Below are 110299 nucleotides of genomic sequence, written 5' to 3' on the forward strand. Positions count from 1 at the left end.
ATGGGCCCTGACGTCAACCTCTGCACATTCTGCCAGGCTGGCATTCAGCTCAGGACTGAGGGCAGAGTCCTGGTCACAGCAGGGCAGAAACCACCCATGAGAACCATCTCATGTGCCCCTCAGGAGAAGCAGCGGGTCTGCTCTCTGTGTGTAACCCAGCCCCAGTGCTACTCAGCCCCCTCAGAAGTGATTGAAGAGAAGATGTAACTGGGTGCAAGATGCATTTATGTCAAATTCCTGTGGAGAAGAATTCAGGGAGGGAGAGTGGGAAAGCCCAGAGGCCAAAACCACTGTTCTCTTCTTATCAAGTCAGTCACAGGGATCCCTTACATGCTGGATCTTAGAGGGACGTGGGCCCTGGGCTGCCACACTGCTCAGTTGCATTCAGTCCCTGGGTAGTGATGGAGCTGAGACAGAGGCCAGCGCAGGGGCACTACCAGTGTCAGTACAATATCGGGGATGGGGCAATGAGGTCAGACCATGGACGTCATCTTTGAGATCTGGTCCCCAACCTGAGCACTTGATGGACATGGCACGCAGTGGGGACAAACACTCTGACCGTTTCATTGCTGGCCCACATGACCACAGTTGCTCCTCCTGGAGAAATTTTCTGTGACCCGTGGCTCAGCCCTCGTTTCTCCTGAAGGTGTCCATGACAAGTGTAAATGTCAGTCAAAAACCCAAGCGGGCAAAAAGTAAAATCAAATCATCAATTTTTATGGCGAACCTCCAATCTGCTGGGGTGGTGGAAGTTCAACCTTCCAGTTTTGGGTTCTCCATCTCTCCTGGGGTTTGTGGCTAAATTCCAGATCATTTGGGTGGTGCCAAGGCTTTAGAGATGGTCCCATCTGGCCCTGAGTCACCTGTCCTCACAGATGTCCCATGAGGTGTCTACTGGGTATGTGGTCCACATTCTTCAGTTCACATTTGTCCCCACTGACAAGGCCCTTGTTCCTTCATTCCATCAGCCGTCTTGACCACCTCTTAATGGGGCTTGAGGGCCCAGCAATCACTCAGCTGCTTCAGTGTCCTGTGGGGGCACTGTCTGTGGCCCTTGCTACCTGGACCCATCATACTACGTCCCCTCTCTGGGGTCTGGCTGTCCCCTCTGGACTCTCACCCAGGAAGTGGGGCACAGCCACCTCTTGGGGACACACCAACACCTGCTCTCTCCATTTCCCCTGTCTCACTATTCACCTGCAGGGACAAAGCCTCTCTCTAGGAACAGTGCTGTTTTCCCTGCGGTATCTGGCACTAGCTCCCTCATGGGTTAAAACCTTCAAAAGCAAGTGACAGGTATTTTGCTATCTGCCCTGTCGCACACCTCCTCTGAGGCATTGAACCCAGGCTCACTTTCTCTTAAGAGAAGGGAAAGGAAAAGAGGACAATCCTTGAAGGAAAAAAAAAATCAGTTATTATTTTCACAGTTTTCTTCCTGAGTCTTGCACCCCACAAAGAAGGGGGAACGGGACTCTGCCTCCGGGTGAGTCTCCCTGGCCAGTGGCTGCCCCATGCAAGCTGCCTGGCTCTGTGGGTAAGACTCCTCGGGCCTCTCAGGGACAGCTGGAGGGGCCTGGGTGCTGGGCAGAGTCCCCTCCCCCTCGTGCGGGCTCTGCCCATCCCTCCTCCTCTCCCTTCTTCCCTCCAGCCTTGTTGTGGGTTCAGATTCCTTCCCTAGTCATTGCACTGAGCCTGGTTCCTTGACCATTTGCTGGGTCCTGGGAGCCCATTGGTCTCAGCTGCTCAGCTAGAGCTGCCCCTACCCAGTGGAGTGTGACACTGCCACACGCCAGCTAGGGCTGCCAATTATGGCTTAAAATCCCTCTGCCCTCATGGGCAGACCCCCAGCAGGTGCTTATGGAGTTGGTCAGTTCTTTTAGAAATTCCAAGTCTGGCATAGAGGGCTTAAAAAATCACCCTCCATACCCTTCTCTTCCTAGATATTTTCCTGGGAACCAGGAATTACTCCAGTGCACAGCCTCAAACAATTTCCATCTCCCCCTTTCTACATCCTGCCAATGGCCCTGGATCTGCTGAAGGCATTTACAGTGTTCTGAGGGTCCCTGTCCCATGCAGCCCGGGGAGTGAACCCTGAATTCAGGCCTCCCAGGGCACACGCCTCTGCCTGGGCTCCCTGCTGCTTCCAATGGCATGGCTCTCAGTCTCGGTTTGTGATCCGTCCCCGGTGCAGACATACTTTGCCTGCAGGGTGCTGGGTGAGTCTCTGTGGGACTCCCAGTCTGACAAATCAGGGGTGCAAGAAACTAACCCTTATTGCTCTAAAACTCGATCCGTTCCCTGCTTCCCTTGGAGGGGTGTCCTCTAGGACAGGTGGGGAGGAAAGAGAATACCTGCACAGAAAACGTGCATTCATAGCTCAAAAATAGTCTCCACCAACTACCTTAAGCTCCTTTTTCCAGGGAGGCAGCAGATAATTTACCTTCTAGCATCGTGCTCAGTAGGGGAGAGAGAGGTGAAAAATGCTCCCTCGGTGGCCAGTGAAGTGTATCAAGCAGGTACACTCCCTCCCTTGTACTTTTTACTGACAATGTGGCTGGTTTACTCACTGCCATAGCACAGAATTTGCGTGGGAAAACTCCTCCACCCTGGACACTCCCTCTCATGGTATCTGGGGAGCGGCCACCTCCTGCCTGTGTCTTCCTCCTGCCTTTCTCCCCTTCCCTTTGGAGGAACTGCCCCTTCCCCATTCCATGTGCTTCCTAGAGAGCTGCCAGTCACAGGACCCCACTTCCAGCCCAATCCCTGTTGACTGCCTGCAGGGGTGGGCACATAACCCAAGCTAGGCCAATCAGATCCTATCTCCTTGGAATGTGACTTGAGTGATGGCACAAGGAAGGGAAGGTGGGGAGAGCATCATCACCTGAAAGTGACACCTCAAAAGAGAAAGTCTGTGGATTCCTGCCACTGTGATCCCAGAGCCACCGTTTCTGTCCTTCCCAGGGCCTGATTGTTTAACTTATTCTGTGAGCTACCAGTGTTCTCCAAGTATGTATCCATTTTTTGCTTAAGTGGGTCAGACTCAGTTTCCATGGCTTGCAACTGAGAGCCCTAACTGCTGTCCTCTGGTTTATGCTTATCGGGCACCCTCTGATTTCCAATACCCCTGCTGGCCAGCCAGTAGCAGGGTGGCTCATGGGTTGCTGCATTAGTCTGTTTCTGTTGCTGATAACATAATACCTGAAACTGGGTGATTTATAAAGAAAACAAAATTTATTGCTTACAGTTTCGGAGGCTGGGAAGTCCAAAGTCCCAGGAACACATCTGGTGAGGGTCTTCCTTGGTGGTGACTTCAGCAACACAGGGTATCACATTGTGAGACAGTAGAAGCAGAGAGACTCTCACGTGCTCTCCTTTTAAAGCCCTCAGAACCATGCCCATGACCACCATTATTAATCCATTCACTAGGCATGGTCCTCAGAATCTAGTCACCTCATCAAGGCCCCACCTTTCAATTACCACAGTAGGATTTCCCATCCTCCCAAAAGACACAGTGGGAATCAAACTTCTAATACATAAAACTTGGGAGACACAATTCAGTCCATATCAGTTGCCAAGAAGGGCCCTAAAATGCAGTCCTCTGGGTATGGGGTAGCAAGCTGACACAGGATAGCTGCAGGATGGCGCCCAGGTCCGGGTGAACAATCCCTCGGGGCACACCATCAGACACGTTGGAGGTGATGGAGTCTGTTAGTCCTGGACCTCCCTCGCCAGATGCGTCTCTGCATAAGAATCTGTTCTGATTTCCTCTGGTCTCTGCTATGTCCAGCCTTCTGAAGCCCCACCCTCCACTCTGAGCCTCAGTGGACCGGTATGGGGACCTGAGTACACTATAAAAGAGGAGACGGAATCATGAAGACACCAAAGCTGGCTGCAGGATGTGCTCCTACAAAGAAGGGGCAGCTTGGAGCAGCAGTAAAAATTTGGCAACCTATTTTCCAACTTTGGAATCTGCATGATTATATTAGAGTAGGGATTTTCAGCCCTAGATGCTCATTAAAATAATCTGGGCTTTAAAAAACAAGCTGCTGCTGTGTGTATGGGGGTGGGGTCAGTTAAGTCAGGCTCTCTGGGAGGTAAAGTAGTATGCAGCCAGGACTGAGAATCCCATGTTAGAGCTAGCCAGCAAGTAAACCTGTGTAAACCCTGATCCCTCTGTGTTTACAGGAAATGCTGGGGCTGGGCCCTGGCCTCTGTGTCCTGGCACCTTAAGGAATCTGCAGGCTTCCATCTCTGAACTTCTCTTCTGAACCTGCTTGCTCTCAATTGATGTCTTCTGCCTCTGCCCTGAGCCTTTGCACCTGGTTTCTGCCTTTTCTAAATGATACTTTGCTAAGACTGTTTGGGTGTCTTCACTCCATAAGCTGGTTTTAGCCCCAGGTCAGCTTCATTTCTTCCAGGTGTCTGCCCCTGGTTCCAGGGAACCCACCTGCATATACTTCCCTGGGCCCTGCTTGTGCAACAGAAGATCTTGGAAACTAGAGACAGAGAGACAAGCTAAAGGGTTAGTAGAAGCAGTTAGTTCCACAAGAGCAGAGACAAAAGATTATAAATGGTAAGTTGCCTATTATGACTGTTCCTGTTAAGCAGCCCTGGAGTAATGTCTGTGTCTTGCAGGACTCAACTCAAAGAAAAGTTTGCAGTATGTTTAGTCCTGGAAGAGGAAGCCAAAGCTGATATCAATTGAAGAGGAAAAAATATAGCTTTTAAAATGTGCTTCGTTATACTAATTGTGTCCATTTATTTAAATTGTAACTACATGGTGTATTATTTAATAAGAAAGATGCAAATTGTGTGCTGAAGACTTTAAGAATTGAATGAGTTATTTTGGGGGTTTTTTGTTTGTTTTTTTGAAAAAACCCTAGCACTAATGTTAATTATGGACTTTGGGTGATGCATTAGTCTGTTTCCGTTGCTTATAACAAAATGCTTGGAACTGGGTAATTTTTAAGAAAACAAGATTTGTTGCTTACAGTTTCAGAGGCTGGGAAGTCCACAGTCCAGGGAACACATCTGGTGAGGGTCTTTGCAATGGCAACAGTGACCCAGGGGTCTCCCATAGCAGAAAAAGGTGCAGCAGAGAGAGAAAAACTCTTCGTGTGCTTTCCTTTTAAAGCCCTCAGAACCATGCCCCTGTCACCATTATTAATCCATTCACTACAGCGTAGTCCTACAATCTAATCACCCCTTTGATGCCCCACCTTTCAATTACCGTAATAGGATTTCCCAGTCTCAACAGTTACAGTGGGGATTAAGCCTCAGTGAGGTTGTGGGGCATCCAGTCTACAGCAGGTGGTAATGGTGAGACAATATATGTTCACTGATTACAGCAAATGTACCACTCTGGTGCAAGATGTTGGTAGTGGGGGAGGCTATGATTGTGTAGGGGCAAGGGTGTATGGGAACTCTGTGTACTTTCCACTCAATTTTCCTGTTCACCTAGAAACATTTCTAAAAAATAAAGTCTATTAAAAATAAGTTTTCGGACTGGTGTTCTAGAACAGCAAACTTTCTGTAAAGTGAGTAAATATAGTAAATATTTTAGGCTTTGTGGACCTATCACAACTATTCAACTCTGCTGTGGTAGCACAGAAGCAGCCACCAAGAATATGTAAACAAATGGGTATGAGTGTGTTCCAATAAAACTTTATTTAAAAAAATAGGCAGTGGGCCAGATTTGGTCCATGAGCCATAGTTTGCCAACCCCTGTGCTATCATGTGAGATTCAGTTAAGCATGAGTGTGAAAACTGTTTAGACTATGAAGTCGTAAATCAAGCACCTCAAGCCACTTGAGGCAGCTTTCCCAAGCTGCACATGTCAACATTTGAAGTAAATAATTTGGCAAATTCAAACCTAAAATCCTACAACTCCAATTCTGGTGAGACAAGCCAGGGCTCTGTAAGGATATTAGAAAACTCCACCTTCCATGGCTAATGTTTTCTTAACCTTTCAGATATAGAGTATGTGAAATTAGATATTTATTTGAGTGATGCACTTTATAGACAAATAGCCTTTAAATTGTTTACCCAATACTCTCTTGGATTGTTTTTGCTACATTTTAGACAATTACTTCCGTTGTGGAAAAATACGTTGAGGGTGTTAGCATTGTTTAAGTTATTTCTGATGCTCTTGGAATTCAACAATAATGTTAGTAAAGACTGAGAAATTACCAAGTGTTGAATAAGCAGTTCTAGAAAAAGGACTGGTCTAGGATCGGAGATAAAAGTATAAGTTCGTGGATTCATTTTTTTTTTTTTTGGTTGCAAATGACAGAAAACACACATCAAATTGTAAGCAGAAAAGAAAATTTATTGGCGGGTGCATATGGTTTGATATATGGGTTCAAATATCACCGGGACCCAGCCTGTCTCCATCTCAGCTCTGTTCTCCATGTTGGCTTCATTCTGGGGCTCTATGTCATAGTGAGATGACTGTCAGCAGCTCAGCATGTACAGAGAAGCATCCTCCAGGTTCAAGTTCAGTGGAAGGAGAGAATGCTTCTCTCCCAAGAGTTCCAGCCCAAGCCTCACTGCATCTCACTGGCTCTGTTTGGGCCCATGCCCATCACTAATCCAAGGCTGTGGAGTCTGCAGAGTTTGCAGAGCTCTAACTGGCCCCACCTCCCATGTCTGGCAGCCACAGGGGCAGAGTAAACTCTGCCTGAAGCACACGAGCTGATTGCTGCAAATCAGGATGGTTCTCAAGAAGAAACTGAGGGAAAGCTAAATGAATCCTGAGTGGCAAAACCAAGAGCTGCCACCTTCAACTTCCTGACGTGCTATTGAGAACATTTGCTGGCCTCCTTCAGTCTTGTTGTTAGACGTGACTTGCCCATGGCTGTCTCTTGGCATACACCCTCCTACAACAGCCAGCTACCGATTTATCTGACCTCAACAGTGAAAAGGTCTAGGCCAAACTTAGCCTGCCCCCCACACAAGGATAAAGCACCCAAAGGGGCCATCATGCATTGTATGTGGGGATGCCAAGTGGCCTTCCCCTCCCAAAGTGCCTAGGACCTGAGGAATAGCCTTAAATTTGGGTCTATAAATTTTTGCATTATTGTCTTAGTTTGGGCTGCTATAACAGAAAGTCATAGACTGGGTGGCCTGTGAACAATAGACATTTACTTCTCACAATTCTGGAGTCTGGAAGACTGACTCCAGGGTGTCAGCATGGTCAGGTTTGGGTGAGGGCTCTCTTCCAAGTTGCAGACAGCCACCTTCTTGCTGTGTCCTCATATGGTGGAAAGAGGATAAGAGAGCTCTCTGGGGGCTTTTTTATAAGGGCTCTAATTTGTGAGGGTTCCACCCTCAGGAGCTAATTGCTTTCCAAAGGCCCCACTTTCTAATATCATCACATAGGGGGTTAGGATTTCAACATGTGAATTTTGAGGAAACAGACATTCAGTCCATTGCATATGTGAAAACAGGTGTTTTGATTCCTTCAAGTGTTTGAGAAAAGATCACAGGCTCCCAGAGAGACCCCATGTTCTTAAAACAAATTCTTCTCATTACTGAACTAATTACTAGAATTGGATTTCTATAACTGGCAACACGAGTCATAAATAAGCATATGTGAATGGGTCGAATGTGTGTTGTAATCTCACACTGGTGTGTGTATGGGGTGCAGGATGATTCCAGCTGTGGAGAGAGGGTGAGGCCACCAGATGGGGGCAGCAGAGGCTGTGGGAGGGTTGGGGGGGACACAGTGGCTTTAGGGCAAGACATGGTGGTAGAAGCCAGGCCAGGCCACTGATGAGTGGAGGGACCACACGGACAGCAGCAGTGCCACAAGCCAAAGGGTGAGTGCAGAAGGGACTTGCACAAAGAGCAATGTGAGACAAAGAGCGCCAGGCCCGGAGGAGAGGGTCTGAGGGTGAAGCATGAGGAAGGTTCTGGAACACACTGTACAGGCGACCAACCAAAGCAGGTAACGGGAGGCCATCTTTGTGACTTACCTCAATTGTGCGTAGCTAACCCTGCAACATTTTACCTCACACTGTGGGGGGTGTTAAATCTCACCTAAACAGTGGGCCAGGAGGGGACGGGGCAGAGACAGGGCAGGCAGGACCTCAGGTGTGGGGAGGGCAGGGTCTTTGAGAAGTTCTTCCATGTTCCCCCTGAAGGTGACAGGGAAAAGTAATGTCTAACATGAGCCCAAGTTTGCCCTGCCCATGGGTCCATGAAGGTGGCGGGTTGTTGTGGGCCGTGAGGTGGCTCCCCACACTGACCCATGCCAGCCCGGCCTTCCAATAGCAATGACGCTGGTGCCTCTCACTGCGGGGACCCAGGCATGTTGCCACCTGCCCTCCGTCCTTGCCTGGCAGCTCTCTCAGCTCAGGGAACTGCACCCTTAGGGATGTCAGGGGAACTCTACAACTGCAGGGGTCCCTGCCCTTCTGAAGCTCAAGGGTCTTGCTGTCACTGCTGAGGTGAACGTGGGCTCCTGGGCACCATTGGGGGAGGGGGCCACATTTCCTCCACGGCCAAGCTACTGAACCTGAACCTGGACCTGTCTGGGCCACCTCCCTGGAGCCCCGCCTGCTGCAGACACAGGGTCCTTCCATCTTCAGACCCAGCGGGTTGTGTCTCCACTTGCCCTCCCCTTGACCCTGCCGGCTGTGGAATGAGACTGCCTGGGTTTGAATCTCAGCTCCTGCATTTGCTGTGAACCTTGGGCAGAGAGCTGGATTCATCAACACCTGGATTTCTTTTTTTCTTTCTTTTTTTTTTTTAAAGATGACCGGTAAGGAGATTTTAACCCTTGACTTGATGTTGTCAGCACCACGCTCTCCCAAGTGAGCTAACCCGCCATCCCTATATAGGGATCCGAACCCGTGGCCTTGGTGTTATCAGCACCACACTCTCCCAAGTGAGCCACGGGCCAGCCCTGGATTTCTTCATCTGTAAAATAAGGATGTGAGTGCTAGGTTTAAGTGTTAGTTGTGAAGATTAAATAAGATACAACATCCAAGGTGGAGCACAGTGTGCATGGTTAAGTATTCATGAAGGCCAGCTACTTAGTGGCTTTTGACTCTCTTCTGATGTTGGCGTTTCTGTCACAGCCCAAGCCAGGCCTGTTTCCTCCATCTTCAGACATCTCAGTGTCCTGTTTTTCAGGGCTTCCTCTTGGACCAACTCCCTTGATCTTTATGTGGGTCCTGCCATACGTTTCCTGAACCTCGGGAGCCAGTGCCACCTCTTCTAGAACATTCCACCATTGTAGTAGCTGGTACTTTGCTTGCTTCAGACTTCATGGAGTGGGGTTTATCAAGAGTTTTTGAAGAGACCCTTTCAAGTGCCCTGTGTAGTATAAGAGTAAAACTATGCCTTCCTGGGCTTCTGTCTGTAAAAGGCGGGTTGTTAGAGGTATCCAAGTCTTAGGGAGAAAAGCACAAAGGATTGGAAGCATTTTTTCCCAGGCTCTCACCTGAGCCTTGTGAGGCCTTAGTGGCTGCTCCCAGGAGAACAAGTAATACCCTCTCCCTAATTAATCATTTCATTAATGCGTCTCAGAGGCCATGCTGTTGGGCTATCTTTGCAGTGATTTCCATTCCAGCTCAACCAGTCGCCAGAAATCAGCTTAGAAAACTGAAAAGCCTCTATGTTCAGCCCAGAGCCTCACCCTAACCCCCCTCATCTCCTGTTCCCTGGAACCTGGTTTCCAGAAAGTGCTCTCATGCCAGGCCCTGACAGGCTGTACTCTGATTTGTTTCCTTGGGGTTCTGGGGGATCATGACCTTCTTTGCAATTATTAAAACTTATCAAATTATGAAACATTTGCCACCACTGCATGCACCTGCAGGACAGGGCTGGGGGGGGGTTGTTATTGATTGGCAGGCAGGTTGGGCTTGCAGGCTCCTCCCTCCCAGGGCCCGCCCTCTGTGCTGAGTCAGGCTTTCAGAAGTTCATCTACTGCTCCTGGAGCAGCTTCACCTCTTTTTCAGTATTCGCTGTCTTGCCTCCCCGAGGAAGCCAGAAGAAGACCCCACATGGCCATGAACTCTGCCATCACCGGCTATGAGCGCCCCACTCCCTTGGTGAGTGGTGGTGGGGAGGGGGAGGGAAGGGAAGGGGGGAGGGGGAGGGAAGGGAAGGGGGGAGGGGAAGGAGGAAGGGGGCAGGTGCTCCCAGCACGGAGTCCTACTGCCTTAGGACAGTGGCTCCCACTCTAGATGAGGAGTTAGATTACCAGACAGCAGTGGCAGCTCCCTCGCCACCTCTAACCCTAGCCCCCCCCGCCCCCACGGCCCTGTCACCTCGGGTCACCATCACAACAGATGGAATCTGCCCTGAGCGCTAAAGTGTGAATATGAGACAGAGGATGGGGAGGAGGCGGAAGACTGCATTTCCTGACAGTGCAGGGGACCAGCCTGTTTGCTGCACTTTTACTCACAGGTTGGTCTCTGCTGAATCTAAATGTTCGTTTTTCAGGTTTCTCTTTTCAGAAGGCCTTTCTGAATGGAAGCGAAGGGAAAGAGTGGGAAGCAGACAGAGAGAGAGAGAGAAGTAAATGTCACCAAAGAGCCAGTCTGCCCCGGTCACTGCATGTGACTTATGTTCTTCCTTCCAAGCCTTTCTGTTCCCATTTTACAGAGGAGGCACCAGATAAGTCTACAGTGACCCATCTGGAGTCCCCTTTCGCTAGTCACTGAGCCTTCGCTTCCACTGTCCTCTCCAACCTATGCTGGCCACTGCAGGGGGAAAGGACCTCTCCCCACCAGGCCAGGGCTGCAGCTCTAATCAGGCTCTGCCAAGGTGTCTGGGGACAGGGGCTGCCCACAAACCTCTCAGACTGTTCCCTAGATCCCAGCTGCCAGACCCTGCCCAGGGTCTTTTTTTTGCAGCAAAGCGTCCCCTGCATTCTCTTAGAGAAAGCGTGAGAGGGCTTGTATCACTGAGGCCAAAGTGCTAGCTCCTCACCTTACCTCAGAATTCTTTCTCAGAAGCGCCCCCCAATTTTTTTTTTTTCGTATGGGGAAACAAGTTGGAGACTTCATTTTCTGAAGGCTGTGGTGTTTTCCACATTTTTGGTTTCCCTGAGACGAACTGGGCAGTGGAGGGTCTGCACACCTATCCGTCTCCTTCTCAGTGGCCTTTCTTCCTGCCATTTTCCTCAAAGCCTCAGATCAGCTCCCGGGTGGAGAAGTCACTGTTCTGAGATATTTTTGTTTTTTTTTGTGTGTGTGTAGCTGTTCTAGAACCTCCTGCAGATACAAACATGAGGAAAACAGATTCCTGGCCCTGAAAGCTTATGGCTGAGCTGGACAAGAGGGGGAATACAAAAATCATTTCTGATGCAAGGAAGGAAATGGGACAGTATATGCCAGAGGGACCAAGTGTGCTGGGAGTACGTGAGAGCAAAGTCACATGGGGCTAGGGGAATCAGGAAAGGTTAAGGGGATGGGGGCTGGTGGAGGCATTTGAGCTCTTCCAAGGAGGGAGCAGGGGAAGAAGCAAGTTGTGGGGATTGGATGGGCCCCAGGACGAGCAAAGGCACTGAGGAAGGATCATTGAGTCCACATTGGGAGAGAGCTAGACAATCCTGTTGGTGAGCCAGGTGGATGGCAGTGTCAGGAAATGAATTGAGGTCAGGTGGAGCCTTGGGGAGTGGAAGGCTGTGTGGGGTACAGATGGTATCAGGGAGGCAAGTGGTCAACTTCCCCCCAGGGATCCCCTACCTAGTCGCTACTGTGCTTCCTGCACCAGAGCCTCCTCCTGATCGGCTTGTCTGCTTCTGGGAGCTGGAGGGCTGTCCCTTGTACACACAGGGCCACAGCTGCAGGCAACTGTCCTTAACACCAGAAGAGGAAGGTTCCACTCTCCCACTGACCCCGTGACCTTGGACAAGCCCTGAAATGTTGGTCAGCCTTAGTTGCCACATCTGTCAAGTAGGGGTAGGGTATGGTGGTGAGACTCAAACATGAGGATGCATTAGAAGCTCTTTGTAAAGTGTAAAGTGCTGTCAAGTGCCAAGCCTCATCAGAACACCTCTTTTGATTAAGTCTTATGGTGAAATTACAATCCACGTACTGAGTTGATAGACTGATCTCCAAACCAGAAGAGGAGGCCGTGGCCCGTCTCTCCAACCATTGGTCATTGTCACGGAGTACTTCATTAAGAATTCCTTCCACCTCCCAAAGGGGCTCAAAAGCTTTCTTCTGCCACTGTGTGAGTCCTGCTGTGGACTGATTGAATTGTGTCACCCAAAGTCCATATATTAGAAGCTTAATTCCCACTGTAACTGTTGAGGGTGGGAAATCCTATTATGTAATTGGAAGGTGAGGCCTTGAAGAGGTGATTAAGTTGATGGTTTAATGGTGGTTGCAGGCTTGGTTCTGAGGGCTTTAAAGGAGAGCACATGAGAGACTCTCTCTTTGCTCTGCCATTTCTGCCATGTGAGACCCCTGGATCACTGTCACCACCACCAAGACCTTCACCAGATGTGTTCCCTGGACTTTGGACTTCCCAGACTCTGAAACTGGAAGCAATAAATCTTGTTTTCCCAAACCAGCCTGACTTATTGTTGATTTGTTATTACCCAGTTCCAAGTATTTTTGTTATAAGCAAGATATGGACTAATATAGAAAACTGGTATCAGAGAAGTGGGGTGTTGATTATAACAAATAGTTGAAAATGTGAAAGTGGCTTTGCAAGTGGGTGTTGAGGAGAGACTGGAAGAATTTGGAGAAGCAGACCAGAAAAAGCCTAGTTGCTGGTGGGAGTTTAGAAGACAAGAAAACCAGGGAAAGTTTGGAATGTTTTAGAGACTGGTTAAGTGATGGTGACCAGAATGCTTATGGAAACATGGGCTGTAATGACCATTCTAAGGAGGTCTCAGAAATGAGAAGGAGCTTATTGGAAACTTGGGCAAAGACCACCCTTGCAATGAACTGGCAAGGAACTTAGCTGCATTCTGTTCATGCCCAAAAGTTTTATGGAATGGAACTTGAAGGTGCTGAACCACAGTATTTAGTGGAAGAAATTTCTAAGCAGCGAAGTGTTCAGGAAGCTGCATGGCTACTTGTAACAGCCTACACTGAGTTACAGAAGCAAAGGCATGATGTAAAGCCAGAATTTAAAAGGGAAGCAGAGTGTAAAGATTTGGAAAATTTGCAGCCTGGCCAAGTGGTAGGGAAGCAGAGAGCATCTTCAGGAGAAAAATGCAGTGGTGCAGCCCAGCAACCCTTTGCTAAGGAGATTAGTACAGAAGAAAGGGATTATCAAGGGAAGGGAAAAAAGACCTTGAACGGATTTCAGAGTTCTTGGAGGCTTCATCTTCCATTACAGGCCCAGAGGCCTACGGAGATAGATTGGTCTTGGGAAACAGGCCCGAGGCACCCTCCACAGGCTCACTGCCCAGGGCCACATCAGGAAGATGCTCCTCCCGCCAGCACCCCAGCTGCTCCAGCTGCTCTAGCCATGGCTAAATTGGCCTCAGGTTTGGCTGGACCTGCAGCTTTGGAAAATACAAGTCAGAAGCCTTAACCGCATTCATGTGGTGTTAGATCTGCAGGCTGGCAGAATGCCAGAGGTGTGAAGGCTTGGAATTCTTCAAAGGATGTATGGAAAAGCTTGGGGACCCAGAAAGAGTCACCACATAGAGCCTTTGCTAGAGCAATGCTAAGTGGAAATGTGGAGTCAGAGTTGCAGCAGAAAACCCCCCACAGTGCCATGCCTAGTGGAGCCGCGGGATTGGGACCACCATGGAGACTCCAGACCTGTGGAGCTACCAGAGTAGAACAAGTGCCTGGGAGAGCTGAAGTGTGGCTTGAGACTAGGAAAGACATAGGAGTGGAGCTGCCCAAGGACTTGGGGTCCCAATCCCTGCACCAGTGTGCAGAGAACATGGAACATGGAGTCAAGGTACATGATTCTTCAGCTTTAAGATCTGATTCCTGCCCTCCTGGGTTTCAGACTTGCTTAGGACGTGTTACCTCTTTCTTTTGGCCTATTTCTCCCTTTTTGAACTGGAATATGTGCCCTTTGTTTGTCCCACCACTGTATTTTAGAAGTAGATAACTTGTCTTGATTTCATAGATGGGACTCTGAACTTTGGACTTTTGAGTTGAAACAAATTTCAACTTTGGGGATGAAATGAATGTATTTACCTGTGGGAAAGACATGAAATTTGGGGGCCAGGGGTGGAATGCTGAGCATGATTGAATTGTGTCACCCAAAGTCCATATATTAGAAGCTTAATTCCCACTGTAACTCTTGAGGATAGGAAATCCTATTATGTAATTGAAAGGTGGGGCCTTGAAGAGGTGATTAAGTTGATGGTATAATGGTGGTCATGGGCGTGGCTCTGATGGCTTTAAAAGGAGATCATGTGAGAGTCTCTCTCTCTCTGCTTCACCATTTCTGCCATGTGAAACACTGGGTCACTGTCACCACCATCAAGATCCTCACCAGATGTGTTCCCTGGACTTTGGACTTCCCGGCCTCTGAAACTAGAAGTGATAAATTTTGTTTTCCAAAATCAGCCTAACAATAAATTACCCAGTTCCAAGTATTTTTATGATAAGCAAGAAACATTAATACAAGTCCCATGTACAGACTCCCCCCAGCAAGGGACTCTCCTGTTCCCAATTCTGATAAGTCCTGAGATGGGGCATCTCCCACCCCCATCTGAGAAGCTCTGCTCTAAAATATCTCTTGCTGTCACTTGTTCCTGTATATGTCCTTAATACAGACATAATACCGAAACACTAATGATTCATTGCTGGCACACAGGGCTCTTAGCGTGCTGTGTCCTGCTAGTTTTATTTTTATGCCCCACCTCTTTGCATAGATGACTTGAGGGAGTTTACGATAAAAGGCATGTTTCTAAACAATTGGGTGAAAAAAATAGAAATAGATAGCAAAGCACACAGAAAGGAGAAGAAAACAAGTGTGTTGAGAGAAGGGTTTGTATCATGGAGGTCAAAGTATTATCTCAGGCTCTGTGCTTTCTGCCATTCCTGGCTCCTGAGCTCCCTGGAAGTCACACATTGTTATCACAAAGGAAGAGTCAGGTGTTCTGTGAGAACACAAGTTTTTCCCAGCTCTGAGTTCTAGACTTCTTCTTTTCATGTGGAGGCCTCATGCAGAATCTATTTCCCAGGCAAGTGTTTTAAATCAGACACTGAAGTGGTTTCCATAACCTTCAGAGGGGCCACATTGATATAAAGACAGAACTTGGAATATTTGAAGGTCATTAGACCCGGAACAGTCTTTGACATTGACTCCTGCTCTAGTAGGAAGAAAGACCACTAGGTTAGAACCAACAGCTTTTCCCAGTCATGGTTCTTCCCTCTCTTTCACCTTTCTGAAAATTCTAAGAGGTCTTGAGAGGGTGTGAGGTGAACTTGCTGGAAGACCCCACCCAGCTGTCACAGCCACGACACTGTGAGCCCATTCACGGTGCACGCTACGAGATGCCACATGCGCCCAGCACACTTGAGCCTACAAGTACCCCGGCCACCATCCCAGATTCTAGATGGGTAGACTGAGGCTGGGAGAGGTGACATCATGTGCCTTCCATCACTGAGTTGGGGAGTGACAATCACATCTGCCCGACTTCTCTTCTGCATGCTCTCCTCTGAGTTGCTGACCCAGGATCCATCAGTCAGTCTCTCTCACATTCTCTCTTTCTTTTTCCCCTCCTCTTTTCTCAGCCTGTGTTTTTTTCTCTGCTGCTCCTCACGAATTCCTCCATATATTCACTAAAGTCTCATGATAAGCACCCAGGAGTCCAGAACTCCCTCCAGCAGACTCCAGTCTACCTTTGGCCTGGCTTTGACCTCCTTAGGAAAAACAGACTTCTTACATGTGCAACCCAGTACCAAGCAGCACCTACACATCCTTCATTTTAGCAGTCTAAACAGGATCAGCACGATGTTCCAAAACAATTCCAACCAGTTAAGGTTAGGGATTTATATATTAAAAAAATCAGAACATTTCTCTGTAGTTGTTAATTTATACATTCGTTCATTCATTTCACCAGTTCTATGAGCACTGACTACATGCGAGGAGTCCCTTTGGAGAGAAGGAAATTCTCATGTAGTCTGAAGCTGGGGTTCGGTGAGGTCCAGGAAGGCTTCCTGGAGCAGGCGAGTGATCACTAAACAGATGAGCGGAAGCAGAACTCTCACATTTTATGTTTCAGGACCTAATGTGAGAAGATTACTGAGTGAACACTGTTTTGTAATGAGATCAAGATGATTGTGCAGAGCTGTGCTGTGGCTAGATCAGTAGACCCGACATCAGCAAGCTGGACCTCAGTCCTGGGCTCTCCTTGGCTGCTGTGTCAGGCTTTATCCCTTGGCAGGGACATAGGCCTCACAGGTTTGCACTGGGAAGCAGTCAAGATGAACATCTGCCAGTGCTCAGCCCCATGGAGGACAGGGACACAGGACATAGTGTGGCCACCCCACCCACTTCCCTGGCCTTTCCAGCCAGCACTGTCTCTGATGTAGGGCTTCCTCAGTGGAACTGGCCAGTGCTTTTACAATAGTGGTTCGTAACCAGGGGTGATTTGACCCTCCAGGGGACTTTTGGCAATGTCTGGAGACATTCTCATTGTCACAGTTGGGTGGGGTCAGAGGGGAGGAGGTGGTACTACTGGTATCTAGTGTGTAGAGAGGCCAGAAATGCTGCTTAACATCACACAGGGCACAGGACAGCACCTCCCCCACCCCTGCCATACACGCGCAACACAACAAGGAATTGTGTGGTCCAAACGGTTGATAGTGCCGAGGTTGAGAAACCCTGTCTTAGAATATTCCCCAGGGATAGTGCTGTCCTGGAGGTGGTAGGGGACACCCACCTGGTTCTTAACGTGGTGGCTTTCTTGCCTCTCTCCACATCTAAGCAAGTGGTGACCCCCCTACCCTGCCCCATATCCTCGCCGTTCTCCAAAGCAGAGCTGACTGACCATTTGGTATAGCGGGCACAGGGCTCAGGGCCCATGTACTTTTACTTAGAGGTCCATGAAAATATTTTCATTTCTTTTAAAATCAGAAAGAAAAAAAACCATTTAGGTCAAAGAAAATGTTTTACTATATTAATATATTTATCCTTACACCAAGCTAGTTCTGAAATTTAATTTTAGGTATTTTCTCTATGGAGGAAAGAGCCATAGAGTCATCATGTGGTCTGCTGCAGAAGTCGTTCTTTGAGGCTGGCTGAATAGGGGGTACTCAGGTATGGAGGTGGGGGCAGGAGTGGGTGACTTCAACATCCTTCCAGAACGGTCTCCATGAGAAGCCCACACTACCCTGAGGGCAGCATGGCTGTGCCATTGCGCAGATCCTGCCCTCTGTGGTCTGGCCCAGAACCCAGGACCCCACAGGGGCACATCACATAGAGTGGCCTGATCTTCATGCTGGTGGCCTTGCCTCCTCCTGGCCACACGGGAGTGATGCTGTCATGGTCCTCTCATCCATGACCAGATGCTCAAATGTCAGCCAGAAGTGTGTGTGCAAAGCCTTTTACACATAAGGAAATATGGAAGCTCATAGTCGTTATAACAGCTAATATTTATTGGGCAATAAATAAATATTACTTATTTATTAATAATAATAGACCAGTGCCTGGCACCGGACTATGTGCTTCATACTCCAGTTTAATGTTCTCAATCATCTATGAGGTAGGTGCTGTTGACATTTCTTTTACATAGATCAGAAAATCGAGATTGGAGATCTTAGGAATTTGCCCGTAAGTTGGAGGGAAAGTCTATAATTCAAAGCTAATGTTGGTTAAACTGGTAGCAATGCAAGCTGGCCATTGACCCTAGATCATCCTGTATGCACTGCTCTCATTGACACTAGCGTGTTCCACCCGTTCATTCATACATTCCTTCAGTCTGCACGGAGCATGGGGACTGCACTAAGCTGGCATGGGAAAGAACAATAAGGCACAAGCAACGCATCCTGGGACTAACAACCCAGCAGAAGAGATGGACAAGGAAACCATCCGTTATAATAAACACACTGTGAGGAGGGCTTTGGCAGATGTAAACACAGGACCCCCTGGGAGCCCATACAAAGGTCCATGAGGGAAACCTACCCATTCTCTGACCTGGAGGTTGGGCCCATCTTCTCCCCCACAGAGCTGCTTCTCTGCCAAGGCACCCACTCCCCTTGTATGGCCTGGGAATTTACACGGAGGCCCTGCTGCACATGCATCACATGGGAAATCACTGGTCTTTTGAGTCTGGACCTAAAATCCCCAGCTGGCCAACAGTTATCCCTGTCCCACTGCCTCTTGCCTCTGGCTGGTCATCTGTCTGGTCGATATCAGGAAGTTCACTTGATTCCTCTTGAAATGCCCAGATATGTCTTTCCTTCCCAGCAGAGGGGTGATAGCATGCTCAGCTCCCACGGTGACGACCATGGCAGGAAGAAGGACGGGCAACCCGAGAGTCCCAGCAGCAGTCGCCTGGCCTATGGCATCTTGGACATCCCACCATGGTCTCTCTGCATCTTCTTGGGGATCCAGGTAATGCCACCCAGCAAGTACGGGGTCCAAAGAGGCTCTGCCTCAAAAGCCACAGTCCACTCACACAGGTCAAATGAGCCAATGTCAACAACTTCAGTTGCTGGGGTTGTTGTCTTCCATGTTGTTGACCTCCAGGGGAGCTCAGGGTTCCTCCAGTTTCTTTCTGTCCAGGTGTTTGGGGATGAGGCGGAGGATTAGGGGAGGATTCTCCCTCATGCCAAGCTGACTGGTCACTTCAAGGACACTAACCGAGCCATTGTTCTTCTGGGGGTGGGTCACTGGGCTGGTTAAAGGTCCAGTTCACTTGGGTGAGACCAGAGAGGAACCAGGCCAACCCTGCTTCCTTTACGCAAGCCCTGCTAGCTGTAGCTTCTCTGCCTGATTCTGCTCTCACCAAGATGCCCAGTGTTCTGTGAGATCAGGAGATTTATGTGATGGGGGGAGGGAGTTAGCCCTGTCTCATAGGTTTGGATTGCCAGGGCTGCTGGGCGTGATACGAGATGGAATAAAACACTGGTAGATTCTTGGCCTGGAGAATATTGTGGCCTGTATTGACCTAGTTGGTGGCAGGTCAAAGAAGCATTTATAGGAGGCTATGAAGGACTGAACTTCTCACGTCATTTATCCCAAGAGGACATAAGAGCGATGGTAAAGATTGTCAGTGCCCCTATAATAAATACGCATTTCTTCTCTGAAAACCCTTCCTTATCCTCCTCCTTAAGGAGGCTGCCAACTCATAGATGACCATAGTTTGTCTGTGGAAACTGCTGGGTTAACCAAAGAAAGAACAATTGTGGGGGACTTTGTCTTTCAGTGGGAGTTCAAAGTCTCCCCTGCCTCCTCTACCCATGTCATGCTCCCTCCTCTACCCATGTCATGCTCCCTCCTCTACTGCTAAATAAGTCAGCTCGACCAGCGCTGGTTATATTGGTCAGATTATTCCAGGACTTTAACTGAGGAGATGATAGTGACGGGTTGAATGGACCCTTTGAGACACTGGTCATTTCTCTTTCGCATCCTGTCTTCTGCTGCTTCCACCCATGTGGCTGGAGAGACGTGGGGCTCTCTCTCCCGAGGTGGCCCAGGCTTCTTCTGGGGACTCAGGCCTGTCCCACGTGAGGCAGTGGGCAAGGTGCTCTCTTGCTCTCTTTCTGTGGAATAGTACATTTTGAGACTCCATTTTGCCTGGGAATGGGTGGGGCATGGAAAATCAGACCTGTGCAGTGTATAGATATTTTTCAGGTTTAATTTTCTTAATAAAAATCAGCCTTCCCAGGCCTACTCGTGGCTCACTTGGGAGAGTGTGGTGCTGACTACACCAAGTCAAGGGTTAAGATCCCCTACCGGTCATCTTTTATTTAAAAAAAAAAAAAAAAAATCTGCCTTCCCTGTGGTCTGATTTAGCTCACATTGAGGTCTGGGATCCAAGTTCCAGCTAAATAAGAGCATAACTGCCTTGCTTTGCCTCCTTTGCATGTAGGTCTCTCTCAGTGTTGTGGGGAGGAGGAGTTGGGACAAGGCAGGAACGGGTAGTACTCTGGGTCCTGTGGCCTAATTCTATCATAATGATACCTTTATGGCCACTCTTCATGGCATAACCCCTCACAACAGACTTTTCATTTTCTTTCTTCTTTCTTATTCATTCATTCATTCACTTTTTATTGTCTTGCCTGACCCAGCAGCTGACTTTTGTAAACCAAGGCAAACCCAGACTGCCCATCCTGGCTCAACTTATGCCATGCTCTTATGGATGAGGTGAGAACCTAGACTATCCAGTAAACCCACAGTGGTACATTTGCTGTGAGTCAGAGTGAGTCCATCAGCACCAGGGCCACCTGTGGAAATGCTGGCAGAGACATGACCTGAGTTTTCAGACAACAGGTTGGATTAGGTCAAAGGAGAGAAGCAGGTGTCTTCATGTGCCTTTCTTTTTAGGACGTTTGGCTCAATGGCCAGATTTGTGTGGGGACTGGAGCCACACAGTGGTCAGTAGGTATGGCTCAGAACAAAACTGGCTACAGCGTATGAATGTCCCCCTAGACCTGGCCAAGCTCTCAGCTCTGGCATTAGCGTGTGTGAGAGAGTGGCCCATTCTATGTGTACTGATTTCTTGGCCCCCATATCCATCAATCCATCCATCTATCTTTCTATCTTTATCTGTTTCTGCTGCTTATAACAAAATACCTGGAACTGGGTGATTTTTAAGAAAATTAAATTTATTGCTTACAGTCTCAGAGGCTGGGAAGTCCAAAGTCCAGGGAACACATCTGGTGAGGGTCTTCTTCGGTGGTGGCTTTACAGCAATGAAGGAGTCTCACGTGGCAGAAAATCTCCATCTCCAAATGATGGAGCAGAGAAAGAGAAAGTCTCACTGCTCCCTTTTAAAAAGCCCTCAGAACCATGCCCATGGCCACCATTATGAATCCATTCACTAGGCATGGTCCTCAGACTCTAATCACCTCTTCAAGGCCCCACCTTTCAATAACCATAGTCGCATTTCCTACCCTCTTCACAGTCACAGTGGGGATATGTAAAACTTGAGGGACACAATCTATATCACTATCTATCTGTCAACCATACCTAATTTATTTTCTTTATAGCTGAGGACACCGGCCATAAACTCTGGGTCTACTTTGGTCCTGTCTAACAGCCTCTGGCCAATAGCTCCAAGCTGATGCTCAGGCCTTCCTTGTCAGTGGTGTGTCCTCACCGTGGGCCTTGTTTAATACGAGCCTCTTGCTTTGTTCTTGTTCTCAGGGTCACAACTTGGTTCCTGTTATGCCCCCCTGAGCTTGTGTTGCTGCCTTTGTTTCCTCCTAGGGCATCAGTTCCTGGTGCTAGGGCCCTGCCCTTGAAGCCCAGTCCCTCTGGCCAGATCCCTGGTCCCCCTTCTTACTGTCAAGCCTTCCTGGTTCCTGCTGCTCGACTGGATCTTTGCCTGTTGCTCATGGCCTGGGCCCTGAGACCAGGGGTGGAGCTCTTGCCTCTGGCAGTGGGACAGCATCCTGGCTCTGGGTGGGGCTGCTCATTTGGAGACTGGCGGTGCAAGCCCGCCACTCCCTTTCTCTGCCCACAGCACTTCTTCACGGCCCTGGGGGGGCTTGTGGCAGTGCCGCTCATCCTGGCCAAGGACCTGTGCCTGCAGCACGACCCCCTGACCCAGAGCTACCTCATCAGCTCCATGTTCTTCGTCTCTGGTGTCTGCACTCTCCTGCAAGTGTCTTTAGGGGTCAGGTAGGTAAAACTGCTCCCCATGGATTCTGGCTTGCACCTGCAGAGTATCAGCAAAGTTTGCTCAGCTTATAGCCGGAGAGAAGGTAGGAAGCTGCCGTGGCTCCAGCACTCGCTGTCTATATTCACTAGGATGCTTGAGTGAAAGAAACAAATCCAGGTTAGCATAGGGAAAATTTTCTCCTTATTAACGTATAAGATCAAACCAAGAGAAGGCAGGGGTGCGTCCTCAGGAGCGTGATGGAGCAGGGACTCCATTACCGCTGGGATTCTCCCTTCGTCTCTACTCAGGTCTGTCCCTGCTATTTGGGAGACCCTTGGCAAGAGTACAAATGGAGCCCCACATACTCCATGTCTAAGTGTTGGAAAATCATAATCTGAGCTGACAAACTATGAAATAAAACATGTTCTCCCCATCCTACCTGGAGAGCAGATTTGATTTAGACTTCTCTGACTCCTCGGAGTTCTGCTTTGGAACCTGGCAGCATGGGAGGGCCATCCCCCAGCCTGTGGCCTTCCTGCTTCTCTTCCCACTTCAAGCTTTGCTCCAAATCACAGATGGTGTCATGTGCATGAATGTGGATGCCCCAAACTGCACATCCAAGTTCCCTACATCACCCCCCAACAGCAGGATCCCCAAACAAGTCCCCTTGGCCTGGGGTAGGCACATTTATGTCATCATCTTCCTTCAGCAGGATGGACCTCAGGAAGAGGCCCAAGCAGGCTCTGGAAGAGGCTCAGGGCCATCTGGGCAGAGAATTTGGGGGGCCTAGGGAGGGGGCACAGATTTCAGGTGGGCATATCCCCTTGGCCCTGCAGACTGCTCCCCCGAGGAGCCACAGTAAACCCTCTAAAGCACAGGGCTGAGTGCAGGGGGCTCCTCTGGTCAGAAGGCAGGACTGTCTCTTCATTACTCTGCCAGTGCCTGTGCTTCTTTCTCACAGACAGGCTTCCTGCACTAGTCAGGGTTCTCCAGAGAAACAGAATCAATAGGATGTATGTAGATATATGTGAGAAGATATTTGTTTTAAGAATTGGTTCATGTGGTTATGGAGGCCAAGAAGTCTCATGATCTGCAGTCTGCAAGCTGGAGAACTGGGAAGCTGGAGTTGTAATTTGGGCTGAGTCCAAAGGCTTGGATATGGAATGTGGGGTGGGGGGTGAGAGGTCGATGGTGTAAGTCCCCATCCGAGTCTGAAATTTGGAGAACCAGGAGCACTGAGATCTGAGAGCAGGAGTATATGTATGTCTCAGCTTAAGCAGAGAGAGCCAGTTTGCCTTCCTCCATCTTTTATTTCTATCCTGGCCCTCAACAGATAGGATGATTCCCTCCACCCCCTGCACTTATGAGGGCAGTCTTCTTTACCAATTCATATGCTAATCTCCTCCAGAGACACCCTTACAGACACACCCAATAATGTTTACCAGCTATGTGGGCATCCCTTAGCGCAGTCCAGTTGACATATAAAATTAACATGACTGCAGACAGGCCTGCTAACGTCCTCATACTTTCCACCCCAAAACAAATACTGCTCTGGCTAGTTTTCCATTTTAAAATTCCAGGAAAGAGATCTGATTGGCCCAGCTTTAGCCAAATGCTCAGCCCTGGATCCACCAGCATAACAAATAGGCAAAGTCCTATTCAGGAAGGTTTCCCCATGAAGCAGGGAAGAATTCTGCTCAGAGTAGACAAGCTAACAGACATTCCCTGCACCAGATATATGGGTTGGCTCCTGCAAAACAAAGCTAATGAGTACATGTGCCCCTGTTCCCTTACAGTAGCGTTAAGATGATCAATTGATACAATCAGGGGAACCACTTTTTAAGAAAAAAAACCAAGTCCTTTGTCTTCATATGTGGGCTGCTGAAATGACTTTTCCTAGCCAAAATCGTGAAGTCTGTAAAACGTGCCCTTGGAGCCCTTCCCCGCCTCATTTCCACGCATCTTGTCCTTTCACATTCTCGTCCACACTTCCCTGCCCCACCTGGATCCTCTAGAGCCCCACACGATGGCTTGTTTGTGTTATCACCTTCTTGGGAAATTCCTCTCTATGGGTCCTTTTAACCTTTCCTCTTTTAACCCTCCCTCACCCAAAACCTGTTAGTCCAGTGTCTCCTTCCTCTCACAGTTATCTAGCAGTTACTCCAAGGGTGGTTCCGGGTTTCATGCAGCCTGAAGCTTATATTGTTTCTGGTGTCCCATAATAGAAAATTATGAATAGGAAGTTATGTACAAAAGGTAATATTTGTTTAGATTAAAAAAGTAATCCCCCAAAATTACAAATTTTAAAAAGTAGATAAACACCACAAATGCCATCAATTCCAAGAAAAATAGCATGACATTTTAATTATTTAATTGTCTGACAGTCCCCTATAATACTTCCTCACCCCTTGCCCCCTGCATTTTGTGGTTATACTCTTTAATCACCTCTTCATTTTGCATAGAGAAGAAAAGATAATTCAGTCATTCCTGTGGGATGGATTAGTCCAAATTTATTTGCTATTAATGCTAGTTGAGATGCGTTATTATGATTTCACACCAGATTGTAGTACTGCTCTAGATTTATGCCCTACAAACACAGGCGTTCTGATAAATCTATTATATACATGATTCCTGTTGAAAATTTTTTTAAATGCATGGTGCATTTATAATTGTATATGCCACATTGTTAAGTATATTCCTGATAGGAGAAACTTCCATTTTGCCTGGGCATCAACGAGAACCAAATCTTCTCTGGCAATTTTGCATATCTGACTTTTTTTGTTGTTTTTTGGCAGCTGGCCAATTTTGCTATCTGTTGATTTTCAGATCTTCCACATATGCTCTAGCTTCACACATTTCCAACCTAGTTTCTCATCCACCATCCACATACGTCAAATGCCAGGCCCTAGAGGGCACCTTCACATAACGTGACCTCTGCTCCTGCACCTTCAGGTCATGATGTAGAGTGAGCTGGTACAGTGGGTGGAAGGAGTATTGCTGGAAATCGTGATTACTGTCATGGCTAGCAGTAAATTAATTATACATGGGTAGTTGAGTGGCCTCAAACCACATAAATATACCTTATTACATTCTAACTAAATTTATCCTGACTCAACTTTCCCTTGGACAAATCCTAAAAGTGCTCATGGCCTTTCAAATGCCGTTTGATCTGATGCAAAATTTAGAGTTAGGATGTTGGCAGTGGAAAGAGACAGCAGTCATAGCTAATAGTGGCTGAAACCTTTTGCTTTTGCTGACTTGACAAGGGCGTATGGCTAGTGAACACATTGCTAGAGTCCCTCTCTGGACTTCAGAAGCAGCCATGCAAGTGAGGGATCCTTCACTGTCAATCTGCTTTTGACCCAATCTGTGCCAGGCCTGGGCTCAGCTCTGGGGTTACAAAGGGAAATGGAAAACAATGTGCTTCTGCCTGACCTGTTTTAAAAGAAAATGACTTGGCAAGAAAAATTTATATCCAATTAGTCTTAATTATCTGAATCAAAACCACACAGGTGTAGACTGATATGATGTTGGCCAATAGTTTCTAAGGTAGGTGGAATGTAGACAGCATCCGGAGGAAAATATTCATCCCTAACACGGTCTCTTATACTTTCAAATCAAAAGCTTCCCAAAGTGCTGCCTTTGCAAGTCACTTCCAGAAGATACAACCACGCTTAAGTTCTCCCTGTTCTCTGTGCAGGGTGGGAGCCTAGTGCTCATGTTGTTGGTGGGTTTTTTTCCCTTCTCCATCTTTCTTCTTCTGTCACCATCTCTGTGAGCCAAGATTTCTCCCAAATCCTCCACCAAGGACTCAAAGAAGTACAGGATGCAGTCTGTTCTGTCTCTCAGACCCCTGAAACCCGGACTCTTCCCCTTCCAGGACTGATCCCTGGCATGTAAGATGCTGAAGGGTAATTAGAGAGTTAGCTCCACGCCTGGATACCCAAGAGCTGCCACCCCTGCCCTGGCCTCATGGAGCATGACAAACACAAAGCTCATGTGGATGGATACCCCCTTCCCCAAACCTGCGGTGGTGTTAATTTTAATTATGGAAAAGCTTCAAACTTGGAAACTCTTCTGAAGTCCTCACCTGTCTCTGTGCTGTGGGAACTTGGACAAGTCATTTACTCTCTCTAAGTCTCAATTTTCTCATCTTTACAATGGAGTTGAACTAGATAGCCTCTTCCTTTCCATCTCTAAGATTGTGGACACCTATGATGTTGACAGAGAAAATGATGAAGTGCCATATTTCACCTGGATAATCAAGAGTGAAAGAGCCTATGGGCCTAGGCTTCTGGTAAATTCTGTGAGAAGCACCAACTAATGAGGAGTTAGGGCTCAAGGAACTCATACCCCAATTAAACATGCAAAGAAAGAGGGAAATGAGAAAATCATGCTAATGTCATTAGACTAAAGTGGGGGCAGAAATAAACTTGAGTTTGGTTCCTCCTATGGAAATAGGCTTCCCTCTCAGATCCTAATGAGTAATTTTCTGAGACATTACAGGTTGTAGAACCTGACGGATAGCTTATGAATCAAAGGCCAAGTAGATTTGATTGCTGGTTATTTGCTAACCAGTGTTTAATGACATGCTTTTCTAGATAAGAAGCAAAAATTCTGACATTGTGATAAGATTTCAAAAGACCTTGGCAGTTAAAATCATGGTAGCTAGTCAAAAGGAACTGTTGTGGCAATAGCCGCTGCTTTGGGTACAAGAGCTAACAACTGCCTTGCCCAGTGTGGGGCAGGCAGCTGTGATCCTTGGCATCCTGGAGGGCTGCCTCTCTGGAATGAGTTTTGGGGTCTCGGGTGTATCCCCTAAAGACCTTCCTCCTTTAGGTGCTCACTTCTGAAATTCATGTAAACGGATACATCACCATTCTTTTCAAAGTAAGACATTAAGTTTAAAAGGCGATCACAAGAAGAAATAAAATATTGACTGTAGAAATTCCACATTTTAACTTCATCTCTGGAATTATTCATGACTTTTGCCTGGTAATTTCTTTTTCTGGAGTGATTCCAGGCATTATGTCTCCCTTTCCGTTATCCTGGGAGTGTTTCAAATGTGGAGCAGATACTCCTGTCAGTAAGTGATTCAGACATCATATGCTTGCTTGGGTACAGTTTTGTCTGAGTCAGCCCTGCTGGCTGAGCCCAGCCTTGTCCTAGCTCTGCATCTGCCCCTGGTTCTGCAGAAAGGCCATGCCAGCCACCAGCAGTCTGGAGCTACTTTGCCCCTGCTCCGTTGACATCTGGGTCACCCCCTGCACCGTTGGAGCTCCAGCCAGAGCAGAAACTGGCAGTGGCTGTTAGGGACAGAAGAGTGAGCTGGTGATCAGTAACTTCAGAGAAGGTAGAGAGGCTGATGTGTTCCAAAGAGGGCAGCTGGGTTAAAGTTGGGTAGTTCTCTTCAGGGAAGGTGTGTGACGGCCTTTCCCACAATTTGGCAGGGGATTCAGTAAAACATGAACTAGTTACTCTTTGTCCAAAAGGGAAGTAGTTGGAGCTCTTGGGGTATCCAGGATTTCTCACAACACAGGGACCCTTTAAATTCAAGAAAAATGAATCAATCCCACCCTAAACTCCTGAGGCTCTGCCTTTACCGACCCTATGTCAAGAAAGAGTCCCCTGTGACATTATCCTTTGCCCTCTCACTGGATTGGCTCCAAGAAGGGAACATCAGGTGACAATACAGGTGAGGCTAGATTCCATCTACCAAAGCTCCAGATGTATCTGTCCCCACCTGGTGACATCTTCCCCACTTACCCACAAGACCCTCACACCCCACATGTCCCAGCCCCAAGCCTTCTCAGAGGCTCACCCTCTCCAAGCTCCTGGGTGCTCAGGGCAGGTCGCCCACCTAGTGGAGACTTGATGCGCCTTGTCCTTCCTACTCCTGACATCATTTCCATTTATTTTCTCTTGGAGACCTCATGTTTTTGTGAGGAGGTGCTGTTTTATTTTTCCAAAGCCTTGAAAATTAAATAATGTATATAAAGTGTTTAGCTCAGTGCCTGGTACAGAAAATTTATTTTTTCCCATCAAAAAAAAAAAAGGGTGGGGGGAGGATTGTACTATATACACAATTTTGTACCCTCTCTCCCTTTAAAAATAACTTTAAAGAATTTTGATTATGGTAAATGCCCCCTTTTAACATATATGATGTATTATAAGTATCTTTCCATTTCAATAAACATACTCCTGCAATAGCACTTTTAAAGAACTGGTCACTTAGTATTTTATTGAATAAATAGATGTATTCTGGTTTACTTAAAGGACATTTAATTTTTGCAGCTGGCCTGTTTGGGGATCTGAACCCTTGACCTTGGTGTTATCAGCACCGTGCTCTAACTGGCCAGCCAAAAGGACATTTAAGTTGTTTTGAGTTTTTCTCTATTGTTGCAGTGACCAATGTAATTCATGATTATGAAAGGCATAAGTTATGTACGTGCTGATATACATTTATCTAGTAAAAATATAAAAAAGAAAAAACTGGAAGAAATGCGAATGGTTATTTCTGGGTGGTATACATTATATGTGAAAGGTATATATTACATGTGTGCTGATAAAGTTTATCTAGATACAGACAAAAAGAAGACTGGAACAAAATGTTAATGGTTATTTCTGAGTTGTAGAATTACGGTGATTTAAATCTTTTCTTTATTTGCCATTTTCTTTTCTTCAAAGTCCATGTGTTATTTTGTAACTGGGAAAAGTAAAAAAAACACTTCAAATATTTTTTAGAAACATATCAGGGCATGGTTTGAATCTGTGCTGAGAGCAGAGGTCCCGTGGGCTGCCCACGACCATCTTGGAATGAGGTGGCCGAGAGCGATGGATCAAGGCCCCAGCCTTGAGGTGACACCTGATGTTCTGCAACCTTTGTAATTTCACCTGCTTTTTATCTTTGTTTCCCCCGCCTGTTTCTCTATGAGGATCAGCATGAAAGCCCATGGAAACGAAAGGGGCAGGCATGCTTGTTCTTGGAGTAGAACAGAAGACAGGACTGGAACAAAGGCTCCTCATTCATTTCCAGTTTGGGGGCTCAGGGACACACTCAGGGTAGTAGGTAGTGATGGGTTTAAAGAAGACAGACAGACAGACTTCCCCTCCCCATGGAAGGTCGTCTTTTCTTCTAGGCAGAGGCCAGTGCTCTTACCCTACTTGGCTGATTATTTAGTCATTTTCCTTCAAATCTCTAAATAATATGCTTCCATTTTAGGCATTACTAATTGATGTGTCTATGCAGATGATTATGATTTCATTCTCTTTCACCACCCCTCCCTTCCACCACATACAAGCATCCTTTCCATCCTCCCACCCTCCTGGCAGAGATCAATATTCAGTGTTTACATTATTATTATTATTATTATTTTTTGTCTTTTTGTGACCAGTAAGGGGATTGCAACCCTTGGCTTGGTGTCGCCCGCACTGCACGCAGCCAGTGAGTGCACCGGCCATTCCTATATAGGATCCGAACCCGCGGCGGGAGCGCCGCTGTGCACCCAAGCGCTGCACTCTCCCGAGTGTGCCACGGGCAGGCCCAGTGTTTACATTATAATGACAACAATGCTATCTATTCAGAGCTGAATCACAAAGATCCTTTCCTGCCTGACTTTTTGTTTTCCCTGGAGTTTATCTCTTTCTTGTTTTTAACGTACTTAATCTTCTCTGTACTTGTTTATAATTCAATTCTAAACACTCCTTCTGTTGTCTCAATGTCTTAAAATTTCATTCACATCAGGTAGTCTGTCGACCTCATCTTCCCGATGAACTGTCTCCAGGAGTGCTCTGACTTGCTGCAATCTGGAATGGTTGCTGTCTGTTCCCAGTGCTCGGCTGTCATCCTGAGATGCTCCTTCACCCTTATCCTGGGAATTTTTCCCTTTTGTCAGTTCTCTGTTGGCTCTCTCATTCCCATGACTTCCTCTTTTTTTTTTTTTTTTTTTTTTTGTGGAACACAGAGTCCAGTAGTTCCCTGAGAGAGAATGCGTGGGAGGTACATTTTGTCAGACTTTGCATGTATGGCAATGTCTTGATTCTACTCCCACACTTGATTGCTGGGTATATAATTTTAGGTTGGAAATAATTTTCTTTCAGAATTTTGAAAACATTATTCCATTTCTTATAACTTCCAATGTGATTTTAGGAAGTACTAAGTCTTGTGTAATATTCCCCTCTCCCCCTTTCTGGAAGGTGGAAGGTTCTGCTTTACAACTCCAGTGTTCTGAATTTCTGATTATTTCTCAAAGCCTGAATTGATTTTCATCCATTATACTTTGTATTCATCAGGCCCTTTCAATGTGCAAATGCTTGTCCTTCAGTTTTATTGAATTTCTTTCTGAAACTCCTATAATTTCATGTTAGAGTTCCTAGACTAGTCCTCTAATTTTCTTATCTTTCCTAGACTAGTCCTCTAATTTTCTTATCATTTCTTTCCTATTTACATCTCTTTGTATTTTTGTTCTTTTGGGGGGAGGAAATTACGTCAATTTTATCTACTGACTCTTCTACTGAATTTATTTCTGCTATAATGTTTCTTTTTTTTTTTTTTTTTTTTTACTTTTTTTTTTGTGTGACCAGAAAGGGGATCGCAACCCTTGGCTTGGTGTCGCCCGCACCGCGCTCAGCCAGTGAGCGCACCGGCCATCCCTATATAGGATCCGAACCCGCAGCGGGAACGCTGCTGCACTCCCAGCGCCGCACTCTGCCGACTGAGCCACAGGCCGGCCCTGCTATAATATTTAAGAGCTCTTTTTGTTCTCTGAATATTCCTTTTTTATGCATCCCATTCTTATTTCATGAATGCAAAATCTCTTGTCTCTCAAAGAAATAAATAAGAGCAATTTTTAAAAGTTATCTTGTCTTGCAGGAGAAGTTACTTTTATGTGTCTCTTTATTTAGGTCTCTGTCATCCATATTCTCTTGGTTGTCTGGTGATCCTTGTATATCTACTTATATTTAAGAGTGGGTTCCTAAAAGGTTGACTGGAAATTCTAAGCCCGAGCACGGGTCTTTGTTAACCTCGGACTTCATTGTAGAATGATATTCAGGAATGCCCCATAAGTTAATGCAACCTGACTGCCAGAATCACAATTCACATTGTAGTTTTAATAAATGGCACCATGATCTAGCCATGGAAGTTCAAATTTCAAATTTTATCTTTGTGCTTCTCCTCTCATACTATCTTATTCTCCAGAAAAGGATGTTCCAGTCTTGCATGGAGGGTGAAGGCCTGGCTGGAAGTATTCTGGATGCTGAGTGGGAAGTGAGCTGGAGGTTTTAGTGTTCAGCATGCACATACTAAATGAATTTAGTGTTCAATGCATTCTCCCCACTTCCAACTCTGCATGTTTTTTCTGTAGCCCAGAGACCTTGTGTTTTGCCTTTTCCAGAGAGTAAACTTCTAGTCTTCTGCCAAGATGGGGGAAGGACTGCCACCTGGCTAGTGCTTAAAAAGGACTTTAGCATATTTTTAGCTCCACATTTATCCCTACTTGGAAAGCCAATTCTTGAGATTGTGGGTTTTTCAAAACGTTGCTATTTACCCATTGCTAGCATAGGATTCTCTTTCTCCAGAGCTAAGTTAGTATTCTCCATCTCTGCTTTTCAGCTTCCAACGTTTGTTGCAATTGTCTCCTGCTCCATCTTCTTTATCCTTGTAATTTATGCTTCTAAAATATATTTTAAGGTCAGTTTAGTGGAGTTTCAAGAGGGCCAAGTGTGTAATCTGGCATTTTTATCCAGAAGTCAATGTTTTTCTTATTTTATAAGGAATTCAATACATATCAAGAGTATTAAACCTTTGTCTTTGTTCATTGCCATAAATCTTTTAATGGGTTTTTAACTTTTTTTTTCATTCTTGGCGGCTGGCCAGTACAGGTGTTGGACCCTGGACCTTGGCATTATCAGCATCATACTCTAACCAACTGAGCTAACTGGCCAGCCCTGTTTTTAATTTTAAGATATTTTTTCCATACCAAACATTTTATGTTTCTATGGTTAAAACTGATCACTTTTTCTCTTAACTCAATCTATTTTTAGGCTTAGAAATTCTTTCTTTATGTAATAGCTAAGATAAATATTACTTTATTAAAAAGTTACTGTGTTACTTAGATTTTTTCTTTTTAATTTTTATTGAATCATAATTGATTATACAAATTTTTTGGGTTCAACATTGAGATATGTTGATCAAATCAATATTACTAGCATATATATTGTTACAAATCATGATTATTCTTTATGCCCCTTGTCCAATCTCTCCCCATCCCCCTCTGCCCTCCCTCCTTTAATTACCCTAGATTTCTTCTTTCCTTCTGAGAGAATAATGGTTACTCTGTTGATTTGTTGCCTAGATGATCTGTCCAATGCTGAGAGGTGTGATCGGGTCCCCCAATATTATCATAAAGCAGATGCTTCTTCTGTCACTCTGGAATGGGCTTTATGGAGAGAGACGTCCTCTTCTTTTCTTTATCTCTGCTGGTGACTCTCCTTGTGTCAATGCACTCCAGTGGCTAGTGGACCATCTGCATGGTGGTTGTGGCATCTAGCCACTTTCGTGACAGCCATGGTTATTGTGGTGGCTGTGGTGGGCCACCCACATGGAGGTGATATTTTTGGCATGCTCCTTTGTGCTGGCAGTGTGCCTGGTTGTGGGGAGTGTCCAGTCCCTGGATCCGTGCCTCAGGACCCCAGGTGGGCCCCAAGGAGTTTGTGTGGTGTGCCTGGTTGTGGGAGGGGGGTCCGGTCCCCAGATCCATACCTAGGGTCTCCAAGCAGGCCCTGAGGCACTGGCGCAGTGTGTCTGGTTGTACGATGGGGTTCTGGTCCCTTTCTCCATGATTCTGGTCCCTGGGTGGGCCCTGAGGTGCTGGTGTAGTGTGCCTGATTGTGAGAGGGGTGTCCAGCCCCCAACTTCATGCCTCAGTTCCCATGGTGGGTTCTGAGGCACTGGTGCAGTGTGCCTGGTTGTGGGAGGGAGGGTCTGGTCCCCTTATCCATGCCCTGGGGCCCCAAGGAGCTGGCTGTGTGCCTGGTTGTGTGCATGGGATATGGTCCCCAGTTGCATGTCATGGGCCCCAGGTAGGCCCTGAGGTGCTGGCAGTATGCCTGGATGTGAGAGTAGGGTCCAGTCCCTGGCTCCAAGCCTCATTTTCCTGGGTGGACCCTGAGGCACTGGTGGTGTGAATGGTTGTGGGTGGGGGTCTGGTCCCCAGCTTCATGCCTCATGTCCTCTGGTGGGCCTCAAGGTGCTGGTGGTATGCCTGGGCCAGAACTAATTTGTTGTCCTTTGCTTACTTCTAAAATAGGGGAACTTTGTGTGGGAACCAGCACTTGAGTTCTGTGGTTGAGCTAAATTGCTGCTTTGCTGCTGTTTCCCTAGGGAAGGCACTTTGTGCAGCTCAGGGTCTAATGGTTGACCTTATAGGTACTTCCGGCTCTCCAGAGACTTGGTGCACCTGGGTGGTGTAGCAACTCTGATCCGGGCCTGAGTTTTTTCATCAAACTGCACCCCATGCAATTCTGCATTCCTGACCAGTCTCCTCTGAGTGGTCCTGTGCTGACTGGGGGGCAGATCAGCTGTCCTTGCTGTGCCCCAGTGTTCTCCTGGTGGGACTGTTTCCCCCACCACCCATGCTCCAAACACTTCCCATGGGACGGGCCCTGCACCAGTCCCTTGCATTGACTCACCGGCCTCTGAATGGCTCCCTTTTCAGCTGTTCTGGCTCCTCGCTCCTGCATGGGTCCATGGGAACCCTATTAGTGGTCTTACTGTCCTGGGGGCTGCCAACGCCCTCTTCTCCCCTGCTGCCTCCAAGTAACTCCATCTAAAGGGCACAGCTGTGATGACTTCTGCCAGGTTCTGCTCCAGGCGCTCAGCAGCTTGAGCCTTAAAGCGGCTGTGGCCCAAAATGCTCAGAGCAGTTTTTTCTTTCTTTCATCATGGTTTCTCCTGTCTTCATGAACTCCGTAGGTCTCTCCTCCTCTTCCCCTGAGCTCCAGCAGCCCCAGCTTGGCTGATGTTACATTTTTATAGTTGTAAATTTGTTGATTTATGGGAAAGAGTGACACTGGGGACCGTCTAGTCCACCATCTTGACGGGAACTCCTTACTTGTATTTTTTGATTTAACCATTGAATTTACCTAGGATTTTATTTAGGTGTCTGTTGTGAAGTGAGGTCTTAAATTTATTTTTTTCCTCCCTAAAAGCCAATTTTCTCAACATCATTTGTTGAATAACTCATATATTCCTCGTTGAGAATCATGACTTTATTCATCATGTATTAACTTCCTATATATCCTTAGAGCTATCTGTTTCTGAGATGCCATTTTTTCCATTAATCTTTTTTGTATTTCTTCAACTAGGACTGAACTGTCTTAAAATTAATAACTTTGTAGTATATGTTATCTGGTCAGGCATGTTTTTCCTCATTACCCTTTCCTATAAAAATCTTTCTAAATTATTGTAATTTTTCATTCTTCCAGATTAAGTGCATTTTATTAAATAAAACAATCTCATTGGGATTTTGATTGCAATTGCATTACATTTACAGAGTAACTTGGGATAATTATCATTTTTAATACTGAGTTTTTCTGTCACAGATCATGGTACATGTCTCATTTATTCAAGTCATCATTTATTTTTATTAGAATTTTGTTAGAAAATATTATCCCAAGTTAATCTGTAACGTGGCTGTATCCTCTTTTATATTTTGTGAGCACACCTGACAGTTTTCACTTGCTTCTTACTGAAAATTCTGCCTCTAAGTCTTCAGATTAGGGGATACTTCCCCTTCTTGTTGCAGCATTTCGTACAGGCCCAAGTCATGCTGGGTCTCCTGTCTACTCATTGTTTAACTGGGAGAGCTCTCCAGCCCCAGTATCTAACAGAGTGTCCTTCACCCCACCCCCCTTATCATCTGGACACTTGGATGCCAACAGCCACTTTTCTTCCAATCTAAACTTTCAGTTCAGGCTGTGGACACAGCCCCTAACTCAGTTTGGGATACTTAGCTTCCTTTCTTCTAGTTGCCAGGCCTGAGGCTGGCTGAATCCCTGTTCCAAGTGCTGGTTTCCCAGTCTGTGCAAAAGAATCCACTGAGTTTGTAGTTCTTTGGACAGTGTGATTTTATAAAAGACCACTCATTTCCTTCAGGATGGACAGTTTCTAGCACTCTTACCTCTCCACCCATTTATTCTTTTTCTTAAGTGACTAAGAAATTCAGAATTCTGAAATCTCTGCAGGTTCCTCTTTCCTTCTTGTCTTATGGGGCCAGGGTTGTCCTCCAAGTCTAGGACCATGGACCACCTGCATCAGCATCATCTGCAGTGCTTATTAAAAGTCGCACCTTCTGGGGCCCTTCCCCAGACGCACTGAAAGGTTGAGACCTCTTAGTGTTTCAGAAATTATAATAGAATCCCTAGATGATTCTTATGTACATTCATGTTAGAGAATCAAGAGAGGCTAGAATAGGTCGGAAGGAGGAAGAGTTGGAAGATGGCCTTCTGTTTTCATGGCAGTGTAGCCATGGACTTGGGATAGAGAATCAATGAGATCACCTGTCAAGTTCTGGTTTGGAGGGTAGAGCATGTGGCAGGTAATCCAATAATATACTCATCATTGATGGAATTGGCAAAAATTAGGCCTAAACCTTGGTTTTTGCTTTAGAGTGTTGCTGCAAAGTTTTTCGTGCATTCCCTGGGTGTTCTAATGAAATTTGGAAGAGGCATAGCTGATGTGTTTAATCACTCTCCATGTGATTACCCTGAGGGCACCCCATCTCCTTCGGTCCACCTCAGCTCTCCCTGGTTCTTTATCAGGCCTCTTTGAGACATGCAGATCCAACCAGGGCAGTCCAACAGCCTTTATTTTGTGTCCTCTCAGAGGCCCCTGACCCAAGTGGGCTTGTTTGCCTTTGGCTTGCTCATTCCTCATCCCTCAGGAGTGGAGAGAAACCAGGGAAACTGTTGGTAATAAAGTGGTGAAGAGGAAAACCCCAGCTCGACTGCATGATTCACTTTAAGTAAGGTGGGGCCGCAGCCTTAGCACTGAGACCCAGCCTCTGTCATCCCTGCACCCAGCCCAGGCCGTCATCCATTCCTCCTCCCTGTGTGATAAGGACAGGAAGTGGGGTGCATGTCTGAGCACTGCATGACTTGCACATCATAAATTCTCACAACACTGTTTGAGGCAGGTATAGTTATTAGCCCTATCATACAGAGGAGGAAACTCAGACATAAAGCGATTGAGTCACCTGTTTCCCATCAAACCTTGTTTGCTAAGTGTCCTAGTCTGCTTGGGCTGCCATAACGTAATACCATAGACTGGGTGGCTTGAACAACAGAAATTTATTTCTTACAGTTCTGGAGGCTGGAAGCCTGAGATCAGGGTGCAGCATGGTTGGGTTCTGGTGAGGGCTCTCTTCTGGCTTGCAGACGGCCACCTTCTGGCTATATCCTCACATGGCAAAGAGAGAGAGCTCTTGTCTCTCTTCCTCTTCTTATAAGGTTACTGATCTCATCATGGGGTCTTTATCCTCATCAGCTCACCTAAACCTAATTATTTCCCAAAAGCCCCACGTCCAAATACCATTCCATTGGGGGTTAGGGCTTCAACATATGATTTTTGGGGGAAACAAACATTTGGTCCATAGCACTAAGTGACTCATATTTCCCACAGGGGTAAAACGTTTTGGTGTCTTGGTAAGTGGAGGCAGTGTTAGCAGATATTCCCTTCTGGGAGCAACCCAGGGCATCTGTCTCCTAAGAGGAAGATTCCATATAAGTCAAGGAGTCCTGGATCTTCAGTAATTAGAAGGCCTTGAATGCTGTCAGTCCTCTCCTAGAGGCACAGCCTCCAACCTCAGTGCATTAGCACCATTGACAGAGTCCTGAAGTCAGAGGTGTTGGTAGCCTTTACCCTTGTGCCTCATGTCTGCCTGCTGAGTGTGCGCTGGGATTCATTCACCTCAAAGAGATGAGTCTCAAAAGGGAATCAGGTGTGTGAATAAATAATTATGGAACAGCATAGTAAGTGTAATCATACTGTTACTTTCTAAGTAACATGGTAGCAAGAGGAAGGAGTAGGAAGTCAGAGAGGCCATGGCACTTGAAAAATGCTAAAGAACCAGCCAGAGGTGGAGGTCAGGAGTAGGGAAGAGCCACTGAGGGAAGAGGCACACTCATGTTTCTGGCCTGATGGATACCAGGTGAGCAAAGTCAGACACAGTCCCTTCATTGTCTCAGGTCAAACATACCTTCCTCATCCCCATCATGCTGAACTAGGGCAGTCCTCTCTGCTACATGCTTGAAAAGCACCATGTGACCTTCTTTCATGGCACTTCTTCTGAGCTTGCAACGATACGGTTGTCTCTCCTCACTAGAGAGTAAGCTTCTGTTGGCAGGAATCGTGTCTGACTCTGCTCATCCCTCATGCCTGGAATGTAGTGTGTACCTCCCAGACAGGGGGTGCCGGCCGACAGGCAGGATAGAAAGGGTGGGGCTCCTTGCTTAGTTGTCCCCAGCTCTCCAAATCCAGATGTCACTCCTTCTGTCTTACAAAGGAGGACCTAAGAGCTCAGAGAGAAGGCTTGAAGCATAACTTTTCAATAGTTCCAGAAGGTTAGATGTACCCATTTTGTGGGCCAAAATGGACTACAAGGAGAAGAAGGCAATAAATCTTTAGCATAAATTCTTTCAGTAGTTTTGTTTTTACTGCAAATCCTGTTATCAGTTGTTCTTATAACAGAAACACTGGTGCCATTTGGACCCATGACTCAGACTTTCTGATCAGGGCCCTGCCACTTCCCGGCTGATCCCTGGACACCGGTGCTTCCCCCGAGTATCAGTTTCCTCATATGGAGAATATGGTATTGTCCTGCCCACCCTGAAGGCTTCTTGAGGGAATGATATGAAAACACTGCACAGCTTTAAAATCCTGTATAAACTTAGACGTCAGGGACATACTTCTGTGGCTTTTACAGCCCACAATAATCAGTCCTCTCAAACTTTTAAGACAGATTCCTGAGACTGAAGATTTTGATTTTCCCTCTTCTTAGAGAACATGTAAGTAGTTGTAATGGAAAATGGTGTTTTCTGCAGACTTGAGCACAAAGATGGGAGTAGGGTGGACAGGAGAGTTGCTCATGTTTTCTGTGGGATGTCGTAAGGGTGACAATGGAGATTTGTACCCAGGTCCTAGTCCACCTGAGCCCAGACTGGCTCTTTCTGTAGTGGTTACATGAGGCTGGGTGTAGACGAGGTGAGGTGGGGAGCAGAAGAAGGAACAGGTGGAAAATGAAATTGGAGGGTATGAGTATGGAGTGGTAGGTCCTGTGGTGTCATCACATACTGTTAAGCTCCCTTAAATCCCACTTGAAATAAGACAAAGTATAAATAAATAGCTAAAGTTAATACACAACATGTTGTGAGTTGTGGGACATTATCAGAGCACTTCTCCCAAATCCAATTGAACAAAACAAAACCAAAATGATGAATGAAAGAGCGAGAGAGAGATTTTTAAATAGACTCAACAACAATACTAGAAAGATAAGCTTCAAATATTATTAGTAGATTCAATAAAAGCAACCCTATCCTAATTAACACACATCATGATACCACATAAGGAGATCCACGCATCAGACGCTAACCCTTAAATGCTAACGTTGGCCCTTCAAGGAGACAGACACCGTCTAAGAGCTAGAACAGAAGAAATAATGAGGACAGCAGAGGAGCGCTGGAGCTGTGAAGTGCTGAGGCTGAGGGATGCCACGGACCACGGGGCACGGACGGGAAGACGTGGCCTGAGAACAGCCCAAGCACAAGGAGTCCAGCAACACAGAAGGAACCAGGGCCAGAGAAAACAAAGCTTGGAGAACCACCCTGCAAGAGACGGGAAGGCCAAAGAGCAGCAGGAAAGGTCTGCACTGTAACATCTACTACGTAGAGGAGAGTGTCCTCATGTGCACAGGTACCTCCTCAGGAAGTAGCCACGTGTTCCAAGGAATGATAAGGTCATTTATTGAGCTCTTCTATGCCCAGACATTGGGTTAAGCATTTACATGTATTTAATCTTCACAGCTGCTCTTTGGGGAGAGCACTCTTATCTTTATTTTTTTGAAGAAGACACAAAGGCTTGCAGATGTTGGGCAACAGTTATAGTGGGGATTTAAGTTTTGGGGGACATTCAACCCAAGGCACTCATCACTGGTCCATGCCATGGTCTTAGTGTCATAGGGCAGTGAAGGACTTGGATGATGACTGAGGAAACCCGAGCACAGCTCCTGATTTGCCACTGGGTAACTCTATGGCCTTGGGCTCTTGCGTCCCTTATCTACAAAATGACAAGGCCAGACTAGATAAGTTTCAAAAGGCTCTTCTTTGTCTAAAATGCTTTGAGTTTTTCTAATCAATGGTCTATAGTTTACAAGAGACATTTAAGTCAGAAGGCACAAACTGAATAATAGTGAATCATGCTCATGGGCAGGTGTTAGAAATAGGGGTTGCCATCATGGTAGCAGATGAAATTAATTATGAAATAAAAAAGAGAACTAAGATATAATCAAGACCACCGTAGAAAGGTGGTAAGTGGTACATAGGACAAAGAAAGCCTAGTAATAAAGCCCAACATATAATGGAATAAAGTGATAAAATAATAAAATAATAAAGTAATAAAGCCAACATGTAATAGAAAAGCTCATAAAATGAAAACTAGTAGAAATGAAAGAAATATAGGTCTATCTATATATCTATGTATTGAGAGAATTACAGTCAAGACTTTGAAAACATAGGTGGTTAAGAAACAAAAGGTTACTGATATGAGGTCGGGGGAAAGAAACAGGAAAGCCTGACAAAGCGGGATGGGAAGGGGAAAGGGACAAGTGGAAAATGAAATTGGAAGGTCTAAGTATAGAACAATAAAGGAAGAATGGACTGATACATTGTGTGAACCCCCAAATAAGACATGATAGTACGTTGAAGCAAATAAAGGGGAAAAAAAATCCATCTTACTCTTGAACATAAAAGGTATTTAGCAATTACAAAAAGGCAGAAAGCCTGAATATTACATTATGCCAACCACATGTAATAATCTGGAAAGAAAATAAAATGGAGTTAGAAAGTTGCTCAACTGTTTGAACATTTTAAAACATTCCCTTCAATAATTTCTGGGTTGGGGACAAATTCGAACATACAATTACAGAAAGTATTTTTAAAAAAATAAAAATGAAGTGCACTATCCTAAGTAAAGAATTGTTATAAATATATTTGGACAGTATCTAAATTCTGTGTAATGAGCCGATAGTTTGTAGACAAGGAAAAACAGACATAAAATCACACAAGAATGCATATCTTTCATGGCTTAATGAAATGCAAATTAACATTTTTTAAGGTTTCATGATATGCCTATAAAACAAGAAAAAACCCAACATCGTTAGGTTTTTAGTGGCACCAGGTTCAGCACTGGAGAAATGGAAATGAAAAAGAAGGAATCCCTGTCCCCCTGGAGCCCTGGGTTAAATCAACGGAGGCACATGAACATGGTGGATTGCTTGTAAACATGATCATAAAGCATTTGAAGGAATCACTGAGAGTAAGTTACTGTAAAGAGTTAGTTTGTTAGTATAAGGGCTAGGTACACAGAAAAATGGTAACTAGAATACAGTGGGGATTTTGTGTCACCACCATTGTATCTCCAATTCCCAGCACCCAGTGCCCACCACGTAGCGGGTTCTCAGTGCACACTTGTTGAATGACTGAGATGTGCATATGGAAGGATAGCAAAAAAGCAAAACACAAGTCCTGTATTATGCACTCTTCCTATGCAAAGATTTATATGTTCACTTCCAAGCTCAAAAGAGATTTTGCAATGATATAAATAAAGCATGCTTCTTTTCTGTCAAGATGCTTAGATTCATACTTTTTAAATTAAAAAAATTATACACACATTTATACACATATGCACAGCACCACCCGTGTGTTCCAACCCTGTGTGCCCAATGTGCTCCATCTATTTGAGAGGCTCGTGGGTCTAGATTTACAAATCTAAACCAGGTTTTCTCATGCCTGGCTGTACAGGAGACTGCTTGGGGAGCTTTCAGCAATCCCCAGGTCCACCCCACTCCCAGGCAAGCCCCTGACTTGTCTGGGATGGTGCCCCGTGGGCCACAGTGACAAATGCAATAAAGATGGTGTCTCTCTGTGCACCTCCCACCCCCAAATTCTAATGTCTACAGTGGGTGCACTAGGTAAGCCTTGCTAGCCTTCGCCCCTCTGAGTGAGAGAGGATTGTTGGAGGCTGATTTCTCAGGCTGTATTTACCTCATTTACCTGCCTGGTTAGGCAGGTTGGGTGGGCACTGCCAGAACGTTCTCCAAAGACCAGGGTGAGAAGCCCACCAGGGAGGGAAGGGCCTGGGCAGGGAACTTGCCCTGATAAGGGACCTCTAGCCCATTCTGTTCATGTGATAAGAAGGAGGCTGAAGGCGGACATCTGGGATTGTTGTTCCTTTCTGAAGACACAAAGGCATCTGGCAACCCAGACTTCAGGCTGTGCAGCTCCTGCCAGTGGGGGACTAGATTGTTGGGGGACACAGGAGGAGAACTGCGCACGTGTGTGACCTGCTGCCATGCCAGGTTGGCTGCAGCGTGTCTGGGGCTGGGGTGGAGGCTGGCACCCATGAAGCATGCTCACTGAGCTCCGTGCTGTCCCCACGTCATTTCCCAGCACCTGACTTCCTCATCCTGGGCTCACACCTCCAGGACCACAGTCAGGTCTGTTTTCTTTCCCCTGCCCACCTCTCCTACCTGTCCAGAGTTTGACATAGTTTGTGGGTCTGCCTTGGAGCTTGACAGTAGCTCCCTGCACCTGAGAACAGCAGGGGGCATGTGTTGTCTCTAAACCGAGTTGGGACTTGGGACGAAAAGGCCCCCTTTGGGGCCAGTGACAGGCCAGTGCTAGAAGATCTTATGGTAAGTGTGTCCTCTCCCCTCCTCCAGGCTTCCCATTGTCCAAGGAGGGACAGTTGCTTTTCTGGTGCCCTCTCTGTCCATGCTCTCCCTTCCTGCCTGGAAGTGCCCCAAGTGGACACTCAATGCCAGCCTTGTGAACACCAGCTCTCCCGAATTCACTGAGGAGTGGCAGAAGAGGATCCGAGAGGTATGGGGCAAGGGGGGCGGGTGGGAGGAGTGCAAAGTGCACAGCAGGGCTCCTGAGGTCATTCGTCTGCTCAACGTTTCTTACCCAACTCTCTGCCAGGCAGGATCCTGGGCTTTAAGACACCACTGTAGATATGAGAGCAAGGGTCCTGCTCTCACGGAACTAACATTCTAGTGTGTGCATGTGGTGGGGCAGGCGGGAGGGAGAGAGAGAAATGCTCCAATAATTAAATGGAGAAGGAAAATTCCAGGGGGTCATAAGTGCAAGGAAGAAAATAAAACAGGGCGATGAGCAAGAGAGTGATTGGGGCTGCTGGGGTGGAAAGGATGGAGATTCAAAATAGGCTTTCTTGGAGACACTCTGGCACATTTCAAGGGGGAAGAGCTCAATCATTTCTCCAACCAGTCCCAGGAGGCAGAGAGGGTAAGGAACAGTATTCCTGTTTTATATTAATTGATCAGACGTCATTAGTTGAGCACCTGCCAGGTGCCAAGCATTGTGCTCAGTGCTGGGACTACAAAGAGGAGAGAGACCCGTCATGGTGATGATGATGGTGATGATGATAGTAGCAACAGATCATGGTTACTGAGCAGTTGGAGTTTTCCAGGAACTCTACTGCAAGTTTTCCATAGATGTACACGTGCCATATTGACAAATGTCCATAGTAGGCTTGTATTAATGGGAAGACCAACATGCAGGACCAGGGCTCAGCACCATTCTGTTAGTGGGTACTGCCTGCCCAGTCTACCCACTTTGGACACTTGTGCCCCTCTGCTTACCTAACATGAAGCCTGCCCCTTGCTGAATTCAATTGTATCATCAGGGGAAAGGAACTGGTGGCCTGAAAGCAGGCTCTGAAATTTTCCAGGTTGGCTTCTCTAAAATGGTACAGAAGGAAGTCAGCACACTCAGGACTCCTGGCAGAGAGATCAGCTACACCCTCAGGAACAGTAGACTTGACAGCTTTCAACTCTAGCATCTTTTCCCAAAGTGGGTGTGTGGAGTGGTGCCTCGTGGGTGGGGTGCAGTTGTAGATGGTATGATATGAGAGAATGAAGGTCACTTGAGATCTTCAGGAAGACCAACTATCTCCTTTTCAGCTCAACCTTAAACAGCTAGGCCTGGAGCATCTGTGCTTGGGCTGGCCAGAGCTATGCCAGGGACCACTTCCTCTGGAGCAGGAGTAACTACGCAATCACGGTATGGTGATGGGGTTCCAGTCCAATGTTTGCTCAGGCACGAACAGTCCTCATTTATCTCCAGCACCAACCCTCCCAAGCTCACTGAAACTGGACCAAGATCTTCCTAAATTCAGGGCTATGGACCTAGAGCAAGGGGGCTCCTTAGATATCTGAGAGCCAAGCTAACAAGCCTTAGACCAGTCAAGGCCCATCCTGAAACTCTCCTTGATCCATGTTTAGCATCCTTCTAGCCTCATTTTTGCAACAATTGTCGTTTCCCTGTATGTGACATGCAGAAAAGGAAGAGGGAAGAGAGAGGAAACAACAATAGCAAGATTCCTATTCCTACCCATATCTGACCAGTGAGAAGGAACAGAACTGACAATGCATCTCACTGCATAGCAATACTATTGTGTGTTTGGTAATATTGCGCCAATGTTAATTCTCGCTTCTTTCCAATTTGAACTGGTACCTTTTAAAATAAAATTTTTTATTTTAAGTTTAACAAGCATACATAAAAGAACACAATTAACTTGCACAAGCTGAGCTTAGTCGTGTAACCCAGCTCAAGAAACAGAACATTACCAACACCCCAGAAGCCCCACGGTGCCTCCCTCCAATGCTCCCCCCCACGGGGTTACTGCTCCCCTGACTTCCCACATCACAGAGTAGTTTTGCCTGTCAGCGCACTTTGTATGTGGAACGACACAGTACATATTCATTTGTGTCTGACTTCTTTCATTCGACATTACATGTCTGCAAGATTCTTCCACATTGTTATGTGTAGTGGTAGATTATTTTCTTTGCTGAATAATGTTTTGTTATATACATACAGCAATTTATCTCTTCTGTGTTATCCAAACTGTGTTTATGGGTGGTTTCTGGTTATTTGCTGTTGTAAATAGTGCTGCTATGAATATTTGTGTACCTGTCTTTAGGTGAACATATATATGTACTTCCATTGAATATACACCTAGGAGTGGAATCACTGGGTCATAGGGTGAGCATGTGTCCACCTTTAGTAAGCACTACCAAATACTGCCAAAAGTGGATGTTCCAATTTATGGTGTCCCAGTAGTGTGGGAGTTCTAGTTATTCTTACCAACATTTTCTGTCTTTTTCATTTTAGCCATTCTGGTGGGGAACTTTTATTATTTTTATGATGCTACTGAGTGATTTTTTTTTAAGGAATTTGTTTTTAATTGTACATATTTATGGGGTACAGTGTTATATTTCAGAACATGTATACAATTTGTGATGATCAAGTCGGGGTAATTAGCATATTTATAATCATAAAACTTTATCCTTTCTTTGTGATGTGAACATTTGAACTCCTTTCTTCTAGCCATTTGAGAGCACACAATAAATAGTTGTTAATTGTAGATGCCTAGCACTACATTTACAACAAGAACTTAATTTTCTTATCTAGCTGTAATTTTGTGCCCATTAACACCAATCGTTCCCTGCCTCTAGTAACCACAATTTCACTCTCTACTTCTAAAAGTTCAGTTTATTTTTTTAGCTCCCACAGACAAATGAGGACTTGCAATGTTTATCTTTCCATGCCTTACTTGTTCCACTTAACATAAATGCTGCCACAAATGACAGGATTGCATTCTTTTTCATGGCTGAGTAGTATTCCATTGTGTATATACACATTTTTTTTAATCCATTCATCTGTTGATTCCATATCTTGGCTATTAGGAATAGAGCTGCAGTAAACCTGGGGGTGCAGATATCTATTTGGTATGCTCATTTCCTTCCTTTCCTTTAAATAAATACCCAGCAGTGGGATTGCTGGGTCATATGGTAGTTCTATCTTCTGTTTTTTAAGGAAACTCCATACAATTTCCATGGCAGCCATACTAATTTACATTACCAACAACAGTGTATAAGAATTCCCTTTTCTCCACATCCTTACTAACATTTGTTAGTTTTTGTGTTTTTGATAATAGCCATTCTAACTGGGGTGAAATGATATGTAATTGTGGTTTTGATTTGCATTTTCCTGATGATTAGTGATGCTGAGCATTTTTTCAAATACCTGTTGGCCATGTGTATGTCTTTTTTTGAGAAATATCAGTTTTAAATTGGATTATTTATGTATTTATTTTTATTTTTTTGCTGTTAAGTTGTTTGACTTCTTTGTGTATTCTGGATATTAACCCTTGTCAGATGAATAGTTTGCAAAAATATTTTCTCCCATTCGCTGGTTGTCTCTTTGCTCTGTTAATTGTTTCTTTTGCTGTACAGAAGATTTTTGGTTTGATATAATCCCATATGTCTATTTGTGCTTTTGTTGCCTGTGCATTACAAGTCTTCTCCATAAAATTTTTGCCCAGACCAATGTGTTGGAGTGTTAATCCTATGTTTCTTCCTAATAGATTTATAGTTTCAGATCTTACACTTAAACCTTTAACCCATTTTGAGTCGATTTTGGTACATGATGAGATATAGGAGTCTAATTTCCTTCTTTTTGCATATAGATATCCAGTTTTCCCAGCATCATTTATTGAAGAGGCTGTTCTTTCCCCAACATATATTTTTGGCTCCGTTGTCAAAAATCAGTTGGCTGTATATATGTGGCTTTATTTCTGGGTTATCTATTCTGTTCCATTGGTCTATGTGTCTGTTTTTATGCTAGTACCCTTTTGTTTTGATTACTATAGCTTTGTAGTATATTTTGAAGTCAGGTAATGTAATACCTCCAGCTTTGTTCTGTTTGCTCAGTGTTGCTTTGGCTATTCAGGGTCTTTGGTGATTCCATATAAATTTTAGTATTGTTTTTTCTATTTCTGTGAACAATATCTTTGGTATTTTGATAGGAGTTGCATTAAATTCCTTTGAGTTGTATGATCATTTTTGATGATATTAATTATTCTAATCCATGAACATGGATTGTCTTTCCATTTTTTGGTGTCCTCTTTCCTTTCTTTCATCAGTGTTTTGTAGTTTTCATTGTAGAGATTTTTCACATCCTTGGTTAAATTTATCCCTGAGTATTTTTGGGGGGTGGGGAGAGAGGGTAGCTGTTGTAAATGGAATTGCTTTCTTGATTTCTTTTTCAAATAGTTCATTGTTGGTGTATAGAAATGCTACTGATTTTTGTATTTTGATTTTGTATCCTATAACTTTACTGAATTCATTATCAGTTCTAAGATACTGGTGGAGTCTATAGGTTTATATATATATATATACGTAAGATCATGTCATCTGCAAACTTTTTCCAATTTGGATGCCCTTTATTCCTATCTCTTGCCTAATTGCTCTGGTGAGAACTTCCAGTACTGTGTTAAATAGGAGTGGTGAGAGTGGCCATCCTTGTCTTGTCCTGTTTGTAGACGAAAAGCTTTCAACTTTATTCAGTATGATGTTAGCTGTAGTTTTCTCATTTATGGCCTTTATTGTGTTGAGATATTTTCCTTCTATACCTAATTTGTTGAGACTTTTTATCATGAAAGATGTTTAATTGTTATCAAATGCTTTTTCAGCATCTATTGAGATGATTGTATGGTTTTGTCCATCATTTTATTGATGGTGTAGCACATTTATTGATTTGTGTATGTTAAACCATTCTTGCATCCATTCACAAGGGTACAGTCCTCACAATTTAATCACCTCCTAACAACCCCACCTTTCAAATACCATAATTGCATTTCCCACCCTCTTAGCACTGATACAATGGGGATTGAGTTTCCAATACATAAATTTCCAGAGGACACATTAATTCACAGCAGTAGGGATATGAGAAATATGAAAAAACAAGGAAACATAACACTCCAAAATGAATGCAGTAAGTTTCCATTACTAGACCCCAAAGAAAATGAAATCTGTGAATTGCCTAAAAAAGGAATTCCAAATACTATTCTTAAGAAAACTCATCAAGATGCATATACAACACAACAAAATCAGAAAAACAATTCATAACCTGAAGGAGAAATTTGACAAAGAGGCAGACATCATAAAAAAGAACCAAGAAGAAATCTTGAAACTAAAGAATTCATTAAATAAAATTAAAAAATACAACCAAGAGCTTAAACAACAGGCTAGATCAAATAGAAGAAAGAATTTCTGAACTTGAATTCAGGTCACTTTTATAATAACCTTAGTTGGATGAAAAAAAAAAAATAAAGAGAGAGCAAGAGAAGAATAAAAAAGAAGGAAGAAAGCCTATAAGATCTATGGGACAACTTTACAAATCTGTATTGTGGGTGTTCCAGGAGGGGAAGAGAAGAGGAAAGGCATCAAAAACCTATTTAATGAAATAATAGCTGAAAACTTCTCAATTATTGGGAGCAATATGAACTTTCAGATCCAAGAGGCTCAAAAATCCCCAAACAGATTTAACCCAAAAAGGTCCTCTCTGAGACACATTATAGTCAGATTGTCAAAAGTAAAAGACAAGAAGAGAATTCTAAAACAGCAAGAGAAAAGCATCAAGTCACCTATAGGAAAATCTCCATCAGACTGAAAGCAGATTTCTCAGCAGAAACCTTATAAGCCAGGAGAAAGTAGGATGATATATTCACAGTGCTGAAACAAACAAACAAACAAACAAACAAACAAACAAACAAACAAACAAACAAAACTTCCAGCCAAGAATACTATACTCAGCAAAGCTATCCTTCAGAAATGAAGGAGAAATAGTGTCTTTCCCAGACAAACATAAACTAAGGGAATTCATCACCACTAGACCAGCCCTACAAGAAATCCTTAAGGGAGTCCTATATCTGGAAGCAGATGAATGATAACTACCATCATGATATCACACAAAAGAATAAAACTCACTGGTAGAGCAGATATGCAAATGAGAAAGAGAAATAAATTACATCTTATCACCAACAAGATAGAAGGGAGGGGTCATCAGGTGAATGGAAAAAATACCCTGAAGGCATTTCAAGGATCTTTGAGGCTGCCCCTCCTATCATAGGCCCAGGGGAGATAGAATGATTTTGGAGAACACACCTGAGGTGACCTCTGGGGGTTCACTGCTGAAGCCCACCTTGGGATGCTGCTCCTTGCACCTCAGCTGCTTCAGCTGCTTCGGCTGCTCCAGCTGCCCCACCTGTAACTAAATTGACCCTAGGTGCTTCTCAACCTGCTGCTTTGGAAGATACAGGCCAGAAATGTTGGTGGCATTCACATGGTATTAAGTCTGCAGGATCACAGAAGGTAAGAGCTTGTGGAAGCATCACACCCAGCTTTCAAAGAACGTGTGGAAAAGTCCTGGGGCTCAGGAAGAGATCTGTTGCAGGGGTGTAATCACTGCAGAGAGTCTTCACTAGAGCAATGCTGAGCACAAACGTGGGGTCAGAGTTGTGGCAGAGAACCCCCACCAAGGTCATGCCTAGTGGAGCCACGGGAATGGGACTGCCATGGAGACCCAGAATTGTAGCGCTACCAGAGTGGAACACCAGCCTGAGAGAGCTGAAGCATGGGCTGAACCCAGGATAGCCATAGGAGTGGGCCTGCCCAAGGACATGGAGGCCCAACCCCCCGACCAGTGTGCAGAGGATGCCAAACATGGAATCAAGGGAGATTATGTGACAGCTTTGAGATTGGATGCCTACCATGCCAGACTTGTGTAGCACCTTTCACCCCTTTCTTGTGGCCTATTTCCCCCTTTTTAAATGAGAAGATGTACACTCTGCTTGTCTCACCACTGCATCTCGGCAGTAGGTAACTTGTTTGATTTCACAGATGAGACTTTGGACTTTTGAGCTGAGACAAGTTAAGACTTGGGGAGGGAATGGATGTATTCACCTGTAAGAAGGACCTGAACTTTGGAAGCTGGGGATGGAATGCTATGGGTTAAATGTGTCTCCTGATAGTTCATTTATTGGAAACTTGATCCCCATTGTATCAGTATTAAGAGGGTGGGAAATCCAATTATGGTATTTGAAAGGTGGCGCCTTTAAGAGGTGATTAGATTCTGAGGAACATGCCCTAATGAATGGAGTGTGGATTAATGGGCGTGGTTCTCTTTACAAGGAGAGCGTGTGAGATGTTTAGCTCACTCTTGTTCACACCTTTCTCACTATGTGTTACCAAGTCAGCACCAAGAAAAAGGCCCTCACCAGATTTGTTCCCTAGACCTTGGAGTTCCCAGCCTCCAAACTGTAAGAAATGAACTTCATTTCTTTATAAATTAGCTAGTTTCAGGTATTCTGTTATAAGCAACAGAAATGAACTAATACACCTACGTTGGTGTCTGGGCTTCTGGTTGAACAGTTGCTTCTTCTATTCTTCTGGAGTAGCTTTTGAAGAGAGAAACTCTTTCCTGTGAACGTGTTCTATAGTCAGTAGGGCAGGGTGTTTTAGGTTTGGCTCTGGGTGAGCACAGTAGTGTAGTCTCTGTGTGGGTTCTTCAGCTGTATTCAGCACCGGAGTTGTTTGTGGTGCCTCCATGGTCTAGGCCCTAGGATGCTCGGCAGCTTCTTGCTGGAGTGGGTGCCACTGGCTAGAGTTGCTAAGGCTGTAGGTGGGACCTTGAGCTCCTGGGAGATGTGCTGATGTGCTCAGTGCTTCCTCAGCTGAAGTGGGTGACCCTGGATGGGGTTACTGTTGGGATTTCAGGGTTCTGGAAGAGACGCTGTGGCAATTGGATGTTCCTAAAGTAGGTGGGGTCATCGGAGTAGTGGATGGAACTGTGGACCCTTGGGTGAAGCACGGCAGCTCCTCAGCTGGAGTGGCTATCCCTGGGGGGAGTTGGCTGGGACTGCATCCAGGACCTCAGATTCTTGGGAGAGGCACTGGGTCATTCTGATTCTCCTCAGCTAAAATAGGTGACACTGGGTGGAGTTGCTGGGGTCATGGGCAAGATCTCATGCCCCTGGAAGAAGGATTGGGGTGCTCTGTAGCTCCTCAGTTGAAGCGGGTGACACTGAGCAGGCTCGAAATTGCTGCAGCTAGAATCTTGTGCCCCTGAGAGAGATGCTGGGTGCTCTGAAGCTCATCAACTAGAGTGGGCCACTCTGGGAAAGATTGCCATAGTGTGGGCAAAGCCCTGTGCCCCCAAGAGAGATGCTGGATTGCTCTGCAGGTCTGTAGCTGGAGTGGGACACCCTGGGTCAGGTTGCTGGGGTCATGGGCAGGACCCTGCATCCCCAGGAGAGATGCTTGATTGCTCTGCAGCTCCTCGGCTGGTGTGGGGCACTATGTATGAGGCTACTGGGGTTGTGGACAGGCCCCTGTACCCCCAAAAGAGATTCTGGGGTGCTTCTCAGCTCCTCAGCTGGAATGGACCACTCTGGCTGAGGCTGCTGGGGTTGTGGATGGGACCCTGCACCCCCAAGAGAGATGCTGGGTTGCTCTGCATCTGCTCAGCTGGGGTGGGTGGCTCTGGTCACCGCTGGTCAGCCATCTTGAACTGCCTCCCCCTAATGAGTGACTTAGAGTTAACTCTAATTTTCCCTTCTCAGCTCATAGTTCTACTTCACCTCCTTGGGTCATTTTTTTTCTAGCTTACCATATTAACTTGTGACTGGAGTTCAATATTGCAATATAAGCTTTATTAGATATCATCCTTTCCACGGTTTTCATTTCATTGAGTACCACATAAATGATCTGTGAACTCATAATTGTCCTGACCCATCTTAACCTAACACAAATGTTCCAGCAACAGACCATGTCCTAAAATGCACCAGTGTCCCATTAGGAATTGGCCACCTTCACAGAGCTCACTCCTCATGGTTCGCCATGCATCCAAGTACACTCTGGGTCCAGTTTTATTACAACAACATTGGATGAGTTCCAGTCTGGTGGAGTCTACTCTGATACCAGCATCCCTCATCCCAGACTGAAGATATATCTAGAAATATTGCTAAGAAATAATTTTATTTCCAACTTACTTTAAACATAAAGGGGAAACGTCACATCGTTTGGTACAGGAATTGATCTGGTGGCTCTAGTTCTTTCTGCTGCTATCTTTCTTTTTCCCTGCTGGGAGCCCCTCTTAGCCCTTGCCCCTTTCAGAGGAGGAGTTTTTGAGTCCTTCTCTGCTATTCTTCAAAGACAGAGCAGCACAAGCATCGCTGTTACACCCTCTTCATGTGTCCTTGCCGAAGAACTTTCAAATGATGTAGTAAGTAAATTGTAACTGGGTCCTCTCTACAGGGTAGGATGTGTCTTGAAAATACTGGACTTTCCAATCCAGCCCATAAATACCATTGGAATTACAATAAGTGAAATTAAATTGATATTATTTCTACTTTAGAGACACAATCAAATCCCTAGTCATGGGTAAATAGGGTTTCCTTACCTCCTCATTTCTCAACTTATCCCTTAGAAACTGCTCCACTGGCGACTTGTTCTTGTAACCCCTTGTGGTTAGCTTTACTGTACACTGTCCTACCCTAGAAAGCCAGCTCTTAAAGATTTTACTGCTTTTGAGAAGTGAAATGAAATATAAAAAGATCACTTGATATTGTATTTCTTGGTCCACTCTTTCCCCACTTATGCTGTGAAAAGTGATCCTTGAGCTGTTGATATGTAAGTTGATAGTTATGTTGGTGGGTAATCTGAGTTGCCAGTCTTTTTACAGTACTCTGGGCCAGAGCTTCAGTTGCGGAATAGACAAGGCTCAAACCAGAAACACTGTCAATACCAGTTTAAAACATCTTAAAATTACCCATGCACTGTGAGTTGTCAGGAGGGGCAGTCTGCCAGCTCTGTGATGGGCCATATACCCTCAAGGTATATTCTCCCACCAAAGGCACATGAGCCCGTTGCTGTTGGCAATCTGGACCACTCTGGGCAACACAGTGGCTCCAGATGGAGATCGGTATTGTGTTGTTTGTAAGCCTACATGTGTCCGGCTTGTGGCCCAACGTGTCATCTCGTGGACTCTAGTGATGACATTCAATGTCATACTTCCCTCTTTTAAGACTAAGGGGCATCAACATGAATGACTAGTATCTGACATTTGACTATACAGTCTTGTCCCACAAAAGGGGAGAAATTTAAACAGAGCCTCCTGTGATTCACTAGCCAGATTAGTCCATTAGCTAAGGCCCAAGATCTATATAATTACAGAGGGAATAATTGCAGATATTATTGTGTGTACAGTTGCCATATCACTCATAACTCGGTCCGTTGGCCTGACTTGGATTTGCCCTACTTCTTCCACCAGGGACCTCCTGTTGGCTGGACAGAATGCTGTGCTCTTCAGTCCCAGCCTTTCTCATTTTATCAAGTAGCACCTTCAGTAAGATACCAGCTAGTGCTTTGAATTCAAAGATTCATACAGTGGGACCCAAGTCTGTTTCTGGAGTTAGATTATCCCTTGAGGTTGTGTCTACTTTAGAGAGGGGACTATTACTTGCTCATGGATCCTATGAACCCCTCCTGCCTAGCTGCCTTTTTTTCCTCCCCCATTTTCCTTTAATTAGCAAATTTTGTTGATCAAACCATTTTTTATTTGAATGTATTTCTGATATCATTCAAGACAAGATTGGGATCACTGATCTTAGAGTTATTTGATGCCATTCAGTAGTGGTCTAATCCCGAAAAGACTACTAATCCTAGCACCAGATTACTTTGTAATGGTCTTTCAAAAAGATTCTTCTGGTTGAGTGGCTGTCTCAGGCCACATGTACACCAAAAGCCCCTTGGCAGTGCTGAACACCTGCCTCTGCCAGGTCAGTTCTCATTAGCATAGACTGTATCATCGACACCTCTGAGAGCTCAGGAGCCTTGGACTTGCGAGGACACAATAGACTAGTCTGAGCCATACCTTGTGAATTTCTGCCAGAACCATCTGCTATTCTTCTCCACTTTTGAAAGCTGCCTTTTTGCATCTACCTGTGCTCTGGCAGATAGTCCAAAAGTGTACCCAGATGTGGGTGGACTCAATAATCTCAAGTCCCTGTGCTTCCTTTTTATCTCAGGGTGGATCCAGAGTGATCAGTGATTTTTAATCTTTAAAAAACTGTTCCATGTAGCTCCAGACCAAGATATATCTAAGACCTTCACCTGTCAAGCTGGCAGTTTATTATTCACCAGGTTGGCCAATCTCAGAATGCCATGTGTTGCTCCACCTTTTCCAAGTCAGGATGTATTTCTTTAGGGAAGCCTATTCACATTCTATCGTCAATAGAATGAATAGAATCACAGTACACATGTACTTGTGTTTTTGTTTTATTTACTATATATATATTTTTTTAATGTTGTTCACAGGGAGCCTATACTTAGCTTTGGTAAATTCAAATTAAAACTAAGCATCTGCTCTGCTAAATGCTAGGGGCAGGGTTTCCCTACATGCAGCCCTACTGAGAACTACAATTCCTTATGCAGGAATCTGTTGCCTTCATACTGCCCAAGAAGAATGATCTATTTAATCTGTTTTTACTCCTACCTAAGCACTTCTGCTCAAATCCTTCCTGTGTTCTAAAGCAGCATCAGCCTCCAACACTGCAATGGCACAACTCACAAACTGTCAAACTGCATTCAGAAGTTATCCAGTGTTTTGAGGACACTGGGCAAAAGTTAGGGGGAAGAATGTTCCTGTGGCCTGAACAGTATTAATAGTGAGATTGAATGTTTATGGATATGGGTCATGCTGAGCCTGCACTGAGCACTGGATCCCAAGTGACAGAGACATCTATATACTCTTTCATTCATTTGCTATTTATTTTTCTGCTTGTGATATATGGGGTCCTCTAAAGCAGGAATCAGCAAACTATGGCACTTGGATCACATTCAACCTATGGCCTATTTTTTACTGCTCAGGAACTAAGAATGTTTTTTATTGTTTTATTTTTAAGAGATTGTTTTTTTTAAAAAAGGAATATGAGATAGAAACCACATATGACCTACAAAATCTAAAATATTTACTACCTGGCCTTTCATAGAAAGAGTTTGCCCACCCCTGTTGACCTCTAAAACACAGGGCAGGGGCTCCTCTCGCCCAGATCTAAGGGAGTCGCCTCTGCTGTTTTTCCCACATTGCCCCCACGCGTCCTACACAGTGAGCCACAAACCCACTCTTGTCTATAATATTTTAGCTCCCTCTGCTGGTCCAATGTTTTTCACCAGTGCTGTAAGAAGAGAAAGTTCTTGCAAGTTTCAACCTTGTTTCATTAATCGATTGACTGATTGGTTTAATTCACTGTGGCAGCCTATTGGGATGGAATGTAGATTCTCCATGCTTCACTGAGTAATGTTTATCTGTACACATCTCAACTCTTGAAACCACTGATGGTCAGAGACCAGCTGTACATGACAATACCAGCCATATGAAAATAACAACATGAATATAGGACCAGGAGGAATGTTACTACTCGCTGGGATACAAAGAAGTAATGGGAAGGAAAAAGTTAGCAATGATTCTGTCTTGAGGAAACAGTGGTGGCAGAAAAAGTAGAAAACTGTGGGAAGAGATGGCGAGTTCAGTTTTTAACACATTAGACCAATTTAAACTCCACCATCCAGTGTCATGGTACTATGGGCTAACATAGACCCCACTCACACTACCAATACAGGAAAATGCTGGATGAACTGTAATTTTGGATGCATACTTGAGCTTAAAACCAAGGAAAAGCCTCACTTTCTGAAACAAAGGTGGAAATTATAGCCAGAATGATGGTGCTTTTTATGGTGGGGTGAGAAATCAGACCCAGATATGCGACCAAAGTCTAGGAGTTTGGGTGTTAATGATCTACTGGAGTACTAAAAGTATATCTCCTTCAGTGAATGTGGGCCTATAATGCCTCTACCCATCGTCCCAGGGAATTAACTAGGATGCTTTTTATTCTGCCCAGGAATCTGTGGGAAGTATTGGAACATAGGTTTGCACGATAAATAAAAACTCCAGTTCTGCAACATATATGGGTGTGGTAGAAGGATTCTCAAGCTCAGAATTAAAGTAAAAATGACTCCTGTCAATGAAATACCTGCAGTTCTCAGCAGAATAAAATATGAAATCACTCTTTAAGGATACGTCCACATTCCAGGGCATGCAAGAGATCCATAGGAAAAAACACCCCCCCTGAAGATGAGCTCACAAATATAAATTTCACTTTTACACAAGGAAATAATGTATTATGAGAAGGAATAAACAGAAACAAGAGATAATAGAACAATTTGAAAGAGGATATTAAATCAGTATGTTTAAGCTAAATTAAGAGAATCAAGAAGCAATAGAAACCACAATACAAAAGAAGATAAAATTAAGTAAGAACAGGGAAATTGAAAATAGAACCATATAGAACTATGGTAATGAAAATATAGTTATTGCAACTTAAAATTCATTTAATGGACTAAACAGCATTTAGACACAGCTAAAAAGAGATTAATGAACTGAAAGACTAGCTAAGGAAATAATCCAGAATGCAGCACAGAGAGATAAAAAGATGGGAAATGTGAAATAGAAGATAAGAAATGTGGAGCTAGAAAGAGAAGCCCAAAGTGCATCTAATAGGAATTCCTGAAGATGGTAATAGAGAAGATGGAAACGTGGCAGTGTTGGAAGAGACATAATGGCTGATGTTTTAGAACAAATGAAAGATACTCAGATTGAAAAATACTCTGATTGAAAAATACTCTGATTGAAATGTCACATTGAAATACTAAGATTGAAAAAAAGCGCAAGTCCCAAGTGGAATAAATAAAAGTAAACCACAACCAGACACATTGTAATGAAACTGCAATAACAAATACAAAGAGAAAATCCTAAAAGCAACGAGAAAGAAAAGAAAAATTACCTATAAAAGAATAGCAGTTGGACATTTGGCAGCTTTCTCAGTGGCAATAGGCAAAGGTAGAAGACAATGGAATATTTTCAAAATGCTAAGAGAAAATATTATTATCCTAGAATTCTGTCCCCAACTGTAGAATTCCATATCATACAAGATTGATGGCAAAATAATGACATTTTTCATGTAAACAAAGACTGAGATAGTTTATGGGTCAGAATCCTTTGCTGAGTTAACTACTAAGAGATATTTTTCAGGAAAAAGGAAATTAGATCTTGAATAAAGGAGGGGTGGGAAAGAAGCAACAGTGAGGAAAGGAACATATGGTAAAAATACAGGTGAATTAGTCAGCTCAGACTGCCATATCAAAATACCGTAGGCTGCATGGCTTAAACAACAGAAGTTTAGTTTCTCACAGTTCTGGAGGCTGGAAGTCTGAGATCAGAGTTCCAGGGTGGTTGGGTTCTGGTGAGGGCTCTCTTCCTGGCTTGCGGACAGCTGCCTTCTAGCTGTGTCCTCACATGCCTTTCCTTGGTGCGTGCACAGGGTCAGGGATGGGGGAAGGTAAGGGGTGGAGATGGGGGTGGAGAGAGAGAGACTTTTTTTTCTTGTAAGGGCACTAATCCCATCATGGAGGCCTCACCCCTCATGACCTCATCTAAACCCATGGCCCTATCTCCAGATACCATCACACTAGGGACTAGGGCTTCAACATATGAATTTGGGGGGACAAAGACATTCAATCCATAGCATTAGGTAAATCTAAATAAGCATTGACTGTAGGAAAATGTAATAAAATTCACAATAATGACCAATGACAATGGAAAAACAAACAACAAACAAGCATTTGACAACAATAGCATGGAAATCAGAAGATGGGATAGAGGTTAAAGTTTTGTAAGGTCATTGTGTTATTTTGGATGAGACTAGAAAATTTATTTAACGATAGGTTTTGTTACGTGAAGTGTTCAAATTAAAAAGCTACAAATAACTTCTGAAAGCATAAAAGTAGAAGGTATAACATCCAAACCAGTAAAATAAAAAAGGGAAAGTAACATAAAATCAATCAATCTAGTGGATCAGGGGTTGGCAAACTATAGTCCAGGAGTCAGCTCTGGCTCATCACCTGTTTTTGAACAGCCCATGAGTTAAGAATGGTTTTACATTTTGAACTGTTTTAAAAAATCAAAAGTAGAAGAATATTTCATGACACATCAAAATTATATGAAATTCAAATTTCAGTGTCTGTAAATGGAGTTTTATTGGAACACAGCTATATTCATTTGTTCACAGCTGTCAAGAAAATTTGCAACAGCGTGCATGGCCCACAGAGCCTGAAATACTCCCTGTCTGGTCCTTCACAGAAAAAGTTTGTGGACTCCTGCAATGGAAAGTAGAAAACAGAGAAAAATATAGCAGCAAGACGTTCAGTACATTGCAGAGCGATGCTAATGTTACAAGTCATCGTCACCATCATTACTATGATTAATAGATAATTTTGAGGCCTATTTCCTGGAAAGCTTCATATTAAGTGAAAATATCCAATAGGCAGTTGGAAGTAGACTGGAGAGAGGTGCAAGATCAGAGCTCTTCTTCCCTCAGTTCCTTTAGGATCCAGCTTCACTCCTGAATACCTCGGAATGCACCACTAGGGGTGACCACGTTTAGCAGAGGGCTGGCCCAGGCCCACGGTCCTGCTGCGAGCTTTGGGGTGCCTGACCTCCATGCTTCCCCTTTAGTTGCAGGGTGCCATCATGGTTGCTTCCTGTGTCCAGATGCTAGTGGGCTTCTCAGGCCTCATGGGCTTTCTCATGCGCTTCATCGGCCCCTTGACCATTGCTCTGACCATCTCCCTGGTGGCCCTGCCTCTCTTCGATTCTGCGGGCAGTAACGCTGGGATCCACTGGGGGATTTCTGCCATGTAAGTCAAGTCCTCTCTGGGGAGAGAGTGCCTTCTGAGTTCTCTTTGGTGGAAGATCACCCAATAGGAATATTATTCTCCTATGAGGAGTCCCAGATATTGGCAAACTCTTGTGGTTTACAATTACTTTCATGAACATTATCATACCTTAAAAGCGTTGAAGTTGCACTTCTAATTCATTATTACTGCTAGCTATTATTATCTCATTAGCATGGACAGACAATGAGTTGATGAGTATAAGAATACTTAATGTTCACAAAAAATTGATCCTGCCAGCCCCCTGCCAACTAGGCTTTTGTTGAGCAAGTGTTTGTAAACCCCTGGCATCTGGGAAGGGTGCAAAGACATGGCCTCAGCTCTGAGGCGTGTTATAGTCTAAGAGAGAGATAAGACTGGGATCTGAGTACCTCTGACACCAGGAGGTAGCAATGTGGGTCGTGGGGTGCTGTGCGCACGCAGGAGAGGGGGCAGTGGCAGCCAGCTGGGAGGATCGGGAAGGCTCCGTGGGTAAAGAGGACTCAAACATTTCCACTGAGCTTTGAAGGGACTTGGGGATGACACTGGACACTCTCATTCACTCTGCCCCTTGTGGTCTGAGGTGAGGTGTGAGGCCATCAGACCCGCAGAATGACCTGGGAGATGAGATGGTCCTGCCTTTGGTCTCAGTGGCTCTAACTGCTGGGTCTATCCAGCTGCCAACAGCTATTTCTCTTAGGCCCTCCAGAAATAATAGTGTCCTTTCCCACTGTTCCTCTTGCGCCACCAGCAGCTTGTAAAAGGGGACAGTTTTACCTTTTCAGAGATGGCAGGACTCTGCCTGTGCTGCAGAGACCACTGGTCCGGGAGACACGTGGTGGCTCAGCTTCCCCGACCACCGCAGAGCCTAACGCAACACTTGCTCAGGATGACCCCCAGCTCACCGGCTGGAGTGTGGCTGTTTCTGTTTCAGGACCATCTTTCTCATCATGCTGTTTTCTCAGTACCTGAAAAATGTTGCGGTGCCCGTGCCTGTTTGCGGAGGAGAGAAGAAGTGTCACGTCTCCAAATTGTACCTGTTCCAGGTCTTCCCTGTAAGAAGCACCCCCACCCCCTTCCGTTCTTTGCCGATTCACCTGGAGAGTGCCCCTCTCCATGCCTAAATGGCTCCCAAACCAAATGCTCCCCCATCTCAAGAGAAGGCCCCTGGCTGTGGGTGGAATCGAGGTCATCCCTAGATGCTTTTCTCTCAGGAGCAGAGAATCCTGCCCCAGCTTGCTCTGGGACCAGTGTGGGATGGCCTTCTCATGTGACCCAGCCCATCCTCACAGCAAGGTGCTGGGGAGACAGCCAGGTGTGCCTTTCATTACAGAAAACGAGGGCCCGAGGGCGCCTGGGCTTGGCCAAGTTGTTGAGATCAGTGTCTTTCTCAGTGTCTCATGGGCAGTTCAGGTACCCTGTGATGCTGATGGCACCCCCCTTTGCAGAGCCTTCTCTGTTGTGTGTGTAGCTGCCAACCACATACATAGGTTTTCAGGTTTAATTTAACCTCAAACTGTATTTCTCTTTGTAAAAAATACTTTCACGTAACAATCTCATTGCTCCTCAACAACCCCGCAGGCCAGTGATCCTAAAATGCAGTGTGCATAAGAATCACTTGGGGGCTTTGCTAAAAATATAGATTTCTGGGGTCCCACCCACAGAGATTTAAAATCTATGTATCTGAGGACCTCATTCTCAGAAACCCTGTGCCAGGCTCTGCAAAGCCGTGATTGTAATTCCATTGCTCAGATGAGGAAACTGAGGCTCAGAGAGCTTGCTCTAAGGTCATGTGGTCAGCAAACATGGAAGGAGAGCCAGATTGTAATCCTCCTGCCCAGGGCTGTGCCCAATTTACTGCACATTTCTGCCCCGACTTGACACAAAGTCTCCCTGGAGTTTATTTTCTCCCGTTTCTAGCCTGTGCCTTTAATGTGAAGATGTGTCCATTGACACACCAGAGTATTCCAGTGACTATTGTTACTGGAAGGGCAGGGGACTCTTCTTTATTTCAAAGGGCTCTCCTGCGTCCCTCCTTTGCCACCCCTAGGGGAGGAAGGCAGGTGAGGGACAGGCTGAGTGGAACGTGAGTGGGGTCTCCCCCTGCAGGTGCTGCTGGCCCTCTGCATCTCATGGCTCCTCTGCTTCCTGCTGACTGTCACCAATGCCCTCCCCTCAGCCCCAACAGCCTATGGGCACCTGGCCCGCACTGACACCAAGAGCAGCACGCTGAGCCAGGCGCCCTGGTTTCGCTTCCCTTACCCAGGTAATGAGAGGTGGGACGCCCCTTCTTGCCCGGGACACATGTTTCCCGGGACTGTCCTTGGGGCCCAGGGCACTGGATGGGGAGTTGAGTTGATTGGGGACAGGCTCCCCCACCCAGGCCTACCTCGGAGCTGGGCTACCCCTCTCATCCCTTGCTCACATTGTTCAGAACTCATAAGCCTGGGGTTCTGGGAGGGAAGAGAGAGAGCTCCTGACCTCCAGCCAGACCTTCGGGTCTCCTGGATTTGGTGGATCTCACACAAGGCAGGCGTGGCATTGAATTAGAATATTTCTGGGGAGACCAGGGCAAGGGCATCCCTTAGGTCACTTCTGGTCTCCTTTCCCCATGATTCTTGGCTCAGGGTGTCTAAGGTTCCTGAGAGGGCTGCCTGGCCTCCTGCACTGTGGACCTCGGGCCTCCCAGTGGAAGTCTCAGCTTCCAAAAGCTTCGAGGCCTTCCCAGGCAGAGGTTGGTGGCTGGCTCTTTGTGTGCACAGGGGCCTCAAGCTCTGGGCTTCTGACCCACCTCGGGGAGAAATGATAGCACAGGAATCTGAGCCAGAGCCTCTGGCTGGTGACAAGGGTTGGAAGACATCCTGTCCAGTCTTTAAAGACTTCCAGAGACCCCTCTGGTGAAGAACTTATTTGGGGCTCAGCAGCCTCTTACTCTCTGAATGAACATTCCTCTGCATTGCATCTCCAGGCCAGTGGGGCCTCCCCACCATCAGCCTGGCTGGTGTCTTTGGGATCATCGCAGGGGTGATCTCTTCGATGGTGGAATCGGTAGGTGATTATCATGCCTGTGCCAGGATGGTGGGGGCCCCGCCCCCTCCGAAGCATGCCATCAACCGCGGCATTGGCATCGAGGGTCTTGGCTGCCTGCTGGCAGGTGCCTGGGGGACAGGCAATGGCACCACCTCCTTCAGCCAGAACATCGGGGCGCTGGGCATCACCAGGGTAAGGCTGCTGATGGAGGCTCCTGGGGACAGCTGGGCACCTGACTCTGCCACTCCAAGTATTAGTTTCAAATTGCCACCATAACAAGTTATCTCAGACTTAGTAGCTTCCAACAACCCACACTTATTATCTTACCAATCTGGAGGTCAGAAGTCAGACATGGGTCTTGGGGAACTAAAATTGAGGTGTTGGCAGGGCCGTGTTCCTTCCTGGAGGCTCTAGGGGAGAATCCATTTCCTTGCCTTTTCCATCCTCTAGAAGTGGCCATGTCCCTGGGCTGTGGCCCCTTTTTTCCTCTTCAATGCCAGAAACATTACATCTCTCTGACCTTTCTTCTGTAGTCACTTCTCCTTCTCCCCACAGCCAGGACACATTGTCAGCTTTTAAGGATTCATGTAATTAGACCGGGCCCACCTGGATAATCCAGGCTACTCTCCCCATGTGAAGGTTCTTAACTCAATCACATCCACAAAGTTCCTTTTGCCATGCAAAGTACCGTATTCACAGGTTTGGTGATTATGACGTGGACATCTCTGAGGGGCCAGAATTCTGCCTCCCACACTTGACCTTTGGTGTGGCAGTTCCACAGGCAGTAAGTCTATGCTGGGACTGGCAGGTGCCACTGGCTTTCCAAGCACTGAAGAAAGTCCTTATTTTCTGAAGTTTGGGTGGGAGATCCATTACCTCCAGCCCAGCCCTGTGCTGGAGATCCAAACCTGAATACTCGACCGTGCCCTGGCCAGCCCCACCTAAGGTCCCAAGGGTGCCCCACGTTCAGTGGGGTCTGTGAAGCTAGCACATTCCCTGTCCTGGAATCCTTGTCTTAGTGAGCTCACCCCGTCACCCACATCATGTATAACTTCTCGCTGTCCTGCGCTTTCACTGGGGAGTTCTATTTTCCAAACATCCCTCAACCCTTCCCACCCTCTTTTCTTCGTCCCCAGTGCCCCAGCTTTATCGTTTCTTGCCGCTGCAGTGGGCCCTCATATCTTCTTTTCCCAGGATCTTGCCCATCTCTAATCCATCTACCTCATGTCTGCCCAAAGATCTTTCTAGAACCCTATTCTGATTAGAATAGTCGCTACTTAAAATTTCTTCATAGCTCCCCATTTTCCACTGTAAAGCTCCATAAGGTCAACAAGAATTCTTCAGGATAGTGCATTCTAAGATGACTTAGAAAAAATAGTATTATTATGGTGCTTCCACAGGCTACAGTGCATCTATGCAGTGGTTTCCAGCAAATCCTATAAGTTTTGGAAAAATACAGATTCTCCCCCATGTACATGCACCACCTTGCATTTTCTTATAGCTCCCTCAGTGGATCTGACATGCAGCCTGGTGGTGTTGCAACTTTCTGGCATCAGATCTGTCCTTCTCTGTACCCTCCCTCATCTCTGGCACACACCTGGAGCTAAAGTCTGTGAGCGAATAGCTGAGCCAGCACCCACCCCTACAGCAAGTCCTGCATTCTGTGACACCGTGGACTCTTTGATACCTGCCCAAGGTTTCAAAGCCTTTAGTGCAGGTGAGGGGAGTGTTTTTCTACAGGAGAGCCACTGACCCACACAGAAATATAACAGGAGAGGGCTACATACTGTAAGTATAAAGAGGCAAATACATCCTTTCCTCTTAAAGGGAACAAATCTCATGCAAAACAGAAAATTATATCAAATAAGCAGAACAAACATTTCCTTGATGTATAATTTCTAAACTAAGGCCCTTCAGAGAAGAGGGAAGAAGCAAGAAAGACAGACACATAGACACAGAACAGGCTACAAATCAAGTAGGGGACTTCGATGAGCCCTGAAAGAGGCACAGGTGCGAAGACCGCTTGCTTTTATGGACTCACACCTCCCCCTTGTGGCCTTTTAAGGTATTGCTTAGTGTTGCTTCTGCTGTGATGAGCTCCGGACACTTGGTTCTCCCCATGTGTGGGAGGAAATCAGACTGAAGGACAGAGATCTTCCAGTCACTTCTCTGGGATGTCACGGTTCTCAGCCCAGATGTTAATCCTGAAGCCAAAAGAGACCCAGGGCTGCATGATAAGTGTGGTGGTGGTAGGATTGGGGATGACTGCTGTCTTTGTGAGCGCCTCAGAGTATCCAAAAGGCATTGGTTGAGCCAGAAAAATCGATCTTTTGTGCTTGTAGTCATGTCTTTGTTCTCATAGTTAGTTGTCAGGGTTGTAAACAAAACAAAACGTTCTTTTGATGTGGAAAGAATTTTCTTTTAAAGAATTTCTAATGAAGACAGTTAAATAAATAAGCTCTTAGACTAGAAAGAGAAAATAAACAAAGGCAGAGTCTGCTACTTCACGACTGTATTAACGGGCTTTAGTTGACATTAGAATATCTTTTTTAAAAAATCTAATTGTGGTAAAAGACATGTACTATAAAATGTATTATCATAACCGTTTTTAAATAGTGTTAAGTAAAGAAGTATTGATGCACTACAGATCTCCAGAACTTTTTCCTCTCGCAAAACTGAAGCTACATTAGAGTGTCTTTTAAGGATTGGTAGTAGACCCAAATGATGAGAAACAGATTCAAGAACTACCTAAATTCATTCACTGACAACAGACTCATGATGGGACCTTAAGACAAGAACATTTACAGCACAGTCCTAACTTTTGAGAATGATACCACATGCCTCAAAGTCAGGTGTCATTTGCCTTAAGACAATTTTTTTAGAGCATTTTTAGGTTCACAACAAAACTGAGAGAAAGGTAAAGAGATTTCCCCTATACAGATTCGCTGCCACACATGCCTAGACCCCCATTATCAGCATCCCCCACTGGAGTGGGGTGCAGTTGTCGCAACTGATGAACCTGCCTTGACAGTCACCGTCACCCACAGTTCATAGTTTACATTAGGGTTTACTCTTGGTGGGGTACATCCTATAGGTTTGGACAAATGCACGATGACATGTATCTACCATTAAAATATCATACAGAGTATTTTCATTACCCTAAAAATTCTGATGTTGTCTTTGCCTCGCTGGTGATGGTTGTCACCCAAACCCTAGCTGTGAGCTTTGGTGAGCACAGCCATCAGTAGTGTCCAGCAGTGTGGCAGCTGTGTGCCCCTGGCCCTGGGACCAGCTCTGTGATGGCGTGGGATACAGACCACGGTCCACAATCCTCACAGCAGAGTGCTTTCTCTTTTTGACCTTTGTAGGAACTTTATTTCAAGCTCTAATAGCCACTCTAAGGAGGGGAAATGTACTTCCTTAGCATTCCGAAACTCCTAGCTGCCCAAAAAACTCTATGCAAACCAGGTAATGGTAATTAGTAACGACTCCAACCGGATTATATTTTTTTAAAGTCAATTCTGAGACTGCAGGCTGCAGAGCAACAATTGATCCTCTAGAAATGAACCAGGGAAAACTCACTTTTAAGATTCTGGACAGGACAGAATCCAGATAATGCTGTATGCTACCAGGAGAAGGGGCCTCGTCTCAGTTTCATATGTTTAATGAGCCCCCCATATAGAGGAAGGAGAAATTATAGTTTACAGTATTCCATAATGATTGCTTGTTGACAAAAATCTGTCATTGTCCTAATTGAAAAAATGTATTGATTAATAATAATAAAATGACTTTTATAGAAGGAGCTTTTTGAAATGTGAATCACAGCATGTCACCACTCTGCTTAAAAATCCTCTACCAAGGGTTTTCTTGTCTTTGGGTTTTTTATTTTTCACTTTTGATTATGGTAGAACACACACAACATAAAATTTACCATCCCAACTGTTTCGAAGTGTACAGTTTGGTAGTGTTAAGCACATTCACATTGTTGTACAACCGTTAGCGCCATCCAGCTCCAAACTCTTTTCATCTTGCAAAACTGAGACTCGGCACGCATTAAACAACAGCTCGCCATTCCTTCCTCCCCCTGGCCCTGGCAACCACTTTCTGTCTACTTTCATTTTACTTTCTGCCTCTATGAATTTGGCTATGCTGGAGACTTGATGTCAGTAGAACCATAAACTGTTTGTCTTTTTTGACTGGCTTATTTCATTTAGCATAACATCTTCAAAGTTCACCCAAGTTGTAGCATGTGTCAGCATTTCCTTCCTTTTAAAGGCTGAGTAATATTCCATTCCATTCCATAATGTGGATGTGCCACATTTTGTGCATGCCTTGTTTTTGGATTTCATTCTGACTCCTTCCTGTGGTCCCCAGGGCTCTGCATGATGGAGCCTTGCTCTCTATCCCATCCCCTGCCTCTCTCCCTGGGTCACGCACCCTCGGTACACTGATTTTCCTCTTGCTCTCAAACCACCAGACTCCTCCCACCATGGAGGCTGCATTTGCTATTTCCTCTCTAGAATGCCCTTCCAGCAAATCTTCAAGTGCGTGACTCCTCTTTCCTTGCGTCTCAGCTGAACCTTCACCTCCTGGGCAGGCCTCCCCCGACCACCCTCCACAAAGCTCCCATCCCAGCACCCCTCCCCACTGATACTTTGTTATAGAAGACATACTGCTATCAGAAATGATCTCCTTCCTTTATTAGCTTGCCCATTGGGTGTCTGTCTCGCCCACTAAGATTACAGACCCTACTTACAAAGCAACAGGAACGTGGAAATTGAAATGGATGTGGTGTGGGTCAAGCACCCACATGTCTGGCTGTTTGTAAACCCAGGGGACTGATTGCTAGACAGACACAGGAGACTGGGTATGACTCAAACGTGTCCACCGTGGGGCCTTGGGCACCTTGCTCCCCGTCTTTGGACTTTGGTTTTCTCTTCTGTAAAATGAGAGTTTTAAACAAGGCATTCACAGGGTTACCATCCTGCCCTGGCCTTCCATGATCCATGAAACTTGCATATATCAAATGCTGTACGAGTGCTGTGGGCGAAGAGTGGCTGTGGAGGAAAAGTAAAAGAGATTCCTGTCTTTGGGGGGGGCATGTGATCTTATAGGGAAAAAGAAACACGTAACCCCAGGGGACAATGGCACAAGCCCGAGATGCAACATCATGCTGTAGAACTTGGCACCCCTGTCCTGTGCAAACAATCTCTACTCCTTCTGGAGTGCTTACTATGCTAATGTTTGCCGTTGTTCTGAGCACGTCACATACAGTATCTGATCTAATCTTATGAAGCAGGTATTATTAATCCCATGTAGTAAACGTGGAGGCTGACATTCAGCGAGGTGAGGCCATGTGCCTAGAGTTACACAGCTAGTTAGAGGCAGAGCTCGGACTGGCATTCAAACGCCCATCCTCAAGCGTTGGGCCACTCTGCTTCCCGAGAGACTTCTCCCTTTGCCTTACTGGCTTCTTAGGGGAGGAGCATTGGAGCCAGGACAGGTATAAGAGTGGCAGAGAGGAGAGGTGTGGCAGAGACCAGGCTGAGGTCATGCCTTTCCCAAGCCCTGTTAGGGGGTGGGGGGGGTCACTGTGGGGTTAGAGGGCACTGCTCTTGCAAATCCACCTCTGCAGTGTTGGAGGTGCAGAGGCTCTGGACATCTGGCCTGGCTGGTCCTCCTCACCCTGTCTCCCCGGGCGCTGCAGGTGGGGAGCAGGATGGTGATGGTCTCTGCGGGCTGCGTGCTGCTTCTGATGGGCGTATTTGGGAAGATCGGGGCTGTGTTTTCTACTATCCCAGCCCCTGTGAATGGAGGCATGTTCCTGGTCATGTTTGGGCTCATCACGGCCGTAGGGATCTCCAATCTGCAGGTGAGGCCAGTGAGTTCCCTTGGAGAAGCAGCGGCATCCCTCTCTAGAGAGCAGCCCGTGGGATGGAGGGGAATGGGATGGGCCTGGGCAAGGGTGGAAGAGAAGGGAGTCCTTGCTCCCAGAAGCCACCAGATGGAAGAAGGAACTAGCCAAAAGTATCAGAACCTGTGAAAACAGTACATGCATCAGTGTGCAGAAAAGGTGCCTGCCTCTGGGCCTTTCTCCTTCAGTACGTGGGCATGAACTCGTCCAGGAACCTCTTCATCTTTGGCTTCTCCATCTACTGTGGGCTCACCATTCCCAACTGGGTGAAGAAGAATGCTGAGATTCTCCAGACAGGTGAGTGTCCTCTGCTCCATCTGGATGGTGGCCATGCCCGGGGCACAGCCTGCAGGGGATCTGTTGCTTTGTCTCCCTCTAGGGCTTCTCCAGCTGGACCAGGTCATCCAGGTGCTGCTGACCACGGGCATGTTTGTTGGTGGATTTCTGGGCTTTCTCCTGGACAACACCATCCCTGGTAGGGCTCAGCTTGCCTTGTGAGCTGGCACTGTGGGTAGATGGTCAGCATCTGGGCTACCTGGAGAGCTTCCCCTGGCCCTGTCAGGCTGGTCACAGCCTCCCCTGAGTGGGCCCTGGGTCTGGGCAGGGTGCAGGGCCTGACATCTCTCTGTGTGTCCTAATCCCCTCTTCTTGTGAAGACGCCAGTCAGATTGGATCAGGCCCCGCAACCACTTCACTGTAACTTAATTGCTTCTTTAAAGGCCCCATCTCCAAATACAGTCAGTTCTGAGATATTGGGAGTTAGGGCTTCTACATATGAATTTAGGGGGAAACAATTCAGTCTATAACCAGGCCCTAAAGTAGAAAATACACCACAAGCAAAAGGAAAAAGACCCAGTCCTGGCTTTCTTAGGGCCTACAATCTAATTGGTGAGGGAGACCACATATCTATTTATTCATTCATTCTTTTAATAAAAATCCACTGAGCAAGTGCCATGTAACAGGTGCCATGTACTGAGAATACAAGAGAAGTAAGACATGCATGCCCCTGCCTTCCAGAAATCCAAGGCTAATGAGGGAGAGAGGTGGGCAAACAGGCAGTCACCCTATAGGCTGATGAGGGCTGTGGTCTGTAAGTGCTGAGCAAGTTGAAGGTGAAGAGCACAGGAGCTCCAGTCACTGAGGGCTTCCCGAAGGAGGCTGCCGAGCTGGTCTTTCCTCCTGTCCTCCTCTGGATCCTCCCACGGCCTCCTAAAAGGAGCTCTGTGATAGCACCTGCTCATGGTATTCTGTTCTCACACTGCTTCTCTCCACCAAATGTAAAATGCATCCACATGCCAGAAACATTGAAATGCACACAGGCCCACCCCCTGGGGTTGAGGAAATCTCCGTGGTTCCTATGTGTTGTACCCGGGGCTTGGCACACGGTGTCAGCCATGCAGTGGGACTGAGCCAAGCTGAGCTGAGCTGAGCTGTGCTTAGAGGAGGATCAGGAGGAGGAGGAGGAGGGGAAGAGGGGGCGGCCCCTCAGAGGAGACCTGGTGAGTGCCTGCAGGAAGCCCCACTCCCTCAGGGCCCAGTCTTGACTTCTCACTGTTGCCTATCAGGAAGTCAGGAGGAGCGAGGCCTCCTGGCATGGGATCAAATCCAGGATGAATCTGGGGAGACTCTGAAGGCCTCGGAGATCTACTGCCTCCCCTGGGGGATTGGCAGCAAGTTCTGCACGTCCTCCTGCGCCCGCCCGGAGCCTCCCCTTCTGGTGCAGGCTGGAACACAGTGGCAAAGGCACGGTGGGTGTGAGCCAGCTCCCCATCTGCTCCCAAGCTTGCTCAGGAGAGTTCCCGCAGGGCGCCACAGAAACCAGGATGTGAGGGGGACCGTCCCTCCACAGGCCCGAATCCCTCTCCACCCTCTCCCTGTTTAGGTACTGGTGGGTGTTGCCCTCCCCAGTGCCTCCAGCACCTGGCACACCCTGGCATCCAAAGAAGAATTCAATTAAGATCATGACATGAGAACACGACAAGGTGCTCTGACTTGGTCATTTGGTCATTGTGGCCTGGTCTCAAGTGTAAGCAAGCATGGCCTGGTGTCCACACTGAATCCTGCTTCGCTGCATGCTCTTCGCAGTATTTTGGAGCGTCGGGAGGAAGATGCCTGGGGTAGAGAGGGGGACGGAGATGGGGCTGTTTGTTGGAAGGTCAGAAGAACAGCTCTCTTCTTCTCCAAAGAGGGGGGAGGCCCTGCCAGCCTCCGCAGCTCTTTCCCCTCCAGCCCCGGCCCCTCAAGGCTGGTGTTCAGGAGCGGTGAGGATTATCCTCCCCCCTGTACCTGCTCTGAGTTCCTGGAGCTCCAGTCCCCATCCAGCTTGGGGAACTGTGGCCTAGCTCATCTATCTAAGTAGAACTGAGGCTGGCCACATGGCCACAGTCCTGTGTGGTTTTCATCACACTCCACTGTCCCCTGTTCTGTCCACAAGCTCCCCCCAGCCCTCTCCACTGCTCTTCAGCCTCCCCTGCAGGAGTGAATGCCCAGCCTGAGACCCAGGAGTCATGGGGTAGGGGTTCTAAGACCCCTTCCATGTAGGACAGGGCATACTAGGCCCAGGAGGCCAAAGTCCTGCTGTGGCAGGACAGGACTGCAGCCTCTGCTAGAACCCCAACTCTGTCTACCAGAGTGGACTGCAGCTGCTGGGAAGCTGAGCTCAATTCTGCCGCCCTGGGCTTCTCCAGAAGCCTCCCCTGTTTCCGTAGGGCACTCAGGATTATGTCTTCAGTTTTCAGATGGGCACTGGGTCCCACGAGCAAGACAAAAAATCCATGCTGTCTCCCAACACCTCCTTCCCATCAAAACTGCTATCCTTACTTGGCCAAACCCATTCCTCCAAGAGAAAGAAGGGGAGATACTCTCCTGTGGGGCTGTGGGAAGGGCAGCACCTGAGGCTGTTTCTAGCGGGGACTCTCTGCCCTGCACCCCACCATTCACTCATCTCTGCTAGGCCCCTGTAATGCACTTTCCAAGGCTTGGTGATTCCCAGTCTCCCATCATCATGGGCAGGAAGTGGGTGAGTGCTAGGAGAGGAGCTGGGGTGTGCATTCTTGCATGTTAGAAGTGGGGTGGTGGAGGGGTGCACCCAGTACAGCGTCTGGAACTAGCAAGGGAACCCAGTGTGAGCGCAAAGCCCGTGCATGCGGGGAGGAGGGGCGGTGAAGGGTTTGCTGCTCTCCCAGGTCAGGTCTGCCTCACCCCAGAGCCCCTCCACTAAAACCTTCCAACAGCCCTTCATGCCACTGGGTTCTTTTATTATCTGAGTGAAATGGGAGGGGTCGCCAGATGGGGTGGAGAAGCTGGAGACCTGGCTCTGGGACTCCAATAGAAGGTGTAAGTGCATGGGTATTTCTCCAGGGAGGAGTCCTGAGACCAAGCCAGGCCGAGAAGGCACACTGTGGCCTTAGACTTCAGCCTGCCCCAGTGGGCGGAAAATATACAGGGGAGAGGGAGACGGCCTTCAGTGTGTACGGTTATAAGCTTGCACATGTAGGGACGTTAAGTCCAAACTGTCTTTGTTGGTGACTGGTTAAGAGTGGCCAGTCTTAAAGACTATTCCCGGAGTGTCCTGAACCAATGCCCTGATGCCTCCAAAACTGCCAGGGAGGCACCCTCAGGGAGAAGAGCAGACTCCACTGTCTCCTGGGACAAATCCAGTCACTGTCCCTCCAAATACAATGGATCCAGGGAGGAAGGAGGGTTGCTACTTCAAATGAAGAATTTCAGTTTTTAAGGGGGCGAGGAGGTGAGGTGGGGGCAGGGAAGTCTGCAATACGGTGGCCCACAGTGACAATCCTCCTAAGAACGAGCCTGAATGGTGCCCAGTGACTGCATTTGCTTGGCCAGCCCTGGGATACTATAGGAGTGGCGGCACCCTGCGGTGCTTGAGAGCTGAGTGATAAGAAGAGGAAAGAACATAACAGAATTTATCCCCAAAAGACATCCAAGCAGAAAGTGTCTTTGAAAGCTTCTGACTCATAGAAGAACCCTAAAAGGTGGGAGGATCTTGCAGGTCTGGCCTTGACCTTGAAGCCTGGCATCACTGTGGCTGGCAGGCTCTTGTAAAGCACGCACCTTGGGGTGCTCCCAGCTCTGCCCTGGCACAGCCATTGAGAAGTGGTCACAGCCTCTGAATTCCCTGACAAGCCACACATGAAGTCTCTGTGTAATTGTCAGGGCCCTTTTGGCTGCAAATGAGAAAAGCTAAACTCAAAAAACGGGAGATGAAATTTATTGGTTCTTGTAACTGGGAAGGAAGGAAACTAGGAGAGCTCACAGGACCATAGAAAAATCACAGGAAGAACTGAGGCCTGAAGGATGAGAGCTGAGGTCTGTCTGTCTGTCTCTCTCTCTTGCATGCTCTCTATCCGTCTCCCATCACCGCTTCTCCTTGCCTGCCGGCCTTGTTCTCTCCCAGTGTGGCTGAGAAGGTGGCCACACGTCACCCCAGGTGTACAGCCTTCCACTGGGACTGCAAAGGCACAAGAAAGACAGCCTTCCCCACTGGCTCTACCAAAAACATCCCAGGGAGGACCATGGTATCTTAGGGTATCCTATGCAAAGAAGTTTTAGTAAGTGTTGAGCTGGAAGACTTTATCTTTATTGTCTCTGTAATAGTTTCTTATGGCTGCTGTAAGAAATGACCACAAATATAGTGGCTTAGAAGAACACAAGTGCTCTTATAGTTCTAGAAGTAGGAAGTCTCACAGGGATAAAACCAAAGTGTTGGCAGGTGGTTTCCTTCTGGAGGTTCTAGGAGAACCCATTTTTTGCCTTTTCCAGGTTCTAGAAGGGGCCTGCATTCTGTGGCTCGTGGCCTTTTCCCCCATCTTCAAAGCTCAGCACTTGACCTCTGCTTTCATTCTCCCATCTTCTTCTGTCTTCTTTGACTTTCTTGCCTGCCTTTTATAAGGACACTTGTGATTGCATTTAGGGCCCATCCAATTAATCTAGGATAGTCTCTCCATCTCAAGATGCTTGATTTAGCCACACCTGCAAAGTCCCTTTGTCATATGACATCACAGGTTTTGGTGATTAGGACATGGATATCTTTGGGGGCCATTATTCAGCCTGCTACAGTCCCTAACTAAAAATCCTATATTGGTTACAATCTTAGTTCATTTGGGCTGCTATAACAAAAGATGCTAACCTGAGTGGCCTATAAACAACAGAAATTTATTTCTCACAGTTCTGGAGGATGCCAGTGTGCGAGTCACTGTCTCTTTCACCAACAATCCTGTCTTAACGATTGGTGGCTTCATATCCACAGAGCTCATTCTTCCCAGGCCTGGCCTCTCAGTTCCTTGGGCTGCATGATAATCTGGCCATATTTCAGACTAGGCTTTGGGATTATCAATAACGGCACCTCCTACAAGTCCCACTTTCAAGCAATTCTCTGACCACCAACTCTTATTTTTCCAGCTCACACTGCTAGTCCCCCAAGTCCAATAACCCTTAAACCTGCCAGGATCTAAATCTACTATCCTCCCACCTCCCTCTTGTTCTCCTTCCCTCCTCATCCAGCCTCAATTCATGGTCAATCATAATAATCACCTTCTTGCATTCTTAATGCCCTTGGTCTGCTCTCTCTTTTTCGTGCTCTCTTGGCAAAATCTTAGTGCTGATCGGAAACAATTCTTCACTTTCTCTGTGCCTGCCCCTGCGCAGGTGAATGTCGCTGGAGAAAACACACAACCGAGCTGACTGGTCTTAGATTCATGACCACGAACTTCACATAGGCCCTCAGTGCTGCCTGACAGTCAGGCCACCTTTCCTAGTCCATTGCGTGCTCTCTCTCCCTCCTCTCTTCTAAGCCCCCCTCCACCTCCGTCCTCACTTTCTATTTCACTGAGGAATCTGCAGAGAAGCAATCGGAAAGGCACCTGGGAGCATCGGCCTCTCTCTATCTCCCAGCTCTGGGCCCAGACCCTCAGCTTCTTGCCCTCCTTCAAGATGAATGAACTGCCTGGGTTCCCCCTGAAAGCTGGCTCCCTCCCCATGTGCTCCAGAGCCTGCACCTGACTCTTACTCAAGGATTTCACTGCAGCAAGACTTCCTTCTTGTATCAGCAAATTTTCTTTTAGTAACTTCTATCAGCATATACACATGCTGTTATTTCCACTATCTTAAAAGCCTAATTTTTGTGAGTGTGGGATATGGTGAGCCTGAAATCATAGGGTCAGGCCTATATAAAATGCTATAATAAATATGCTGCAAACCCAGGTTCTGGGCTTGGCTGCTCTTGGGAGCCCACGATGCCTCTCAAACCAGTCAAGGGCAGGCAAAGCCTTCTTCCCACCCTTCTCTGCCCCCCGCAGCTCTTCAAATCCTGCCCAATTCTGCCATTCATGGACTTTCCTCTGGCTGACACCTGTAGGACTTAGGATATTCCCTATGTTCTCTCCAGACACCTCCCAGCCAGGCTCAGTTTTCCAAGTGTGTTTTCCTGTACTGTATTCTCATGATGTGCTGTCGTCAGGGAGCCACAGCAGGACAAATAGCTGGAGAGGAGAGCCAGGTGCCTCATCTGCAAAAGCCTGACAGAGGAAGATCCCTGAGACTGACAGAGGAAGGGTGCTCAGTGGGGAGGAAGGGAGAATGAATACCATGGGAAGGTAGTTTCATGAAATAACTCCGTCCTGGGCTGCACCAATAGCCAGTAAGGCCTGCAGGAGATGGGGAGGGGAGCAAGGGCTGTTGGAGCTGAGGACTGAAGGTGGGGACATCACTCCTAGCACACGGCTGTGGAGAGAAGGGACAGCTCAGCATGCTGCTGAGGTCCACTCTGCTCAGGGGCCCCTGGCATGTACTGCCTCAGGATGAAGTCTCACTCAGCCTTGGACTACATAGGGTCAGGCAGGCCTGGTACAAAAATGGAGGGGCCGGCTAGAGCCTGCACACGTTGCTTGAGGGCCTACTATGTGCACGCACCTCTGTGAAGACCCCTTCCTTCTTTCCCACACGCTGGCTTGTTCCTGGCTTGCTGAGTCGCCGGGGTAGCTGATCTGCGTGCCAGCATGCCCCCTTCCTTCCTTCCTGTTATTGTGACCTTCAAACTGTAAAGAGCCAGGCAAGCCCATTCTCTCTGCACACCTAGTGGATTCGCCGGGGTTCTCCAGAGAGTATGCATGTATGTGTGTAGCGAGGGGGAAGAGAGATCTGTTTAAAGGAGTGGGCCTGTGTGATCATGGAAGTGCAAGTCCAAAATCTGCAGCATGGGCCAGCGGGCAGGGAAGAGCCGCAGTTCCGGCCTGAAGGTGGTCTGCTGGCAGAACCCCCTCTTCTTCCAGGGAGGCCAATTTCCTTCTGTTAAGGCCTTCAATTGATTGGATGCATTATGGAGAGTAACCTGCTTTTCTCAAAGTCTATTGATTTAAATGTTAATCTCATCTAAAAAATAACTTCACAGAAACATCTAGAATAATGTTTGGCCAAATATCTGGGTACCCTGGCCTAGCCAAGGTGACACATGAAACTCACCCTCACCCCCAGTGTGTAAAGCCAAGGATATTTTGCACCCTTTGTCCAGGAGCCCCACGGACCTCACTGTAGCGCCCATATAGGGTCTCTAATACCAGAAGCAGCAGATGTATCTGGTTCCACCCTGATATCCTGTAGCACAGGGCTGAGGCCAGCACTGTTCCTGGGCTATCAGAGCATGCAGGATGAGCAGCTGGGCTCCAGAACTCTGTAGAACCCACCACGGTGGTGCCCTGAGCCCAGGACATGCTGAAAGTATGTAGTGTTATGCCACCTGTAGGGACAGACCTTGCCTGTCCTCTGGAAAGGCCCGTGGCTTGGGCCTCAGCTGCACCTGGTGCTATGTTCCTAAATAGGAACATAGTGGGGGAGTGCCATGCAGCAAGCCAGCGCCTTATACCAAAGAACCCCAAAAGACCACAACAGGGCCATGCTTCTCATATACTTATAATAATCAGAAACTAAAACTATCAAAATGCTTCTGGGGCAGTTTACTCCAAAGAGTTCCGGAAGGCCGAGGCAGGTGCAAACTTAGCTGCCAGCATTCAGACATGGAAACTTCTCACCCTCGTTCAGTCTCTTTCCCTCCCAGCCCTTCTGCATTACAAATCTTCATCATCAAAAGTCTCCAGGCACCTCAACATTATCATCTCATCATCAATGGGAAGGTCTGGTTCCTGCAAAACACAGGGTAGAAGAGGTTTACATTTTTATTCAAGGGTTCCAGGCCCCAGGCAGATAGGAAGGCCCAGGCATCTTGGGCGTGCCCAGCTCTTCCCGTCTACCCTGTATCTCTTCAGGGGCACTTTCGTCTCCAGCTTCCAGCCAGGAAGTGGGGGCTATAATAGGGATGGTCCCTTTTCCAGTTTACTCAACAGTCTATGACATCCAGAAAGGATATAGCAGGGTTGGCCGGTCAGCTCAGTTGGTTAGAGCCTGGTGCTAATAACACCAAGGTCTAGGGTTCAATCCCTGTACCAGCCAGCAAAAAGGTGGGGGGTAGAGGGTGAAGGATATAGCAGAACTGGCTTCTTTCCCGTCCTGGGGATTTCCAGGATCCCATAAGAGAGACAGGGAAATTGTAAAGATGAACTACCCCAGGGTGCACCCACCAATGGAGCACCACGCAGCTGTTTTTATAAAAAAGGAATGAGATAGTGCTCTATCTGGGATATACGATAAAAAAAGGCAAAGTGCAAAACAATGTGTATAGTAGCCCCCCCGCCCCCCCAAAGGGGGGACAACTGCTAAGGGACAGTCACCTAATGTGTTTGTAAGCATATATAAATATCTGTAGAATGTCTCTGGATGGATGTACAAGAAACTGGGCATGGCAGTTGCTTCTGGGGAAAGGTATGGAGTAGTAAGCCAGGGACACTGGTAGGAGACAGACTGTAAGTTTTCATTATATATCTTTTGGTAACTTTCGAATTTTACACCATGTACATGGGTTACCTATTAGGAGATAACTTGTTATAGAAGCAGTGTTATGTTTGTCTAGAGTTTCCTTTTCCCTTTATAATGACCCCAGCCAACTTCTCAGTACTCCCCATTAACTCTCCCCATAAAGTATGTTCCAGAATTTTTGCTCTTCCTGTGTCTCCCCATCTCAGCAGAAAATGTCCCCCGTCATTTGTTAGCCCTGCAGGTTGGGCCTGGGGCAGCACCCCTAACCCCAGCCATCCATCTAATGAGTATGGGACCTGGTCCCAAGGGTGGCAGTCAGATGGGGAGACGGTCTCTGCAAACCAAGGCTTTCCTGCTCTGGAGAAGCAGTTCCCATTCACCATGCTCTGCTGATGGGGAAACGGGGACCAGGGGTATCAGAGAGGTGGGATCAGGCGGTCTCTAGAGAATCACATGGGCCCCTTGTTCAGGGTGAAGACAATGGCAGAGGCTGAGCCAAGAGGGAGTCAGAGTAGGGGGAGGTGCCAGGAGGCCAGTTGTCCTGGGAGGGAACCAAACACCCAAGTCTCCATCATGCAAGTGCTTGAATGTTGTTCAAACTGTTCTGTTTCCTTCAGCCTCTGAAAATGGTGTCTGAGGCATTTTTAAACTGCAGATTTGCTGAAAGCAACAGTCTATGAGATGTTTTCTGGTACTGGGTGCTGAAGTGTATTGAATAGTGTCCCCCCCAAATTCATGTCCACCTGGAACATTATTTGGAAATAGGGCCTTTGAGATGTAATTAGTTAAGGATCTCAAGATAAAGTCATCCTGGATAGGGTGGACCCTAAATCCAAATGACTAGTGTCCATAAAAGAAGATGAGAGGGACAGAGAGACCCTCAGAAGAAGGGCACGTGAAGACGGAGGCAGCGACTGGAGTGATGCAGCTACAAGCCAAGGAGTGGGAGGATTGCCAGAAACCCCCAGAAGCTAGGGAAAGGCAAGGAAGCATTCTTTCCTGGAGCTTTCAGAGGCAGCATGGCCCTGAGACACCTTAATTTTAGAAATCTGGCCTTCAGGACTATGAGAGAATAAATTTCTGTTAAAGTTTAAGTCACAGGGGTCAGCCCGTGGCTCACTTGGGAGAGCGTGGTGCTGACAACACCAAGTCAAGGGTTAAGATTGCCTTACCAGTCATCTTCAAAAAAAAAAAAAAAAAGTTTGTCACAAGTTTGGGATCATTTGTTACAGTGGCCCTAGGAAGCCGGTACAGGTGCTAACTGAGTTTCATCCAACTCCCTCCCGTAAAGCTGGCAGGGGTGGAGGCGAGTTGCAGGGGAAATGGGGAAGAGAACGAAATTTCCCTTCTTGCCCCAGAGTCCATCAAAGCCTGAGGCCTCCTGCCCCAGTACCACTTGGAGAGCTTGTTCAAAATACAGATTCCTGGGTCCCACTCTCACAACACTGAACGAGAATCTTGAGGCCTCAGGAATCTGGATTTGTTTTTTAAACTTTTGGACAAGTTTGGCATTTTAAAATGAAATTAACCAAAATAGGAAAATAATGAGTAAAGAAATAAAAAGCTTGTTCTAATCCAGGATTCTTATATGTGGGTCTCCTCTGAAAACCGTACAGGGAGTTCATGAATGATTTTCAGGGAGTTCCCTGATCTCCATGAAATTGCATATTTCGTGTTGTGTGTTATCAATATATTTCCAGGACAGAGGGCATATCAGATTTTGGGTCTGTGACTACTTTTCTAAAAATAGAAAAAGAAAAGGATATCACTAAGTATGTTAAATAAGCAGATTGTTAGAACAGCCTACTAGGTTGTCATTTAAGGGATGGTATATATTACATTTAAGAAATACAGACTTTTATGGTGGGCTCTTATGACTGGGGTCTGTGTAGAAGACTGTACGGGTTAGGAAGGTGTTAGGCTGCAGAATATCTGCCTTAAACAATTCTTTTCACTAACTGGAAGACTGTGGGTTAGGTGCCGCTAAGAGTAGCTCAGAGGGTTGCTGATGTCAGCATGACCCAGGCTCCTTCTTTCTTTCCTCTCTACCCTCCTTAGTATCTTGGCCTTTGGTTCTCGTGCATCTTAGTGTGTGGCCTCAGGATGGCTGTCATCACTCCAGGAATCATATCAGGGTTGAAGGTGGGAAACAATGTGGGCAGGGGACGCACCCTTGGCTCTCTTATTCCTGTCATTTTTGTAAAGAAGGAAAAGTTTTCTCAGAAGCCCCCTCCCATGGAAGACTTCTCTTAGAGCTCACTGGATAAAGTTGGCTTCATGGCTATGCCTTGCTTTAAGGAGCTGGTACAGGTCGAGCTCCCACAGCAGTTCTCATGTGGATTCTCTAACCCCTGCTTGTTCTTTCTTTTCTGCTGTAGGTGGAGAAAGGAAGCAGAGAAAGCAAAGACTTCCCCTTTAATCTATTCTCGAAATCTTGGTAAAGTGGACTAATTTAACTGTGTCCAAGAGAAAGGGGACAGCTGCTAAGGGACTGTCGCCCAAAGATGGGGGAGGGAGAGTGGCACAAACCACTGGGAAGGGCTCCCGACTCCAGGTGGGGATTCAAAGTGGTCTCTGCAGAGGGAAATGAAGAATTAGTGGGGAAAAGCCAAATTATGCCTTAGCCTGTTAAAAAGGTGTCCTAATCATTTTTAGACAAACATCTGCCATTATCATAGCTTACCTTTTTAAATAAAGTGGTATTTTTGCTGAATCAGTAGAGAAAAATCCATGGCTATGAATCTGAAAGGGCCTGTGCCCTTGGTGGCTCAAACATAACCCCCGCCCCCTATGAAATCGTCCAGGAATAGACCCCTTCTAATAAAGAACCCCACAACTTACGTCATCATAAGCGGCACTGTCAGCTTTTTGTAAGCAGAAATTAATATCCTGCAAAAGCCGATAGCAGATATTATTGCGGGGTCTCAGAAGATATTGAACCAGCTCAGCCTTTTGGAAAGGTGAGAAATTTACAAATGCCTGCTAAGAGCCAGGCCCCTAGGATCTGGTCCCTACTTCAAAGGGCTCCCAGTCTCAGGTCTTCCCTGGAGGACCTCCCTCTGTCTATTTCCTCCGTTTTCCTGGAGGTCTTCCACTCCACAGGATGCATTAGGCTGAAGGTGACCATTCATGGTGCAGGCCAGAGAGAATGAATGTCTGCCCAGTGGCCCCTCATGGTGTGATTGGGGTCCTCAGGAGTCCTTTCTGCCATCCTAAGGGAGGTGGACAGAGGTCCCACCACACTCTGCTCTGTCCTACCTGTTTCAACTGAGTGTTAACACAGCAAAGGTCTTTTAAAAAATCAATGATCTGCATATAGAGCTGGAACTTTTCCTCTGGATTTTCTGGGTTGCAGCTGGCAAACATTGAACTGACAACAGAAAGAAAGAAGAAACAGCAAATATTTAGAATCCTAATCTTTCACCTCTGCTTGGCAGTCCCCTTCTTAAAGTATTGGATTACAGTGTGAACCAAGCACTTCTAAACAGCCAGTTGAATTCTCGGACAGCCCCGAGCTCTTCTTGAAAGGTCTGCATTGCCTCTACTCAAATGTCACATCCGGAACTCCCTGGAAAAATGAGACTACGGTGAGGCTGGCTCTTGTGCCCTAATGTAGCATTCTAAGCATCGGCCTCTGGAACAAGGGAGCAAGATTTCCTCTGCCCCAAGTCCTCCTGCTACAGCACCACCCCATGGTCCGGTTCTGCCTGTGGCTGCCGAGGCAGCTCATTACACACTTTGAGTTCAGACCGCGAGATACCCCCACTCGGTGAGTCTAACACGTAACTCAAGACTTGGCATGGCACGGAAAGGAGGCCTGTTTTGCAGGCTCCTTTCCCAATGCCTTCCTGGGACAAGGGGGAAGCCCAGTGCCAGTGGGGCCTTTGAGATACAGGCTGTGAGTCATATGGTACAGCTGGCATTTTCACCTCACTTCTTCCTGGGGTAAGCTCCCACAGTCTGCTTGGGAACCCTCTGGCAGCAATCCCTGCCTTTTCTATGGAAAAAAAATGTTAACAGATTGCTTTATTTTTCCATCAGCTGGGTAAGGAGCTCCAATCACTGCCTGAGAAGTACACTTTGAAAACTTCTCGACAAAGTGCAGAAATAGGAACATCTGCTTCCAGCCAGCTTCAGCAAAATCAAACTCCACACACAACTGAGAGGAGCTTAAGTCACTACAAGATCGCTGTGGAGTGGACACAGCCCTTCCCTTTCGATCCCACTTCTCCCCAAGTCTGTCTACTCTGGGTGGGGCAGGTGGATGGGGGAGCAAATGCTGATGTCTGCTTTGCCTGAAGCTCTGCTCAAAGGTCGCCAGGTTACCAGGGACAGTGGTAGCTGCATGGCTTCACAGACCACCCGTAAGCCAGGCCCCCATCAAGAGCACAGTGGAGATATTCACTGGGATCACAGGGACGTGATCAGTCACCCTCACTCCCAAGGAAGAAAAACCAAATTTCCAGGCCTCTTTATAGCCATGACACCAGCACAGGTATCTGAAGGACCTGTCCTGAATGTGTACCCCCAAGATCCATATGCTGAAAGCTAATCTCCAATGTGATGATATTAGGAGGTAGGACCTTTGGGAAGGGAGTAGGTCATGAGGGTGGCGCCCAAATGAATGGGATTAGTGCCCTTATAAAAGAGACCCCAGAGACAGACCTTGTCCCTTCTGTCACATGAGGTTACATTGAGAAGGTGCCATCTATGCGGAATGGGCCCTCACCAGACAATCTGTCAGCACCTTGATCTTGGACCCCAGCCTCCAGAACTGTAAAATAAATTTCTGTTGTTCATAAGCCACCATCTATGATATTTTGTATAAACAATGGACTTATAGCAGGGCAGCCCTAAGCAGGGACAAGCAGGACTAAGACATACTGGGAAAACAGTGCAAAGTACCAGATGTGTTGCCACAACCTTGAGCTGATAACCTGGTGTGTCCCAGCTCTGTGCCAGGGTGGAAGAATTTTCTACTCTGAGGACACCCTAGACAATGACATCCCCAGACTAGGACCATCCACTTCCAATAACAAGAAAAAATAGATCCCCAAGAATTTCCACTGAATTATGCACCCATCTGGGAAGAGGAGAGGCTCCTAAACATCAGGGGTGCACACGCAGGTGTGTGCACACACACACGTGTGCTCTCTCACACCCGCTTCCTTACCTGGGGCTGGATGTATTTGGAGCCTCACTGTTGTCCAGGAAACTCGCCACATCAAATGCATCTTCAAATAGGATCTGAAAGAAAGCACACAACTTCACGTGGCAGCAACAATTCCACAGTTTGACGCTTGCTCTAGGCTGCTGTGGGAGAGGTGAGTAGACAGGCCCTCTCTCTTAAGCCTGTATCCCAAAAGGGCATGCAGAGCAAAGCTGGGGCCCAAACCTAGGGGCTCTGCTTGGTGGTCTTCCCGGGCAAACTGCCAGCCCTGGAGGTGGCTGAGAGGTACGGGGAGCACTGGGGACTGTGTCTCCTCTTTCTAAAGAAGGTGGGAGCTCGGGCGTGAGATGCAACAGCCAGAGCCTCGATTTATATAGCTGGGAAAGACTCATCTAAACCTCCCCAGGAGAGCCACAATCGAGCAGTTTCTTGCCAGTGCAGCTGAATACAGAGGTTAAGGGAGCTCTGGGGTTAGGCTGCAGGAGAACCAACTCCCAGCCCTACCACTGACTGGCTGTGTGACCTTGAACAAGTTGCTGAAGCACTTCAGTCCTCCTCTACAAAACAGGAATCACAACTGTTATGGTTGAATGCTTGTCCCCTCCAAAACTCATATTGAAATTTAATTACCATTGTAACTATTTAGAGGTGGGGTCTTTAAGAGGTGATTAGGCCATGAGGGCTCTGCCATCATGGGTGGGTTTAATGCCTTTTAAAAAGGGCTTTTGAGAGTGGATTCTCTCTCTAACCTTTCACCATGTAATGACAGAGCAGGAAGGCCCTTGCTGGATACCAGCACCTTGATATTGAACTTCCCAGCCTCCAGAACTGTGAGCCAATAAATTTCTGTTTATTATAAATTACCCAGGCTCAGCTATTCTGTCATAGCAGCACAAAATGGACTAATACAACAACAATGTCTACTTGTAGGATTGTTGCAATTAGTCTTGCTATTTAGACAGATTTTGGTCTTGCCATTTCCTAATTTTAAAGAATATTAAATATTCTTCACACTTCAGATGGTCAGATTTAGCAAATAAAAATACTGGATGTCTACTTAAGTTTGAATTTCAGATATAGAACAAACAAATTTATAGCATAAAAATGTCCCAAATATTGCATGGGACGTTCTTATCCTAAAAACTTAACTGGGTGTGCTTTATTTTCTCTGGTACCCCATTTATACTGGCAGCTACCCAAAGGAGGGGAGAGGAAGTTCTCTGGCCTTGAGTTGGCAGGTGCTGGCAGATCCCACCAAGGCCTCTCCTCACTCCTACCTAGGACACACTGCTCTTTCCCCAGAGGACTTGTGTCTGCCCTCTAAGTCGTTCAATTTGCTTTGCTGAAACTGAATCCTTCGGGACTTTGGCCATATGGATGATCCTCTCCTAGTTTTCTGGACATTTTCTGGTGTCCTATTTGATATCCCTTTGGTCACTTCAAAGAGGATCTGGAAAGGGGCCACAGAAAGGCCTGAGCTCCTGTGTCCATCAGCCCAGAGGCCCAGCAGCTCCGCGTTTCCCCAGCAGGACTGAGACAGGGACCCAGGACCTACATTCCTGTCCTCAACTAATCTTCCCACCAAAGTTGTAGGCCATACATTGTCCTCATGGATGCAAAGTCCTCTCACAAGCCAGCCTGGGAGGGGAAACCCAGGCCAGGCTCTGTGGCTCTTCTGGAGTGCCCACCACAGTTACAGAGCCATGCCTCTCAAATCCTAAAAGGAACTGTCCAGGGCCTCTTGGGCATATCTGACCCTGAATCCGTGGACTGGCCCACACATAACTGTCTGCAGTAGAACCTCTCCAGATGGGCCAGGAACTGCAGCTGTTTCACTGCAACTGACGTAGAAGCCACAGCAGGAGTCACTATGGCTCTGTGCCTGCCTTGAGTGTGAGTATTCTCTGTTCTGCTTACCTTATCACCCAGCCCTGGCCAGGCCCAAATCTGGGGACAGTTGTGCAGGCAGAGGGGTCTTGGGCACAGCTGAGGGGATCTGCTGCCAGCTTCCCTGAACACCAGAAGAACATAAGCCCACAGCCCTCCCTGAAAGAGGCCAGACAAGCCATTTCCATGATTTGGGGACATTCGATTCTGGGTGTTTTCTCTTTGAGTCTGCTCTTCCTTGAGGAAGTGTTCATGCTGGCAAACACGCACACACGTACACACCCAGGTGGAGAGATTTGAAAAAATGTATGATGAGAAAGACACAATCCCTGACATAGGAACTGAGTGTCCTGGGCAAGTCACACCCTCTAGAGGCCTGTAAACTGGAAGGACAGGACTGGGTAACATCTGTTGTTTTCCAGGCTTGGGCCTGATGGCTGTGGAAGTTTCCGGAAGGATGGGGGCATTCCAGGACTGTATCCCGAGGGTCAGAGGCACTTGGAGGCTCTCTGGCTCTAAGACTCCACAGAGACACCAGGAGACTAGCTTGACTGTCTCCTCAAAGGGACCACACACTGAGGGGCATTTGGAAAGTCAGGGCCAGGGGTGCAGGCCATGGATGCTAAATGTTCTACAAAGCACAGGACATGTGCAGAGAGTAGAAAAATGCCTGCCCCAGGGGTACAGGAGCGAGGGCAGCCTCCAGCCCTGTGGGAACAGCAGTCTTCTGAGACTCTCCTAATTCGGGAAGAGCAGCCGTGGGCCTGCTTTTATCTCAGTGCTGGGTGACTGCTAATGCCACCTGACGCTCTGCTTAAATGCTAAGAAATGCATTTGTAGTGGAAGTTGTGGTCACCTCCTTCTCACTGAGCTGCAGCAGTGCTCCTTGGGGTGGGACTGAACGCCTCTCAAGGACTGGGCCTGATTGGTCCAAATGGTATCCTCCCTTGATTGCCAGTCATTGGTTCAGTAAGCTGGCCATCTGGCCAATGAGAGGGGAGGAGAGGTGTGGTGGAAATTTCTGGAAAAGTTCTTCCTCCACTCTTAAGAAAGAGCCTTCACAGGAAATCTTTCTTCCTCTTACTTGATGGAAAGGAGGAAGAACCGACAGCTCGATTGCTCCAGCTGCTCTTGTGCAGCCACGGGGAGTGGGAGAAGTGGGGAGGGGAGGGAAGCCTTAAGATGAACAGAGCAGACAGAAGGGAGGAACTGAGTCCACGGGGACGTCACTGAGCCACCCGACCCCTGAGCTACCCGACTGACCCAGCCCGCCCTGCCTGGATGGGAGCAGTCCACGTCTTCATGGTTTCATAATCAAGTCACCCGCAGCCTGAAGTGTCCCAACTGATACGACCTTCTAGGGCTTCTCTCCTGCGATCCCCAGGGAAAGGCTGGGAAACTAATAGGAGATTCAGCAGGCTGCTATGTGGTCACCGAGATCACGTGGAGGAAATCAGAAACCTACTGTGTGAGCCAGAATCCGAACAGCCCTGCAGCCTCGCTGAGTGACCCCGAGCCTAGCTCTGCGCCCCCACGGGGTCTGCTCACCTCCTCCGGGGTGGAGACGAGCGAGCAGCTGGCCCCCTGGCTGTCCACCCCGCTGTCCCTCACGCTGCCCTCTGCCGGGCCCGGGAGGTGCTTCTGTGCGCAGGCCTGCAGGAGACTCGCCTTGTGCTCCTCAGACAGCGTCTGCCACAGGTGGGAGATGGCCGCGGAGACGATGGGCAGCATCACCTCCTGCGAGGAGATGATCCCGTGCCCCGTCAGGAGGTCCATCGTCTGCTTGTAGAAGGTGAGGTACCTGGAACGGGAGCGGCACCCACTCTCAGCCCCGAGGGTCGCGTCGCAGCGCGTCCTCAGGCTGCCCACCTGGCCAGTCTCCGCGTGCCCCGACCATTGGAGAGCAGAAGCCGTCCTGGGACCTCTCCCGGAGTCCTCCTGGTGCCCCGCCCCACCAAGCTCTCTGTCCTGTGGAAGAGGAGAGGTGTGGTGGCTCAGCTGTCATCCTATGGGGAAATGGCTTAAAATTCCGATCCCACGAAGGTGCGGGCATGATATGACTTCTGCTTTAATCTGGGGCCTGTAAGTCAGGCTTGGCCGTGGGGAGAGCCTCCTGCAATTCCAGCATTGGCCCCTGAGGGGTCTTGCATGTGTGTTTGTGTTGGGGGTTGGGGGGGCTTTAGCCTCTGCCCAAGGCACCCCAAATAAACACCTAGTCTAAGTAAAAATGTGTGTGGTGTACAAATGTAGCTTCAAGACTATATCTCCAGCCCCTCTGCCAATCCCATCCCTGAGTGCCTCCTATATGGAAATTCTAGAACTTTCATGATCAGGGCCCTGTCCCAGCTGGAGCCTCTGTCCCCTTCCTCAGGGGAGCTCCATTGGTGCACCAAGCCACCCCACCCAGCTGTTCACACCGTTCAAATTCCATGAGGTCTGGTGACAAAGTGACTGGGGAGTGTGAGGGCTCCGCATTTTTCTCCTCTTCTTTCTGCTCCTCCTCCTCTTCCTCTTCTTGGTCCTCCTCTTCCTCATCTTCTCCCTCCTCTGCATCCTTCCCAACTGCCTCAGTTGGGCACCAGGGCAAGGAGTCATTCAGAGGAAAACTGTTCAAAACCAGGCTGGGGGAGAAAACAGAAACATGGCTCCTACAGACTAATGTCCTTCATGAACATGGACAGACATTCTTAACACAATTTTAGCAACAATATGTATAATCCAACTATATTATATGTATCAGTAAATGTTAAAACATTATGACCAAGTGAGCTTTATCCTAGGAATGCAAGGTGGCTGGTTCAGCATTTGAAAACCAGTCAGTGTAATTCACCATATCAACAGACTAAAGAAGAAAAATCATATAATCATCTAACAGATGCAGAAAAAGCAGTGGACAAAATTGACATCCATTCATGATAAAAACTCTCAGCAAACTAGAAATAGAAGGCAACTTCCTTAACCTGATAAAAAACCTATAGTTAACATCGCACTTGATAAAAGACTGAGTGTTTCCTCCCTAAGATCAGGAATAAGACAAGGACATCCACTCTTACCACTTCTCTTCAAAATCATACTAGAGGCTCTAGCCAGTCCAATCAGGTGAGCAAAAGAAACAAAAAGTATACAGACTGGAAAGGAAGAAATAAAACTGTCTTTATTTGCAGACATTGTGATTATCTATGTAGAAAATCCCAAAGAATCTATAAACGTGTGACTAGAACTAAGAAGGGAACTTAGCAAGGATGCAGAATATGAGGTCAATATAAAAGAATGAATAGTGTTTCTATACACTGGCAATGAACAATTGGAAATTGGCATTTTAAAAAGTGCCATTTACAATATCACCAAAAACCATAAAATACTTAAATTTAAACCAAAAACTCAATCTATGTATAAAAAATGGATTAGTTGGAGTCTTCTAAAATTTTGAAAGACAGTTTTAAGAGAATAAAACAGGAAACAATTCAGAAAGTCAGGACTTATACCCAGGATCTCTCCATACCAATAGAAACAATCTCCAAGGTACCATGTTGAGTTAAAAAGAAAGCTCACTAGAAGAAAACATAGAAGATTTTTCTTTTAATCTCAAAGCAGAGTAAGCCTTTCTAAGTATTCTCCAAAACTCACATGCCATAACAGATCGATAGATTAGACTTCATTTTTGCATGGCAAAACCAAAAAAAGCAAAAGCAAATGTCCAAGGGAAATATTTTTGCAAGTCATGTAATAGAAAGAGAGCTAATTTCTTTGTATATATAAAGAGCTTCTACAATTGTATAAGAAAATGATCACCAGCCCAGCAGGAAAATGGGCAAAGAACAGGTGCAAATAGTTCCCAGGAGGGGACATACAAATGATCTTGAACAAAGGCACTTAACTTCACTGACAATTAGTTAATTAAAATGTAATTAATCTATTTCTATGCTGGTACCACAGTCTTAATTATTGTGATTAAAAATCCTCCCTAATTATTATGATTTTAAAAGAAATTTAGCCATTCTTCTATGGGCAAGTGACACAAATACTGATAAGATTTTAGCATGGGATAAGCTCTCATCTTATACCAGTTAGGAAAAGAGGCTTATATAACAGATGGGGGCGGGATTACTGGCTAACCTTCTAGGAAAAGCAAATGTAGATCTTACTGTGACCATCTCCCAGGCTGATTATGAGGCAGGGCCCAGTCTGATTTTTAAAACCAGTCTGCAAATACACTGCCATGTACCTTCTACACATACACACACCACACCTGCCTCTTCCCCTCTGCAAACAAAATGGTGACCAAAGCTGTCCGTATGGGGTGAGATTGTAAGTGGTTATTTTCTTCTTGATACTTTTCTGTATTTTCACATTGTCTACAATGTAAATTTTACTTAATTTTTAATAATTTATTATTTCCCCCTGATTATTTCCCTTAGGATATGATACATGTTCAATGTTAAAAAATTTTTGTAAAGTACAGAAAAGCGCAGGGAAGAAAATAAAGTAACCCCACCATAGAACATTAGGAAGCAAATCACTTCATCCAGTCTGGCTTTGGGGAGACTCTGGACAGCCGGCAGTTTGCAGTCCTCTTCTTGGAAGGGTAAAGATGGCTTGTGCTCTCTGTCTCATCAGAGCTCAACTGGATATACACCAGGCAGTTAGAGCTGGACATGCCCAGGAGCCACCAGAGATGACTGGGACCTGGTCACTACCCCCAAGGCTGCTGTCAAAGCAGCTCTACAGGATGAAGGTGCAGTGCAGGATGTTAGATCATCCTTTAAGAACAGAGCAGAGAAGATATCCACACAATATACATAAAAAGCACAGATATTGTAACAGTTAAATATAAAACATGAGATCATGAAAGTATGAGAAAGACATTTCTCAAATTGGTTTCTCTTTCAAAATTTGGATGTGACATTAGTAATAATGTTCCTCTTCCAGCATCTGTGACACCTGGGTGTACTATGGTTCCTTTTCGTCTTTGAAGTCTAATTTGGCTTTTCTTAGGTTCCCATGAGGCTTGGAATTTAGGCTGATTTGTATTTTCCTTATTTTCATGTGTATCCTCCAATAAAACCATTAGTTGAGGGTTTAAAATATATGTGTGTGTGTATATATATATATAAAACTATAAACACTATGAACAATATGAACACTATGACCTCATTTCTTTAAAAAGTAATGTGCAAAATTTAATAAAATCCAGGTGGATATTTTAAAAAATTAACATTGATTTTCTTTGCGATGTGAGATGATAGATATTTTTGGGCTTTACTATATTTTCTACATTTTCTATAGTAAGTATGACTCTTTTTATAATCAGGGAAAAGCCCAATGTGTGTTACTAGAATAAAGTATGAAAGATTGATCTCCAGCATAAGACTGTTCTAAACAGGTAAGCAGCAGCCCTGATGTCCTGTGCGCTGGAGGAGGGTGAGCCGCTCTAACACAGCACCTGCTGTGCTCAGGACACAGTGGCAGGTTCCCATTCTCCTGGAGTTTGCCAGGTCTCACCTGTCATTTCTGCAGTACAAGCTGGCATATTCTTTCCTGACCTCCTCTAAGGTGTTTGCATTTCCATCTTCCAGGTTGAAAGATTCTATCAAGGAGTTGAAGGCAAGGGTCACAGAGTAAAATGTCAGATGCCCCCCTCCAGTCTTTCCCGCCTTTTTGGCCCTGGTGGACCATGGTGGGCTCCTGAACTCTCCCAGGGACAGCGTTAGGGAGTTCAGAGCCCAGTTCCCACCTCTCCTTCTGTGTGTGAGTTAAGAGCACTAGACAAGCTCCCATCCACTTTTGCTCTGGCCTCTCGAGGCGGGATCAGGTGCCTTCCACAGCACCCCCTTAGAGACCTCATCAAGTTCACACAGCCTGGTGACTCCTGCTGGTTCTGCCAGACTGCAAGCTCCCTGAGGACAGGGGCATGACCTTCAACCTTAGCCCAAGCACCGTGCCTGGCATACAGTAGGCCCTCAGTAAACACTGTTGACTTGGTGTAAACCGATCTCTCTGTTTTCAATAAGAAAACTGAACCAGGCTTCCCTATGGAGGGAGGTGGGGGTGGCAGGTTGGGATCTATTACCTTTCATCTTCAGCAAATTATCCAGGGTTTGTTCCAGTTCCTGAATATGATTCTTCGCCTTACTCAGAACCTGCCACTGAGGACAGAGACAGACAATGCTGAAAAGCTGGCCTTTCACTGCAGAGACTGGATTTGTGGACCCAGGAGCCCCTTCCCTGAGACCACGCTCCCTCACATGCAAAGTCAATCCCTTGACGCTGTCGATAAAAAGGACAGGCAGTTGTTCTAATGCACAGAAGGCCGATGTTTTATTCATATCTGATAGAGTTTGGATATGTTGTCTTTCCAGAACTCATGTGGAAATCTGATCCCCAATGTGGTAGTGCTGGAAGTTGTTTGAGTCACGGGGACAGATCCCTCATGAATGGATTAATGCTCTCTGGGGGTTGAGGGTAGTGACTGAGTTCTCGTCTGTTAGTTCCCCACTAAAAGACCTCGGCCCCTCCCCTCTCTCTCTCTCTTGCTTCCTCTCGCCATGTGATCTGCTTGTACCCACCGGTCACCTGCAGCTTTCTGCCAGGAGTAAAAGCTGCCTGAGGCCCGCACCCGATGCAGCTGTCCCAGAATCATTAGCCAGATAAACCTCTGTTCTTTATAAATTACCCAGTCTCAGGTTTTCTGTTATAGCAACACAAAACGGACTAATACAATATCCTAGAAATGGATTCTTACTGAAATACCAAGTATTTGGAAACAAACTTTGTTCAGCTAACTACTAGTGCTGCAGAAAGGCAAACGACTATAGAGGCTGCTTGAAGGTGAAATAAAGGGGACTGGGGAGGCTTAGTCTGAATGAATGTCAACCCCAGGTTTTCACAGAGGCACAGAGCTAGACTTTGCTCAGTTTTAACAATGTGCAACTGGCTGGTTAATATTAACGTATTATTCTTACAGTATTTTTATTTGCTAAATGCATACACTCTAGATGCTTTAAAAACTTACCAAATGCTTTGTCAACTTCAACTCTGAATTTTCCCCTTCTCCCTCCCTCCCTCTCTCCCTCCCTTCATTTGTTCCTTCCTTCCTTCTCTCCTTCCCTCCTTCCTTCCTTCCCATATGTAACATTATTAAAGTCAAAATGGTAACTGCAATATTATTCAAAAACAAGAAATGCTAAATGTTGTTTGTTAGGCTGACCGCCTCTATCTGTCAGGGGTTACAGACATTCCTCAAGCCTGTTTAAGGTCAAAGCTGTGTGCTAAGCCCCCTGGACACAAGGTAAGTAAGACCGACACTGCTTTTAGGGTGCTGAAATTCTAACAAGCATGGAAGCCTCTCCTCTCTACACAAGATAGAATTAAGTAAGTCCTAACCAGGGGTAGAAGCAGAGGGCTGTGGAAATTTACAAGTAGAGGGGAATATTCCAACTGGAGAGGACAAGAAGACTCCGTGCAGCAGGGCAACTGAACAGAGCGACTGAGCTGACCTTTGAAGTGTGCACAGAATCTCAAAGGCAGAGCTAACTGCATGGCAAAAACAAACAGGCTGCCAGGAGAGGAGGGCCTCGCTCAGGAAACAGTGGCAGTGAGGTGTGGCCAGCGTGCATGAGGGAAGAGGGGGAAGGGAACGCAGTGGTGAGGGGGGGTACTGGGAGGGGACCCCAAGGCAGCTAGGGGACAGCACCCTGAGTTTTGCAATTCTAGATTCTCAGGGATTCTGACTCATGCCCGAAAAGGAGACTTGGCGAGGGGTGGGGGTGGGGTGGAGCTGGAGGGACAGCGCCCTGCTGACCCAAAGAGAAAGCAATGGGAATGGCAGCCATGCAAGAACCCAGTGACTGTAAGCTCTCTGAACACTCCTTTTAAAGCAAGGTCTACCCCATGCTCCCACACGTTCTACTGTCCCTAGTCCTGGGGCTCATGATTACACTGCTGGGTCAGCAGGGACTCTACACCTTCTTTACTATCAGGAGACAACTGGTTGCCAGGATCCTGGGCTTGTTCTTAGGGTAAGAAGATGATTCTCTGGCTACCATGGTCAGAATGTTTGTGTCCCCCACAAATTCGTATGTTAAAACCTAATCCCCTGATATGGATTTTTTATGTATTAGAAGCTTGATCCCTGCTGTAACTGTTGGGAGGGTGGGAAATCCTGTTATGGTAATTGAAAGGTGGGGCTTTGAAGAGGCGATTGGATTCTGAGGACCATGCTCCAATGAATGGATTAATTGTGGTGGTCATGGACGTGGTTACAAGGGCTTTAAAGGGAGAGCACATGAGAGTCTCTCTCTCTCTGCTTCCACCATTCTGCCGTGTCAGACCCTGTGTTACTGTCACCACCAAGGCCTTCACCAAATGTGTTCCCTGGACTTTGGACTTCCCAGCCTCTGAAACTGTAAGCAATAAATTTCTTTTATTTACAAGTTACCTGGTTCCAGATATTTTGTTATAAGCAACAGAAATAGACTAATACATCCCCAATGAGATAGCATTAAGAGGTGGGGCCTTTGGGAGGTAATTAAGTCATGAGGGCTCTGCCCTTAGTGATTAGAATGAGATTAGTGCCCTTATAAAAGAGGGAGCTTGTTCACCCCTTCCATCACATGAGGACACAGCAATAAGGTACCATCTATGAACCAGAGGGTGAGCTATCAACAGACACCCAAGCTGTTCCTTGATCTTGGACTTCCCAGCCTCCAGAGCTGTGAGCAATAAATTTCCATTGCTTATAAATTACTCAGTCTGAGGTATTTGTTTACATCCCAGCAGGGGTGGCAACTCCAGGTCAGCTCCCACCTTGCTCCGTAGTCCCTTCACATGTAGAAACACCTCCTCCCCATACCCAGTCCCCATACCTTTGAAGCTGTGAAATCCGACTGGGGGTAAATGGTCTTCCTGAGGTTGTTGAAGAGCACTGACATGGTGGCTCGGTGGCGGGCCTGGGACAGGCGTCTCCGGGCCAACCGTGGCTCGAGTTCCCTTGGCTGTGCCAGTGGCTGGGGTGTCACTGTGCCACTGGGGTTGCTGCCTTCTCCAGGGGTTGCCATTATAAGTTGCAATGTAATATTATGCTTTTTTTTTTGCCCTAAATAATAAAAATACATTATTAAAGAAAAAGGAAGGCAGACCAAAGCAGACAGAAAGGAGTAGCCTCCCAAGTAAAAGGTTCCAAACCAATGAATATATTCAATAACAGATACAAAATAAATCACGGATGACGCAAAATCTGTTATTGAAGCTCAAGTCCTAAAATCATAAGGCACCCATATGGGACTTACAGTTGAGGGGCACTGGAGATTACCCAAGGAGGTTTCCAGCACATTGCAGGTACTCACCAGAGACAGGTTAATTTCTTTTTTTTTTTTAAAAAAAAAAATGTGACCGGTAAGGGGATCTTAACCCTTGACTTGGTGTTGTCAGCACCACGCTCAGCCAGTGAGCGAACCGGCCATCCCTATATGGGATCTGAACTTGTGGCCTTGGTGTTATCAGCACCGCACTCTCCCAAGTGAGCCATGGGCCAGCCCTGACACATGTTAATTTCAAATGTGGTACTCACCAGACATTTCTTTTTTTTTAATTTTAATTTTTCTTTACTAATATACAATGTAGTTGATTTTCGTGTCCCTTTACCAATTCCTCTTTTCCTTCTCCCTCTCTCCCCTCCCCCCATCAACATCATATCTGTTCACTTGTCTTAACAAGTTCAAGGGATTGTTGTGATTGTTGTGTCATCTCCTCCCCACCCCCCACCATTTATTTGTTTGTATATTTATTTATTTATTTATTTTTAGCTCCCACAACATGGTGCAGCCTCTATGGAAAATGGTATGGAGGTTCCTCAAACAACTGCAGATAGATCTACCATAAGACCCAGCTATTCCACTGCTAGGAATATACCCAGAGGAATGGAAATCATCATGCTGAAGGGATGCCTGTACTCCAGTGTTTATTGCAGCACTATTTACAGTAGCCAAGACTTGGAACCAGCCCAAATGTCCATCATCAGATGGGTGGATAAGGGAAATGCGGTATATCTACAGAATGGAATTCTACTCTGCTATAAAAAAGAATGAAATACCACCATTTGCAGCAAGATGGATGGACTCACCAGACATTTCTTAATTTCAGGTGTTAATTTCAAGTGTATGTAGCCAAGGAGGGCAGCCATACCCTGAGATCTTGGGTTTCACAGTCTGTTCAAAGCTGAACAGGTACGTTCCCCACCCTGTGAGATCTTTCTTAACTTGAGAATGCCCCCTCTTTGATCTGGGTAGTGATCACATGGGTGTATACATATGAAAAAAATCCATCAAGGTATACACTTTAGATTCATGAACTTTTCTGTGAATATATTATACCTCAAAAAGAAAGAAGAGAAGGGAATGCACTCTACCACCTGTGAAAGCAAGAAGTCACCTGACGACAGAGAAGCAGAAATGGACTTGCCTTGTCTTGCTTCTGGTGGATTCTGGAGATGATCATTATGTTGTCTTTTGTCACATCTGAGCTTACAAATGAGGAGCCCTTCCCTAGGTGAGGCGATTCCGGGACTGATATATAATAGTTTTAATGAGAGACAGGGACTCAGGCCTCTTACCCGGGTCATGGACCCCTCCATCGGGGGTCACTCCACCACTCAGAGGACAGCTGCTCCCCACTGCCCTGCTAGCTCTTTGAACAAAGGGGCTGCTTCTTCGTCACCTCTGTACCCCTGTGCCTAGTACAAGGCCCAGCCCCCAATTGGAGCTCCATGCTGGGGTTTTGGATGAATCAGAATGGGAGGTCTCCGCTGGGTCCACTCTTCCCTGAGCTCAGTCCTGCTGTACAGGAGCAATGCATGATTTTGATCAGGAGTTTGTCAATTTTGATATATGTCAGTCACCTGGGGAGACTGTTCAAAATATACATGGCCATGCCCTGCCTCGAAAACACCTGATCTGAATCTGGGTGGGCCCAGCATCTGTGTGGACAACATACTCCCCAGGTGATTCTGACACTTTTGCAGTTTGAGAGCTGCCACTAGGGCACCACAGCTGATAGCAGCTGGGAACAGAATCTCCTCCATGAAGGGAATATTGGGGAAAGGAGATGGAAGAAAACTTTCCTACTACATTTTAGCAGAAAGAATTGGCCAAAGAGATAGTGAACCCACTCAGACAGTGTGGGAATTTAAGTTTTTAGGTCAGAAAGCAAATCTCTCATTGATGATGGGGTCTTCACCAGCGTATATGTCAACTTTTCCTCGCTTTGCTTCTCAGAACAGTGGCAGGAGGATGGTGACTGGGTGACAACTGTAGTTGTCTGTGCTGATCCCTGCAAGCCTCCGTAACATTTATTAGCGAAAGTTACACCACAGTACCTTCCGAGGAGGACAGCCACGAGATCTGCAGAGGCCACCGCAGTCCAGCTACAGAGCTCTGTTAGACTAGAGGCTACGCCTTTATAGCGTCCAATTTCCAGAAATCAGCTAATCTTTATTAGGAAGCAAAGTGAAATAGTGAAGGTTTTGAACTCCAGGGAAAAATGGGAAACTTTTGAATATAAGAACATAGGTTTTTTCTACTTGTTTAAATTAAAGAGAAACATGTGCCTGGACACCAGGTAATTTAATTCGATAGACACAGAAAGGGAAGCTGATGAGAAACATTGTTCCATGAGGGTCCTTCAAAATGTTCATGGAGAAAATGGAATTAAAAGATAATAGAAATATTTCCATGAACTTTTTGAAGATCCTCTCGCACATGAACAGAGCTATAAAAATACCATGGTCCTCCCAGGATTTCAAATTTGCCAATAGTCTCAGAATACTGATACCAAAGGCTTCTGGGCTTATGGGGAGTCTGGAGCTCTCCCAATGCCAATTCTGGTAATTTGGATTTTTTTTTTCCACTGGCTTCTACACAAACATATTGCCTGAGGTATCTAGATGGCTGTGTGGACAGTTTCAGTCACTAGATAAGGGTGCAGCTCTCCGCCTCTCCCATAGGGAGCAGACTTTCCCATTACTTGCTGCCCCTAGGGCTGTGGGCCTTCCCACCTGCCTCTAGGAGTGGGGACAGCACCAGAGCATCCTAGCTAGCTGCTGGGAGCTGTGGCCCCCACATTGCCCTGGTCAGGAGCTGGAAGAAAAATATCCCCTTGGGGTTGGCAGGGTAAACACTGCCAAGAGATGGGAGAAGATCCTCACACTCTGCTTCAAGGGGAGAATCAAGTCCAGTAGATATTAAACTTCATTAGACCTTGTGTGATTGTAAATATCCTCCCCCTAAATGCCGCCTCCCACTTCCCAGCAGGGATGATTTTGCTATGATTCCCAAAAGGCATTCTTTCCAAGTTATTTTTATTGACTTGGAAATTGTTTTCTTCTCTGTGGCCATGACAGGCGCTTAAGTTGATATTTTTCAGGCAGAGCTTTTTATTGCAGTAATACAGTTGGGTCTGTCCCATCACACCTGTGATTTGTGGGAGGGGCTGGCTTGCCTAGGACAGTGCCACAGAAATCACCATCTCGTTGCAAGACCCTCCTCCACCTTATTCCAAGATTATCTCTTCTGCTAGGAAAAGGGGAACAGAACATATTGTGAAGGGTGGAATATAGTTAATATTGTACAAATGAGGTCAAGCAACCTTTTATTTAAAGACAAAAATCTTTTCTCCTAAAAGCCTTCTGCAAATGAAAAGTGTGTTAAGGAAACTGCTATAAAGTTTAAGCAATGTGAAGGAATTAGAGCAGTGTATAGTCTAGGACACCATCCCTAGGGCCTGGAAGCCTACATTTTAATAGTCTTGCAAACTAAAAATCTCCCCATTTCCTCTTTCTCTCACTTTTTCTTTAACAAAGAAACTTTGCTCTCCTGACCACCAACCTCCATTCCGTGGCCCATGGCCTTTCCTCACTCCTATAATGTCACCCCTTTCTGTCCCCCCCACCTCCCAGTTTCTACCTATCCAGCCAACTTATCCTTCAATTTCCAGTTTAAGTCCCAAATCCTCTAAGAAGCTTCCTAGACCCAGGTCACACTATTTTCTAACTTAATCTTATTTTCCAACAAATCAGATTAGAATTCATGTATTAATTGATGACATCCCTCCCGGGATGCTGTACTATGGGCAGGCATAAAAGATTAACTCAAACACTCCCTTTCTTGGCTGCTTCTCCCAGACTAAAATCACTAAGAGTTCTATTGGCTGAACCACTGAGACAGCATCTCCCAGGTATGGAGACGAGCAGAGGTGCTGGGGTTGAATGAGCTAAAGGAAAAAGAAGACGAGTATGAGAAACACTCGAGAGGGTAGGGGGAGGACTAACATCTTAGTTCCACTGTAACCTAGAAGACCTCTCTGAATACCATGCACTCACTCGCTTGTGAATTCAATTCTTGGCAAGATTCACAGTGAGAGGCAATACATTTGAGAAGCTGAAAAAAGCCCATTGAAGGTGATGCTGGCCAATTTCTACATAAGAAAGGTAGGGAGAGATTATACAGGGGCAAGAACCTGGATGTTCAATTCTGACTCAGGAAACTGTGCATGTTTGGAGAGGTGAATGTGAATGTTTGGGTATCTAAAATGTGTGGGAATTGAGGGAACTCAGTACAGAAATAGTAGTTTGAAGGAGGCTGGTCTTCAGAATCCAGGGTTGGGGGGACGATGCAGGGACACACTCAGAGATGGTATATAGCCAATGGATGAACTGGTGGAGGTAAAGGCGGGCTGGATTATGGATTGGCTGGTGACCTGGGTCATAATCCTAGCTTTAAGTTAACTAGCGTGTGACTGTGGATGAGCCAAGAAACCTCTTTAGGTCTGAATTTCTTTATCTGTGTAAAGGAGGGGAAAATTCTTTAACTTGATTATAGTCTAAACGTTCTCACTTTTAAAAGGTCATGGTCATGAGTCTATGATTGTCCAGAGCAAGTGCAAGCCGCACAAGCCGCTCATATTCCAGCAGAAGTGGGGTACAGAGCACACACACACACCTAAGAAGCTGCATCTTAAGGAATTCTGGAGACTGCAGCTCAGTGAACAAAGCCCTCTGTGCAAAGCCCATTGATTCTGCAGAGCACTGTGGCCAAAAATAATACTAGACATTTCAGAATGGCTATAGCTCAATGCATTTTCCTTTTTGAAACTTATTACTGTGTTCAGCCTCGTTCATGAGATCAGCTTGCCAAACATAACCTTTCAGACTAACAAAGTTAGAAGACAGCTTCATTGATACGTTTTTCTAAAAGGGCATTTTGTGACGATTCACACTGTCACTTGCCATATTTTATTACTTCTCATCTATTAAGCAAAGCACACTTTCATTAACAAATATTTTCAGGGCCGGCCCCGTGGCTCACTCGGGAGAGTGCGGCGCTGGGAGCGCCAAGGCCGCGGGTTCGGATCCTATATAGGGATGGCCGGTGCGCTCACTTGGCTGGGCGTGGTGCGGACCACACCGTGCTGAGGGTTGCGATCCCCTTAAAACCCACTTGGAGCTGACATTTTAAAGCCTCCCTAGACTAAATGTAAAAGAAAAAAAAAGAAGAAGACCTCACCTTCTCCAAGTTTCGGAAAAGCTCTTTAAGCATCACTCCACAAAATATTCGAGTGTGATACATTCTCATTAGCAAACCCCAGGCAAATACACACAATACACTGGATGATGTATTGCAAACCCCAGGCAGCTTCCTCTGACTCCCTACGAATATCAGATTACGTTAAAAAAAAAAAAAAATCCAAAATCATTCTGAAATACGTATGTCGTCACCATGACATATGCAAACACTCAGCTGAGCCCAGACCTAAGTTTCACCTCTTCAGCTACACTGCACTGAATCAACCTGCGTCTACACGGGCACTCGCGTGCCCCAGGGCACCCTTCTGGAGCCGACCATTGGGCGGATACTCACACACGGAGGCCGGCGGGCACCCGGCCACACGACGTCCTCGGTCCCCGGACATGCGCGAGGCCACCCGCAGCCCTGACAGCAATCTCCCGACCTCGCGCGCCAGAGTGGAGACCGCGGCTCCTGCACAGGGCAGAAAACAGACCTGGCACCTCGTTACAGGGGCAGGGACCAATCACAGCCCTGTCCCCGGCCGCCGCAGCCAATGAGGATGCGCGGTGGCGGGCCAATGGAGTGTGAGCAGTGGAAGAAAGTGTAACAAGTTGTCAGAAGGTGACACAAAAGGGCGGAGAGAGGGCAGGGAGGGGCGGGGCTGAACTTCTCACCCTGCCGGGGTCACCCGGGGGACAGGGAGGTGATACCTGTGTCAGTCCTCACCTCAGGGGCTCCCTACAGCCAGTGGGTGCCCACGGAGGACCAAGGGGATGTCCCCCAACTGCATCCACTCACCTGACGTTGAGCCCCAGTTTTTTCCTACCTCAGAGGGGACAATGCCATCTGCCTTATAAGGTTATCCTGAGGGTCAGAGGAGACACCTTAAAAAACGGGACCAGAGGACCAGGCCGTGTATCTTGAGGGAAAAAATGAAAATATGTAGGCGGGAAGGAAATAGAGGCATAAATAAGGCAAGAAGAAATGGAGGATGGAGAGGAAGAAGGGTTCAGAGAAGAGAACTTTACATGTTCCTATTACAATAGCGAGACGCAAAGAGCAGAAGTGTTCTCTCTTTGGGACAGTAGGAAGCAGGTATTCTTCTAACTTGGAAAAAAATTCATTTTTCCTCCCCAAACATAGATGTCTTTAAGCCTTTTTTGTTTGGTATCCCTGTATCCTGACATATTTTGTGATGGTCATGATCTCACGGCATCGGTTTTACACCAAGAGCACCGGTGAGGTCTTGCACGTTTGTTGAGCAAGTGCATGAAAAAGCCCCTCGAAAAGCCCTGCTCAGAGCCTGGGGGGTGGGGGCAGGTGCATGGCAGGCCCCAGACGCCCCCTTGCTATCTGACCTCAGGTGACAGGGCACGCCCCAGGTCCCCCCTTGCTGCTATCTGACTTTAGGTGAGCCACTTCACTGCAGGGCAGGGGTTAAACAGAGGTCACATGGCTTGGCAGAAACAGCAGAGGTTTTGGTGGAACAAAGATTTGGATTCTAACCCAGAATCAACTGCACAGTGACTGGGAGGACTAGGAAGGAGCCCCAATAGGGTATCTGGCACAGGTAGACATTCCTTAAATTTAACTGTGGGGAGTTGCAGACTCGTCTTTAAAAGGATTTTGGTGGAACATTAAATTAAGCGATGTGCTATATATAGAGAAACCGTCACATGGAAAACACCAGAAAAAGTCCATTCTTGTTTTCCCTTTCAAGGTAAATTTACAATGTTCATTTCACTCCAAAATTTTGTCCAGGTCAAGACCCCCTCCTTTCTGGCTGTCAGGTAGCCTTTGCCCAGGGTCCCTGAGGGCCCTGAGGAGCTCCTTCCTCGCTCTCACTCTCCTGGCCCTGCCCCACACCTCCCATCACCTGCAGTCTTGCTGGGGCCTGGTGGGAGCAGAGGGACTTAGGAGGCTGGGAGGCTCCATCTTGGAGAACCTTATCTTTGCACCGAAAGGACACAGACAGGTTTGGAAATCAACCTTGGAACTGCCCCAGCCTTTCGTCTAGTCACTCCCCACATCCCTGCGCCTTCCCCAACCGCTACCACACACGCATGTGCTTCCCTGGGGAGCAGTTCTGCACCCAGAAGAAATGCAGTCCTGGAGTGGGATGTTACTAAGAAGCTTACTTAGCTGCAGCATCCTGATCTTTTTATTGAGAAATGACATCTTGTCTACTTGAGTTAACTCTCCCCACAGCTACAAAGGCAGAAGGCTCTGCTCATGAACCCTGGGGACCTCCTGGTGGCCTCTCACTGCTCTGGATCCAATCAGACTTCTCCTTTGCAACACCCATGCACTTGGCACCCTCTGACCCTGACCTCTCCCTCCCAGTAGCATAGATCCTGTCCTAAAACAACCGCCCCCCCCCCCCAGTAACATAGATCTTAAAATACCCACCCCGCAAGTTTGGATCCTCCCCTGAAATACCATCCCCACAATAACGTAGATCCTGCCCTGAAATACCTCCCCCACAGTAACAGATTCTTCCCTGAAATATTCTACCCCCTACCCCTCTCCAGTAACATAATATTGCCCTGAAATACCGCCCCTCCCCTCAACACACACATAGTAATACAGAACCTGCTCTGAAATATCCTCCTCTCTCCCCTAATGTGAGTGCATTTTCTCCTCCTGGATCCAGCTCAGCACCAGTTCCACCAGCAAGCCTTCTAAGATCCCTGCATCAACACCACCCCAGGATGGCTACCCCTGCTCTATGTCCCTTGACCCTGACTTTCTGGTGGGAGGAACAGCCTTTTGAACTTGCACTCCATTGTTGGTTTATATCCATTTTATGTGATAAAGGTCAGGGGCTTCAAGCTCTTTCATCTTTTTATCCCCCAAAGAAAATGAGGGTGATGAATCCTGTAAAGAGAATCTATTGTGTTCCTAATCCTCATGGATGAACCTATGAAGAATCTTCTCTCCATTTTATACGTGGGAAACCAGACTCAGAAAGGGCCAGTGACTTGTCTAAGGTCTAAACACCCAAGGTTCTCTTTCATCTTCTGCTCTCCAAACCTCCTTGGATGGCATTAAGTTCAATAAAATCAACTACCTTAGTCCAGAGAGAAGTTTGCATGATTTTGTAACTTTCTGAAAAAAAGACCCTCAGTCTGTGGACAGTGGCTCCTAGGGAGGGATGAAAAAGACAGAGACAAAAGGGGCACACCGTCTGACTCCAGTTAGGGGCTCCCAGCACTTCTGCCAAGATGAACCTGAAACACAATCCCAGGTGGGCTTTTGCCCACCATGTCCCTTGCATAGGGCCAGACTTTGGCTTCCAGGAATGCCTGTAAATACAGTAAGCTCCTTTATGGGGAGCAGGATTTTCTGGGTCAGCACGGCTGGTCACTTTCTGCAATAGGAGGGCAGATGAATGACTCCCAAAGAGAGGTACCAGGGTGAAAATTCCCACCCTTACTGGACTTCCATAGAAAAACTCCCCAGACTCATGTCCTGTCATCACGACTCAGCACCCACTTCCCAGCGATGCTTTTGGAGTCTTCATTTTAAGGGTTTAATATATTTTAAAGTGCTTTGAAATGGAGAAAGAGCAATACAAATACTGTTAAAGTCAGCTGAGACTTGAAACTATAAAACTCCTAGAAGCTGCTATGACCTGAATGTTTGTGTCCCGCCAAAATTCATATGTTGAAACCTAATCTCCAGTCAAAAGTACAAGGATACTTCAAAAAGTTCGTGGAAAGACAGAGTGAAAAGATAATATGAGTCTTTCCATGAACTTTTTGAAGTACCCTCGTATTAAGAGGTGGGGCCTTTTGAGAGGCTCTGCCCTCATGAATGGGATTAGCGCCCTTTTAAAAGAGGCATGAGGGAACCTTCTAGCATGTGAGGACACAGCTAGAAGGTGCCATCCTTGAAGGAGGGAGTGAGCCCTCACCAGACACTGAGTTGGCTGGGGCCTTGGTCTTTGGCTTCCCAGCCTCCAGAACTCTGAGCAATAAATTCTGTCGATTATAAATTACCCAGTCTAAGGTGTTTTGTTACAGCAGCCTGAACAGACTAAGGCAAAACCATAGGAGAAAATATTCATAACATTGTTCTTGTCAATGATTTCATGGATATAACACCAAAAGCATAGGCAACAAAAGCAAAAATAAACAAGTAGAACTACATCAGATGAAAATTCTTCTGCACAGCAAAGGAAACAATCAGCAGAGTGAAAAGGCAACTACGGAATGGGAGAAAATACTTGCAAATCTAATATCTAGTAAGAGGTTAATATCCAAAATATATAAGGAAATCCTACAACTCAAAAGCAAAAAACCAAAAAAGCCAATTAAAAATGGGCAAAAGACTTGAATAGACATTTCTCCAAAGAAGACATACAAATGACTAACAGGTATATGAAAGACGCTCAACATCACTAATCATGAGGGAAATGCAAATAGAAACTACAATGAGGTATTATCTCACACCTGTTAGGATGGCCGTTACTAAAAACAAACAAACAAAACCCAGAAAATAACAAATGTTGGTGAGAATGTTGAGAAATTGGAACTCTTGTGCACTCCCATATTCACTGTAGCATTATTCACAATTGTTAAAAGGTGGAAACAACCTAAATGTTCATTGACAGATGAATGGATCAAAAGAAAAGGTGGTATATAGGTACAATGGAATATTATTCAGCCATAAAAAAAGGAAAGATTGCAAAATTGCAAACTGTTAAGGAGATACAAAATGGAGATGTGTCCTTTGAAACAGGCACAGAGATGGTGATGGGAACTATAGATCTTGAGGCAAAGAGAGAGAGAGATGTTAGACTGGAAAAGAGAGCCGGCCTCCAGAGGGAAGGATATCATGATCTCCATGGCCAGTGAACACTAACACTCTCTTTACTTTTTTCTTTTTGGAACATCCATTTAGCTATTTTTAGTGGAAAAAGCACCATGCACACATCACACGATTATAAAAAATTCAAGCAGAATGAGATAGTGGACTGCAAATTTTAAGGCCCTGTGATGGTCCGTTTTATGTGTCAACTCGGCTAAGCTGTAGTACCCAGTTATTCATCCAATACTGATCTAGGTATTGCTGTGAGGATAATTTGTGAATATAATTAAACATCTACAATTAGTTGATTTAAAGGGAATTGCCCTGGGTAATCTGGATGGGCCTGATCCAATCAGTTGGAAGACTTTCAAAGCAGAGCTGAGGATTAAGAAATTCTGCCTGTGGATTGCAGCATCAGCTCTTATTCCTTCTGATGGCTCTGCCCTATGCATTTCAGACTTGCCTATGGGCCCCTCAATCATGTAAGAAAATTCCTTGTAATAAATCTCTATCTCTATCTAGCTATCTGCTATCTATCTATCTATCTATCTATCTATCTATCTATCTATCTATCTATCTATCTATCTATCTATCTATCTATCTATCTATCTATCTATCTATCTATCAATCCAGCCAGCCATCTAATCTATCTTTTTCTCCTACTGGTTCTGTTTCTCTGGTGGAACCCTGAATGATACAGTGTCCTTTCTCCAGTATCCCTGTCACCCCAAAGGCAGCCACTCTTAACAACTTAAGACATACAAGGGTACTTCAAAAAGTTCATGGAAAGATTCGTATTATCTTTTAATTCCACAAACTTTTAAAAACACTCTCTTATCATTTAAGAAATACTCTGTGCCTATGTAAGTCAATACACGTTTATATGCCTTATTACTTTTACTTAGTGGGGACCATACTATACATATTGTTGTTTACCTTGCATTTTCACCCAACAATATATCTTCTTTTTTAAAACTTTTTATTTTTAAATAATTCTAGATTTGCAAGAAAGGTGCAAAAATAGTAGGTTTCCTATATACCCTTTACCCAGATTTCCCTAATATTAACTTATCTAACCATGGTATGAAATTTATGGAAACCAGGAATTAACACTGGAAAAATATTAACTAAACAATAGACCTTATCAAAATTTTGCCAGTCCAACAATTTATCTTACAGATCATTCTAACAGATCTGTAAATCTACCAAATCTTTTATGTACTTGTATGAATACATCAATAGGACATAGTTCTGAAATAGGAAATGCTAAATCAAAGGGTAGGTGCATAGTAAATATTGGTAGAAACTGCAAGAAACTGCCCTGAAAGAAGCTGTACCAATTTGCATTACCACCTTCAGCATACAGAGTACCTCTTACCCACAACCCTCATCGGTACTGTGTATTATCAAAATTCTAGTGATGGCCAGTCTGACGGGTGAAAAATGCTACCACATTATTTTTACAACAGCTTTATTGAGACAGAATTCACATTCCATAAAATGCACTCTTTTAAACTGTGCAATGCAATGGTTTTTTGTATGTTCACAGAGTTGTATAACATCACCATTCTCTAATTTTAGAACATTTTCATCACACAAAAAGAAAGCCCACCCTCATGGGAAGTCTCTCCCTATGTCTCTGTGGATGTTCCTATTCTGGCTATTTCACATAAATGGAATTATACATGTAATCCTGCAATCTGTGGCCTGTTGAGTCTGGCTTCTTTCCTCGGCATAATGTTTTCAAGGTTCTATGCTGCAGCCTGTATGAGTACCTCATTTCCTGTGTGCATGACCAAATAACATTCCTTTGTATGCATTTTGTTTATCCATTCTTCAGTTGGTGAGCATTTGGGTTGTTTCTACTTTTTGGCTATTATGAATAACATTTACATGAATATTCATATGCAAGTTTGTGTGAGGACATGTTTTCAATTCTCTTGAGTATATTCATGTGAGTGGAATTGCTGGGTCACTTGGAAACTCTATGTTTAATTTTTTGAGGAACTATCACACTGTTTTTCAAAGCTGCTGACCCATTTCATATTCCTACCAGCAATATATGAAGGTTGTAATTTCTCCACATTAATACTGACACTTGAAACTGTCTGTAATTCTTATTATAACCATCAGAGCGAATGTGAAGTGCTTTCTCATGATTTTGACTTTCATTTCTCCAATGACTAATAATGTTGAGCATCTTTTCATATTCATGTTGGCCGTTTGTATGTCTTCCTTGGAGAAATATTTATTCAAATTCTTTGCTCATTTTTTAATCGGTCTATTTTTTTTACGCTGTGTTAATCATTCTTTGTATATTCTGGATGCAAATACTTTATCAGATATATGATTTGCAGATATTTTCTTCCATTCTGTGGGTTGTTTTCTCACTTTCTCAATGGTGTTCTTTGAGGCACAAAAGTTTTTAATTTTGACAGAATCCAATTTATTTTTTCTTTTGTTGCTCAGGCTTTTGGTGTTATATCTAATATACTATGGTCTAACCCAAAGTCACAAAGTTTTACTCCTATGTTTTCTTCCAAGAGTTTTATAGAATTAGCTCTTACATTTATATCTATGATCCATTTTGAATTAATTTTTGTATATGGTGTGAGGTAGAGGTTTAACGTTATTCTTTTGAATATGGATATCCAGTTATTCCAGCACCATTTGTTGAAGAGATAATTCTTTTCCCATTGAATGATCTTGGCACTCTTGTCTAAAATCAATTGGCCATAGATGAATGAGTTTATTACTGAACTCTAAATTCTATTTCATCAGTCTGTATGTCTATCCACAATGTTGGTACCACAATGTTTTGATTATTGTAGGTTTGTGGTAAGTTTTGAAATTGGGAAGTGTGAGTCCTGCAACTTTGTTCTTTTTCAATTTTTTTTTTTTTTTTGTGGGCTATTTGGGGCCCCTTGCAATCAATCTCATATGAATTTGAAGACTGGCTTTTCCACTTCTGGAAAAAAAAGTGTGTGGGGGGGGGGCTTTGGAAATAGATAAGGAATGTCTTGAATCTATAGGCAGATTTAGGAAGCACTATCACATTAACAAACACCTTCAGTCTTCTGATGCATGAACATGGGCTGTCTTTCCATTTATTTAGGCCTTCTTTAACTTCTTTCACCAATGTTGTATAGTTTTCAAGGTATATATTTTTACCTACTGGCTAAATTTATTCCTAGATATTTTATTCTTTTGAATGCTACTATAAATTGAATTCTTTTTCATATTACTAATTTCTGGCGTATAGAAACACAACTAATCTTTGCAGTAGATCTTGTACCCTGCAACTTTGCTGAATTTATTATTTACTCTAGTAATTTATTCTGTGGATTCTTTAGGATTTTCTGTATATAGGGTCACGTCATCTGCGAATAAAGATAGTTTTACTTCTTTCTTTCCAATTCAAATGCTTCATTTCATTTCTTACCTAATTGTTCTGGCCAGACCTTATAGAATAATGTCTAATAACAGCAATGAAAGTAGATATCTTTGCTTGGTTCCTGATCTTAGGGAGAAAGCTTTCAGTCTTTCATCATTGAGTATTATGTTAGCTGTGGGTTAAACAAATGCTCTTTATCATATTCAGGATGTTTCTTTTCATTCTTAGTTTTTTGAATGTTTTTATCATGAAAAGCTGTTGAATTTTGCCAAAAATATTTTTTGGATTAATTGAGATTTTTCTACATGCAGTTTTTTCTTTGTTCTATTAATGTGGTATCTTATATTGATTGATTTTCTTATGTTAAACCTTTCTTGCATTCCTGGAATAAATCCTAGTTGGTCAAGGAATATAATTCTTCTAATATGCTGCTGAATTCAGTTTGCTAATACTTTGTTTTGAGGGTTTTTGCAACTATATTGACAAAGGATATTGATCTGTAGCTTTCTCTTCTTGTGTTTTATTTGTCTGTGTTTCGTATCAGGGTAATTCTGGCTTCATAAGATGAGCTAGAAAGTGTTCTCTGCTCTTCCATTTTTTGAAAGAATTTGAAAAAGATTGGACCAATAAGTTTCTGAGTCTTTGCCAAGGTAAGTGCTTATGTTGGGACATGGCTTCAATACTCCAGCAGTTTATAACTGTGCCTTAGCCTTTTCTTCCTACTTGCATAGAGCCTCAAAGTTAGCCAGAGGTGAGAGAATAGGCCCTTGTCAGGTCTTTTCTGGGTTTGCACACATGTGCATGGCCTTCTAGATCCCCTGGAATATGTTGGAACTTTACAAATGTTCAAGTGTCTCCTATGGACATCTCATTTCACAAATTTTCCTGTTAAATTTTTTGGCCAGCTTCCTGTAAGCCCCAACTGGTAGCATTGCCTCAGGCAGCTGTGATGTTAAACAATTGCTGTTGACTGTCTTTGAGAAATTATCTAGGGGTAGACTGTTTATACAGACCAAGCTTGAGTCAGGTTAAATAAAGAAAAGCCCTGAGAATGGAGATTTTTATGGAGGTGTTAGAGAGGTCAAACAGTGATAGTTCTCTGGAGATGGCACTTTTGGGAGGTCTAATCCCATTTGATCCCCTCTAGGGACTGTCAGCTGCTGATTTTCACAGCTACTGTCATTCAAGGTCCTTGGTTTTTTAGGCTACTGTAGAGCTGAGGAGAAGGAGTTGGAAATAGGGCGTATTAAAAATGACAAAACTTAAAGTTAAAATGGCAAAAGCATGCCATTCTTACCAATAAACAGCTGTTTTCTTGAACAAATATTCTTTAGATTGTTGCGAGACTTTAATTTTCAGAGTTTTGAAAATGTTGACTTTTTGAAAAAAAATTTTTTTTTTTGCCCATGTTCTCATTACTTTTATGGAGTAGCAGATTTTTGGAGGTCTTTACTCCACTCTTGTGGAAGTGCTTCCCCTTCCTCATTTGTTGCTTTAATTTTGGATTAAATTGTTATTGGAAGAAGAGATATTGAGTCAGCCTTCCTCAAAAAGAAACAAATCAGAACAAAAGAAGGCCAGGCAAGTGGCCCAAGAAGATGAAGTGAGAGGGTCAGGCCAGTGGCTGTCAACCCTGGCTACACCTCTGAATGACCTAGAGAGCTTTTAAGAAATGCCAGTGCTTGGGCCCCACCCTGAGAGATTATGATTCGATTGATTTGGACTATGGCTTCTATATCAATATTTTAAAAGCTCCTGGGTGATTCTAATATGCTACCAGGGTGAAAACTATTGGTCTAGAGTGGATTTCAAAGCAGAAGTTGAAATTTTGAGCCAGGGCCATAGAATACTGTACGAAACTATTCTTCAATGTCTCTTAAACTGTGTCCTGCAGACTACTTCCATCCAAATCACCTAGATCATTGATTCCCAAATTATGTGTGTTGAAGGACCAGGCTTTTAAAATTATTTTTTATTTCCAATCTGAGTAAACTGAAACTTGTATAAAATGCAATAAAAATAAATTACCAGAAAAAATGGAAAAAAGAATGACATCCAAAATATAAATCCAAATATTTTATTGGATACAACAGAAATAAAAATTAGTGTGTAGAATAGCCGTAAAAATATCTAAATGCTCATGCTCAGTTGACCTTGTTGTGGACTAGTAACTAAGTAAATGAATCAGTATAGAGACCAGCTGAACTTGACTTTGGGTTCTTTGGTGAAGAGGCCAGTCTTAGGGAGGCATTTCTGGTTATACTGGGAAAGCTGGTCAAAGAGGAGGACCCACAGGCAAGGATCAAAAGTGATCCCTCCTTTACCCTTTTTGGTTCGCAATAAACTGCAGAAAGGTGTGTCTTGCAGGCACAGAGCAATCTGGAGTGGATACTGAGAATTTTGAGGATGGACATTTTGCTTAACGTGCATCTGCACAAGATAGTGAAATCCACGCTGGAGAGGGCTCATTGTTCCAGATTCTGATACAAGGAGACATAGAAGATTTCCCCAAGAGAAGTTCTGGGTGACCCCTTACAGAAGTGGGAAGTAGTGTGAAAAGAAGCCCTGAGGAGGATGACAATGATGTATTGGAAGAGGGAGGAGTCATGCCAGCAAGGGCCTTGGCAGAGAAGCCAAGGAGAGGGGAGAGGGAGAGGAAGAGGGAAAGAGACATGGGGAGGGACAGGGAGAGAGAGAGGGAGAGAGAGAGAATACCTGTCCCAGAAGGTGGAAGCTGGATTGGAGAGGGCACAGGAGTTGGTTTTTCGAAAGTGTGGCAACAGATATGGAATTCCCCTGTGCTGTCCTCCAGCTGATGTTTACAAAGGTTGTATTACTTATTAACCTAGGAACTTGAATTGTTCCAGCAGCGAAAGTGAATGATTTTATAGACTCATAAACCTATGGATTCCTACCACTGACCGCCTAATGGCATTATTGGCAGTTTGCTGCCCTGTGCAAATGGGGACTTTGCTGCCTTCTGGGGTGGAAGACAGTGGGGGAGGGGAGCGGCAGGTTCTCTCTCTGATTTGAGCTGTACCTCAAGAAAATATGATCACTGGTTGAGATCTGAGAGAAGCTGGTTCACGTTCAGTGTTTAGGACTCATTATCTTTAAACAGACAGACCAAGGCTCCCAGCTGGTGCTTTGTGCCAGTGCGAGGCCCAGGGACTGAAAAAGCTGGAAGAAGCTCAGGGTCCTGATGGCCCAAGGTCTTTACATTGCAGAGGAGGAATGTGGGAGACAGAAACATAATACAAACTGATAATCAGTGTAGATGTGAGGTCCTATATTTGGTTCCAAAAACTGAATTGTAGAAGTATAGGATTGGAAATTCTGAGGTTAGCAGCAATTTCTGTTCAAAAGTTTTGGGGGGTTAGTTGATAAAGCTTTGTATGAGTGACCTTTAAGATATGGTTGTTATGACAAATGAACATGCTGTGATTAAAGACTACATTCAGTACCTTTATAAATTATAAAATTAATATATGTTCATAGTAAGGAATTTGAAAAATATTTAAAAAGTATAAAAAGTCAGAAATAATCCATTAAATCCAACACCTCTATTACCTAGAACCAATAATTATTAATATTATGTGTGTGTACATAAACATCAAAAAAATTATATTAAGCAATGGTATTGCATCTACAGTTCAGTATTACTTTTAAAAATTAAATTTACCATTTTGATATAACTATAGACTAAAATTCAGTTGTAAGAAACGATATAGAGAGATCCCATGTACCCTTCATTCAATTTATCCCAATGCATCTTGCAAAAATCGAGCACAGTATCAAAACCAGGATATTGACATTAGCTATCTACCGATCTTATTCAAACTTCCCTGTTTTACCTATACACATGTATGTGTGTTTAGTTAATAGAATTTTATCACCTGTGTAGGTTTGTGCATCCACAATCACAGTAGAGATACAGAACAATCCCATCACTGCAAGGATCTCTTGTGTTGCCCTTTTAAAAATCACACCCCCTTCTTTCCCCACTTCCTCCCCACCCCCACCTCTCATCCATGGCAATCACTCATCTGTTCTCCATGTCTAAAGTTTGTCTTTTCAAAAAAGTGATATAAATGGAATCATGCTGTTGAAGGATGTCTGGGTTGTTTCCAGTTTTTGGCTATTATGAATACCCATAATACCTTGTGTACAGGTTTTTATGCAAAGATCTAAGTCTTCATTTCTCTGGGAAAAATGCCCAAGAGTTTAATAGTCATAGTGTGACTATTTCTCCAAGTCATTAAATATTTTTATAAAACAAAAATTTTAACTACATAATATTGCACGGGATGGATGTAGCATAAAGACTTCCTTCTCTAATGTTGACCATTTTGATTGTTTCACATTTCCTTTCCCCTATAGAAGTCAGTAAGACTCCTACGTGGGGAATGGTGTGAAGAATGGGCCAGCTGGAACTGGTTCTTGCAGTGCCAAGGGGTGACCAGGCTCTGAAAGACTGATTAATGCTAATTATACTGCACAGAGGCCTGAGGGAGACACCGTGATACCACTTTGTAAAATCTTTGAATGAGAAATATAATTGTCACATGGAGTGTTCATGGTAGCACTGGCATAAAAGACACCCACTTCCGCCTACATTGGAAGCGTTTGTGTTTCAGTCGTCTGCCTTCCCCAACCAGCTCGAGCTAGTCGTGAGGGCAGGGACCCTGCTCTTGCTTATTATGATGTCCCTGATACCAAACACAGTAGCTGGCACCCAGTAGGTGCTTATTAAATATTTATTCCGCCTGTCCCCATGCTCCTCATCCTCCCTTCTCTCTCAGCTCTGAGGTTCAAAGGCAAAGATTATTAGATCAGAAGAATAGTTTGTAGTTCACCTTGTGGATCAATGCATAATTTTCTATGTATAACGGAATTGCTGTAGCTCCAATAGCATCTTCTTAAATAAATCCCAGGCCACCTTCTAATTTCCTAGCGGACACCAGAGC

General features: G+C 45.7%; 2 protein-coding genes across 3 annotated transcripts; one reads left to right on the forward strand and one right to left on the reverse strand.

The window, feature by feature from the left end:
• Nucleotides 1-10016: 10016 nt before the first annotated feature.
• On the forward strand, nt 10017-68451 carry LOC134379636 (solute carrier family 23 member 1-like). Its single transcript, XM_063098649.1, is given in 13 exon segments — nt 10017-10058; nt 18358-18501; nt 21578-21735; nt 41710-41869; nt 57482-57663; nt 58613-58733; nt 59788-59944; nt 60647-60900; nt 66416-66580; nt 66811-66919; nt 67002-67097; nt 68188-68315; nt 68317-68451. Coding segments are annotated over 13 exon segments (1851 nt in total).
• A 6255-nt stretch (nt 68452-74706) lies between these two features.
• Nucleotides 74707-91624, reverse strand: STRA8 (stimulated by retinoic acid 8). 2 transcript variants are annotated; one of them, XM_063101388.1, is made up of 8 exons: nt 91433-91624; nt 88639-88714; nt 88071-88155; nt 85148-85174; nt 84117-84369; nt 80685-80758; nt 78770-78881; nt 74707-74781 (listed from the first exon to the last, which is right to left on the reverse strand). In XM_063101388.1, the coding sequence occupies exons 1-8, from the start codon at nt 91622-91624 to the stop codon at nt 74707-74709; spliced, it is 894 nt and encodes a 297-aa protein (XP_062957458.1). The 2 variants fall into 2 exon arrangements, with proteins under 2 accessions (XP_062957458.1, XP_062957457.1); XM_063101387.1 differs by having other exon boundaries at nt 84986-85189.
• Nucleotides 91625-110299: the final 18675 nt, after the last annotated feature.

This window comes from Cynocephalus volans, chromosome 6 (genome assembly GCF_027409185.1).
Source record: "Cynocephalus volans isolate mCynVol1 chromosome 6, mCynVol1.pri, whole genome shotgun sequence".
NCBI lineage: Eukaryota > Metazoa > Chordata > Mammalia > Dermoptera > Cynocephalidae > Cynocephalus > Cynocephalus volans.

Excerpts from the sequence above, each read along its gene's own strand:
- STRA8 (XM_063101387.1), bottom strand. The coding sequence starts at position 91,624 with ATGGCAACCCCTGGAGAAGGCAGCAACCCCAGTGGCACAGTGACACCC. Across the intron at positions 88,156-88,638 it reads TAATTTGCTGAAGATGAAAG|AATCTTTCAACCTGGAAGAT; the intron begins GTAATAGATCCC and ends ACTCCTTGATAG. Across the intron at positions 80,759-84,116 it reads TCGTCTCCACCCCGGAGGAG|ATCCTATTTGAAGATGCATT; the intron begins GTGAGCAGACCC and ends GCTTTCTTTCAG.